This window comes from Apodemus sylvaticus, chromosome 3 (genome assembly GCF_947179515.1).
Source record: "Apodemus sylvaticus chromosome 3, mApoSyl1.1, whole genome shotgun sequence".
Classification (NCBI taxonomy): Eukaryota; Metazoa; Chordata; class Mammalia; order Rodentia; family Muridae; genus Apodemus; species Apodemus sylvaticus.
The window spans coordinates 105,736,709-105,880,887 of record NC_067474.1 but is presented as its reverse complement, the minus strand read 5'-3'; the positions used below and the strand labels follow the sequence as shown (position 1 = coordinate 105,880,887).

Below are 144,179 nucleotides of genomic sequence, written 5' to 3'. Positions count from 1 at the left end.
AAACCTAAACATTCCTTAGATTTCAAAACAATATTACCCGAGGTTCAGAACATCCTAGGACAGCTTATAGTTTTTAAAATTCTAGTAATTTCTCTGACTCACTTTAAAAAAGCAGTTATCAATTTTGCTTCTTTCCATTTGTCAGCAATAGGCAAATTGTCATGAATCTAAGGCATATGAGTATAATTACTTTTGATATAAAATAGCTTTTATCTGTTCATCTTAATTAAGTATTATCTATTCCTATAATTTTCTCTCTTTCAAGTGTTATGTCACCTGTAATTTGTGCTATCTTTAAAGATATTGAATTATATATGTATATATATATATACATATATAATGTAAAGTAGGAGTATTATATTAAACAGCACAAAAGGACTTTGTTTCTAGAGACAGACTTTCTGTTTCTGCTTGTGTACCTTGGACAGATTGCTTCACGTCCTCAATGTCTTCAGCTAAAGCCACCTAGCACTAGCACATAGCGCATCCTATCATTGTCACTATTGTTAAGTTAGTATGGGAATCATGAGGCTTGAGGGAAGTCTTGCTGAAGGGAAGCAGAGAGTAGGAAAAACAGTGCTAATACTCGTGTTTCCTTTTCCTAAGTCCAGGAATTTTTAGTAAACACTGCAATTTGAGTTTTTGTAGCCGAGTGTTTAATGACCTCCACAGGTACAAAGGTATTGTAAGGACATCCAAAGTGAAGCTGGTTGCCAGCCACACAGGCTCCAGCTGGTTTCTCTTTCCTCCAGCCACGGTTGGCTCCTTCCTGCAAACCTATTCTTTGTTCAGAGTGCTGTTACTTTCCTGGTAGACTTATGGTGACCATCAGAACACAGATTCTTAGTAGTGCTATGTGACTCTCTTCCATACCTGTCACTGTTTACTTGTTCTCTGTCCTTCTTTCATCCTGCCTCTTCATTCCAAGAAGTTTTGAATTTCAGATGAACTGCAATGTATGCCATGGGTCTCATTCCTTCCCTTCCTGTTCAGCATTTCCCAAATTTTCGATCCTCAATGACATCTAGCTTGCCTGGGCCCTTTTGTGTATGAACTTCCCTCAGTAGAATTTCATAGCCAGCATTTGATGTAGGCACCCTAAAACAACCCGACAGCTGTGCCTTCCAGGCCTCTGCAAACACTTAGGTAGGTCTTTACCACATTGTTACCTCTGAAACATCTTCCATTTGTCCTGAGCAACACTCCCCATCCCCTGCGCACATATGGTAGACTCGTATAAAGATTCTTCAAATTGAGGCTGAACACTTGTGATGTCTATAAATGTTCTCCTCTTTATACAGACCTTATAAAGAGACTCAAACTTTCATGAATCCTTCTAATATGATTAAAACAGAGACACGTCTCTGTTAGTATTCCTTCTGCATCCAGAAAATATTAGTATTCCAGAAAATACCAGTGCTCTATGAGTTAAATAATGAGCACAGCATAAAAAGAAAGGCTTTTCTTTTTATTGTCTGCACAAGGAATCCAGAAATACCAGCAAGAGGAAAAAAACAAAAACTCACAGTAAATTGTGTCAAAATAATGCAAGGAAATGTCTGTTACTCAAAAAAACCTTAAACAGTCTGTACATCATTCATTTGTTATAATTTTCAATGTGTGCTTATAAAGTGTGATATTTTAAACAACCATGTCCTCTAATTTCTGATGCCAAGGTGACAGTGACTAAAGGAACGGGCCTTTATTTTTATTGCAACAGTATCCTTAGCCCAAAATGCTACTTGTTCAAAAATGCAGATTTTTTGATCTAATCAGAGCAATGTGAATCTTTAAGAAGAACTGGTATGAAAGTGCTATAAGCAAGAGCATTAACTATTCTGTGTATAGACGCATATACCTTTTTTCCTTATGCTAATTACACCACCAGGAAATCGGGGTCACAGGACTAGGCTTGGTCCTGAGCGGGTCAGTCTAATCCAGTTAAACTGAAGCAGATACTCACCGAAGGTGAAGTAAAAACACAACATCTGCTCTCCACTGTGACCCAGAGTGAAGTGAGACCCTCAGACAGACATTTACATCTGTTCTCCTTATCAGGCTGCAAAATTTTGCTTCCTTCTAATTAATGACTCAAAGTTCACATCTGTAGCTGTATCTTTATCAATCCATAGCAGAGTAAGCTGGAAGGAAACTGAAGCCATGAGCCATAAGCCAGTTTTATTGTTCTTCTGACAATAAAACTCTTTACGGTAGCAACTTGATATTAGTTCCCCACTTTGTTTTATTCAAGACAAACAAACAAAGCCTTATTATTAAAAGCTCTTTATACAGTCTGCCTTTATATTCCTATGGATATTTATTTGATAGATTTTAAAAGCACAGGCAACCTAAGAAATCATATACTAGAGTCAAAGTCCTATTAGCCCATGTAAATGGAAAAAATATATCAGCATATAAAAATACATGTGGAAAGAGAAAGAGTGTAGAGACAGGCGAGGACAAGGGCATTGAATCTAATTTCTTTCCATGCCATAAATAACTATTAGCTTTTTAGATCATGTTTTCAAATTAACAAAGAATAGAAACTAGGCATAGATCATATACGCATATATATAATATGTAGATATAATTGAATAATCAAGTGTCTCCACATTTAATCAAAATATTTTAATTTGGCTAAACTTCAGTGGCGTATATTTGATTAAATGTGATTCCATCAAGTAATTAACTGAATTATAAGCTATACTGAATGCCAAACACTAACATGTGAGCCTAACTAAAGTAACAATAGCTATAATTAATGCCAAGGCGAGAACAAACTGCAGGAAGATCAGCATTCAGGAAACCTGCTCTCTGTTTCTATTAACCTTAGAAATGTTACCTAAATTCCTCATGCCTCTGCAGTGCTCCTGAAAATGAGACATAATTTATTTCCCTCTCACCTCTGGGGGTTACCATGATAAATATGGAAAAGTGCATTGAGCTTTTTGTGATAAAAGATACTATAAAATCTGAGGTGTTTTTATTATTATATCAGTCAAATGGGATCTCAGACTCAGTTCCTTTTTGAAGACCCACAACTTTTTATGGACGAATCATGAAATTGTATTGGGAAATATATTGAAGTCACATAACAGGGCAGACAGAAGATTTTTATGTCTTCTGGGGCCTTTAAAACTTGGTTACAATTAGAAATATGAGAAGATATTTATTATAAAATATATCAGGTAAGACACTAATGAGAGCAAATGAAAAATGCAAAGTAGGAATTCTAATTCTGGCTTTAAGAAAACAAGTGTGTCCATGGCTGAAGTCACTGTGTATGGATTCCTTCCTCCATGCAGAAACTTTGATGGTTCTAAGTTCATGATTATATTTAACCTCTAGTGCTATACATTGATCCTTGCTATCATTGCTTTAGAGATCAGGAAACCAAGGCTTAAAGGTGATAAGTGGACACAAGACTTCATAGTGGCAGAGTCAAGTACAGATTGACCTGTGTTGAAGCCATGGCTCGAACGCTTAACAGTTTGCAAAACTGTCCATCCTAACAGGGTCCTGTTATGATATCTCTCACGGAGAAAATATTGACAATTGTATAATAAAAAGTTACAGTGCACAAACATTTAGAAGACTTAGCAGCACTAGCAAAGTCCAAGCAGTCATACCGCGCCCACCATGCTTTATATGACGCATTTACTGAGCTCTTTAGATTGTCTAATTTTCTCTTTTCCTAGGGTCTCCTAAAAGCTTAATCTAATTTCCATTAGACACTTACAGTCTATAACCCTGTTCTGTTACGATGGCATACGATGGCCACTCAAAAGATGTTTGAATCAAATTGAAATGAGTCTGTTGTTAAAAAGGGCAGGTAAATATTTAGGAACTGGATGGATTGTGATTCATTTGGCACATACTGTATGACAAATGGTATAACCAGAAAGCTGTAACAACTCTATCTGATATTTTTGGTAACAGATTCATGATCAGTTATAAACCAAAGTATTGCAGCTCTTCGGTATTTTAAAGCTTCATGGAGTTTTGCTTCTGGAGTCGAAGAAAGACACTCAGTCTTAACTGTGCATTCTTTTCTACAAAGTATTGATTCTAGAAAATTCTTAAAAAACAAATTTTATACTCTTCACTATTTTGCTACTTTTCATCACTGATAATGAATTGCTAGCTCTTCAGAAACAACAGCCTCAACAACACACACATCACACACTATTATTATTAATCGGTTGCAAAATGAGACAGGAATGGTTTTCATACTAATTTCAATTCTAAAATATTTTTCTATTCAATAAAAAATTAAAGTTATCTTTTAGTTTTAAAATGTTATAATAATTTAAATTCATGGAATGTCTCACCTCACAAATTTGAAATGCATCTTTTAGTTTTGATGCAAATTCTTATCTCTAAAACGTTTTACCTATATCAATAGACAATAGTTAAAATCTCTGCTGTGTGTATATTTTCAATTTGCTTAAGAAAAACAACAAAAATAACTGTAGCTGAAATGTTCACTAAATCTGGTAATTCAAAATTGTCTCTTTGTCAAAATAAGGCACTATGTTGTTCATATGAATATTGAACTTAATACCATAGTGCAGAATTGCAGGGATTAATGAAAAGAATTTTTTTAGGATGCTTATACATTGCCATTATGTAAACTTCTATAAGTTTATAGAAAAACATAATATGGAAAAAGAATTGTTTATATAACTATGAATTTCAAATTTTTAAATCATTCATGCATAAACTTGGCTCTTTAAAAAACCCAAATATCTGTTCTTTGTGTAACCTGATATAAAGGACAGAAATGTCTATGAGATACCATGAGTGATAATGTATTTATTTGCTTCTCACTCTGGAATCATATCACTTCAAAATTTAGAACTCTTTTTCATATAGGAAGAGTTTAATAATTACCAAAACGTGTAATACAATCTTAAGGTTTTTCCTAACAAATTTATCTGTTCTTCTTCACCTCAAAAGTGATTAAAGCATACTTTATATTTTCAGTCATCTCTATTCTGTCATTGATCTAAGTTTGAGGGTTTTACAAAATAAAAGCAGATTGATATTTGTGAATCTGGAATTAGCTATGTGTTGTAGCTTGAATGTACTTTACATAATGTGTCTATGACAGAATGTAAATACTGTGGAAAATGTTCCCTCTTGTAGACATCGTAACTGGACACCCATGATGGGCTTACAGCTAAGACACTTAGAAAACAATGCACAAGCTCCAGTGCTAAGCTGTTATTGAATCAAGACAATATATTAGGGGTTTTACATTGGTCTTTATGCATATTAAACTGTGGGGTAGCATTTACCCAAACCTCATAAGCAGGCAGAGGAGTGTAGAAACTGAGTGCCCTCTGTAAAGCTGGAATCGGTTACAATCTATACCTGGAATGGAGTTTCCTCAATTATCCTATTGTAATGAGCTGTGTAAAGGAGAAGGGGATTCAAATACAACTGCTATTTCCACAGGTAACTAAGTGGATTCTTTACCTTAGGTGATGACTTCTCAAGCTATTCTAAAAGCCAGGCAGGTTTTCTCTGGAGCAGGGAGGAGGCCCTTTCACGTAGAGACTAAAGACCAGGTTACCAGCTGGCTTTAGAAAGTCCTGTATCTAGGTTGATGTGTTTTTCTTACTATGGAAGAAAAACTCTGGAGCCTGGTTTGGAAGCCAGTCCCTGTGCCCTGTGTTCCCTGCTGTGAGCTAAAGTCCCCTTTCATATCAGCTTGGCCTCAATTGTTACTTAAACTCTTGCTCACCAACTTCATGCCTGAACACCGAGTCCCCTTTCCACTGTTCAACGCATCCCTTCCCAGATAATTTTAAAACCTGTTGGGCTTTTGCCTTCCATTGCCCACTACACGGTATAAAACAAAAAGAAAAAAGAAAACCACAATATCCCACTCTAGGCGCCCCCTCTCTGCCTGCCGGAAGCATTTTAATGTCAGTTTGCCTTCGGAGTCTATCAGCAGCCGGCTGCCTCTGCCACCTGAATTTCAATTTCTTAATTCACAGCCCAGATGAAACAGAATGGAGCAGGATCCGGGCTGCCCTCTACATTGGGCTGGGCTTATCAAGCGTGAAGTTTGGCGCTTTGCAAACCTATTCAAGCGATTATCTGTTGAGGACCTCTCTAGCCATCTCCATCTCTGCAGCAGGCTGATAAGACAGCTGTTTCACTAGCCGTGGTCTCTCCGGGCCTCAGTCTTCAGATACAAACCCCGCCTTTGTCACCGTGCCCCGGTGCTGTCGCTTGCTCTGTGGGGCAAGGGTTGATCTGAACACACGTGGGAGGGGGGGTGAGAGGGAAGGGGAGGAAAGGAAAAAAAAAGGAGGGAGTGGGAAGGGGTTGGGGGTTGGAGACCTGAGGGAGCTGGGGGCAGGGCCCTCGTCCAGCACAGTTGATGGCTGGGATTGACTAGTTGGTCTGCCCGGCTTTATTATTTCAAATTTGACGTGGATCGCACACAAGTGGAAACATAAATCTTCAATATAAGAAAGAGCCTCCGAGCATCGGAAGCAACCGTTTCTTCCCAGGTCCGGGTAAAGGGGCGGGTGAAAAGACTGATTGCTACCATCTGAGACAGATGGTTTCCTTTAACTTTGGAAACTGCTATTTTTAATTACTTGTATTAATTTTGCATGAGCTGTATCGGCTGCAAGAGGAAGCTTAGAGAAGGCTGTTAGCATCACTGTATGAAACGGACACCAGGCGCTGGTTTGCCCTGTATCACCTCTAGTTTTTTACCCTCGCTTGTTTGCGTGGATGTTCCCCTTCCCGCTGGCAGAGACGCGAGTTTATCCTCCTAAAAGTTCCCACAGAGTGAAAGACGGAAGGAAATCTGAGGATATTTGTGGGAGCGTTTCCGTAAATGATCTTTGATCGCAGGCTGAAACACAGAGGGGCACGTGCGACAGATCTTGGTCTGAAACCCGCAGCAAGGGGCTTAAAGGAGACTGTGACTCATACAAGAATTTTTCCGGGCAGAGGGAGACAAGTAGGGAGTCACAGTGTAGCGCTATCTCCCAAGATTTGCTGGAAAAAATATGAAATAATTCACAATTCACCTAGCTCTTCAGTTAAATCAGAAACCCGAGGAGTTCCCCTTGAGTATATTGTGTTTTGTAGCCTTTCCCTTTGTAGATGAATTTAAAGACGAGAAAAGGCTGTTTGTGGTCTTGCTTTCTGCCTCACTAAACACTTCCTGCTCCAGCGTTTGCAATATAAAGAATCCTTTGCAAAACAGTCTTGAGGTAGTACTCAAGGGCGAAAGACATTGCTAGGGAGTGAAAGCATCCCAGAAAAGAAGTGGAATAGTCAAGGATGAGTTCTTGCTGCTATTCCCACTGGAAAATTTCAAGATGAAAAACTCTGAGGTAGGCTTGCCAGACTTTTCCAAGATTACTGGGATTTGCATTTATTTTGCAAGAACACCTTGATGAAAGAATTGCTCCTCCAGGCAGTGGGGGGAAGGGTGTGGAGTAGAGGAAGAGGACACATATCCAGGCTCTAACTCTGGCGTTTGTCACAATGGCCGGACTACAACAAAAGGAAGCTGAATTCCAATGGAGGACAGTCTCTGCCTCCAATCCGTGGTATAAAAGCTTTCACCAACGAGCTCTAACGGAGTCTGAACGGAGGAACAGAAAATACTTCCCCAATCTTGCTCTGCCAACTTTACTCTGTCCGCTAGGCTGGTCTCTGTCCATGGTACTAATTCCTGATTAATTCTTCTGTGTGCTCTCAGGACCTAAACGCTTTAGAAGTGTCCAATATTTCCATAACCTTTTCTGGTTTTCAAGCTGTAAAAGAGAAAGCTGAAATACTCCTTTCAGAAGGGAAGGTAAAAAAAAAAAGGTAGTGGGCAGGTTATATAATATCGACACTTCGTATGCAGGATTTAAATAGAATATTTTCAAATATTATGAACACAAAATCTCCCCAAAGCTCAACAATCAGAAAACAGTATTTTACTTCCCCTTAGAAGGAACATTATTTAGAATTTCCAAGCCAAGTTAAATAGTAACCCACGCATAGTTGAGCTGCCTTATTCACTGCTTTCAAAAGTTACGAGTAGTTTGCAGAGCCTTTAATTATGCTCAAGCCACTCCTCCTCCTCCTGTAGAAGGGCTTGCATAGGGGAGTTATTTAACTTAACAACACTGTCCACAATGGCTTTAAGTATTCCTGGGAGGGACATGATCTTTTATGAGAAAACTTAGTAAATATAGCCAATTGAATTCTTTAACTTTCAACTTTGTAAAGCACTACTTTGCAACTTTACCAACACCCAACTTGTCCCCATGCTTTTGGAAGCTCCCCAAACTCTTGTCCCTTTCTGCCTCAAGTCACAATACTGCTGAGGATTCAGAGAGAATGTCAGACCTAACATGACTTAATCGGAATTTGAGTTATCATGAAAAGATTGTTTATCTCATGCAAGTTCAGCTGCTGAGGATAATTCTTTTTCTTAACTATGAATCAAGAGGTGTTGATTAAAATTTGTGCTTAACTTGGGTAGAATGTCTGTACATAGTCTTCATTAACTGCTAGAAGCACAGTGCCCTTTAATGTTTTAGGGCAGGGCATATGAGTTTCACAGTGAGTTCTGCATCCAGATATCACTTGTCATTTTATTTTTTAAAAGTCAGAAAAGCAAATGTTGCTTATCTCTTTAAAGGTTTTAAATTTATCAACTGTATTATTTAAGGAGTAAACTATCATTTAAAGATATTTTCAACTTCCCAAGTAATCTGTGCTGTCTACAAAGAAAAAACAACATGTTGAATATAGCAATGTTTTGAAAGCATTTCCTCCCCTGCCAAACTGAGGAAAAGCATATATCCTAAATGTACAGAATTTAGTAATTTTTGCATTAGAATGACAGCTTTATTACTTTCCATGTAATGCCTTTATTAGTTTCCACCCATAAAAATGCATTTATGCATTTACCGATGTAAGAATCCTTTTCAAAGTGCTACGATTATATGAATGTATGGAATTAATCCAATATCAAGTTGTGAACATGATCACAAGGAGAAAATACAGTTCATTTCATGCATAAATGAATAAATCAAACAGTAGTGTATTTTTGCCAATTCTTTTCCATGCACAGAGGTGGTCAGCGAGAGGAGTCGAAGGTATTTGACAAGAAACCCAGTCTCCTGTTATACATCTTTCTATTGTAAACAGGGATGTAGTCTTTCTTATATGAAGTCTCCTGGCTTCTTTTCTTCAAGCTACTGTTTCTTCCTTATTTTGTCTGTAGTTTCACTGGAGACTAGTTAATAGTTTTAAATTGAAATTAAGCCCCAAGGAGCTATTGTTATATAAAAAGGGAGGTGGGGGCGACTAAATGATAGCTATGAAGGTAAATATACACAGAGATTCAGGCCCTCTTTTCCAACCCCAGCTGTTGTTATGCAAAGTAATATAACATAGACACTGCTACGCAGGTTAAATGAGAGATAAACAGGTCCCCAGTTCTTTACATTAATCATTTATCAGGCTCAAGGACACACTCCAGAACACGGATTTCCTTTCCACTCCAAGTCACTTGCTCTCAGTCTTTCTCTTTCCCTCTGACATCCCATCTTTCTGCAGTCTTTAATTCTTACCGGTGCCTCCCCTCTCTTCATTATCAAGACTAGTGACTAGTATCAAATAAACATAGAAGTAAAATAATTTTTGCGAGAAGATAGATTATGTAAGAAATATATGTACTGTTTAGGAAGTTGAGGTTATCTGTCAAAACTGAAAAATTCCCTCTGGAAATGCACTAAGTTAGATGGATATTGTTTCTCATTTTAAATAAGTCCAGGCAAATTTAGTAATCTAACTTTCACTTAATGGAAGAAATAAGTATGAATAAACATGTATTTCAGCCTCTTATTAATCAAACATGGAGTTGGAATAAAGGAATCTTCATCTATAAAGCAAAGCACAGACAGCACTTGGTTTACTGATCAAACTTTTGAATACTCAAACAACCCTGGTAAAGGCTGAACCCATCTTTACTGTCAGCAATCCATGTGTGGTCCAAGATCTGTATTGCCAGCAAATGCAGAGGAGTGGCTTGTTTTAATTTTATATACAGCTGCTCTTTTTACCTTCAACTGAAGAAACTTATTTCCATTCAGTACCTGATTTTTTTGTTTGTTTGTTTTAAATACGATGTTTTTGCTACCCCTTTTTTACTCTGGCATAAATTGAAAGCTAGTTCAAACTGTACAGATTCAGTTGAAACTATTTTTATTTCAGTCTTATGAGAGAAAGAGAGATTAAAGTAGAGAAACATACACACAGTTACCTAATATCTAATACAGATGTAAAGATTACTGGAACACAAACCATAAAAAGGCATGCAGACAAGTAATGGGTGGACGTCCATCTCTCTCAAATCAAAGAGGAGCTCTCGATGACTCATACATACCGGACAGTTTACTATTACAAAGAAATATGCCAAAGATGCAGCGGTGAGGGCAAACAAAACGAATCTTTTGGAAGCAGAAAGACTTAAGAGAAAAATAGATGGTGCCATATCGCAAACTCTCATAGTACAGTTCCCTCCCACGTTGCTCTCTTTCCCATCTCTTTTTGCTTCTTGCATTTCCCTTCGCCGCCAGTGTTAAGTGTGTACCTCCCGGCACAACTTACCTTGAAACGGGACTCCATTGAGCTCTCAAGAGTGACATAAGTCCCTAGCCAATCACCTAGCAGGACTTCGTCTGGGCGGCCTCAGTAGAAGCGTCTCGCCCAATCAGAAACCTGGGGCGATGAGCATGTTGCGTTGTGGCGCAACTCGGCGTATACTTCCGCGCGTGCTGCCCGGGATAGGACTCTGGCAGAGCAGCTGCACACTCGGCAGTGCGGAGGCAGAGAAGGGGTTGGTGATACGGTGCTATAAATCTGTGGTCCAGTCCACCTCCCTTTTAAGACGTCCTCCCCCCTTATTTCTGTTCTCACTTAGAGATGCAGCAGCTTACTCCTGTAGCGACCTACTAAAAAGCAACACGGAGAAAGACATCGTCTTTTTGAAAAAACGTTCTTTCGTCTCTTTTCTTTGTTCCTTGGTTTGTTTTTCTTGCACCTTTTTGTTTAGTTGAACGGCAATAGGAGTAGTCTCTCCGTCTTTTTAAACTCTCTTTTTTAAGTTTCCCCTCCCCTTTCATATTTTTTCATCATTTCTTTTAGCATTGGACTTTGGGGTCGAAAGCATTTCTTTTTATTTGCTTCTTTTAAGCCGAGCACAGTTTAGGTTTCGTGCTGTCTTAAGAGAACTATCCAGCAGCTTCTTGCTCATCCTTATTGGGAGAACTGCACCGTTACTTTAAAAATACACATACACAAAAACCTTAAGGGAGAAAGGTAAGTTTCGGTTTGGTTTCTTTAATCATTAGTTGCAGCGATGCGCTGGCAAACCCAGAAAACCTGTAAGTGAGTGGAATACAGAATGTGAAGTTAATTGCACATGTTTGCTTCATTTCAAAGCGACTGCTTTGCTTTTTTTTTTTTTTTTTTAATTTTAATTCTTGAGAGCCAGACTAGAAGACAGTGGACGCATGCTTAACGTACTGAATTTTTGAAAATGTCACTGATAGAAACTTAAGTGGTAAATGTGGTCAGGATACAGTAGGCTACAATGGGAGGCTAGATGTTGAGTGATCTTCGGGGTTGAGATTGGAAGTTCATTTCGTGGGAAGAGAGGGATAACTTGAATGTGGGGGGGGGGCATGCATGCCTCTACTTTCGCAAAGGAATCGGAGGACTGGGAAAATCAGAAGCCTGGACTTACTTACAGATTTAGACCAGTGGGGAAAATCCTCAGCTTAATTGCATTAACCAGATAGCATGTGCTAGGGAGATAGGATTGCCAGATGGAATTTGGATGCTGCACCAGGCAGCGAGTTGTAGTTGCCTGGAAAAAGTACATACAGCCTGAGGGCTGGGGCTGGGCTGGGGCTGGGGTGGTTAGAAGCTGTCAAAACTCATCATTGGCAGAATTGAGGACTCTTGATTCACGGATTCCAATAATCGTAATTCAGATTTAAAAGAAGACTGCCAATTTGGGGCCGAATCTTTGAGCCTATACCGGATATGAGATTCCCTTTGTTCAGAAAAGCGTAAATAAGATCCTTGGAGCTGTGAGTGTGAAGTGGTGGCTGCTTGGGAGCTTCGCGGTGCTGGGCGCTGGGCGGTGGATTCCAAGCCCTGTCCTTGGTCCTACGCTGCGGAGCCCGCCTTCTGGGAAAGGGGGATCCACCGGCAGCCGCGAGGCATCGCAGCTACCCAGGGAGCTGAGTAGGCTGTATAGCCCTCAGCCCCTCCTCACAGCTCCCCTTCCTTGAGTAGCTATTGTTAAAACTGACGCCGGGGAGAAAGATGGTTGGGGACGAGACGCTGGGCAGACAGGCACACGCTTCATTTTAACTTTTGTGATTTCTCTGGGTGCAGGGGAAAACAGCCGGCTTTCTACTGCGAAAGAGCGAATCCGGGTAGACGTGGGAAAGGGGGAGGATGCTCGCAGGGCGGTGAGGGCGGGGGAGGTGGTGGCGGACCGAGGTGCTGGCTTTGCCTCGGAGAAGTTTAAATTATTGGCACGAGGGGGGTGTGGGCGAATGTGTGCGTGCGAACGCCGTGTGGTGCTCGAGACGCAAAGTATAGGGGCAAGCTACAAAGCTGGCCGGGGTGGTTCATCTCCCGCAGCTCCCTACCCCACCCACAGGCTGGATCCAAAAGCTAGCGCTCTGCCAATACCCCCCACCCCCGCACTCTGCCTAGGGCGTGGGGGGGCAAGTAGGGATGGCAAGGTGGCAGTGCCCACCCTGTAGCCCCGTGGCAGACAGGACTTCTCGTGGCCATTGTTGCTTAATTTATGCCCAGCACGTTGCTACGTGCCCACCTATTTCACGTCTATAAAGAATTAATAGGAAAGCTGTACAACTGTGGCAGATTGGAGGGTGGATGCGTTCCCCATTTTCCATTTTCAAGTATCTGTTACCAAAACGGACGTGGAGATTGGTAATCTTCTCTACCTCCTAACTACAGCGCCAGGTCTGGCTTTATTGTGGTAAGAGTAAGAGAAATAATCAGCCATTTAGTGTTTACGCTAGCACTGATGGACGGAGAGACGAATGTCCGAGCACGTCTTCCCTTACATGAAAGGGTTCTGCCCCTTCCCCCACTCATGTACACACATTCCATTTGGCTAAGATTCTAAACCTGCAACCTTTCTCCACATCTCTGTTTATTAGCGCTATTCCCAAGATAGTGGGGAAGTATGTGCATATGTTTTATTTTCTGGGCCTACTATTATTAATTGCAACCTTAAAAGATAGGGCTAAAATGTAAAGGAATTGGAGGGGTTATAACATAGACAATAGTAATCCAACAAATTATCTTCCTAAATGATAATCACTTTCTAAAGGTCAGGAAAAGGAACTTGTGTTTTGTGGGGAAAGGAAGGTTAGGGATGTTTGATAATCCTTGTAAAATGGCCTCTTAAATGGGACATCTGAGAGATTAGTCAAAACTGAGCAAACAAGTCTGTGAAAAAGGAAAATGCTGAATGTTTCAAAGTCATCTTTTAAGAGTTTAATTAAAAAGCAGTTTCCCTCTGTTATCTCTACCTTTCCACGAACCTGTCTTCACAGACCCTCGAAGCACCCCCTCCCCATTTCATCTTTTAACCGAGGGCTTGGGCATTCCTTTTATAAAGCTAACCCGTTTTGCAGTTCTGTAGGGGAACGAAGACCCTAGACCGATATGGTTTAGCCTACTTGGAAAGTATCTGTTGAGAGAGGTCTAACTTCAAGCAGACATCTTCAAAAAGTAGAGTGAAGGGCATTGGAAGGGTTTCAGGTCTAGATTAACAAATTGGGTAGGCCCATTTCTCTCCAACATTTCAAAACTGGTATTCTTAGCAATAATGCATGCCTGGAATGGGGTATTATGACTGTTTAGAGGGAGGTCAAAGAGGCACAGGCGCTTTGAGCAGTTTTCTCAGTAACCCGCACAAAGTCAGTTAAGGTTATTTAATTCTAAGTCTGATTTGGGGTGACACAGAAATGCTGGTGTTGAATCAATTAGCTATTTCTGGTGTCCCTAACCAGGGTCTCCCAAATTGAGGATGGCCTGTCTCCATTTTGACCATAATTGTTTTCCCTAATTTACTATGCCTGATTTCACTTCCCTCTAGAGGGTAAATTTGCACCCCCCCATCCCTGGGATAGAGAAGTCCTCCCTCCCCGCCCGTCGCGTGGGGGCGGGGAGCTCTGGGCGCCCTTAGCGAACCTTGCTGCATCAAACCCGCATCATGTCCTTGAAGCTGTAACCTCCATCACGTTCTTGCGGCGACACGATCGCCCACTGTTCATTTCTTTCCTCCTGCCTCCTGCAATTTCAGGTAGGTATGACAGGTGATGTTTTTAAATGTAGTTTCTAGAGGGAAGGGTTAAAGGCAAAACCTTTTCAATAATAGAAAAAAAAAAATCCTAGTACGACAGGTGCTCTGGTAATTAAGCTGCCAAGCAGGTGTAAAAAACGTGCGGCGGCTCTGTCTCCCGATCTTGGGTCTGGGTCCAGGGCAGGCGCAGGTTTTTTTTGGGTAAAAGGGATTGAGCTGAGTGAGGGAGCGGGCTGGGGATGGTCAGCACTCGGACGCCCCCTCGGAGCTGGGTCTGTGCCCGGCTGGCGTGAGGGCACTGGGAGGATGTGGTTCATGGCAGGTGCATGCAGGGTCGAGTGCAGGATTTCCTACTTCGCCTCTGAAGCAGGATCTAGCACCTCGCACAGGTACTCAGATTCTGTTTAGGGTGGCGGAAAGGCGCAGCGGGACTAAGCCTTTAGTTTTCCGTCGAGGGACACGACCTTTGGGGCTTTGGGCAACGGGAAAAAAGCCTTTACATTTTCTTGAAAAACAGGTATTCTGTCTGCATATCTAGACTTGGCGCACGCATATATGTCCAAAGTGACCCCGGTTTGTGCCTGGGTCACTGGTCACTGCCCCAGTCCCCCAGTTGTGCATGCAAACTTGCCCCGGCCGCCCCGGGAAGCCCAGTGGAGGAGCCTGGAGGGACCATGTGCCCCTGAGGGTGGCGGAGCTGGGCACACGCGGGCCGGCGGGCGGCGTGGCGAGCTCTCCTGGGCCCCGCCTCCTGGCGCGCTGCCAGGCAAGCCCCGCCTCCCCGCCCTGCTACAAACGGCGGGACCGCGGCGCCCCAGCGTCACTGAGGCAGCAGCCGGCCGGTAGGGCGGGGTTCCGTCGTGTTCCAGTCCGCCTTCCCGCCGCCGCCAGCGTGACTCCTCTGAGCGGTGCTGTCGGCCGGCGGCGCGAGCCGTGGGAGCTGCAGCCGAGCCGCAGCAGGCAAGTGTAGGGGGGCGTGGGTGGGGGCGGGGACGGCCGCTCCTCCGTGGGCTCCAGCCGGGACTCTGGGGCCCGGACTCGGTGTCCGCCGCAGCGCTAGGGAGCGTCCTGCTTGCTTCCACCCGAGCGCTGGTCGGGCAGGGGACAACGCCACTGGCGACAGTGGAGGTAGCGCCCGCGAAGTTCCTGCAGGGGACCGGGCACCCGGCGCAGCCCGTCCTGTGGGCACGGGTCGGCGGGGGGCGGCAGGAGCCGAGTGGGCCTGGGAGCGGAGCGGGGCCGGTGGCGCCAGCCGCGTGCACGGGCGTGGACGTACTCTGCACCGCGGTGTGTAGCGCCACCGGGAAACTGCGCCTAGACGCAGGTGAGTGCATTGGAGGGGGCGTGGGGGAGGGGGCTTCCAGCCCCAGCGCGGGCTTCCTGTGGAGCCTTCGGCCGCCTTGTGGGAGGACACGCAGCTGCTCTTCGTGCGGGAGCGCGGCGGCGGCGGTGGTGTCTGGCGGGTGCCCACCTGGGACGGTGCCTGGAGACTTGGAGAGGCCACGCGGTGTGCCGGGGTAGCGTGAGGCCGTGGGCGCTCGGGGCGGGAGCCGTGGTGATCCCTTTTGCGAGGTAGGCGCAGCTGCGCGAGGTTGCAGCCCGTGGCGGTCGCATCCCCGGTCTGCCTGCGCGCTAGTGGCGCGAAGCGCCGATGCTCTGCTTCGCAGGCTTCGGGCTCAGCTAGCTTGCCGGGGTTTAGGTAGCTCACTGTGGTGCTGCTGCATTCACTCATACATTTGCCTGGCCCAAATCTCTGAGACCTTGTTGCGAGATTGGTGAGCGCACTGGAGAGACCGAAGGAGCCTGGCTGACCAACCTAACAGGATTTACCAGCAGGTGCAGAGGTGACAATGACCAGCAGTCATCCCATGGAAAAGCCTACCTAGTTATACAGGGCCTGAGCGCAAACACGGTACCGCTAGGGTACCTCTAGGTGTGAGCTGAGCCTCAAGTTTTACCTGTCCAGACCGTCATTTAAAATTGTGTGACTATTTAATATGCCATCTTTATGATGAAAACTTCCATCTTCTATCTTCTCTTTACATTTTCTGAAATTGTGGGAAAAGGAGGAATTGCTACTAGTTATGTGCTTTCCTTTAATGTTTTCCCCCAAAGGGCGGCACTTAGCAGTGCCTAGATATAATACCTTTAGAAAGGACAAAAGATCCTTAAAAATAGCCTTTCTTTCCATCTTATCCTTAACTTTAATAAATCTGTTTTCAAAAAAACGTAACCCAGTGTCTAAACTTAATGCAAAAAGTCCATTGACGTGAGTGCCAGTCGCGTATTCCCCTAAAGGAAACCTTTTTGAAATACTGTATAGTTGCGTTAGAAGGCAACCTTTTCTAGAACCTTCTGTCCAGATTCCTCAAGTTTCATATATTGTGCTAGATGATGTTCTTTTGGTGGGAGCTGATGTGGAGTCTCCATTTTGGTGTGCTGGATAGAAAGCTCTCCAGGATCTGTATCATGTTCTAATCCAGCACTCTGGGTATGCAAATGGAGACAGGTTGCTGGATGGTTCTGAGAATTCTAGTCTTTATTTTCCAGCTTTGGGGGAGGTCGGCAAATCCATAAAGAAAGACATTCTCACCGTCTCCCTTCACCCTCTTTGTGTTCCTGCGATTAAAACAGGCTCCTTGTTACCTGTTTGGGTGATTGTGTTGTCACAAGGTGTGAGGGATTTTTGTGTGTTTGTTTTTTCCTTTAAAGAGTGATTCTAGGTGTTTAAGCCTCTAGTTCCCAGCCAGGTCTGTACATGTTTCCTCCACCGTGTAATGCATGGTGTTGGGAATTAAGCCGGGCCACGCTGTTCCAACTGCTCACACTACTCCAGTGGACCGAATACTCAGGACTGGTCAGTATCTGCCAACCCACCTGTTTACCTGATCACCGCCGAACCTGTTTTCACTTACTGAGATATGCTAGTCATTGGAAGTCTGAATTGGTTTTGAGTTTTGGTTAGTTTATAGTTTTTCTTCAGGAAAAGAAACAAAGTTCTGTCACGGTTTTTTTGGTTTTAATTAAGACTCCTTGCATAGTAGGTTAAGGGAGAATTGTGTCTTCCTTCTGGAAGCCATAGTTCCTCCACCCTATTCCTTGCTATAGTCTCATTCTTTGTATGGACAGGTGGTTTTGGCCGAACCCTATAGACTATCCTAAGCTATTGGTACTTTTCTTCTCAACATAATAAATATTTTTTCTTTCCCATTTTCTCTTCTAGAAGCAAGTCCCAAGTTTTCTTAAAGGACACAGCAGAGCCGTCCAGAATACTCTGACTGCTAAGTTATAATCAAGTGGTTCTTTTGACTCGGGGGGAAAATTAAATCAGTGATATTTTTCTGGCATTATTAATATGGGATAAGAACACCAGCAGCACAGCGGTGGATTGTCCTCAGGCTTTTTGTTGTCCTCTGCATACTCTGAAGTGCACTGGTCATCATTAGTTGCCTGACTGGTAGGGTTAGGTCCTTTGCTCTCATTTGAAGTTTTAAGTCTACCACTTTGTCACATTCTCTTTAGCACCTTTATCTCCCATGATATTTAAAAGGGGGGAGGGAGAAGGAAGGGACGGATGGACATAGACGCTGCAGAGCTGTTAGCCTTTAAGTGAGGAGGGGTGCCTCTGTATCTGCAGGGTTACCTTGGGCCTGACTGGTTTACACTGCTCCACCTCAGCACTTGCTGTGGCCCTGGATCTTCACCGGGCAGCCAATATTGCACATTTCTGATGGTTTTGTTTATAACTTAGCATGGTGCTTTCTTAGAGTCAGAACTGCTTCCTGCATGCACTCTGGGATCTGAACAGTTTTATGACTCTCCCTATTTGCCTCATACATTTTGGAACTAAGAATTTTTGAACAAAGGTACTCTGTTTTTATTTTGTGTTAGAACCTACAGATTAGTTAGTTTATCCTGCCTAGGTACTTTCTTATTTGGTCATTTTGTTGATAAAACTATTTGGAGGCTTCATGTACGTAATGGGGGCCACACCCTGCTCTGGAAGATACAAAATACATGACTCTTCACTTGTTTGGGCCGGTTTCATTAACTCACCAAATGCACATGTTGTAGTTTAATGACAAATCTGATATTGCATATTATTTTAATTTTAGAAGAACAATTGTGCATTTACTTCAAGATGCTAACTGGCTGATAGTTATTTATTATTTTTAGATTTTAAGCAACGTATATTGATGCAGAAAAGAAAAGATGTGTAAGCTTGAAAAACAATGCTTTAAGAATTTTGCACATGAAAAAGTATGTTTTAATGTAAGCTTAAATAACAACTTTCACAATCAGTAGTACAAATTATATATTATAAAATCCCAAGTCTTAACTAGTGTTTAGGAAAAATTGTAGTAAGAAATTACCTTGATATCTAGCTTGGTCATATACTTCATAACTGTCACTGTAGTAAGGTCACTAAGAAAATTTCTCATTTCAAGGGAAAATTCTGTGCGTCTTTGAGCCTATTAGTGAAAACCAAAGGCAATTCTTGTGTGGCAACACTGCCCTAGGTGTTTTCTCAACCCACCCCAGATACTGATCCTACAGTTCTGGACACTGGTGTTTATACAGAGAATCTGTGTTGACAGGGTGCTAATTTCTGAAACTGCAGGAGGCTTGGAATGCGGCACTTTCCCTGGTGCTCTTAACACTGTTGCTGAATAGGTTGTGCAATGACAGGTTTCCTGGTAAGATATTTTCATATCTAAAGGATAAGGGTTACTCGAAGGAATGTGACATGGGAAACAGCCAAGAAGATCATGTGCATAAGTGTCATGGTATTAAAACAAAATCAGTTTATAATCTCATTAACAACAAATTAACTGTGGTGTTTAGTATTTTCTTTTAAATGTGAAGTTTCCTATTATACATCTATATTATTCATTTTGAAGGCATCACTTTCTGACTGATGGCTAATAGCCAATTTGATGACAGGCAGCTCCTATTTCTCACTTAAAAAAATCTCTTATTTTGAAAAAAATGACATTTTCTCAGTAAATGTATTTGTGTTTAAAGGGTAAATGATTGTTTACAAAACACTGAAGGTTTTTTTTCAGTGCCATGTGCAATTTGAATTTATAACTGAAGGTATCTAATTTTTCTTAGTACAATGTAATAGTGGTGGATTAATATACGATTTTTTTCTCTAACTTATTAACCGATCTTTTTCTCTAACTTAAGGAGTTTGTCTCAAAGTTAATTTATAAAATTGGAGAAAAAGGAAGTTAGAAAGATTTAGGCTTTTTTTTGTTTGTTTGGTTTTGGGTTTGGGTTTGGGTTTTGTGGTTTTTTTTTTTTTTTTTTTTTTTTTTTTTTTTTTTTTTTGGAGCTTTTTGAGAAGGGGCTGTCTCGGAGCTTGCTCTGTAGATCATGATGGCCTCAGACTTATAGAGATCCACCTGTCTCTGCTGTGATTAAAGGTGTGCACCACTACCAGCCAGCCTTTTTACATTTTTTAAAAATACCATTTTTTAATAGTGGGGAAGAAAGTGCCTGTTATTAAAAAGAGGAAATGAATATTTGTATTAACTGCTTTTTTTCCTCCACAGTTCTGTTGCTGTGAGAATTTCATTATTTTAACAACTTCAAAAACTGTATTAGTGGAATATCACCAGTCTCTATTTTTGTAAACACCAGGAGGGTAATAAACTCTGTTTATTCAGAGTGCTATTTTATTCCATTTTATTTCACGTTTATTTGTACCATAGTCAAAGTTACTTCAAAGTTTCCTTAGATACTTTCTTGACTGATTTTGCTTAGAGCAAAGTGTACCGGCTGCTTTGTCATGTTTTGCTTTTCTGTACCTCCTTATTGTGGAGTGTATAAAATAGCAGTGTGTAGTATTTAGGATCTGAACATCTGGGAGCATTTGATCAAACCTTTTATGCCCATCTCACTAGAGAAAGACACAGAGAAAATTCCATCGTACTTTTACCTTCCTGACCTCTGGAGCAAAGATTGAAATCTGATTATTAAAATATGGAAGAGGGGTTATCTAAAATTTAGAAATTGGAATTGCAGTACTCAGACCAGAGCTGAGAGTCCATCTCTAGTTGAGGTATCCCCATGAGCCTCTCAGAGCTTGGCTGTTTCCCTCAGGGTTTGTTTCAGGGCCCATCCTGTTTGTGTCCCTACATCACACATGCAAAGCCATCTCTGTTTGCATAGCTGCCAGCTTCCTGCTGAGTCGCTTTGCCTCAGTAGGCTGTTGTCACTTAGGTTCAAATTCTTTATTTAGCAGACAGGTGGAAAATACTAGGCTCCAGTGCAGACTCTAATTTAAAAGTAGTTGCTTGTCCTGGATCTTTTAAACAACTCCTCCCCCTGTCCAACCTCAGTGTCTTTGTCTCAAGGACCAAGGTGAGCTTATTGATAGTGAATTGCTCTGTGAACTGTAAAGGTGGCGAGAGGCAGTCACTCTAAATTATTTTTCCATACTTTTGGCATTCATTGTGTTGTTTATAAATCCTCTTTAAGTCTCTGTTTTTGGTGCTTGGGATTGAACATGGTTTTACATATCTTCATATTACTTGTAACACTCGATATATCCATAGCCATATAACACACCACTATGTTCCTTTTCCACCCCCATGGAAGAAAAGAAAAATCAAAAGCTCCAGTTTATTTATGCCTTGAATATTTTCAGTATGGAATATAATATAAATGTGTTGCTGATGAGCATGGAAGAAATGTGTTCTTCTTGAAAATATATTCCAGGAATACAAATTTTAAAATGTGAATTTCCCATCTTTCTCTTGGTGAGAAATCGAATTCTTAAGCCTGAGTATTTACATTAAAATGACCAGTGCATGTTTTCTTGGTTTGCATTTGGCTCTCTTTCTTAGTGGAGGGAGGCCGGGATCTCGTTCCTACCTCACAAACTGGAGTTTATGGGGTACATTAGCCATGATTCTCTCTTCCCACCCAAATGACAAGCCACGGATGGATACCCGGCCATCTAAGTTACTGAAACTGCCCACTAGCCCACTTGTTAAAGGATGCTTGAGTCTTTTGATTCTTCAGGCATCATTTGGGTCTATCTGAAGTACAAGAGGTATTGCTCAAAGCAAATAAGTCACAGTATATTTGAAAATAAATTCAGCAAATTGGGTAAGGTAGGGAAAATATTCTAGGAACTGATCACGCTTTGTCTTGTTTCCTTCGAACTGTTTTTCAAAATAGAACCTGTGACATTTCTATTTCACTGACTGCTTTATGGTAGTGGCCTCTGGTGACATGGTATGGGAGGGTCCAGGACAGCCAGGACCAAGCAGAGATGTGTAACATACACAGTCTATAATTGGAGTCAGCACATTTGATAATCCACACAGCATATGTCTAAGTTTATTCAACCCTGTTATCCCCCAGGTGCTGCTTACTGCATGTTGCCTTTTTTGTTTTGTTTGTTTGCTTACAACCTGGGTGTTCTTTTAGGTTTATGTTAGTGAATGACTCATTGTCTGTACATCCCAAATCATGAGGACTTTTGGACTTCCTACCATCCCTTCCATTGTAGTAAATGTACCAGCCAAACCCTTCTGTGCTCTTTGACCCCGTGCATTAGCATTTGTCCCTTTTTTTTCTAATTCTGAGCCCTGTTCTACTTTTCCAATGAGCTTCTTACCCTCAGCCAGGGTTAGGTGACACTAATGATTTGATCCTTTACTGTCCTCTCCTTCCGGTACCTTTGCATCCTCTCTGATGGCTGTTCTTACATTCCACTCACTGAAGAATACTTCTGTGACTAAATGAATCTTTGCTGTGAGAAAGAGAAATGCATGTGTGGATGCTTGTTTCACGCATGGCTCACAGGCACTTATGACTTACAGCTATTTTATATGGCTTGGACTCTTTTTTGTATTTTTGTTTTTTGAGACAGGGTTTTTGTATGTAGATCTGACTGTCCTGGAACTCTTGCTCTGTAGCCGGCTGGCCTTGATCTCAGATTAGCCTGTTCTTGCCTTCTGAGAGCTGGGTTTAAAGCCATGTGACACCATGGCCCCCCTTTTTAATTTTTTTTTTAAATAAGGCCTCATGTATCCCAGGCTTCCTTCAGATATTTTGGGTAGTCAAGGATGACATTGAACATCTTCAGGGAAGGTGTGTGCTGGACAGACACACTGCCTGCTGAATTGCATCCCTAGCCCACTCGAACTGTATTTTTAAAAGTTCTGAGTCATCGTCTTCATTACTGTTTGGAAATTTCTTTTTTTTTTTTTTTAAGATTTATTTATTTATTATATATGAGTATACTGTAGTTGTCTTCAGACACACCAGAAGAGGGCATCAGATCTCATTACAGATGGTTGTGAGCCACCATATGGTTACTGGGATTTGAACTCAGGATCTCCTGAAGAGCAGCCAGTGCTCTTAACCGCTGAGCCATCTCTCCAGCCCCCTGGAAATTTCATATAAAGACCCATAACTGTATTTATTCCCTCATGGAAAATTTAAGGGACCCAACACACAGCTGTCCACTACGCCCTGAAGATTAAGCATGATTTTGTTGAGTTTGGGGACACTACCTGCCCTTGGTAGATGTTTGTGATTGTGCCAGACACTAGAGCTCCCAAAGCCGTAGAGATTCTTTTGAATTATTTTTTTTGTGAATGTTTGAAAATCATCTTTGAGTTATGTTAGATTCATTAAAAATTTAGATCTTGCCTCTTTTACTTCATTTAGAGAAATCTGGTTTTATTCTTTTTCGATAACTTTTGGTTGAAAAGCAGTTTCTCTTTTAGAAAATGTGTGCCTCCTTCTCACTGCTTCCTTCTTTCCTTGAGGGCTTTTAGAATATAGGATCCTCTTGCCTGATGCAAGCAAGATCTCTCTATTTTTAAAGATATTTTGGGTTCAGCAGAAGATTCCTGGTGTTGCGAAAACTAATAGGATGCTACAAGCTGTTTAAAAGAGGCTCCTGACCTCCTGCTAGTCTCCTTGCTGATGGTGTCAGCTTAGAAAAGACATTCTCCTCTCAGATGGCTTCCAAAAGAGCTGATTGGACAGGCCACCAGGTGTGCGGTTTATGTGCGCTCTTTCCCTTCCTCACCTTATTCTTTCAGCCCTCGGCCCTGTCTCCCCCTCTTTAGAAACAGCAGGGCACCTTTAGTAAGCTCTCTCCCATGTGTGCAGTAGAGCAAGCTGATGCGCCAGCAGAAATAGGAAGAGGCACCACATGTCATGTTTGGACCAATGCTGTAATTCCATTTTACAATAAGGAAGGTGGATATTATTAATCCACTTCTGAGCATAATAGCACGATTTGAATAGCAGAGAGCAACTTTGGTGTGTGTTAATGTCTAGCGAGATGAATGCAGATGAATGCTAAGTAGGTAGAAAATGTCAGCGTCGAGCCTTCCCTTCGGTGACTTTAAGCACTTAGATTTCTAGTTAACTTTTTGTTCAGCCTGGCAAACAGACATGAAGACCTATTCTATCAAGGCAGCATTAATGCAGCTCCTGAGGATGAGCAATGCCCACAAAGCCCTGCTCTCCTGGCAGCCACTTGAGCTAGGCCAGTTATACCGATGAATCAGAATGTGTCCCTGTGTTGAACATCTTAGAGAAACTCTTCAGAATAATAGGAGCTTAACGCTGGCAGTTTTAAAAATTGGCACAGCCTACATGGCCCAGCTAATTTTTTGATGTTATTTTGAGTATGAACAAAAGTATATCTTTATTTTTAAAATGACTTTTGCATTAACTCTACTTATTTTTCAATTAGTACATATGCACTCTAAGCTTACTTTTGAGCCACATTTAAGTCTTAATTAGCTATAGTCCTTGATGACCTGATTCTGTAGATGAAAATGTTGTTTGTGTTTGATCTTTTCTGTAGTGTATAGTTGAGATGCCTGCAGGGTGTCTTGGCCATTAGGTGCTGGTGAAGAGTTGAGAATAGATTAACACCCTCTCCCAAACAAAAACAAAAAGCACAGAGGGTAATTTATCTCTTCAGAGAAGGTTGGGAGTGAGCCTTCCAGCAGTGAGTGACTTGGATCCATGAGCAGTGGTTACTCAGTGCTTTGATGCAGTGTATCTGAGGCTTGTGTCTTTGTTTTCATATTGGCAGAAGCCAGGAAGGTTGTGTAATGCTTTGCACCTTCACATTACCAAGTCCTTAGATACTAGAGTTTTGCAGAAACTCATACAACATTCCTTAACTGTCTGTTTAGGAGAATGGACAGAAAATGATAGGTAATATTAATCCCATAAGCATCACCTAGGGCCCAAGAGTTTAAAAACTGAGAAATTGGGTAAAGGGATTTATCTTTGTGTTCTGAGCATCAGTAAACAGGTCAGATTCTTGCACACTTTTCAGGGTGTAGACATGTGCCTTTTCCCAGTCAGTTGTTGGTGTGATTATTAACTATTTTTGTGCCCCCTTCTTTCTCCTTTTCTATGGTTTTTGTTCTTTTGAGTCTCTTTTGTGGTATGTGTGACTGTTCCCTGATTTGCCAAGTACCCAGTCATAGGTGAAAAATATTTATGCAAAACCTGCCAAGTTTTAAGTTGTGGCTGCAGAGAGATGCTGAGAATGTCTGATTCTGCTGTTGGCTCAGAATGGATCCAAAGCTCAACCTTTCTCCAGTTTGTCTCAGTAGCAATATGTATGTAACCAGCAACTTTCTTTGGTAAATAAGCTTTTCTTTTCTTTTCTTTTCTTTTCTTTTCCTTTTCCTTTTCCTTTTCCTTTTCTTGTAAAATAAAACTAGCTTTCTCCGCTCCTCAAAAAAAAATTATTTTGTGTGTGTATCTGTGTCTGCATATAGGTACCTAACACAGCATTTATGGAAGTTAGAGGACAACTGTGTGTATCTGTCCTCTCTACTTTTACATGGGCTTCTAGCTGGAATTCCAGCCACCATGCTTACATCATTGGTTCATTCCTGGTTCCTTCCTCTGCTTGTTGAGTCATCCCACAGTTGTTTTTCCAAAACTTTCATAAAGGTGATGTTTCTTTGGTTCTTTTATAGGACTTTTAGTTTCAAGGTCAAGAGACAGTAGGTCAACTGCTGATTTGTTTTATGGAGGAGGGATTTGCATATCCTTGTGTCTTCCTTGTGCCCCATTGTCCAGGAGCAGATGTCTGGGCAGTCGCTTCAAGCCTTCTGTCATTTCTTGCCCGCCAGTTTACAAATGCCCCTTTCGTAGTAACAGTATTAACAGCATCTATTTATGCACATTTCATCCTGATTGAACAGCCTGTGTGTGATCACCTTGATGTGTTGGGAAGGTTTATTTCCTCAGTTGGAGCTGACTGCTTTCACAGTCATCTGGGTTTCATTGACTTCTAAGACTGTTCTGTGGACAGTAGGGGCACTTTAAACTTCACAAAAAACACAGAGTTTAGGGCTTGAAAACAGCAAAGACACCTGTTTAGGCTTTTGTCTTTGCTGCTCGCCTCTTAGAGCTCAGAGAAGACTCCTCAAGTTGTCTGTGGGCTGAGAGAGGGGTAGCTAATGACTCTCGCTGTGTAAAATGGGGAGTGTATCCCAGGAAGGTAGAGTGCCTGGCAGCAGAACACATGGTTAGTATGCCAGTTACTGTCACAGTAACAGAATAAACAATAAAAACAGCAACAAAGGATGATAACATTCTTCAAGCAACAGTTAAAAGGTAGTAAGCCATTGAAGATGGGTTTTTGGAGTCAGAAGATAGATGGGGTGTTTGCTTTCAAGCAGTGATGACTTGGTGTGGTGCCTTGTCATTTGCTCCCCTGGCAATCGCCTGTGAGAAGTGTGAGGCTCCAAAACAGCAGTCCAGGAGCAGGAAAGGAAAGTTCTGATTGACTCCCAAGTCGTCCTGGGCCTTCTCCCCTGCTTGGCCCAGTAACAGTTATCTCTCCCTCTGGCAGTCCTGCTGGCTCTGATGCCTGAGGCCAGGGCCATCCACAGGCATCTTTTAATTCTGGAGAATATTCACTTCTGCTGTGAGCCTTTGTGATAAAATGGGCCATCCAGCAGCAGTTGTGCCTTATCTTCATCCTAATTGCTGTTCGGCAGTGGGGCCAGGTGTACCTGCTTATGTTTTCTGGAATCTGCAGCACTCAAAGGAAAATGACCACAACTTGGTCCTTAGGGCCAGGATTCTCCCCAGGATTCTGTTAGGTCTGAGACTAGGTGACTGCTGCAAAGGATTCCTTTGTAGGCTGCTCTCGTCCTGGTGCCAGCTGGCAATCTTGACTTGCAGAATTACTTTTTGGAACCGTATGAAGTAAGGATATGGGTTGTTTTCTTTAAGTGAGGGAATGAAGACATCATCTGCAGACTTATTTTTGGATCCTGTTAAGATCAAGAAAGAAGATTGAAATATTGTATGTTGTATTCTCAATGAGAGTGACATTTGACAACTCCTGTTCCTTGTAGTACAGACTCTGCAAGACCTAATCTTTTTAAGCTTGCTACTTTTGTGAAACAAATGCGTTCTAATCTGGTGGGCTTTTATAAATATCGCTTGTTTTATTTCAAGAAAGAAAAAAATCAGTTTGTATGTTCAGTAAGATACAGGATGTCCAAACATGAACCAAGATGAACAGCCCCGGGGTTAGAGACTCCTGGATTCTCTCCCCTCCTTGAAGGATCAAGGTCAGTTCTGCCTTTCCTCAGCTTCATGGCCAGAGAAGCTGGTGCCAGTGAATGGGAAAGAATGTAGATTCAACATAATCTGTTTTCACACCTTGGTGTGTTTACAGTGTAAGTTCAGGCTCCCTCTGCCAACTCCTAGTTAAGAATGCAGATAATACAGAGACAGGTGATACAGTTTTGGAGAATTATATCAAGAATGTTTCAGTTGCATTTTTAATCAGAGTTTGATTCACTATAGGAGAATTTTAGGAAAAATATTACCTTAACTGTAATTAAGCTGTAGTTTTATATCTTAATCTTAAAACTGGACGTAATCTTAAAAACATCCATCAGTGTGATTTTACCCTCCCCATCCCTCAAAGATGGATGCATTAAGTTCATATTTAGAACTGAGAAGCAGTAGCTGCGTGCTGACACGCCTTTTGATTTCCACCTCAGTGCGGATTGTTTTACGTATACAGCATGCATGCTATCCTTGTGTGCTGTGTGAAACTAGTATAAACCAAAGTAAATAAGGTCATCAGATCCAACAGGGTGCCTCTGGCAGAAAATTGCCCCAAGAGGCAGTGTGGGAAGGCAGAGTAGAGCAGAGCCGGCAGGTGGGGTCCTCCTCCGGATACTCCACGCTGCTTGGGATACTCCACAGCTACTGCTCGGGGTACTCCATGCTGCTCAGGGTACTCCACGCTGCTCAGCTGTAACTTAGAATGGTGCCCGATGAAGCACAAGTTAAAACAGTTGTTGAGAATTTAAAGCTGGGAAGGGTTTTACATCTTTGCTTTATAGGACATGGCACCTTCTTCAGTTCTCTGAATGTATTTTTTTAATTAGCATAGACTGCCACAGATTTTTGAAAAAAATTATTTTTTTCATTCTTTTTTTTTGTAGGTTTTTGTTTGTTATGTTTTTGAGACATTGTGACCCTTGGCTGACCTGGATATAGGGCTGGCCTTGAACTCACAAGAGAGCATCCTGCTTTTGCATCCTGTGTGCCACCACATCTGGCCTTCCTCTTCCTTAATTTGGTTAGTTTTACGTTGGTTGATATATTTTCCAGCTTTCTGTCACTTTGAAAGATTAGCATGGAAGAAGAGGAACAAGAAGATTTACAGGAAGAAGAAAAGCAAGTCTCCTGTGACCTAAGGGTTTCCCTCTCTCACATCTGAGGGGCCACTCTTAGCTGCATTTGTGGAAGAAGCAAGCCTTTAATGCATGCCCCCTTGGGCCTCTCATTAAGGCCACAGCAGTCAGCCGTTCTTTGTGTTTGCTATTGGTTTAAAAAAACAAGGCAGATTGATTGCCACTTTATTATATAGGTTGTGAAAATTCGGAAACTGCCACTATGCTTTTTGGGCAACTAAATTTTTACTGGTAGCTTTTAATTAAAACTTTGTATTCTAGACAGAATTTAAGACAAAAAACACTTTTCTCTTGGACAGGCAAGATGGCTCAGCTGGTAAAGGCATTTGTTACCAAGTCTATTGTCCTGAATTTGATTGCAAGGGCTCACATGACAGGAGAGATGATCTCAAGTTGTCTTTTCACCTCTGCATACATGAGTTTGCTTATGCGCCCTGTCTTCATACAAAATAAAAATTTAGGGCTCCATTTTTGTAGGTTTTAAACTTTATGGTTTTCTTGTGGTTTTATGACTTCTAAGATTTGTTTTTTCTTTCTGACTGATGATCCATCAATTGTTTGGATTGTTGATCCAATTTTCTTTTGCTTTGCATTAGTTTAAAAATGATTACATTGCTACTTTATACATGGCAGGTGTGCAAAGTTAATCTTTGTAGTAATCACCTGTATTTGTACAGTGTGCTCTTTATGATCTTAAGTAGTGAGGAGGTTGGATCTATGACATAGAATTCAGTATTTATTGCAAAGGACATGTATGTAAAAGGTCTGTAATTTATAATTATTTATAATTATGATTTGTGCTGTGAATGAAAAGAGCCCATGGAACTCCTGATAAGTGGTGCTCAGAGAAGGTCATTCATTTGTTGATTTTTTTTTCCCCTTCCCCGAAAGCTCCTGTTTTCTGGCTTGCACAAAGACAGGCTTTTCTAATTCCTTTAGGTACTAGGTTATCAGGTGTGATGGGATCCTGTGATTTTTATTTTTCTTGGTAAACTGGTAAACTTTGAGGCTCAGATCTAGTCTGCAACACCTGTTTTGTATCCACTGTAGGCCTTGAAATCTTTAACAGCTGGGATACAATTTTCATCTTTCTTTTAAAGACAACACAATCAGGCAGCTGTTCTCCTAACTAACTATACAGTGAGTGCCAAGCCTAGCAGTCAGGTTTGTGTTCCTGTATCCTTTCTTCCCTTCACTACAGCTTTGAAAAGAGGCTGTCTGTATCTTATGCTGAAGTAAAATAAGTGCTTGCTTTCTTTTCTTTTCTTTCTTTTCTTTTCTTTTCTTTCTTTCTTTCTTTCTTTCTTCCTTTCTTTCTTTTTTTCTTTCTTTTTTTGAGACAGGGTCTCAGGTGTATCCCTGGCTGGCCTAGAACTCCCTATGCAGACCAGGCTTACCCCCCAAATTACAAGACATTGGTGTGCTTTTGCTTCTAGAAAGCTGGGATCAAAAGCATCTGACATCTAAAGTGGCTCAAATAGTGCTTCTTAATAATTGCTTGTTCAGTGTATTATTGATTCAGGCAGTAACAATGTAAGTATGTCTGTTAATATTTTTGCTTAGCTTAAAACTTCATCAAATAAGCCAGTTTGATTTTGCCATTGATGGAACTGTTAGTTTATGAAAAAACTTTTCACAGTCCCTCTTTTTGCCAGATCTTGCTTGGCAAGCCACTTTATTTCTTTAAAAATTTGTGTCTCTGTGCATGCTGCCATAGTGTCTGAGTGTCTAGAAGGTCTGATTCCCTTGATGTCTTCCATCCACAGGCCATCTTCCTCCTCTTTCTAAGAGTCCCCAGGGGACATAGCTGTCAAGCACCCAGCCCTAACACAGAAGCATCTCTAGTTGATGACTTCTCACAAAGGAAAAATTAGTTTTCTCCAAATGGAGTATCACTGACTATACAAAAGAGCAGGCCTGCATCCAGCAGTAAATGTTCAAGACACAAGGAACTCAATAGTGTTTTTGGAGGTTTCTGTCTTGTAATGTTTTTTTTTCCAGGCTTTTCTTCCCAGTTTGTATATCTTTTGCTTATATATTATGGTTTTTGATTTTGTTTTTATGGGTTTTCTGTGTTTGTGAATGTGTGTGTTTTAGCGTCTGTATGTGTTTTTGTACTGTGGCTTGCCCTCTCCCCCACATTTTATCTTGTTCTACTTTAGTTTTTTTTTTTAATTTTTTATCTTATTATTATATGCCTGTTTGTATGCTAATGTGGGAAAAAGAAATCAGAATATATTATATGGGGAAATCTATTTTTAATAATAATAAAAGTGAAACACTGTGACCCACCCAACATTCATTTAATGTTAAATGGAGTTACTATATTTATAATTGTCTTTAAATCCATTTTTGCAGTGGAGAGGCTCAGGCAGTACTGTTTGCAGGAATCTTGTAAGACACACTTTTTTCCTTTCTCTTGAGCATGCATGTGTGTGTTGGATATTGAATCCAGGGCTCATACATATTAAGGACATTCTTCACCGCTCACCTCCAGCCTGTTCATATATTCCTCTTAAAATGACTAGAGTGATGTTTGTTCACCCTGTGAATCTTAAAGGATTCTTACATAGGTTTGTTTGTAAGAGCATTTCTGAGCAGTCAGAAATGACAAGAAAGGAGAACTAGGAAACAAATCCCCCCATCTGATTTCCTTTATCCATAGAGAATAAAAGTAAACAGTACAGCGAGTGTATCATGGTACCTTACAGTGGTTTTCTGGTCTGCTTATTGTAGCATTTTATATACCTGAAATGCTTTTAGTTTCCTCAGAGAAGTTGAAATCTGTTTTGTTTTGTTTTGTTTTAAATATTACCTGGTTGTTTTGGAAGAAAATCTTCTTGGAATTTTTAGAGAAGGAAAAGAAGTTGAAGTGCTGTTTGTGGCCTGAGTAGACACAGCAGGAGTTGGGGAGCAGGTGAGGAAAGGGTATCTGAGGGCAGCAGGCTTTAGCTGCCTTGGATGTCCAGACTGTTTTTAATGATGAACTAAATTGATCTGAATTTTTAGAACATCCCTCACATGCTAGACAGGCCCTTCACCGGTATTGAAAGTTTACCATTAATTCTGCTTTTGGTACCAAGGATTGAACCTATGGTTTTGCTCATGCTAGACAAATAGTCAAGGGCCCCACCTTTGAACCACGCAAACTCTAGATGAATAGACAAGGGCTCTGCCTTTGAACCACGTGCTGTGCTCTAGACAAATAGACAGTGGCTCCGCCTTTGAACCATGCACGCTGTAGACAAATAGACAAGGGCTCTGCCTTTGAACCACGTGCTGTGCTCTAGACAAATAGACAAGGGCTCCGTCTTTGAACTACTGCTACAGTCTTTGCTCTTTTCTCTTTTGAGATAAAGTTTCCTCTAGTTGTCTAGGCTGGTTGTGAACTTATTCTGTATCCCAGGCTGCATTTAGAGTTTGAATAGAGTTGCAGCCCCTGAAATAGCTGGGATTCTGGTCTGTACCACTGGGTGTGGCTCAGTCTTGTTTCTTGGGCCCAGTAGTACTTCTTTAATATAGTAAGTTCTGTTTATTTTATGCGTATGGGGATTTTGCCTATATGCCCGTGAACCACATGTATGCAGTGCCCATGGAGGTCAGGAAAAGGTAAATCTGGAACTGGAGTTCTGAAAGATTGGGATCTGCCATATGGATGCTGTGAAGTACGCAGCCCAGGTCCTCTGGAAGAACAGCCCGAGCTCTGAATAGCTGAGCCTCTTCCAGTTTACGTTTCTGTTTTTTAAAGTAATTAATTAATAAATAAATGTTATAAAGTTGTATAAATAAAGATAAATACGTCATGTAAATTTTTAAACTGACATATTCTACCTTGTTATTCTGTTTATTATAAAGCCAGCTTTACAATACATATATTTGATTAATTGCAGTTAATAAAGCCCTTGATATTTAAACTACTGAGCATTTCTGTATTTTAAAGGAACATCATTTATTATCATGTGATAATAATTAAATGCTGGTTTCTGTGTAGGTTAATATTTTAAAGTGACTTTTGTGTTAACAGCACTGTTCGTCTTATCCATCCCTGGGAATAATTAAAGCCCTACTCTCTCCATTTGTAATCTCCCAGTTAGTGAGTTTTAACAATTTACCTGAGCCACACAGGAAAAAAAACTTGTGTAATGGATAAGTACTTTGAAACTTTGCCTTTTACATGAATTAATGACGGTTTATACGGCTTCAAACCGTGCTATATTAAAAAAATATGGACTGCTTCAGGGTTGGACTGAAGAGTTTGCCTTTGCCAGGAATATGGAGAGGGCTCCAGGGATGACCTCTGGCTAATCATTTAGTAGCCCCGTGACTTCTGGGCCAATTATTGAGTAGCCCCGTGAACTTCCTTTGCTGCTGGAAGAAGGGCTGCTTTCTGAACAGTACTGTGTCTGTGAAAGTAGACAGGAGTAGCGCGGTCTGAGGTGGTCGCCAGGCTCTCTTGTGGTGTACATCTTGGTACACGCATGTGTGCACACACAGCCCACATAGCAGCAGTACCATTTGATGTGTTGTAGGACTACCCTGTTATAGAGCAGTGTGTTCTAAAGCACCTATTTTAAAGCTGTAATATGTTATATGGGCAGCCCTTTCTCTGATGCCTCCAGTGTGTTGGCAGTTTATCAGCAGCAGGGTTGTGATCCTGTCACTTCTTGTTAATGAAGGCTTTTATTTAGCTTAGCAAATCATATCTCCTGTTAACATCCATGCTTGCAAACTGTAAACTTGAAAGAGATGTTTGTGACTTTCTATTAATTAGTAGCCACCAGGGTGTTTTGGCCCTTGCTTGTAGCAATTTAGCTATATTTCTTCTGTTCATATGTGGTTTGTCTTAAACCAGGAAGTCCCTGAATGCCTATAAATATTTTTAAATTTTTTAAAAAAGCTTTCCAATTAGGTGGTCATTTCTTGTCTCAGTTTTATTTCTATTTTGTACTTCTAAGTGGGAACCTTATCATTTTAACAGAGCCTTGGCTCACAGTGCTGCAGCTCAACTTTCTGAGCGCTTGTCTATTCCTGGCCTAGGCATCCCAAAAGTACTCATTCTGTTATCATAGTTAAAGGACATTAATTACTTCAGCAAGTTCAAGGACTTGAGCGCATCATAGCTAGAAGAGTCCAGACCCTCAGTGTGGAGCAGCATTCACATTCGTCAGTGCCGGATATCTCATGTTGCCTAGTGTCTTGGGAGTAATGATGGAGACTTCAGAGACGGAGCTATTTATGGACTTTTCTTTCAGTCCTCCAGAGCTCCCTTCCCTTGATATTCCTGCATGACTACTTCTTTCAAAATGTGGGCTAATGCTCCAGAGGTATTGTTTATTAATACATTTTAAGCATTTTTAGTATCAGTGACTATAACTTAAAAGCAGAGAGTATGTTGGCACATGCTTTTAATCCTACCACTCCAAGGCGGAGACTTAACCTGGTGAGTTGTCAGGTCTGGAAAGTGAGACTCTGCCTAAATAAATAAATAAATAAATAAATAAATAAATAAATAAAAGTGAGACCCTGTGTAAATAAATAAATAAATAAATAAATGGCACTGTTACCGAAACAATGATAGCTTTAATGTATAATTTTATTCTCTTGTATAAGATATTTTTATTAAGAGAATTGTGAGATAGAAAAACACACTGATTATGAGATGAGCTGTTAATTAGGGTTTATCTCTGTTGTATGGTCATCTAGAAAGAAGTGACTGTGAGGTAATGTAAAAAGCAGAAGGTGCAGCCTTGAGAAAGCTCAGTGTCTGTGTGTTCACATACATTCGTTTTTTTCCCCTCATATACAGACTTAAAATCTCAAAAAGTTTTTTTTTTAGGAATTAAGTATTTAAGCATGTCATATGTGCATCATACTTAATATTCTGTTCCCACAACGAGACAAAACTCCATTTACATACAACCTTCCGGAATATGTAAAGCATACCATATATGCATATACTTGCTTTGAAATGCTCAAATTGTTCATAAAAACTATCTCATATATAGGTTAGAAGAGTTATTAACTCAACTTTCATGTGATTTTATAATTGGGATTTTCATATCAAATATATATTCCTTAATGTGTAAAATAGAATTACTAATTACTTCAAAAATTAACTTTTCTTGTCATTTTAAGGGCATTTCAGTGGATTGTTGGTTTTTCCTTGATTAGTGTTTGAGTACATTTGGTGAGCCTGATGTGTCCAGGTTTGGAAGTACAGTAGAAGCAGGATGTGGATGCTGCTGAGTGTTGAGTCTAGCCCACACGGAGTGACTATGGGAGGGGCTTTAGGGACAGTTGCTGAACTAGTAGGGGGAAAGGCTCCTGAGACTAGGTGGATGGGAGGTATTTTGAGAAGGGTTTATGTAAATGGAGTTTGTTTTGGTATAGGAGCAGGTTAAGTATGATGTACTTTTGACATTCTTAAATGCTAGATTCTTAAAAATGTGGTTTTATTTTTATTTTGAGATTTTATATGTGTATATATAATATGTAAGTATATATGTATGTATGTATGTGTTTGTCCGAATGTGTGTCTGTGTACCACACAGGTGTTGTGTCCAAGGAAGAGGACGTTGAGTCCATTGGGACTGAAGTTACAACCAGTTATGTAGGCTTCTTTGTATGTGTGCTGAGAAGAAAATCTGAGTCCTCTGAAAAGCAGCCAGGGCTGATAACTGCTGAGGCATCTCCAGTCCTGTCTCCCTGTTCCTTATTTTTTTTAGGTAGGGTTTCACTATACAGTCCTGCCTGGCCTGGAACTCAACTATGTAAGACTTGAAACTCACAGATATTCTCTTGCCTCTGCCTCATGCATGTTGGGATTAAAAGAGTGCACGTCCACACACTTTTGAAACTTAAATTATATGTGGTTTTCTAGAAGGCCTTGCAATCCACAAGGATTTTTTTTGTGTCAGAAGCAGACTGGAAGAAAGTTCTATGGGGTAGATAGGGTGAGGGAAGCAGAAGAGAAGGGAATGTATTGAAAGGCACTGTACAAAACAGCCTTGGTGGATGACTGGGTGTCTAACTGGGATCCACCAAAGGCATATGGAGAAGTGCTTCTTGGTAGTTTGCACTTAGAAGAGACCCACGAAACAGTCCGTCTGGAGCCTCAGCCCACATTTTGAAAGAAGTGTGTGGCGTGAGAGCTTTTGTGATGTTCTTTGTAATGTTTTTTTCTTTTCTTCATCAAAGAAGTTGAGTCCATTTGGTTGGTTTTTATTTTTTACTTTTAAAGCTAGCTTAACTAATTAAAAATTAACTGATTAACAAATTAGTGTGTTAGTTGTTCAGGAAAGCAACAGTTAGCAGTCTAAGGCATATATGTGTTAAAGGAATTTCACTATAAACAAAGAGTATTTGGCAACAACTTATGCAAAGATTCATGAGCCACAGGATCTTTTAATATACTCAATTTATGTAGGACCATCAAGGACCTTTTGTTTGTCCAAGTTATATTAGTCAATATTTGCTATTCTAGTAATTAAGAAGAAAAAGTTATAAAAAATATTAGGAAAAAATAAACTCAGTACTTATTAATAGATTTTTTTTTTAAATTGAGGGACATGTATATGTATTTTTTCTTTCCTAAGACAAAAGTGATAAGGCTAGCAGAGTTTTTCATTTTTTAAACCCCTTTAACTCTGGCCATAATAGAACTTAACTTCATTCTCTGATGGCAGCAGACTGAATGCAGAAGCAAAGGTCACATACCTAGAACCTTCAGGAAGCTCTGCAAGACACACAAAAATACTTTGTTTCTATTTCTTAGACCTATTGAGGGTGTCTAAGGAAGGCTGGTTTACACCTTTAGTTTCAGCACCCAGAAGGGTCTGACAGGGTGGATGGATAGTCTCAAGTTTGAGGGCAGTCAGGTCCACATTAGTGGGACTGTCTTTGGAAAAATATCACCACCACCAGTTCCTTACCTGGCAAAACTTTAAACCCAGGAATCACAGAGAAGGGTTTCTGGACTGTACTTTGAGGACGACTGGGTTAGAGTGATAGCTTCTTCTAAGAAGTAAGGACAGGCTCACCTGAACCTTAAATGGAAACTTCGAATTAGTATTGCAGGGCACAACTCATCTCCCCAAGGAAGAAATCGAAGGCCATATAGTGTGGGGTCAGGTGGTGCTCAGTGTGGAGTGCCTGTGGGGCACACTCAGGGCCCTGTGTGGATCCTCATCCCACTTGAGCTGTGTGTGTAAGCATGGGATTGGAGTAGTTGCAGGTAAGAATGCTGGGACTTGGCTCTGCTGCTGGCAGCCTTTACATTGGTCCAAATCTTAGGTATTGCTTTCTTTACCTAAAAATTGAGGCTGTGGGCTAATCTTAAAGTGTGAATGTTCTGTGATTTATGCACATTTTTTATAGTCCTCTCAACACTTTCTTTCTATAAATATGCATATGCCCACACACTGGCTTACACATACAAGGAGCACTTTGGAAGGTCACATGAGCTAAAAATGCACCTTGGAGTAGTTCACCTAAGCATTTTCTTTTTTTCCTATATTGGTTTCATTGTCCTATTTTGTTTCTTAAATAGAAATTGACTAAATGGTCCTGTGGGTGTATAAAGAATCTCCATCTCCGCTGTCAGTTGTTGAGCATGGGTGCAATTTTTTAAAAAAGCCTTATTGTGGAATCTCCCCACTCACCCCCCATTAGTCATGGGATTAGATGGGAAAGGAGGAGGGAAAGGAGGAGTCAGTCATCAAAACTCTGTTGTCTGACATGTGCTGATTCCTGGTGGTTGGGAGAAGAAAATGCCCCCCAAAATCTTTCTCTTAGAGTAGAGAGGGGTGGTAGCCAGGGATTCACATTCACTGCATTTCTGTGTGTGGTTCAGCATTTAATATTTTGGTAGAACTAATTTCTTTCAGTTTTCAAAAATGTACTGGTTTAGACATTTCCTGCTTTTTGATCGGGATAACAATCTGAACATTATGTTGTTAAGTATTACTACTGTTAGGTGCCGGAACCAGATCGAGAAATGTAGCACCCAGCTCCTAATACTGTTGATCGCTAAAGCAGAAGACTCTCAGTGAGGGTACCTCTGCTAGCAGGAGGGTGGGGGGAGAATTATTGACAGCCTGGAATTTCAGATTATGAGAAAATTACTGCCTTAAGAAAAGACACGTTTTTTATATTCTGATAGTTTCTTAGTATATATTGAATGAATGGCAGTAAAAATGGCCTCAAGGTGACAAACATTCCCACATTTACTTTCCATTTAGCTGTTAAAGTGAGACCTTTAAACTGAAATCCCTGCCATTTTAAAAGAAACGAGGTGGGGCTGGAGAGATGGCTCAATGGTTAAGAGCACGCACTGCTCTTCTGAAGGTTATGAGTTCAAATCCTAGCAACCACATGGTGGCTCACAACCATCTGTCATGGGATCTGATGCCCTCTTCTGGAGTGTCTGAAGACAGCTACAGTGTACTTACACATATAAAATAATAAATAAATCTTAAATTTAAATCTTTAAAAAACAAACAAAAAAACAAAAAAACAAATGAGGCAGCAGTGAGTTCCAGGGATTGATCTCAGTCTCCAGACTGCTTTGCAAGTGCCTTTTACCCACTGATTCACCTTCCTGGGCTCTGTTTTGTATTTCCTTTGGATTTTGTTTATATGTATGTCCATACATGTAGAAGACTGAGGTTAGCCTTGTGTGGTGTTCCACCGGTGTGGTCCACTTCATTTCCTGACTGGAACCTGGCTCTCAGGTTAGACCAGGCTGGCCACTGAGCACCAGGGTCCTTCACTCACCAGAGTTGGGATCACAGATGTGTGCTGCTTCTGACAGCTTTTTTCATGGGTGCTGGGGATTGAGCTCAGATCCCTGATGTTTTAACATTTTGAAGAAAAAAAGACTGTCTAGGTGATCAGTGGTCTTTATAAACTGGCCAAGTTCTGAAAGTTATGTTTTGTGTTTTTTATATTTTTAGGTAATATCAGTCATTTTTGGATTTTTGACTGGGTTGAAGACTGCATTTCCAACCCAAGTTGTTTAGCATAAAGAAAGATAATATAGATTTGAGAGGATGGTTTTTAGATGACATATATCTAAAACCAGAACATAAGTCAGCTGTGAAGAATAAGTCTTTCAAGTTAGTATAGATGGCAGAGTGTTTTATTTAATCAACAAAATTGATGGACTGGGTGTTAAGTGTATCTTATTCTATATAAACTGTAGAATGTTAATAGTTGTACTCAATTTATATCTTAGGGAAAAGAGCCTTTTAATTGGACAAAGAGGGGGAAATGTTGTAGATTGCCCCATGCTGTTTGTATTTTGATGCTAATTCCACTTTCCCAGGAGGGGCTTCCTAGGACTAGGAGTGAAACACTACTCAGGTGACTTGCTGTGAACCTTCTTCCCACCCTAACGTGTAAAAAATAAAGGCTAGAGCTGGTGATTGGCAGTGGAAGGGAAGGAGGAGCTAAAATGTTTTAGGGAGATGAAAGAGAGGGGGAGAAGAGAGGACCACTGAGGAGGAAGAGGAGCAGGAGGAAGGAGGAAGGAGGAAGGAAAATAGAACAAAAACATGTGGTCTAGAGAAACCACAACTGATAAGAGCACATAGAAAATAAAATTCAATGATAGAGCTGCCCAATCTGGGGGCAAAGCTTGTATTCATATTATGTTGTGTTTTCTTTACACAGACTTATTTGGGTTGGAAATTGGCAAGCTTTTTTTTTGACTGAGCTATCTCCCCAGCACTGTTTCTGGAATTATATATTTGTTTTATACCTAAGGTGTTCCTGGGTGGTATTTTTTTAAAGGCAAAGAGCTGTTTTGAGAAATGAGGTCTGGGGCGCTGTTGAATCTGTCCTGGAGCTCTGAGCTGAGAGAAGGAAAGATCAGAGGAAGACTGCCGTACATGCAAAGTGTTTAGGCTGGACTTGTAGTTCTCTTTTGGGTCCAACTGCAAGGGTCATTGTCATTGAGTGTGCTCTTGATATGAGCGGAAGGGCTTCTTGGAAGAGCAGGAGGAACGTGTCAGCGCTGTTTCTTCGGCTCTTGTCTAATAAATGATGGTGGGTCATTTGAGGAGATCTACAAACTATTGTCCTGGAAGTTCCCACATTGACTAAAGACAGATGGAAAGTCAGTATTTGAGGAGAAATGTCAAATCTTTTATCCTAGTCTAAAGTGGATTCAGCTTTTAAATCTTTAGTGTGAAATGTGACTTTTCTAACTTTGCAGAATTTTATTGCAGAGGATGATTCTGGACCAATAGTTTCTTCACCGAGATCAAACATTCTGAAGTAGTCATTGCTTCTGAAACTTAATTTGAAAGTTTTAGTTGGCTTTAGTAAAGGTGGAACAGTTGATGATCCATGCCATCTGAAGGACTTTCTAAATGTTCATTTTAATTGTAATCAAATAAACCCGAGACTAGTGGCCATAGGCATGGTGTCACACTTCCTGTAATTCTTATACTTTAGTGATGCAGGCAGGACGACTGGGAATTTGAGGCCAGCTGGGCTCTATTGTGAGAACTGGTGTTTGAACACTCTCCCCATCTGCCCCCTTTTCTACCACCTGCCCCCTTCCCCTGAAGAAAGAGAGAAAAAAGCTAGTGGGGTTGTAGTCCCCGTGAAGTTACCCTTAGATGAGAAAGATGGGGGCCGGAGCCGAAGGAGCTCTAAAGGACTGTCACAGGGCACTGAATCACAATGTCATTAGCTCATGCTATATGGACTCTGCCATCTTGGTGGAAGGGGGCACTCTTGTGCACCAATAACCTGGCTGTAAGACATGTTTATATCAGGTAGTTGGATGTTAACGGACAGGGAACTGTTGGTTTTGCAGAACTTGATTGGGTTCTTGTTCATTTCCTCAGTATTGCCAAGCTGAGGATCTATTGATAACTGCCTGGAAAACTGACAGCATTGTACGGTGGTTCTCAACTTATGGCTTGAGACTATCGGAAAAATACATATTTCCATTACAACCATTGAAAAAACACATATTTCTGCTGGTCTTAGGAAATAAGACTCTGTTCAGAAGCAAAATTACAGTTATAAAGCAATAAGGAAAATAAATTTATGGGTGGGGGTTCCTAACACCATTGGAAATTTGCTTTCTGATGGTTGAGACCCACGGGTTAAAAACAACTGCTTTATTGGAAAGCTCTCAAAGGCAGTGCTGCATATCCTCATTCCCGATTAGGAATGCTTTAGAAGACTGAATGTACATTTCTTAAATAAGATTACTTATAGCAGGAGACATTGCTAACTTCAGGAACTTGATTTATATAATAGAATTCTTGGAACTTTGCATATACAAGACAAGGTCTGTCTTCTGCATCTACAGAGCCCTGGGACAATTATGTTTTAAAAGCAAGTGCTTAGTTTCTTTTTTCACTTGCTAGAATACTTCTAACTTTTGGGAAAGGAAAAAACAGATTGAGAAAGATGCAAGGCTTAACTTTTCTCTTTGGAATGGTAAGAGATGCTTCAGGATTTTCTAATTGGTAATAGTTCCTCCACCCCCAGCTGTGTGTCTTGTTTGGTGTATCTTGTTTGTAAAAAATCTTGGTCTGGCCGGAAGGGACTTGGGTGTGGTAAGGCAATTAAAGGCTCTCAAAAGAAGATGCTCTAATTAGTGAGAGCTGCATCTCTTTCAAAGAAGAAGAGTGTTGGCTGCTGGGAGTAGCAGGAGCTACTATTAAGGATCAGTGATGAAGAATTAATCTTATTTAGCTGCATGTGGGGATAGATATTGTAATTAGATGTGAGAGAGGAGACATGGTAATCAGACTTGAAAATATAGGCTATGAAAATTCTATTTCTCCTTGCCCATGGCAAGGTCTGTTTGCCATATTGTTGGGGCACAGGATGCTTGGGTTCTAATTGTGGTTTTGACCCAGTGTCTTGGGAGAACATTTCACTTCTCAGGATGGGAAACAACATAACTCTAAAGGATGTACTTAAAACTTTGATGATAGAGCCAAAAGGTGTAGCTCCACACATCTTACCTTCTTGTTCTGTGACACATCCTTCATTCCATTTGTTTTAGTGATAGGTAGGAGTTTGGAATCCAGGTTGAAAATTATAATGAAAAAAAAATGTCATGAATAAGATCATATTAGGTTTTGTTAGGCTCTGCATGCACAGGTTATGCCTGTCATAATTGGGTAATAATTAGTACTTTAGGAAGGCTATTAAGATAAGGATTTATTAGTTTTTCTGCTCTTCATATTATATGACCACCACCTGGGAGAAAATTTTGTGCACTGATAAGGAATAAAATGATCAAGTTTTGGATTAAGAATCTAATTGTTAAATCTTGATTAAATGACGCCTATTACGTTGTAATTATATCTATCTATAAAAACGGGTGATATTAGATTTGATTGCTGGGTTTCCTAAAGCAGCATTTTAAGATAATGAATTTTAATTATATGTGTGCCTGGGAACCATTTTAAGCCATCTAGAGAGGGAAAATGGGCAAAGCTGACTGTGAAAGTGCTCATCTAGGTGTACAGCTTTTGGCTTGTGGCTTGGCAAAGGCGGAAGCAGGAAATAGGACTCTTCTCATGTTCCTTCCTACACTGGACCTCCTTACCAAGCCTCCTGAACCAACAAGAGTTAATTTTATTCAGAATATCCAAATGGCATTGACTTTGATGTCAATGCTATGTGCAAATGCTTTTGTCAGCACCATTTAAAGGCTTTTCCTTTAAAGGCTGTCGGAAGAATTTAAGAATGGAGGCAAAGTCTGTCCTAAAAATTCCATCCTGAACAACCTGGTGGGATTTGATCGTGCTCTCACCTTTTCCCATGTACAGATGAGCCACCTGCAGCCTGTCAGGCCCATTACAGGCCCAAGGGTGCAAGGATGATAGGGCTACAACCACAACTCAAGAGATCTGTGACCAGAACTTGAAACTCTTGTCGAGTTCTCTGTGCCCCTGGACTATAGTGTAATTGTAGATTAATTAGTACTATTGTATTTTTGTAGTTTGGGGCAGTCAATTTATGAATTATCTCCTAAGATGAATATGACCTTGCAGTGATTAAATGAGACACAGGCTGCTCACCCTTGCCTGAGACTTTCAGTGACTCCCTGTTGCCCAAAGAGCAATTTCAGGTGCTTTCAGGAACTCGCAGTTCCCCATTTTTGGCTAGATAAAATATTTTACCTTATGAAATAGCTAAATAATTTTTCCTTTAGTAAACCAGTCAGGCCTTACCTCATACCCTATGGTCTGTCTAGTATTTCATTATATCAGTCCTAAATTGTGAGGCTTTGTTGTTGTTGTTGTTGTTGTTTTTAACAGTCTTCTCTTAGTCTCTGTCTCTCATTTTGCCACTCCAGCATACTGTTTTCATTTAAAGTATTTGATTTTTTTAAGGTTATGGTTATGTGTGTGAGAATCTCTGTGTGAGCATGCGTGCACATGAGTTCCTGGTATGTGTGGAAACCAGAATATGGCATTGGATACCATGCAGCTGGAGTCACTTTATATGGGTTTTGACCTCCAAACTCAGGTCCAGGAAGGCTAAGCCATCTTTCTAGCTCCCCATTTAAAACACTTGAAATTTCCATTAGTATTTGAAGGTAATATAAAATGTATGTTACATGTGTTTTATTACAGATAACATTGCTGTTTGTGGCTGTATTTACTTACATTGCTTCTAGTGAGCATGCATAGATTTCAGGGGGGATTATGTTTTATGACCTAAGAAGTTTTAGAAAATACTTCTAGTAATACTCTTCTTGTTACAAATTTTGGAAAACATTTATCATTTGTTTCTTTAACAAAGGTATTTGAATTCACTTTTGGCATTAAGTGAAAAGTAGATTTCATTTCATTTTTGTTGAGTATATTTTGTTCTCTTGTTCCTATTGTTAACTGCTTGGGACTTGCCTGGGCAGATGGTAGCTCTTGTACATACCAGAATTTGAAGCATAGAGGTCAGGTTAATTCTCCCATTTCCACTTAGCTAAATAGGCTACCATGTCATACTTGTGAGTTGGGCTCTATATCAACCAACTTTGCAGAGTTCATCCTGTTCATGTTTGTTATCAACAGCAACCAAGCCATTGGCCATGTGTTAGTTGCTGTGAAAGTGAATGTTAGATAAGCAAGCCAAAATTCTTTCTCCTTGAATTACATAATTTTTGGTACTGGATTTGTCTGCTACTAAGGGCATAGCCAAGTGTGCTAGAATCTCCATTGCATATTTGGGATAGTATTCTTTGTCTTGGAGAGGCTCAGTTACAGCGCTACAGTAAGTAGCTTCTTGTGCAGGTAACTAAATCTTTTAGTATTTATTTGCCATTGTCAGTTGGGGCTTCCTATAAGGCTGGTCAACCCTGGATTCCTTATAGCAAGTCACTGCTCTCCGGTGGTAATCACACATCTTTGAGCCACATTGACTAAGAAGCAGAATTATAATCTGGCAACTTTGTGGGTTTACCATTAAGAGTGTGAAGCTGTTTTTGCCTTTTGGCAGTACTTTGCTTTCATCAAGATGATCTCAGCTTTCATTAAGTTTTCATCTAATTGAAAAGATTGATTTTTGAGTAGGTGAGAGTCCTTTTATGTAATGTCTCAAAGGACAGAGTGTGGGTCAAATCACTCTTCAAATGGATGGTAATTGTGAGGAAGAGGCTTTTCAAATGGAGATAGCAAGTTACCCTGGGTTTATTGGAACTAAGAGCTTTTATATGTAATAAGCATCCACGTTTGTAAATAACAGGAACTGAAATAAGCTATTGAAAGCCTCCTGAGTCCATGGGTGGAACCATAGTTATTCGATGCCATCGTCACCATTGTAACCCTTGTGCTTCAGAGTAGGACCTGGACATTTGTCATTTGATGTTTGGCTTTTTGGGTCACTCCTTCTTTAGAGCTCTGAATTGATTTACTCTTCTCATTTTTGTTTCCTTTAAAAATGAGGTGCAGTAAAGAATCCAAGAACTAAATGGGTTCTTTGTTTTCGTATAATACTCCAAAATCTGGTGGAGGGAAATATTGAGATGAAGGAGTCATTTAAGCATCCTTTTCAGTGTTTCCCCAGTTTGTAAGGAGGTGGTAACACCATAGAGCAGGCTGTGAAGAGGAGTCGATATTGAAACGATCACTTAACTCTTGGAAATACTTTCTTGGAAACACTAAATAGCAATAAATCAGCTTTCCGGGAGAAAACACATTGACATTAAATGCCCTGTTTTTCTCCCAGGTTTGTAATGAACAAAGGGAAATCCTTCTTCAGTAGGAGGAATCTAGGGATTTTAAATTCTGCTTACTGCCAACAGCTTAGTTTCATCTTGGCTGAAAATTATACTGTCTTCTAAGGGTTATTTTATGTGATAACTAATGACTCTGAATGTTTTATTTCCTGTTCTTAAAATACTTTTCTGTTTCTCCTAAGTTGTTAGGATCTTGTGCTCTTTGAAAACATTTATATAAAATGTAGAGAAAGAAATGACCCATTTAATATATGTTGTCAATGATGAATGTAAGGGTTATGTTTTTTATTGTTGATTTTTGACATACTGCTTAGAAATGTTTTACAATCTAAACATACTAATTTCTGGTAGATAGTTGACATGCATGTGTTTTTTAAGGAGCAATGTACACTGATAAAATACAGCTCTGTTTTCTACTTATCATTGAAATGACAGATGAGAAGTAAAAGTCTCTTTTGGCATGTTTATATTTCATTGGTCAGGACTGTTTCCTAGACTTTAGGGAGTGAGTAGGTGGTACTCTAATAAGATTACATTTTAACTGCACTGATTTAAAAATTATTTTCTTGAACAGTAGGCTTTGCACATACAAGCTTTTTGCAATTTTAATAATTACTCTTTTATGACTAATATTCTTATTTAAAGATGGCTGATATTTCAGAAGTCTAGGAAATTTTAAAACTGAAAGTGTGTTTTTCAGCCTTACATTTGAGATAAAAGGCTAGCTAGTGTGCATTAGCATACATCTTTCTACCCCTTAAACATTATTCTCCTCAGAAGCTTTTAAGAACTCTGGCAGGACAGCTTGCCTTTTCTCCTGCAAGGCCTGCTGTACATGTGTTTAGCAATCAATCTGTCATAGAAGTGGGTGGTTCTTTCTCCTTCTTGATGGGAAGCTGATGGCCCAGCCCTCTTGGGCACTTAATGTTCTAGGAAATAGTCACAGAAGTCTCTGAATGTTATACTATCCGTTTGTGCCAGATTCTGGGCCCTGGTGTAGATCTGCTAGCCATCATTCTCAGTTTTATTATATCTACAATAGATGAGATACATACATCAAACAACTGAATGCTTTTGGCTATTCTCCATGGATCATGGACTACTTCTAGGTGCTACTGTTGAGCACATTTTTATTTTGGTCAGAGGTCAAATTTAACTCTCCATACCTGGTTGTGTCTTTATGATCACAGAATTTAAGTCATTGGCAGGGTCTTATGGTACCTAATTGCCACAGAAGGAGCTCTTGGAGGACTGTAGTTTGTTACAATGATGTGCATAAGTTTGCATGGGAACTAGTAGAAAGAAGATGTCAACTGGAGAAATCAGTTACAAAATTATGAAGCATAGTCCAGAGAGCAGCAGGGCAGAGGCTCTTTTGTCAACATGTAAAACTGAGCTCAGTGTTGCTTGCTGGAAGCTGTGGTATCTTACTGTGTCCTGCTACCACATGGTTTAAATACTTAGCATCCAGTGTAGGTTCTGAAACCCTGTTACCAGCTCATTAAAAGCGTTGGAGAGGTTTGTTGTGATGTTCTTTGCAGAACTGACAGGGAAGCAATAGTTGAAAACTGGAAAGCTCAGGCTCTGTCAGTGAGAAGTCTTATTGCTAGGACTGAGATGATCGGTTTGGAGAGAAATCAGAGTTTGGGGAGCAAAGGCATGGGTTCCTCTCATGGTCTTCAGACCTTATGTAGAGCTTGTGGTGGGCTTAGGGGATAGCAAAGCCTGTGAAATCCTTTACATTTAGTTAAGGTCACATCTCTCCAGTTTTCTGTAAACATGGAGCTGAAATTTTTCTGTGCTGTCTGTCATAAGTGGGCATTCTTTGCTCTAAGGTATATATAGCATGTGGTCTCTTTTCTAAAGTCAGCCAGCCAAACTCCGTGCCTTTTTTTTCTTCTTTCCTTTCAGAACTCATGGGTATTCTATGAAATTTATGATTTTTCTAATTCTTTTCATTATTGTTGTTTTGTTTTGTTTTGTTTTTTTTTAGACAGAGTTTCTCTGTGGAACATCCCTGTCTGTCTTGGAACTCACTTTATAGACCAGGCTAGCCTTAAGCTCAAGAGATCTGCCTTCCTCTGCCTCCAGAGTTCAGGGATTAAAGGTGTGAGCCACCACTGCCCAGCTGATTTTCTAATTTTTAAGATAATGTATAAGTTCTTTTTTGCTAGTTGGTTCCCTGTTTCTGTCATCTGTAAGCAAATGGAGGTATGGATTGGATGGAGTCAAAAACTTATTTGAATAAAATAAGTAGTGTGTCAGAGCAGCCTCTCGGGAATGTTTGCTATGGCAAACAGTAATGCCTCTCTTCCATCCACCATTTATAAGGAATATAAGCAGACTGGTCACTCTAAATCATGTCCCCATGAGAATAAAGCATGGAAGGAGAAAATGCACCTGAGATTGATAGGATTGTTAGGAGCCATTTTGACCTGTTCGAAGTGTTTGCCTGAGAAGTTTGGAGAAGGGTGGAAAAGTTAGAATAGAAACAGCTCCACGTAGCTGTAGAGATGGCTCAGCTCTTAGGAGCATCTGCTACTCTCCTCGAGTAACCAGCTTCGGTTCCCAGCATGCACATTGTGGCTCACAATCATCTATAACTCCAATGCCAGAGGAGTCATTACGTAACTCTTCTGCCTTCCACAAGGGCCAGGCACTTCTGTACTGCACATGTGTACACACACACACACATACATATACACACACACACATACTCATGTATTAACAAAAACTTAAAAAATATTGAAAGAATGTACATGCATCCTTCTAGTAGTTTTAAAGTAGTGGTAATCTGCGGCACTTGGGGAGCACTGGAAGGTGGTCAGTATGAGCAGATGAAAAGAAGAGTGGGTAAAGGCCAGTCAGCTAGCTACGTAAGGTGCTAACCTGGAGCCAGTGAAAACTGGGTGGTAACAGTGGGAAGGAAGTGGCGACTGAGAGAATTTGGGGATTCTGTTGTCAGCGTGGGCATCTATAACTGAGCACCAGGGGTTAGGTTGGTTAAACCGTCAAAGGTCGTCTTACTGCAGTTATAGAGGGTGAAAATCCACACTCAGTGTGCTCAGGCACTGGTAGTGAGTAGTCTGTTTTCTCCCTCTGTTGTGTGTGTGTGTGTGTGTGGTCTCTTGTGGAACATAACTTAATTTTCCTCTACTTTTTAAATTACCCTCTTCTTTTTAAAGCTTCTGCACATGCATAGTCAACTTGAGACTAAGGCTTCAGCACAGGAATTTTGTAAAATACAGTTCATCCATATATGGATATTTTATTTCTTTAAAGCTGAACAGAAATGAGCTTCTTTTTTCCCTGAGTTTCTGGTCTCCAGTCTTTCAGTCTCAAAGAGAAATTCTTTCCTGATTTTGCTCCCACCCAGCAGCTGGGTGTTTCCAACCTGCAGGGTTTTTTTTTTGTTTTTTTTTGTTTTTTTTTTTTTGGTATTGTTGTTTTTCAGTGTGTACAACAGTTTCTGATGGTTTACAATTGATTTCTTCTTTAACACCTTCAATTTTATAGTCTGTCTCTTTGTTAGAAACCATTTTGAGAGTCATCATGCTTATGCTTCCAAAGCTACTCAGAGAGAACATACTTTTAAAAGGCACCATACTTTGCCACTGCCACAGGTGCTGAAAAGGGTCTTGGCAGTGTTTTACAGAATGCCTTCAGGTGTCGGCTCTGCTGAGTCTGCTGGGCATGGAATCTGTGGTGCTGATGTTGGAAGTGCTGACACATGAGGGCAGGGTGTTTTGTGTTATTTTTACTCAGTGTGCTTAGCCAGATCATATATCTGAAAACAAAGTTCCTTCATAGGGCCCTAGTTTTCAAACTGAAGAGAAAGCCAGCAATGGGCTCCTTGAATCTAAAGCACTCATATATAAAACACCAAAGCATATCTCTGCTCCCACCCACTTTGTTATTAGCTAATTAGTGTGTAGTTAATGGTCCTATGGCAACTGTGGAGCATCCTGTTTCTGAGGGACAGCAGTGGGTATGGCAGAACCCCTCCCTTTTTTCCCAAACAATGAGTCCAGAGGTGTTTGTGAGGTGAGGTAGCAGATGTCCTTCTAGTTCCTTCTGTCAGGTTTTAGCATGACCTCCTTTTGGTTCAAAGTGAATTCCCAGAGCAGCTGATGTGCCTTTAATTAATCCGTTCCAAAGTGCAGAAATATTCCTGTTTTACCTGCGAGGCATATAGGGGTGTGTGGGTCCCTGAGAATGATTCAAATGGCTTGGCAAAAATACCCACTGTCCTTTCATCCAAGCTGGCGTTTCTGGATATTTTTGTGTCCATCCCTCTAACTTAGCCTTTTCAGCCATAAAAGCTTATTTAAAGAATTCCTCTGTGATCTCTGACGGGTATTCATTATCCCTGTTAGATCTATCTTTCCAGGACACAAGAAGTAAGCAGGGACTGGATCTATCATGTCCTTTAGAGTACTTCTCTAGCCAAGAATCTTAGAGTATATCCTTTGCAGAAAAGGCTTTTTAAAATCCTAGTCTGTAGCTGCCATCTTGTGTCTGTCTTAATGGGTTATCCTAGTGTTACAGATGTTTCCTTAAACAAACCAACCCTGTTTTCTGGCATTAAAATATGTGCTTCAGAAATGCCGTTGAGCTCAGAGTATAAAAGTCTGCACCCAAAAAGGGGTTAAATGAACAACTTCACGGCATGGTACTGTAAGCTTTTCATCCCAGTAGAGGCAAGCAGCATTCTGTGGGTTCAGGCTCAGCCTCGTCTACATAGCAAACAGCCATGGTTCTGCACAGAGATCCCACAACTTCCTATACCCTCTTAAAAAAAAAGTTATTCACATAGCTTAAAAAAATTGTAAGTGGTATTTTGCAAAAGCTTAAAAGATCCAAGAAATTATTTTTATAGCTGTATAACTTCCTTCCCTTTAGAATGTTTACTTTTCAAAGGGAAGGAAGAGGAGGTTCATAGTGTTGACTCTGGTTTCTATCATACTGAGGAAAAGCATTAGCTCATAGACTGCATCAAATTATCTATGATATAATTTCTTGCCATTAATGCAGCTAAAGATTAATCACTAAGCATGAGGAAACGTCTTAAGACGAAGTAAGGCATATGATTGCAGGTGACTAGGCTTTATCATTTGACAGGTGTAAGGTTTTAAGTTCTTGGTTTTGTAAATAATACCCCAACAGTTCAGCTGAGAATATATAATGTAGCCACAACAAATGATTTTATATGTGAATCTTATTTCACTATATAAATTTGTAACCTAACAAACCATTTATGAAATGATGACTATTTTGGTTATGGTAGAGTACATGCCAACTGACCATTTAGGTTATAGCTGCATCTTGCATCTGATACTGGATTAGGATGGTATACCGAGAAACCAGTAGGAGCGAGCCATGCTTCTAGAGTTTCTGAGCCTGTAGAACCACTAGGGCTATCTCAGGCTGGAAGTGTAAGTTGAAAAAAAATTAAGGGGCTGTTTGCTTATGCTGTACTCATTAGCATATAGATGCTCTTAGTCCATTTTCTTTTTTGTGGATTTTTTTCATTTTTCCTCCCTTCTGGTTGCTAAGTAAGAGACAGGGTCACAGCCCAGCTGAGCCATGGTTGTGACTGTTGTACTGCATTTGATTGCTCCGCAAGGCTTCCTTGGCTTTCAACCTCTCATTTCTTTGTATCACCAGCCACTGACTTTAGAGTAGACACCTGTTAATTCTCCCCTTTCTTCCTATAATTTGTATACTACTTGTCACATCAGTTAAAGAACATTTTATGCTGTCTTTATCTTTATAGTATGCACTTATAGTACTCTTGAAAGTGTGGGTTTGCTAGCCTGCACTCTGCCCTTGGTGGGCTGATTCCATTCTACTTTTTCTGCCTTTTTAATTACTGCTTGTTGTTGTTGTACTGGTGTGCACACTCACATGTGTGCCACATTAATTACATTTGTGGAGGTCGGAGGATATCCTTTACAGAATCCAATTTGGGGACCAAACATAGGTCATAAGATTTGCACGGCTAGTGTTTTGCACACTGTGCCATCTCACTAGCCTCTAATTAGTGCTTTGAGTCAAGCTTTGTAGTCAGACTTGTGTTGAGTTTGCTCTCAGTTCTGCTGCAGCCACTCCTTTCCCAATGGCTTGTTGTGTTGAGCTTGTGTGTATATTTGAGGCAGGGGCTTCCTGTATGGTGCCCATGCTGGCATCACACATGTATTCCTCCTGTAAGGAGGAATGTTGGAGTTCCAGGCATGCTTCATCACTCTGTTTTGCATTTTTGCTTCCTCCTCAGAGCCAGATGCTCTCCACAGTCCCTGGCTTGGCTGTCTAGCTACTTGTCTTGTAAAGGCTTTTTCCCGGTGGCTCTCATCCTTGGCTGCATCTTAGAATTAAGTTGTACGGATATAACAGTACTAGTGTCCAGGACTTTAGGAGAGATCCTTACTGATTTTAGTGTGGATAAAATAGGCACTGGCTATAATAACTGCTTAGCTGATAGAGCGAAATGAATATATATGTAACTTGGAGTCTGATAGGCCTGAATAAGCAATCATTTGCAGTTCTCGGCAAGTTAATCTTTTGTAAGCCAATTTCTTCATTTGAAAAACAGGGTTAAAACAAGTCATCTCATTTAGTTGTTAGTATCATATGAAGTTAATGCTTCCTAAATGGGGCTTAGCATACTGCCTGACATATCCTGGCTTAAGCCACTAAGAGCCTTATACCATCCAGTATTGTCTGCATTTCCAAATGTCCATGTGCTTTGACATTCCTTGTTTACTGTCCTTTGAATACTTGCCTTTAAAAAAAAAAAAAACCTTATTTACAGATCCAAGGGCCTTAGTGATATTTTAGTATCTAATCCATTACATACTTAAGTAAAAACGTGTATTTATCTCTTAAAATCTCCAAGATATAGAAAAGGAAGCATCTGAAGAAAATCAGAGAAACAATATCAAAACTGATTTAAATAGAAAGGAAAATGGGGTTAAAATACGGGTGTCCTTTTGGAATTTCAGTGGCTTAGGTTTCTAAATTCTTTTGTCTTCCCTCTCCCCATCTTTCTCTTCCTGCTTCTTTTCTCCACTGATGCCTCTGTTCTTGAGAAGCTCCAAGTTTGCCTCTTCTGCACCCTTCTAATACTTTCTTTTGTCTTAGTAAGCATCGGCCCTTTGTTTATCTTGAAGTATTTTTCCCCACTTTTGATTCAAGGTGACCTTCTGAGTGACAGAGCATGTATGTCTCCCGTCATAGAGGCCAGATGACACCAGTTGAAACAGCTGTCTTTTGAATTGTAGAAGGTGGATTTTTACTGTGTTTTTTATAGTAGAGTAGATGGTCTCTCAAAATTTCTGTTGTTATTGTTCAGTTGGTCCAGGAACCACCTTTGGGTTGTCGTCATCCTCCATAGCTCAGGGTCCATGCGCAGTTCCAAATCATTTGTGTCTTAGAAGTATAAGAAATTGGTATTTGCCTGAAAATTTTTTTTCCTAAAGTAGTCTTAGCTATATTGCTTCTCTCAGTGTAAGTTAGATCTTGACAGATTATATCATTTTGATAAAATGAGGTTTCAGGATTTTAATTTTCTTACGGTCCCCTTGACTTTCTTGATGTATAATACAATTTTGTTGTTAAACTACGCTTCCTCTTTCAAAGTACATGTGATATGGACTTTGACTGTTCTTTTGGAAGGTGACTTTTCTTCAGTAACAGAGATAAATGCTCAGGTACAGACACAGTTTCTGATGTCCTTGGAAAGGTTTAGAAATTTCTCAAGTACAGCGAGCTGGAGACAGTAGGTGTCTAAAATAGAGTGCAGCATCAGTGAAGACCAGCCAGTTGGTCTTCCAGGAGATCAATCAGCATCGTGGGTGACCTTACCTCTTCATGGGTGACTTCATCTGTGACTGTCAAGGGCACACTAAAATTTGGAATTTTTATTTCCCAGGGAGTGGGACCTAGTCTTCTCACTTGCTCTGACAACTTCATAAACTGGGTTCTCTCAGTGGCCTTTCAGTTTCCACCCGTGATTCTACCCAGGCTGGAGCTGGTCAGTGCTTCAGAAATGCATATTTACAGGTTGACCCAGGCCTCGAGACACCTCTGAGTGACTGAATAGTTTCAGTGCTATGTGTTCTAGCTGTTTAGTACCTGGGAGTAGGAGTTCTAGGAGAGGAGGCACTGGTGTGGGGAGGGGAGTGACAGCAGCTTCATGAGATTTCTCTCATTTTGACTATTCCTGCAAAAAACAATGCAGTGTTTGGGAAAATATGTGATTAAAAATTAATGTTTCATCTTGACAATATTTGATTTTTAAGGGCAATTGTAATTGAAAGACCCCAAGTCTAGTTTTTTTTGGTCCCCTGGGACAGAATTCATGAAAAATTCATAGTGTACTTCACTCCTTGCAAGGGCCTTCTTATCATGCAGCTGTTCCAGTCTGTTTTCATTGCTTTGCTTTGAGGTGCAGTGCATCTGCAAATCCTATTGGTGGCTTTCTTCATTCCTAGCCATTACAAACAGTCATTCCTCAGTGCTCCTGTTTCTCAGGCAAGTACTGTAAGAGCTGTGTCCCTCAGTGGCATGGGGGACTGTTTGCCATGTCTGTTTCTCCAAGGAAAGGCATTTAAAATAATTTGACACACTCTATATTATCACCATGATTCCATAGATTTCAGACATATAAAAGGATGTGTGTAGTATCAGAAGAAAAATCGAATATATTTTATTTTGTGATTTTTTTTTTTTGTGAAAACTTAAATTTCTCATTGTACTCCTAATGTGTGAAGATTATTTTTCATGTTCAGTTTAGTAAATGTTGGTCACCTAATCTGCTTATTGTACTGGAAGATGTTAAGTGTTACTTATTCTTTACTTATTTCCCGAGATCCAACTTTTCATATGAATTAGCTGATTAAAAACCTAACTGGCAGTTGGATGTAATGGGTGTGACAGCACCATCCTCTGCCTACACCTACTCAAGGGACATCGAACCAGTCTCTAGGCTTCATTTTCTTCATGTGAGCAAAGAAACTGCAGGACAGGGATGGCATTCAGGCTTTCTAGCTTACGTTTCTGTGGTTTTAAGAGTTCTATCTACAGAAACTAACACACTACATGTGGCCAATCTTGGAACACATTGCTTAGAGCTCATGGTTCCTCTTGCCCCTTTCCATGATGGCATCATGCTGTGTCCCCAAAGACCATGTATGTGTAAGATGTTTCTCATTGTTAGGTCTCAGTTTAAATGTCACTTCACCACAGAGGCTTTCTTATTATCACTCCCCCCACCCCCAACATCCTGATTTTCTTCATGGCCTTGGAATGTAGTAGAGACACAAATTGACCTTTGGGTTGTTTAATACCTGTACCTCCCATTATGTACCCTGCATGCCTGTCTTGCTTATACTTGTACTCTGGCCAGCCCAGTGTCTGAAACATGGTAGGCATTTCTTAAGTAGGTGAATCTTTGTGGCTCCGTCCCCTGTTTAAGCAGTGGACAGCACACAGCTTTCTGCAAATTCACTTGTTCTGTTTGGAGTCTGCATCATGGGTTTCCCCACGTCACTGTGACATCATCCCTCTTCACACTCAGGCTTACATCCTGTGTTGTAGTTCCATTTATGTGTTCTGTTCTTTGCTAGAAAGTGTGTAGGGACTCCTTGTCTGAATCATCTTGAGTATACAGCATGTTTCCCTGTGTCTTATGAGATTTGTCTCTTGGAGGAAATGCAGGTGTCTAAGTCCTTCAAATTTGAAGCTATTTTTTTTTTATCTTTTTAGTTGTGATTAAAGCCCATCTTCCAGGATCTGTGGTGTCTCATTTTAGTATTTACCTCATTGTTTTCAGATTGAAGAATGGGCACTCTGCAGCTGCCCAGAGCTGTATTGGTTTGCTGTTTAATTTCTTCATTTTAGGAGCTCCTGTGCATGTAGCTACTCTACAAGGTCCCAGATTTCGAAAGGAGATCTTGCTGCCTTCTATTCTTGGTACTCTGAGCATTTCCTTTTATCTTTACCAGCTATTTTCTGTTTTAGGGGGCTGTAGTTTAAGAGATGAAGTAAAAGTAATTATGCCCAATGAAACAACTGTAAGTAGAGCAAATCTGTCTCTTGAGAGAGTATAGGTCAGCTACCTTTTACAACTATGGAACGCTTTCTCCATATTTTCTGCCTATGAGATGTGAGTTTGCTGATTGCCTAGATGAGGATTGCTTTTCTTCTTTGGCTAGGTTAGTATCTTGGGCTATCTGGGAACTCAGCTGAACTCTCAAGAGGACACGAGAGAGTTTAATGAGCAGTTGTAGAAAAATGAGGAAAGTGGTTTATGTTCAAAAGCATCAGGATCATTTGACTTCCTTTTGCTTTTCTCCATAGTTACATGGCCCAACTGCCCTGCTGCCATCACCTCTCACACCTTGGCATCTCCATCTTTGTACATTCTTTGTGCCCAGGTTTGTTTACCAAGTCTTGGCAGATAGATTGTCTTGCTGATAGCTTCTTTTTCATCAGTAAACACAGGCAGAATTGTCTCATTAAACTAAACCAAGAAGTATTTGGCTATACAAAGTGATTTTCTCAGTGTGGGATGGTTCAAACTGGCTTATCTTCAGAATTAATCGTAGTTCATGGCTTAGCTCTCTAAAATGGCTTAATGCTCTGAGTGACGTTAAAAGTACCAGGCATGTAGTATTAATCACAGCTTCCTGACAATTTGCTGACCCTTCTGAGACCCCTGTTAAGTACTATGCTAAATCAAGCAAAAATGCCCACTATGTATTGTAGTTTTGAATTCTTACATATTATCTATCAGGTATGCTTCTTAAAATGCCATCTGGCTCTCACTGTTAGCTGTTTAGTAATAAAGTGTTTTGATTTGGCTAGCTGCATGAATATTTTTATGTTAAAGGATTTTTTCCCCTCAAATAATTGATGGTGTATGCTACAGTGGCTTAAATATTTTGTACTTAGAACATGGCATTTGATAGATGATGAATAGTCTGCTTTCTAGTAAGTAAAAATATTCTTTTGAGTAATTGAAGAAAATATATCCCAGTCTGTAGGCACAGTTTATGTGCTTGTGTGTGTACATGTGTGGGTGTCACACCATAACAATGCCTTGGTTTGTGTAATACCTGGCTTTTTTTCCCCCCTTTTTCCTTTTTTTTAAATTCTTGTTCCCTCCTTCCTTTCTTCTTCCTCCTCTTCCTCTTCCTTCTCCTCCTCCTCTTTTGTTCTTACCAGCTCTGTCAGTTTTATGTTATTCTTTTTATCCATTCTTTAACTTGCTTTTAAAAAAGGATTTTGAGTTGGTATGGTGGTGAAAAGCCTTAAGCACCAGCACTGGAGAGGCAAAAGCAGGTGGATCTAAATGAGTCCAAGGACAGCCTGGTCTACAAAGCAAATTCTAGGACAGCCAGGACTGCACAGAGAAACCCTGTCTTGAAAAACCAAATATATTTATCTTATACTTATATATAACATAACTATATATTATATAACACAATATATTATGTACAATTATATATAATCAATATAATATTCATATTTATGTATTACATATGTAATATATAATGACTTTTTAAAATAAAGAATGAAAAAGATACATTACAGCTAGAAGAACTTGCCAAGGTTAAAATTCCTTCAGAGGTCACCAAAGCACTATGGAATAGATTTGGAACTGGTTGCAGTTGTCCTTGGACCTCATGTGGGCTTTCACTTCCTTCCAGTTTATTGCCATAGATGTTTAGCTGTCTATTAGTTTAGAGGCAGGAGATTGAGCTCAGCCTGTGAGATTTTGTTATAAATGCCCACTGTCTAATCTGAAATTCTAAACTCTGATGAAGAACTAAACTGAACTTTGTTTTCTTTCTTTTCTTTTCTTTTCTTTTCTTTTCTTTTCTGTCCTTTCTTTCCTTTCTTTCCTTTCATCCATCCATCCATCCATCCATCTATCTATCTATCTATCTATCTATCTATCTATCTATCTATCTATCTATCTAAGACAGTATTTCTCTGTGTAGCCCTGGCTGTCCTGGAACTCACTCTGTAGACCAGGCTGGCCTCGAACTCAGATATCCGTCTGCCTCTGTCTCTGCCTCCCAAGTGCTGGGATTAAAGGTGTGTGCTACCACTGCCCAGCTGAAGCTTTCATTTTATTTTTATTATTTAGTTAGCTTGGTGACAGTGATAGGAACTAGAGCCATGTACATGTTAAATACACGGTCTGTCTACCATTGAGCCGTGCCTTTCAGCCTTTGAAGCCTTTGTTCTAATACACATTCATGCAATTACAATCCTATTTTCTTTAATATTTATTTTTAAAATTTTTTTAATTTTAAATTTAAAAATTTTAAATTTTTTAAATTTTCTGTTAGATGTATGCATGTGTGTAGGTACATGATTACAGGTGCCTGAAGAGACCAGATTGCATCCTGAGGTAGGTACTGCAAGAACAGCTTTTTATTATTGCGCCATCTCTGTAGCCTCAACATCTTAGGTTTTAAATATTGCAAATAGTGTCTGTATTTAGGAACTGTGTTATATTACATGTGATTTGATTTTAGGTTGCTATAGTACATTTGCTTCTGTAACACTGGTGCTTAATGAAGAATGTAATAAGAAACCTGTTATGGACAACATAGCTATGAATGTGAGTCAAACGTTGTCCCTTTGTATGGTATACACATATTGTAGAATTTAATACAAAAGGGCACACAGTAAGTTGAGCAAAAATAGAATGAGAAATGAGACATATTAGGAGGAGTTGGTAAACTTTATTCAGTTGGAGGTGTTCCTCTGTGGAAAGCTAGATCCCTTCTTAGTAGATTAGAAGCTTATCCTGAGGGTTAATGGGCATCTTGTGTTAAAAGACAACCATGTATGTGTACCAGTATTCAAATAAACATTGAGCACCTCAAGGTATTTTTAGTACATTTTCTACTGTAGTCTTGAGTTCTGTGTTTGAATCTCTCATGCCAGGTTAGGGAACAAATGTAAAATGATTGAAGTGTATGAGTATTTAATGCCAATGCTGGTCCTTAGTTTACATATGGCCTAGGAAGAAGAGAAAGCATGTATGTATTATGTAAGCCCTTTTGTAGGAGTAACGTGGTGCTCTCTACAGTGGGAGCCATACTCTTTTTTCAGACAGACTGGATTGAACACATAAGATTTTTTTTTTCTCTTTAAGGAAAATTAGTATGAATTCTGGGGGAGGGCAGGAGGAGTCAACAGCTTTAAAGTAATATTCTGCAACTTTAAAGATTCCCAGTTGATAGAGAATAATTTAACATGTCCCATAAAAACTTCAATTTTGAAGTTTCTCCAGCTTTTTATTTTAACTTTACTTTTGGCTTTTTAGTTAATGAGACATCATGAAAAGTATACTTTCCTCTAGACTCTGCTTGGAATTATGAAAGTCTTCAATGCTGTAGAAGTTTAAAAGACTCTTGGAGACATCATTATTATTGCATGGTGGTGTCCTCTTTATTCAAATCTCTATTTCTAGAAAATGGTAAATAATAGAGAGTTATTAATTATCTTAGGATTTTAAGCAAATTGTACTCATAATTGCCAAGTAAATCTAGAAATAGTCTTGTTATGGTGCTTTGAAAACTTATATAGGAGATAGCAGCAGATTTTGGGGAGTACAGACAAATGCATTCATCTCCAATATTTTCCTATTGTACAGCACACAGTCTTTAGGTAGGGCTTTGCCTTGGGACTCCATTGGTGTTGTGGCTTGCCCATTTTATTGTTTTGAAGTAGTTTTCATGGAAATCTATTTGAGTAAATTAAAGACAACAGAAAATGTATTAATTAAACTTCTTTACACTTCTACTCTGTCTTTAGGTACCCTCTTTTGTATTTTGAAATATAATTTCTGTATTTTAAAATATAATGGTATGTCATGAACAGCTTTGAACTTGAGGCAGGGTCATACTGTGAAGCTCAGGTAGGCCTGAAACCCTGAGCCTTCTGCACCAGTCTCCCTAGTGCTGAAGTTTTGTCTAGGAGCTACAGTGCCCAGTTGGAAGTTGTTGAATGTTATTCTAAGGCTTGCAGTATACTGTGAGGTGACTATCAGTTAGGGAGACAGTATAGGTGAGGGTCAGATTCCCTCCTCCTACCTTCTATGCTTGGGATAAAGCATTCTATGCACTCAGCTTTTTTTGTTTTCAGTGTTTTGTTACCTCTGAATTTACTTTCTTCTTAATATCTATCTCTGTTCCGGAACTTGCTCTGTGGTCCTCTACATCAGAGAGCAACCTGCCTCTGCCTCTCGATTGCTGTAATTAAAAGCATGTGCCACCACCACACCACTGCCCTGCCCTTAGCCCCTGTCTATAACTACTTTTTGCTGTGAAGTGATACCACGACCAAGGAAACTTATAAAAGAGAGCATTTAATTGTGGACTTGCTTACAGTTTCAGAGGGTGATTCTGACTGGTATGGTGGGTAGCCTGGCAGCAGAAAGACTGGTTGGCATGCTGCCAGAGCAATAGCTTAGAGCTATCTTATCCACAAGCATGGCACACAGAAAGACTAATTGGGAACCATGTGAGCTTTTGAAACATCAAAGACTATCCTCTATATGACATACCTCTGTTAGTAGGGTCACACCTACTAATCCTTCCTAAACAGTTCACTAGTTGTGGAAAAGGCATTCAGTATGAGCCATGCTCATTCAAACCACTACAGCTCCTTATAAAAGACATTCCTAATTTGTATGGACAAAGTGGCTTTCTCTTAGAACCCAGGGAAGTGTCAGTTAGCCAAAACAGGCTTTATTTTCTAGTTCCATTTAACACATATTGTGGTCATATTAGGATATTAGTAATATAGAATTGATGCTTCCGTTTGCTTATTTCATGGAATATTTTGAAGATGATTAGATCTAAAATTAAAAATTCTCAGGTAGTTATGATTTGTGTGAAGTTATTTGCATCAATTTACTCTCCCCAGCTCATTGTTGAAGTATCTCTGTACTGTGTCTACAGTGAATTCCTGGAACTTTTATCCTGCAATTCTCTGGTCTTCTGGACCTGTCTGCCCATCATGAAGAGTAAAAAAAAGCTATGCATACTTTAGATCTTTTGCCTCTAGGCTATCATATTATTTTACTTGGGGCCCAGCCATAGCAGGAACCACCATGTCATGACAGCCTTGGGAAAGCTGCAAAGAACTCCTCACATTCATAAAGGGTAGTAATATGTGATAGCTCTGTAGGACTGTGGATTCTGTTACATAGATCCTCCCTGTCTTAGTCAATGTTCTATTACTATGAAAAGACACCATGACCAAGGTAACTCTTATAAAATAAAGCATTTAACTGGGGCTGGTTTACAGTTTCAGAAAGTTTAGTCCATTATTATCATAGTGGGAAGCATGGCGGCATACAGGCAGACATGGCGCTATAGAGATAGCTGAGAGTTCTATATCTGGATCTGAAAGCCTATGCCAAGTGACTCACTTCCTCCAACAAGGCCTCACCTTCTGATGCCTGTCAAGTAGTTACCACTCTCTAGTGACTAAGCATTGAAATATATGCGACTATGGGAGCCATTCTTATTCCAACCACTATACTTCCCTAGACCTAATCTGTTTCTTCTTTCTCCTTGTTAGGAATGGGAAGTGTGTGAGAGAGATTGACTCCACACCAGTGAGATGGTTCAGTGGGTAAAGGTACTTGTAACTGTTTCTCAAAATTGTTCTCTTTGAAGAGTAATGCTTCCCCCACCCCCTCCAGCCTTTCCTGCAGGTATTAATTGCTAACAGTGTCTTGGTTAGTGGTAGAACTTTAGGTCTACCTGTCTCCAGATTGGAATTTTTTTTTTTCCTAGTTTGAACCAGTGTAGATCTTGTGTGTGCTGTCAGTTTCTGTGTATTCTTAAGTGTTATTAGCCTTTTTATGTTTGGAAGACTGATTCCTTGGAGTCATTCATCACCAGTGGCTTTCTTAACATGTCCTCTTCCAAGTAAATCTCTGAACCTTGAGGCAGGAGGGGTTTGATGAGGATCTCCTACTTAGGGCTGTGTCTGCCAAAGTCTCTTACTGCTTTTTGTCCTGATGTGGGTCTCTGTGTTCATTACTACATCTACTACAAGAAGAAGCTTCTCTGATGAGGAATGAGTGATACCCTGGTCTATAGGTATAGCCATACGTCATTAGGAGTCATTTATTGTTATGTTCCTTTAGCAGAATATTATACTAGATTTCTCTGTAGGGCCCATAATCTGTCTAGTCTTAGGTTTTGGCTTCTTTAGCAGTGTCAAGTGTGAATTCTATCTGATAGACTGGGTGGGCCTTAATCCAATCAAAAAGTGGCTTGTTACTCCCATAACGTTTGTGCCACCATTGTTCTTTCTGATGATTGTTCTTCTTTTCTAGTAAGTTGCAGAGAACCTTACAGCACCACAAATTCTAGTCAGTAGGGGTCAAACTTCTAGTGGGTGTCAGCTCAGTTTGTCTTCGTTTAATGACATAAGTGTTGTCAGTTTAGGGCCTTACCATCAGGTTGTGGAGGGTAACAGGTAGCCTGTGATCTTTAGGGTCAGGTCTATGGAGCCCTATTTGGCCAATGACTCAACAAGGTATAACTCATTCCTGGCATTGGGATGTATTTCAGTTCTAAATGAAGAACGCTACTTTTCTTTGCTTCCAACAAAGAAAGATGTGGGTCATTGTAGGTAGAAGAAAAAGGTGTGCTAGAGAGGTTCTGTTGAGTCCTGCACAGTGGTCCCTGTGAGCTTGGTTTTCATCTGACTATGGTGAAATTCTGACCTTTGTGACATTTAGTTGAAGTGTTCACCTGTCTTTATTTACTACTCCTGGTTCCATCTCCATGGCCCTTTGTATGTGCTCCGTATTCTGGTCCTAGTAGTTAGTGTAGAATCACCTTCGTCTGAATTCCAGCTCATGCAGTCTCCATGTTTTTGGAGTGAATCCTGGGTATCTGCTTGACAAAGATGGGTTTAGCAAGCCTGTGTATGTGGGGCAATGGAGTCACAAAAATGTTATGCTTCCACAGCACTGAATTTTAGTTAGAAGTTGTCAAAGAGTTCTTTCAAAGGAATATGTTTCCTCTGTGTTTATAAAACTGAACATTTTGAGGTGAGGTTGGAGAAATGATTCACTTCAGATGAATGGTTAGTATCATTTTTTGTCAAGCCATCTTGATTAAAATAATAGATGATGGTGAGAAATATTCCTTTAAGGCTAGCTTGGAAGAGCTTGCAGGCATAATCGCTCTAGACTAGCATATTACCTGGTATGCAGTGGGCCCTTATCAAAGTCTTGTCAGTGATGAAAGACTGTTTACCACCAAGTAGTTTGCATGTTCTGTCTACTGTTCTGCCACAATTCCTTTAAAGAAAGGAATTTTACATAGGATAAAATTGTAGCAGGAAATGACTACTACTTAGGTACTAAATCAGAAAAGGTTCAGTCAGTGCTTCTTTGTAATGTCAAACTTTGGTAATAAGGCAGACGTTTATTTAATGTTAACTGCCCTGCAGATACTGTGTAGTCTCTCCTGATACTCTCTAGAGCTTTAAACATTGGGAAGCAAATGCCTCATTTCTTTTTGTTCACACACATGTCTAAACTCAGTTGTTTTAGTTAGAGGTAGTTCCCATAGCAGCGGGTGACTTTGCCTTTTTTTTTTTTTCTTGGTGAGACATTTAGCATAGGTCAGCCAGAATGGCTATGGGTTCTGGAAGTTTTCCTTGTATTCCTTTGACTTCTTGGGGTTCAAGGCTACTCAGGAAGGGTGGACTTGGAATGCCCATTTCTTGTGAGCCTATGCTATGCCCATCTGGTATAGGTGTCTGGTATATACAGTGTGTCAGAGAAGTTGCTTTCTGATCTTGAGTGCCTCTTCTAATCTTATACAGTAGACCTTAGCTGAAGGACAGGGGTGCACACTTCACATGTGGTCTTGGTTTTATTTATACTTCTTTGTTGAGATCTGCTTATCTTGAATTGTGGTGTGGTGAGTGTGACACACGTACACCTGTCTTCTCCCCTTGCTTACTGAAGCCTGTGTTCTAATTAAACCTAACAGCTAGGTTTTTGACGGTAATGTCTCAACTAGAAGCTTGAGATTTTACTGAAAGTAATTATATTCTGAAAAGAATATGTGGATGTTAATGACAGGCCATGGTTGCCTTTCCTATACAGACGATATGATTTTACTCCTGCAGGTACGTGAGGTTGTGATAGAGAATCTTCCTCCTGGCAAGGAATGCAGCCCATATGGCTAAATGAGGGAGTGCACACTGGCTGCCTTGATTGCCTTCATGGCTATTATTCTTCTTTGTTAGACTTTTTGTGCTTATGACGTGAAGGCAAAGACATATAAGGTGCATGCAGGAGGTGTGCACTTCTAGAACACTGGATGCTTATTAGCTTGCCTAGCTCAGTGTTTCTCAAAATTCTTGAGGCAGTGAAGGCAGTGTATCTCCTCTTTGTAGACTGATACTCTTTTTAGTCAGAAGAAAGGATGCTGCAGGTTGAGTAGCAGTGGAAAGCAGACTGGGAGTGAATGGAACTGGTGTGGATTTGCTAGGGTTTATTGTATGCCATGGGAACGCTGGACATGTGATTAAACAGGTGGCAACTTCCTTGGGGAGCTGAGGCATTGCTTTGTGGGCAACATAGAGTCAGCAAAAGCCTTGCAAAGAGATGGTTGTGGGATGCTGGCTATTTGGGGGAAGCTCCCTGTAGTTTGGGATTGGAAAGTAGATTGCAAATGGGGTAAGCATACAAGCAAAGAGTAGTTAGGAGGCTCTCAATGGGCTTCTAACCCCTGGTTTCAGATCCCAGTGTTTCTGCTTTGTATATGTGTTATGAAATCCTCATTTATAGCTGCACTAGGTGGTACAAGCCTAGAATCCTAACTCTCTGAGAGACCAAGGCAGAAGGATCATAAGTTCAGGGCCTGCCTGAACTACAGTTTGAGTTTAAGGGCAGCCTAAGCAACTTATCTGAAAATAAAGTAAGAAAGAGGGCTGGGAATATGGCTCACTCAGTGCAATACCTGTTTAGCAAGTACTAGGCCTGCCTGCCTTCTACATTACTTCCCCTCATTTGTAAATTGAAGATCATATATATATATATATACATACACATACATGCATACATATCATTGAAAAGAATATATAGAACTCATACTGCACATGAAGATTAAATAAAATTTTATTTTTAAATTATTTGGCATAGAATAAGTAGTCAATAAACAATAGCCCCTTTTCTTCTACATTTCCCTGTTTTAGTCAAAGGATTCATTGAATTCTCTAAAAGGCAGTTTCGTTATCCTAACAACCTCTTTTGTACCAAAATTATGCAAATTCTGTGGAGGATTCAGGGTGCCTTATTTTTCTTTTAATTAAACATCTCAAAACCACAGTTAATGCAGGTTTACAAAAACCATGTTTAAATTTAGGTTGGCCTTACAGTCATAATGGAAGAAACATGAGGGAAAGTGAGTGGCCCTGTGTGAAGCTGGGTGGTGTGGTGAATTCTGAGTATTAAACTTCTAAGAGGCTGAGCAGTACAGGGTCAAATACCAAGGTGGGAAGGAGGAAAGCCAAGTGTATTTTTTTGTTTTAAGGAAGGTATGTACTTTTTTTAAAAAAAGTATTCACTTTACATCTCACTCACTGTCCCACTCCTGGTCACCCGGTCCCACCATCCTTCCTCCCACCCACACCCTTTCCTTCTCCTCTGAGTGGTTAAGGGCTCCCCTGAGTATCCCCCAATCCTGACTCATCAAGTCTCTGCAAGGCTAGGCACATCCTTTCCCACTGAGGCCAGAAAAGGCAGCCCTGCTAGAACATATCCTTTTGGGATATCTCCTGTTCCAGTTGTTCGGGATTAATATGAAGAGCAAGCTTCACGTCTGCTACATACGTGTGGGGAGGCCTAGGTCCAGCCCGTGAATGTTCTTTGGTTGGTGGTTCAGTCTCTGAGAGCCCCAAGGGTCCAGGTTAGGTCCTCTGTTAGTCTTTCTGTGGAGTTTCCATCCTCTACAGGGCCCACAATCCTCCTCTTATTCTTCCTTGAGTCCCCAAGCTCTATCCACTGTTTAGCTGTGAATGTCTGCATTTGTCTGAGTCAGCTGCTGGATGGAGCCTCTCAGGATAGCCTTGCTAACTCTGTCTGTAAGCATAACAGAGTATCATTAATAGTGTCAGGGATTGGTGCTTGCTTATGTATAGGATGGACTGGTTATTGGTTGGCAATTCCCTTAGTCTCTGCTCCATTTCCATTTCTTGTCGACAGGATAAATTTTGGGTGGGAAACTTTGTAGGTCAGTTAGTGTCCCTATTGCTCTGTTGGGGTTCCTGCCTGACTACAGGAGGTGGCCTCTTCAGGTTCCATACATATCCCCAGTGCTGTGAGTCACAGCTAAGGTCACCCACATTGATTCTTGGGCCCCTCCTTTATTCCAGGGCTCTGTCTCATCCTTGAGATACCCCTTATCCCTCACCATTCAACCCCCTCTCCCATCAGTTGCAGATGACCATCTGGCCATCTCTCCTGTTCCTCCTTTCAAGAGATCCTGAACTGCCCCTCAACTCCCCTCCCCATCCCCTCTCCCTCCCAGTTTCCTCCTTCTATCTATCTCTTATGACCATTTTATTCCCCCTTCTAAGTGAGATTCATGCATCCTTCCTCACGTAAGCCTTCCTTTGTGTTTAGCTTCTTTGGGTCTGTGGAATATAGCTCTTGGTATCTTTTATGGCTTATATCCATTTATAAGTGAGTACATACCATGCATGTTCTTTTGGAACTGGGTTACCTCACTCAGGATGATATTCTCAAGTTCTATCCATTTGCCTGCAAAATTCATGGTGTCTTTAGTTTTAATAGCTGAGTAGTATTCCATAGCATGGATGTACCACATTTTCTATATCCATTCTTCAGTTGAGGGACATCTAGGTTGTTTCCAATTTCTGGCTATTATGAATAAAGCTGCTATGAACATTGGTGAGCAAGTGTCTTTGTGGGATAGTGGAGTATCTTTTGGGCATATGCCCAGGAGTGGTATAGCTGAGTTTTGAGCTAGAACTATTGAGGGCTTGCACTTTTAAAGTAAGACAAATTAAAATAGATATGGCTGTAATCCAGATGTGAGGCAGTACTTGGGCTATTGACACTGTCTATATTTAAATATAGTGTTTAGAGATCTGGGGTTAAAAATTGCAGCAATTGAAGTAAAAATTTCCATCTTTCCTTGTCACCATTTGTGGCTGTGGTAAATGTAGCTTAACATAGTACCAAGTGCTTTAGATGTCCAGGACAGGCAATGACACTAATGATTAGCAAAGTGTTTTCTGTCCATTGTTCCCATTTCATATGAGAGCCTTCTGAAATTCTGCAGTCTTGTTGCCCTTGAGATGTTGGGAGCTGCAGAAGGGGTTATCCAAGCTTGACCTGAAAGACTGACAGATTGTCTAAGGTAGCAGTTTAAAGAAGCAGTTTTCTCTGTCTGCTGATAATGATACCAGCCTCTCATACTCATTAAGTACTTTAGTTTGTAAAGGCTTTGACATATTTTCTGCTTGATATTTGTACATAACAAAAGCTTTTAAAGAAAGTAGACCCTTCCCCCCCCCCCTCTTTCTCTCTTCCGAGAAAATAGATAATTCAAGGGCTAAATGGTTTGAGTCTCTGGAAAGTTTTTCTTAGGTTCACAGAACCTGCAATTACATCTCTACCTTCTTTCATTCTTTGTAGTCACCAGGTGATAGTTCCTGTTTTCGATAACTTGGAAATATGCTTGTGTATAATTACACAGGTGATTCTTCACACAGAGAGTTACACGTTTGTCCCACTGTTCAGTTCTAACTGAAGGAACTAGCCCTGTGAACTCTTGTTGACCCTGAAGCATGTGTTTTGAGTGTACTTTGCACTACTGATATAAGGATGGCATAGGAAGTCAGAGCCCACAGAAGTGGAGTGCAGTCTTTGCTCTGTGAGAGGGCAAGGGCATTGCCTGGACGCTCGAGCACCTTGACTTGTTTCCCTCTTAGAGGGACATCTGGGTCTGTGTGAGTGCTGGGATTAGTAAGGTGTGAGGAAAAGAAATGTGCTCCGATTGTGTGGCAGTAGCATTACCTTTTTTTTTTTTTTTTTTTTCTTCAGCTTTAACTCTTGTACATTTTTAGGTGACCTATCAGCTAGAAATGTCCTTGGGATGCTTCCTCCAAACTCTCCTCTCATTGGAATTACAAATAAAAATAACGTTAATTGAATGCAAATTGTTGGAATGTAGTAAATAACTAGGAGTTTAATTACCATAACCAGTCACAGTACCTAAGCCATTTTTTTCTAGCTGGGATGTAGGTTTTAAATAAAACTGCCATTAGAGGAGAGAGCCCCAGAGCTGGAGCAAGGGAAACAAAATAATTACCTTGGTGTGAATCTTGTCTTTAAAGATGCCCCAACTTACCTTACTAAATACTTCATAGTTGTGTGTCTAGATTGAATGCATTTACCCCTTGTGTCTTCCCATGACCTAAAAGAAAAAATGATACATAGGTAAATTCTAGTAAGCAGCTGCACTTTTCTGAGATAAGGGGCATGGATTATCATGGACAAGACAAAGGAGGGCATTATATTTGTAAACTTACAGCATTATGAAGAAAATACATATACCTTGTTTTATCAGCTGACATTTCAGATGCCTTTATTTTTTTATAAACTGCTTGGGGTTAAACACTAACTATAGCATTTGAGATTTTTTTTTTCTTTTAAATGACAGTGGAAAATAAAATGTTAAGCTAAGTGGCCATATGGAGGATTGTGACCCTTTTTTAACAGTTGTGGGTTAGGAAGTGGTATTTCTGTCCATAAGCCTTCTTTGTCTTTTATATTCCCTTTGAAATTAAGTATTCCTCCTGTTATAGATCTTAAATATGACAGAAAATTTTAGTGTCTCTATCATACAGAAGAACCATGTTTTTAACCTACCTTAGGAAAACACTCAATAACTAGGATTAATTTGAGGATTTCCAATCAGCCTTTCATAAAGTGTTTTACCCTGAGGGAGTTCCTGATAGCTGTGATTTCTGTAGAAGAATGTGAACTTAATCCAATTTCTGTGCTGATTACTATGTGAGCTGTCTTAATTTAGCAGTTCACATCTATCTGCCTGTATGAAACAACCCTGCTACAGAAACAGAAGGCGAAATTGACTTGTTTCTCACTATACTCCTGTTCCCTTTTAGGTTCTGAAGCCAAATAATGGCTTGGAAATTAATTAGACCCACTGAGGCTGGGATGAAAGAATGGGGTGGTGATGATTCATCACCAGAAGTTAATGGTGTAGTATATTCCATGCTCCAACCAAGACATAGTCAACCCACAGGCCCATCTCACTATTCTACAGTAGGACAAATGGTCCTATTGAAGGAGAGTATACTCTCACTTCACATTTATTAAATGGTGTCTGTAATTTTAAAACTTTTTGGGGAAAACAGATTTTTCTTGTTCTTGAGTGATTTAAATGGATTCATAATACAAACCAACTTTGGGAGTGGTGGCACGTGTGCACATTCATTCATTCATTCGTTTGTTCCTTTGTTATTTTGAGTCAGGGTTTCTCTGTGTAGCCTTCGCTGTTCTAGAACTAGCTTTGTTGACCAAACGGGCCCCAAGCTCACAGAGATCTGCCTACTTCTGCCTCCTGAGTGCTGGGATTAAATGCATGCCAGGTGGGGATGGTGGTACCATGAAATAGCCCAGGCTGGCTTCAAACTCATCCTGGTCCTTTTACTTAGCCATACATGAGGGTTGGGATGGCAGGCATGTAAAACCATGTTGCAGGACTTTAGCTAAGCCTGTAAAATGATGGTTTAGTTTTATATTTGCTATTAAATGAATGAATACTGAATTATTGTTTTGAAGAATACACTGTAAAGCATTCTTGTAGAGAATAGCTTGATTTAATACCCACTTTTTATGCAAGATTTCCTGAGACTTGTTCCTTCTCTTTAAGGTCCAGCTCTCTGTGTGGAAACCTTTTCCTTTGTTTATCCATCTTGTGTTCTTAGTCCCTAGCAAATAATACATATTTTGTTGATTTTATTTGAATACAAGCAGTTGGAATGAAAACCAGTGTTTTTGTTTTTTGTTTTTGTTTTTGTTTTTGGTGGTGGATTCAAGTAGTTTGCTGATACAAAGTATAGTCACTGAGCTATATGCATTCTCTGGAGTATATCCAGAATTTGATGGTTCCCCCTGATAGCACCTTGGTCAAGTTTCTGTCATCCTTGTGTGCTTGGGTTATTATGATTACTAACTGGCTTGCTCTAACTCCTTCCAGATTTGCAAAGCCCTGATGGTCCTCCCACTCAGGAGCCACATAGAGCTTTTTATCTTGAAATGCTTTTGTAATTTCTTCAGAAGACCTTCAGGGCCCTATGTGACCTGGCTTTATTACCCTGACTGGCCTCTCACTCTCCGTGTAGCTCCTCATTGCTCTACACAGAAGCCTAACTTTGACCTGCTTGGAATATTTGTCTTGATAGTCCAATGGGGTCTACAATTGTTTTCTCTTACATCCCAAATTGCTGTAACAGAACAAGTAGCACCTTTATTTTTTAAACACAATATATGTCACTGTCTGATAGCACTATAGGTCAGAAATCCATTCAAAGTAGGTCTGAGTCAGCCAAGATGAAGTTCCCTCTGGAGGCTTGAGGAGAAAAGGTTTCCTCATCTGTTTTTACCTGCTAGAGGCTGACTGAAGTCCTTATGATGCTGTGACTTCTGGAGAGTATGACTTTCCCATTCCCTTCTTTGATGTACAGGAATCATGGATAATTCTCTGCATTCTCCTGGATGATGTAGGGAAATCTAATGTTTGTAAAATCTGTTTATTAGCAATTTTAATTCCCCTTGCTGTTTGATATGACAGATAGACAGACTAAGGGGAACAGGATGTAGACATCTTGAATGGATTCTTTTCTCACCACACAGCAACCAGCTTACTTCTCTTTGAAATAATACTGGCTCAACGGTTATCTTCTCAGTGACATCTGCTGTTTATTAATTGAAACCACCACCATTATCTCCAAATTCTCATTGCTACTTCCTCTGCTCTACATTTTCCTTTATTTCAAAGCATGCTTTCTCTGTGTGTGTTCTTTCTGGCTCTGCTTTATGCATCTTCTATTGCATTCATGTACCCTCGTACTTTCTTCTTGCAGGCAGGTCCTCTGTCATCTAAAACTTCTCATAGACCCTAGGAGGTGCATGCAGATGTCTGCTGAATGGATGAGCAGGATGGGAAGGGCAAGCAAGTCTTTTATTTTCCAACTGACTAATATGACTGCCTGTAATAAGCGCAGAACAAAGGGATGAATTTGGGGCCCTGCACTCACCTTCATCCACAAAGCTCAAAGCCTTTAATCCTGCCAGCCCTGAAACTCCAAACCTACAGACTGGCATCAAAAGACACTTGACTTGTGTGTATAAGCTGTAACTGGCCAATAGATAGATAGTACTAGCTGCTAAAGTTTCTTGTGGTATTCCTGCAGTGGGTTGGTCTGCTGTTAACTTCAAGGACAAATATCTGAGTCTGAGGTTGAAGTATTCATGGAGCTGATGAGATAAAATGGTATAAGGTTGACTTGAAAGGAGTTTTATGATCCAGGGGTTTCTATGAAGCTTAAACACCATTTCTTATGTAGGGCCTATGAAACAAAGAGTTTTAAAGAGAACATACCATTGTTCATCCTTGTAACTCATGGGTTATCTCTGATTTCAAAGCTTGGTTGAATATGCTCTTGCTTGCTTCGAAAAAGTCCAGAAATGTATCATGAAGCTGTCATTGTAATGCTTTCAGTGGGAACACTGAACTATTAACTGCAGTCGTGGTTTCACCTGTCCCCAGGCTGCTTCCTCTGCTCTCACAATCCATGCCCCATCTACTTTATGTTCCAGTTTCTTAGCGTGCGTTCCCTAAAGGAAGAAGGTGAGAAGGTGTCTGAACAGGATTCCATTCCCCCCAACTTTACTTTTTAAACTTTAGAGATAGGTGTCTTTCTTCTACCTTGTAATGTAAATTTGGTGTTTTAGAGCAAGTCTTGCTGTACAGAGGGAGGACATTACAAGGACTCTGCCCTGATGGGGTACACCTGGAGGTGAGTGCATCCTAGCCCCAATGAGTGTGGAGTCCAAGGTCATTGTACGAAAACTGGATATTTTAGTCTGAGGAGATGCTTGTCCTTGCCTTTAGCCATGATTCTTTTTTAGAGACATCATTTATATTTGCCTAGCCTTCCTAGCCAATATCAAATTAAAACCATTAAGACCCGTAACATAAGAATAACGGATTTCTGAATTCCTTTGTATCAAAATTTTATTTTCTGCTCACTTGCCTTTCTGTTCTCTTGGCCTTTGTCCATTTTGCTAAGTGATCCTTAAATCCCACCTGGTCTATCTTTGTAACTGTATTGGACAGAGGCATGGAACTTACCTGTGCCATGTTTCAGGATTTGTTTTGACTTTTGAGTTTTTATAGTTGGCAAACTGTTCTTGATGTAGAAATCACACACCTGTTGACTTCAGAGATTAATGTTTTCCTTTGCTAAGCCCTGTAATAGCAATGTGGATTTCAGGGAATGGTGACTGGTGGGTGCTCCCAAAATGGAAATATTCTTTCATTGTTATTTTTACTGTGAAATACTTGAGGTGGGACAGAAAAACAAACTGTTGAGTTTACATATATTAAAGATGGTGTGGTTCACCCTTTCAATCTCTAGCCTTTGAAGAAACTATTCTTGTTCTTCCCTGGTACAGATCTCTCAAAGGGAAACCATTAGCAAAGCAAGAGAGTAAGGCACTGGGCTTGTTTGAGGGACAAAGACGGCTCAGATGCCAAGGTTGATAACAGTAAAGGATGCAGGGTGTTCAGTGTCTGTAGTGTACCCAGTGTTTGATCTGATGGGTAGCAGGTGGCTGTCGATGGTTTAGGAAAAGATCCCTGGAAAAGTTAATGTGACTTAAGATGAAGAAGGACTGTTGGAGAGGCTGTAAGTCAGAGAGCCCATATCAGTTTTAATTCCCTACCTCCTTAATGCAGTGGTCATTTTCTACCAGCCTTAACTCGTGATAGACCAGTGTCCTACCACTGAGCCAGACTGCCAGCCTGGGAACTGGAATGAGGATGGTGAACATAGCAGTGGAATGGAATGTTGGGGCAGACTGAACCAGCCTCACTAGGAGCTTTGCAATCATCTCTGCACACTGCTATGACTGACTTGTATAGGTCTGGTCTCTATATCTGATGGTATTTAAGCTTTGGAATCCTTTCTCCTAGCTCAGTCATAACACCAGGTGACTTAACACGAGAATTCTCAAGATATTTTAAAAGTGTTTTTTGACTAGAGTCTGTCTTACATGGTGGCTGTCTGGAAGAGGTTTTAAAATAGCAAAGATTATCTTAGCTTACAGAATGTTTTTTTGCTGTTGTTTTGTTCTTAAACTATGGAGATTAAGAAATGGAGACTTTTCATGTTTTTATATGTAGTTGGGAAACTGCTAGGCTAGTCTGACTTCTCATATTCTTACTGTTGCCAGCTATGAGGAAGAAGTGCTAGTTTTGGTCTCAGAATTCCACCAGTGTAAGAACATGCAGATGCAAAAGTAACACAGTAATGCTAGCAGGAAGTACACATAATTGAGAGGAAAAAAGGAAGAAAAAGAAAAACATGGAAAGATTTAGTGCCTGTTGTAGCTAAATTATACAACCATGAAAAGAAAAAGCTACCTTCCTCCCTTTCCTGTAGCCGCCAGCAGCTACATGTAAACTGGGTTACCTGTTGAGAGAATTTTGGGGTCATAGGGAAGAGCGGCGAAAAGAAAGTACGGCTAGGTCAATGTTCACTGATCGAAGCCGTAAACTTTAATGGCGCCGGACCTTTTAACAGTTTGGGCAAACCCTCCCCCCAGACTCCAGGCTGAGTTCCGGTGGAAGTTGTCTAGCTTCTCTTGGAGGTCTTCGTCTTGACTGCTCCGGCAGCTGGGTGGGTCACCTGTTTAATTCAGGAATCCCTATACCAGGAAGAACAATGAACTTAACCTTTACTACGTGCGCTCCACCCTAAGTGGAGCAGAATCCTGGCTAACTGGGAGAAGTTAACCTTGACCAAAGTCAAACTCTGACCAAGTGCAAGACTGCCCCAATATGGCTCTGTACATGTCCTCCCTTTTTTTATTAATTTGAACACGAGGAGGTAGAAAACAAGTGGATAAATATCCTTCATAAGAAGGCGGGCCTTAACCAGGAGGGGAAGCATTGACCGTAATTCCTCTTAAATATTGTATAACGTCTTTTTCAGAGGAGGGGTAATAGGCTCCCTTATTATTTTAAGGACAGCCTCTCGACGTTAACCCCTATGCAATTAGGTGTACTTCCTGGGGACTCAGAAGCAGAAATTCACCTCCCCATGCAGTGCTTTGCCTCGCACGTCTCGCTGGTACCCATGTTTGTTCAAAAACAAACACACATAGATCTGAGTTCTATGTGGCTCCCTCTTTGGAGATCCACTTGTGTAAGTTTTGAAGCCAGGGGGGTCTGCAAGTGTCTTTAACAGACATGTAATCTCTCCATCCAGGTGAGCCTGGGTGGAGACAGCCAGTCTGCTTAACAGACAAGGTCAAGAGTTAAAGGTGGAATAGGATTAACTTGTCCCAGAAGTATCCAATTCAGTTGTAAATTAACAACTTTAAGGACCCAAGGCTTGGCCTCTGAGGTGGGAGAGGTAGCCTTGTGAATCAAGAATTAAGCTGTTACTTCTCAGGAAAAGTGGAGACTATATGTTAAATTAACACAGCTGGCTGAAGATTGTTAGCCATCTTCAAAATTGGAATCTTCAATATTGGAATTATTTCTAGACCAGTCTATGGTTGAGTCAGCTGAGCACAATAAGGAGAAGTCATTTTAACTCTTCTTAATTAATTTTTCCTAAGCTAGCATAACAGTCTCCATGTTCTGTCCCACAAAGTCTAAAAGCTTGAAGCTAGGCAATTTATCTAACCTGGGACATTTAACAATTGAGGTAAGTCAAGAACATATACCCAATATAGCTCTTATGTTACCATGGTCTGGGCATTCAGCAAGCACACAGTCAGCATATCTTCTGCAGCATTCTGTGGAAAAAAACAGAGGACATGCCTTCTCCCCCAATATTAAATCAGGATCATGGCATATGTTAGTAAGTGAATTCCTTCATTTCACCTAGACATCAATATGTCTAATTACAAGATGTCATATACATTTAGCAAGGAGTTTCTTGGCATCTAAATTTTAAAATTTTCTTAAAAACATGTAAGCATAATTTAAATTATATGTACAGGGACACGATTTCCCCTCTCTTCTTTCTTCCAAGAAGATATTGTTTTATTAATTTAAGTTGGAACACAAAGTATAACCCATAACATAGGCAATAACTATGTAATTATATAAAATATAGTTGCTTTTTCTGTTAGAGCAGTTGCAACTAGACAGCCTAAAAATGAATCATTAGTCACATGTACATATTTTTTTAATCCTTTAAATTAGAAATATGAATATCATTTATCTGTAATAACTAAGTCCTCTAGGATTAACACCATTACGTGGTAGAGGTAGAAATTGAGGACATCAAGAACAAATCTTTACAATTTGATGTGCACAAAATATAAAATTATTTCAAATACCTAAAGGACAGTCATTTAGAGAACATATCCTTTGTTCTTAGAAATTTGAATCACATTTGTATAAACTGTAGAAATTAAAAATTAGCAGTATTAAAAATGGACCAATTTTAAGCAATTATAAAACCATGAGCTATGTATATCTACTATTATTAAAAGCTTGACCTTTAACATCTTAAAAATAGCTGCTATAGCACCCAATTCAGGTATCTGTGTTGAAGCAGGGAGAAACTTAAAGGAATAAACATGTGATCTGATAGTACAAATTATCTTTTGGATAACAATTATTAATTTTGCCTAAAAATGCTTGCCATGTAATAGACCAACCATTAATAATAAATTTGATTGTTGCTTGAAGCAAGGAACAAACGTTTCCTACCTTGAAAACAGAGGTTTAAGACCTTCTGTGGCAAGCTTAAAATGAGGTAAATATAAGATAAAGCCAATTAATATATCCTAACAACCTTTGAAAGCCATTTACCTAAAAATTCTAAAAGTCTATAGGAGCAAGGGCCTGTAACAAACATTCTATGAACATTATACACTGAAATTTTTAAGATCTTAACTTCTAGTATTGAAAGAGAGACAAACATTTTTTCCTCACAGGACGTAAGGCTGTTAGCCATTCCTTGAGGCAAAACTTTCTAATGAAATTGTTTTGTTGTCTCTTTAAAATTAGAAGCAAATGCTTTTATAATTATCAGAATGTAAAGCAAAAAACCAACCCTTTAAATTTACAATAATTTTATAGGGAGTAGACAGGCCAAATGTTAATGCTTTTATAGCCTCCTTGACCTTTCATAGATTTGAACTGCATTTTAACCCACACCTGGATAAGTCAAAAACCTTTTTTTTTTTTTTTTTTTTTTTTTTTTTTTAAAACCAAACACTCCCTAGGTGGGGCCTGTAAGGCAGAAACAATTTCTCAAAAGCTTTCTCACTAGCTTCCCCTGAGGCAGTTCTAAGCTTTGCATTAACTCAAATGTAAAAATTCTGCCCTAGTATCCACCCTGAGTCCTTGGCAAGGACTTTGTATGAGATTCCTCAAATGTAAATATCTTCTAATCTGAGCCTTTTATCTAAGACCAGACCCAAACCTACAAGGACATTTTAAGGATTAAACAAAAGAAACCTGTAATTTCATGGTCAAAGGAACCTACTTGATATCAAATACATTTCTACAGAGATCTCCTTTTTAATCTTGGAGGGTTAAATTTTGCTCCTACCATTGTAGCCTATAAACTTGTGGAAAAGTGGCAATGGGCCCCTAAAACCCATAGCTGTATCACTCTCAAAATTATCTTAATTACAAAATGTTAATTACGAGCCTGCAAACTGAAAACTGTAGCCAATGACACACTGATTTTTATTGTAACTCAATGTTTTCTTGCAATATTAGAGCACAATTGTAATTTTGGAAGCAAATCTCAATTTTAAACAATCTATTTTCTTTAAAATCAATGGCAAACACATTTTTACAGCACAAGGTTTGTCTGCCAGTGTAACTTATTAAAGAGACATTATTTTAAATCTTAAAATCCAATCTCCAGGCCAAGATTCACACAAAACACCATGCCAATTTAGGAGCGTCTTAAAGGCCTGTATTTCCTGGATTGCGTCATGCCATGTGGTGTTCAAAATGGCGACTACCCTAAACTACCAGCCTTAATCGTCATGCCACGTGTTCAAAATGGCGACTACCCTAAACTACCAGCCTTAACCATCATGCCACGTGTTCAAAATGGCGACTACCCTAAACTACCAGCCTTAACCTGACTTTTGTTAATAACATTATACCTTTTAAATCATGTGCAGTGACTTAAGCCAATACTCTATAGTCAAGACATGCAAAATATACCTTTAAATCCAATTATAAACAAGAACAAGGCATGAGTGGCGTTAGGCCACGTGTAGTTAGTTAAGATAGCTCTAACACTGAATCACCAGTTTTAAACTAACCTTTTCTTAATAACACTATACCTTTTACATAATAACCAATTAATTTATAACTCTTTAGTCAAGAAATGTAAAGCCTTATATCATTAAAACCAATTAGAAACAAGTATAAAGCGACTACATGAATTTCACAAGCCAAACCAAAGTCTTCCCAAATCTCGAGGTTTCTGGGCTTTTAAGAGCGGCTTTTTCCCCAGCCATGTTTCTGTCTTGGGTGAGTGAGCTACGCTGCTGCAGCGTGGCTTTGAATCAATCCCCACACAAACTGTGGCTAGCTCAAGAGGTTACCAGCAGATGTAATCTTTACCAATTTTTCTTTTAAACATGAAACAGTCATTCACACAAAGACACAGAGAGGACATAAACATACACATAGACAGACAGTCGGTGCACCGGGACAAACACGGAAAGATACACAGAAAGTTAAGCGTGCTTGTTAAGCAATTGCATCCATTTTCCTCTTTAAACAGCTCTTAGAAGCTGTGGACATATGCCTATTTTTAAAAACCCCTTTCTTTTCGCCGAAATCAGCTCTTACGAGCTTTGGGCAAATGCCTACCAAATTCCTTCCCCATATTTCCCTATCTTATCAACCCAAGCAGTCCTGCGCTGGGTCCACGCAGTATGCTTGAAAAACTGTATCCATTCCTGCACTCACAACCATAGACACGAATTCACTAGCGCTAGTTTTGCCCTCTATGTTGCTTACCGTGCGGACACCATTAATTTTCACCTTTTCCACGAAGCTTCGCTGGATAGGGCTACCTCAAGAAATTCTCTCGTGCCAGGTCGCCCCACGTTGGGCGCCACTATGTAGCCGCCAGCAGCTACATGTAAACTGGGTTACCTGTTGAGAGAATTTTGGGGTCATAGGGAAGAGCGGCGAAAAGAAAGTACGGCTAGGTCAATGTTCACTGATCGAAGCCGTAAACTTTAATGGCGCCGGACCTTTTAACAGTTTGGGCAAACCCTCCCCCCAGACTCCAGGCTGAGTTCCGGTGGAAGTTGTCTAGCTTCTCTTGGAGGTCTTCGTCTTGACTGCTCCGGCAGCTGGGTGGGTCACCTGTTTAATTCAGGAATCCCTATACCAGGAAGAACAATGAACTTAACCTTTACTACGTGCGCTCCACCCTAAGTGGAGCAGAATCCTGGCTAACTGGGAGAAGTTAACCTTGACCAAAGTCAAACTCTGACCAAGTGCAAGACTGCCCCAATATGGCTCTGTACACTTTCCCATGCTCTCATCAAACTGTTCCCTCACCATTATCTCTTGTGGCTCAATGCAAGTATAGAATATTCTAGATTGATCTATGAAAGTACCTTTTCATAAGTTATTGTGCTGAGAGTAACAGGATGAAACGCAGTCTGAATTGGCACAATTGATGTCTAAATTAAGAGGTGAATATATATGAAACATTTTTTTAAGCCTTAAAATTAATGGCTCTGTTTCACTGCAATACAGCTTTTTTTTCCTTTCCAAAGAGCCTCAGAGCCAGTAGAGTCTATAAATAGTGCACAGCCGGGTTGTCTGTGGTAGATGGAGTGGAGCAGAATCACCTGTCCTTAAGTGAAGGGGAAGTGGCTTTACATTTTTAGTAACTGAATTGTTGGCCAGCATAAAGGTAAGGGCCATGTGAGCAACTTATTTATAACTTCCCATAAAGGTGTGTGTCTGCCTCAAGCAGAGCGACTGTCTGGCTGCTGGGAATGTAAAATGCAGTGGAATCATTTTCCATCAGCGGCCTTCTCAGCTTAGTCGCTTTGGTAGAGACTGTTCACATCTCTGGGGCTCGCAAAAGAGATGAGCTTGTTAGTGTCTCTCCTATGGAATATAGGGGATGAGGCCATTCAATCATTTTAACCATGACTTAGGTAATGTTTGGAGATTAACTCATGAATGTATCCTGGACATACATTTTGGCTTGGTTTAACCTGTTGGGTGTGGTTGTCCTGCTCCACAGTTGGGCTCTTGTTAAACTATCGCATGGCTATAAAGCACATTACTCTATCTCAGGTTAAGTGTAACTGTACAATGAAAGACAGCAGGGTTAGACTAAATTCTCTGGCTATGGGTGGGAGAAAGGAAGAGCAGCAAGGCATTTGCATGCATCCATTCAGAAGCCTTTAACTCTTTTATAGATGCCAGAGACCGCTCGTGTCATTTCCTGTGAATCCTGTACAGCCAGGAGATAGGGTTTTCCAGCCCTCGTTCATTATTTATTTCTGAGCCTGAGTTTTCCTATTGCTATGTTTGCCATTTTAAGCATATGGGCATATAGCTAAAAAGTAGACTTTGGCTTTTGGGCCACTCTCCAAGCTCCGTTTAGTTTTCAGGAAAGCTGAAATAAGGTATGAATGGACTGTTAATGCTGTTGGGGGCCTCATGGCAGGACTAATTTTAAAGCATGCTGGGTTCACAATTTACATATTATAAAATGTTCACTTGATTTCATTCAGAGACAAAGCTGATATCGTATACAGTCATTCCTCAAAAGCAAAACAAAAAACAAAACACCAAAATTCTATTTACTGGTTTAATTATTTCAATTGAAAGATACTGCCACTTAGTATATGTGAACAGTTTTGGGTGAAACTGGTAGAGACTACTGTGACTGTAGTGTCAGAATAACCTCAGGGGGACTTGATTCCCTTTTAATTTGAAGTCCCAGGATTAAGGATCATTTGTAGTATAATGTAACAGTGTGGGCAAATACAGCTTCACTTAATGTCCCTTTGATATTTAGGAGAGAGACTGCTTTTATGCAAAGCAATCACTTTATGAATCGCTTGACTGCTTTTCTCACTAAAATTTCATTCACATTTCCTCCCGTCTCCCACATCCATGAGAGGACTGCATGTAGTATTTTCATTTCATTTATTTATTTATTTTTATTATTTTTGAAACGGAATTTAAGGTAGTTTTTAAATGTAGATATAAAGACAAGTAGGTAGTTCTGTTTTAAAATTGGGCTTTAATTACAAATACTTAACATTTATGCAAGAAAACTACATGTTAAATTTGGAAAGATTAGATTGGAATTGCCTCAAATTCAATTAAGCCCCACTGCATGGACGTGCTGGGAATATGAAGACAGTCACTGTAAATTTGTGCAAGCTGACATGTTGCATTACCTTGCTCTACTCTAACGTATGGTACTTTTTGTGTCCATATTGCAGACGGCAACTCCAAACTAACATGGCAGTCAGACTGTGTGATGTGGCCTCTCTGCTTAGAAGCGGTTCGTGGGCAGCAGAGCCTTGGACCGGGGTCTGTGGGAGTTTTCTTAAATTCTGTAGGCTACTTTTTTTTAGCATGTTGCAGAAGTGCCGAGGCCATACCAAACACTTGAACCTTTAATTTGGCATACTAATCATCATTCTTATGTACTATGGTATGGCCATCATTAAGTATTAAAAGCACATTGCAATTTTAACTGTGGTGGTATATATAGATCAGAACCGTGCTGTTATATGTAACTGAAATAATTGAAATTAGGATTTTAGTGCAGACTCAAAAGAGTGACAAGTTTTTTTTGAAAAAATAAAAACAAAAACAAAAACAAAAGTTTTGGTATGGTCTGAATACTAAGTTACCGTGATTCTTTACATATGTTTACTATGTATTTTTTTGGTTACTACATTTTGAAGCTATTTACAATTCCTGATTATAAGAAAATTTTTTTTTGTAAATTGTAAATCTGGCTGAAAACTATTTGCCCAGTAACTGTTGAAAGACTGTGCACTCTGTGAACAGTTGTGTTGAGCCTATCAATGGAATATGCATTATTTGGAAAATATAGCACATTCGTATCATTTTATTCAGAGCAGATGGTCCTATAGCTGAAAGATGCTGGGATTTTTTTCAGTGCACACAGCCTACTGCAGCTGTTCACTTGAATGTTGGCGTAGGAGCTCATTCTTGCCACCTGAACGTGGAAATAAATGTGCAATTAAGTGAGAATGTTTGTTGTCCTTCCTACACCCTGCTAATTTCAGTCAATGAACATTTATATTGCACATGCCATCCCAGTGTGCTGTAGCCCAAACCTCACTCTTGGGGTTCTTGTACTTTGTGTACATACCCTTACTTTTGAATGAGGATTTACTTTAATAGGCCTTGGCCACTCTCTCGTAGTACATCGTTTTTTGACAGTTGCTGAGTAGAGGTATCCCTATGAGAGTTTTATGTGAAAAGAGTAATTCAAAACCAACCCATAAACTGGAACAGTCGTACTTTTACCAGAAAATCTGAAGCCTCCCTTCTCATTTTCAAATAATGTCAATTATAATATCTTGAAATATTTTGATTTTTTTCATATAGAAGTCCAAAGATTTATTTATTATTCTTTAAGTATTCACTGACAATCCTTACCCAAGAAAAGTAGTTTAAATCTTGGGGTGGTGGGGGGAGTTCATTTCTTTGGAAAAGAAATGAAGCTATTGAAAGGTTACAGGTTATTTCCTAACTACTTTGGCTTCAGTCCATTTTTATCTCGATTATGCTGATTCTTGTCCCTCACCAGTCGGGATCTGGTCAGTTGGCCAGTCTGTCTGGTGCTGCTTTCCTATGTAATTCTTGGCAATTGAGATTTTGTATCCATAGCTGTATGCTTTTATTTTTTCTTAGGCAATTTGCTTTTTAAAGGACATTTTCCCCATTCACCTATAACCAGCCCCTTTCCCCCTCTACTTTGCTTTTTTTCTTTTATCAAATTCTTTGCCTTCCCTACATTAAAGCCTCCTAAAGCTAGCATGCCATCATTCTGAGTTGTCAGGTTTGAGCAGTTCTTTGGGGAGCTAAGAGGTATATTGGATGAGACAGAGTGTAATCTTTTCACTGATGCTTTGATTTTTGGATTCCCTCATAGTCTTGGCTGTCCAAAGTTGGACAGTTATTGGAAAACACTTTTGGAGAGTGTGGGGCTGTGGTTCTTAACTCTTTTGTTCAAAGCCCATCAAATTACTTTTAGGAAACTACATCCAAAATGGTATAATAAATGATTTTTAGAGTAGTTGGAACTGTTTGAGGCAATTTCCCCAACTCTGCTGTTTATCTTTTGTTTGGTTTATGGACACCTTACTACTCATATTTTCTATAGCCTTGGGCTGACCTGTTTGGAGAAGTTGTGTGTTTGTATTGTTGTTTTCATGAACTGGATATGCATTTTTGGTCTTGTGTTCTTAAGATTAGAGTTAAGGCAAAATATTATCCTGACTTGTTTGTGGATGCTGTTTTGGTGCTGTGGATCAGATATTTGTTGGTGGTCATCAGCTGCCAAATTGACCAAATGGTTAAACAGAGTCTACAAACGTAGACAGAATATTCACAGTTTTACTCCCAAGTTAACCTGCCCTTTCACTTCTGAACATATAACATCTATTTTTTTTTTAATTTCTTGCCAATGATAGTGGTACAAAATAATGCTAATCAAAAACATTTCAGTATGTAACCAAAACAGTACATGTTGACAAATTTTTATTTTTGAAAGTACTTTTGCTCCTTTGCTCCTTGATTTTTGTTAACAGATGCCTGTCAGTCTTAGATAATTGACTCTTATGAACTGAAGACTCTTCCTCAGAATTACTATATCGTTTTTATTTCTTTGCTTGTTTGTTTTGGCAGCATGTTAAGCATTTTTATTTTCTAGAATAATTTTTAGTCAGGACACAGTTCTGTGCCCTTTGGTATTAAATCACTTTCTCTGTGGATACTACAGGTGAGTGAGGGTATATGACTATACTCAGGATATGATTCTAGAAAATGTTTCAACATTTAAATTGTGCTCATGTGCATGTATGGAATATGTATGTGGAAATATAATTGTAGCCTTATGTTGAATAGCTTAAATATGAAATACAATTAGCATAGGTGTTGCTCTTTTTGTTGAAGCTTTATTGTAATCTCAGCAGAATGACTTGTGTTTAGTGACAAATGTTTAACTCTTGGGTGGAATCTCTAATAGGTTGTGAAATATGAATTCTGACATTTCTTATTTTCTCTGTTTTTAGCAGGTAATTGCTGCCATGGAAACACAACTGTCTAATGGGCCAACTTGCAATAACACAGCCAATGGTCCAACCACTGTAAACAACAACTGCTCCTCGCCAGTTGACTCTGGGAACACAGAGGACAGCAAGACCAATCTAATAGTCAACTACCTTCCTCAGAACATGACACAGGAAGAACTAAAGAGTCTCTTTGGGAGCATTGGCGAGATAGAGTCCTGTAAGCTTGTAAGAGACAAAATAACAGGTATGCAATTTTATGTAGCTAGTTGATATTTAATGGACCATGGTTCAGGATATGAGAAAATGTATGGGAGCTGTATGTGGTTATTTGCTTATTTATCTACTGTTGTCTAAAGACTGGATCTCACTCTGTATAGCAGGTTGGCCTGCAGCTCATCATGTAGTCAGGCTGGTTTTGAATTCTTGACAGTCCCATATGAGCTTACTGAATGCTGAGTTTGCAAGTGTGAGCTACCATGCCTAGATGCATTTTAACTGAACACTGAATTTATTCTGAAATGAAGGATGCTGCTTTAGGAAAAATGTATGTGACAGCGACTTTCAGTTTAACCTTTGTTTTGTCAGTACCCCTGAGCTTGCATAACTGATTTCAATAGTGAACTATAAGGAGAATATTTTGTTTTAGAAAAGGGGGGGGGCGTACTTTGCAATAAAATTCTCCAATTGCTGGGCGGTGGTGGCGCACGCCTGTAATCCCAGCACTCTGGGAGGCAGAGGCAGGTGGATTTCTGAGTTCAAGGCCAGCCTGGTCTACAGAGTGAGTTCCAGGACAGCCAGGGCTATACAGAGAAACCCTGTCTCGAAAAAAACAAATCCAAAAAACCAAAAAAAAAAAAAGTTATAAAAAATTCTCCCATTAAGACACTTTGGTTCTTTTGCTTATAGTATGTATGATAAAGTGCTGGCTAATATGTTTTCATTTGTAAATAATCGCAATGATAGAAATAGAGAATAAAGGGAGTTTGTTTCTGTTTCTTAACAAGGAAAGAAGATGTGGCATATGAGCATCCTTTTTACTGTAAAGATAAAGAGGAAAAGATGGAAAGTTGGGCCCAAGTAATTCCCCATTTGCTGAACTTGAGTAATAGTTAAAAAATAATTTTAGTATGCCTTTTTAAAAATCTGAGTAAGTTTTTACTTAAGCCCAAACCTATTTAAGGAGCGTGTTCTTGGAATAAGACTTAATGGTTCCTACTGGAATTCTTCTAAAATACTGAAACCATATGACATTAAGTTTAGATAGACCACATGGGTCTTTCATATGAACTTTGGTGGTACATAGAACTACTTTACACAATTTATAAGTAAGCAAATCATATGAAAAGTGGTATGAACGGTCACTCTAAGCATTTATTGGCTAAGTGATCATGTGACCATGAACAAGTTAGTTCCTGGCTTCACCTCAGGTTAATTGGCATTAAGGGCAGAGATCATACTGGGGACATTTAGAACTTCATCTAGGCGATGCTTTGAGCAGCTCTGTAATCAAAGCTCAGAGTCTTATTTTTTCAAGATCTCTAAGTGCCTGGAGCCAATATCTGTGCTTGAACCTCACTGTTCTGGTCCCTGATGACTGAAGATCACAGACATCTTATGTATTCACATCAGATTAAAAAAAATCCAGCACCTCCAAGACATAGTGAATAATCCTGTCTTTAGCTAATTGTGTTGCTTCTGTGTTCATTACCTTGTCAGGAGAATTCTTCAGTTGTTGAGAACTAACACTCAAATGGATCAAATTTTCCTTTAGTCGTGTGTGTGTGTGTGTGTGTGTGTGCGTGTGCGTGTGCGTGTGTGTGTGTGTGTGTGTGTGTGTTTTGAGGGGTGCAGAATGGTGATTTAACCAAACTCTTCATACATGCTATAAGCAAGGTTCTATCACTGAACTGTATTCCTAGCTATTTTTAAGTTTCCTTTACAAACAGAGCACAGCCATTATATGAATTTAATAGAGAGTTTTTTAAAAAGTTGGGTAAGGTTAGTACAAGTGTTTTGCATGTGTATTTTTTTAGCTGTTTTAAATAAGTAATAAAGTGTGATAAATGGCATTCAGGCTGTAACATCAGTTTCTGTGATTTCTTGTTCAATTGCTCGGTGGCAACCCTACTGAAATAGGATGAAGATGCTTAACTATTGTGTAAAAAAAATCACATTTCTTTTTTATGAAACTGGGAGTGGTAAGTGAAAATATTAGAAAGCTTATCCATCCTTCATATTAGACATTTGCCACAGAAATCATCTTAGGGGATTTTCCATATCTTATCCCTGGGTAGACATCAACTGGAATGATCTTATTTTTTCATAAACCCTTTATAGGCCTATTATGAGGCATAATGGGGTAAATGTGAGTTCTCAGTTTTTGTATCTGTGGGCTCTTTGGCTTCAGTGTAGCAATCAGTGGTAATGGGAATATCTGGCTTCCCTCAGACACACAGATGCTGAAATGGAATTGATTCTTGATGTCCCTTTGCTTTCCACTATCCTTGCAGTTAGAGAGGGTTCCTGATTGTATAATTTCTATTAAAATATCAAGAAAGCATATTAACTCACAGTGGTTCCCAAAACCAGTGCAAGCCCAGGCTAGATCAAATTCAGCATGGCAAAGGAGGTGGGCACACGATCCTGCCTCTAACCATGGGGTGATTTGCAATTGTTAGCTGATGAGAAAATAGGGGTCACTTTTCTTTAAAAAGTGTAGACCCTGGTAAGCTGACTGGACTCCAGTGGAAGACCACACATTCAAGAATATTTTGGGCCATACATACTGGTCTTGAAGGGTTTTGAAGAAAGTTCTTGGATACAGGGTTGGGTAGAGAACGTAGTGGTGAATCTAGGAGTAGTTAGTGGGGTGAATATTAGGAAAATGCATTATATGAAAAATGAAACCCTTAACTAATACAACCTGAAGATTGGAGTGTTGGGTGTGGTGACTTACTCTCTTAATCCCAGCACTCATGAAGTAGAGGCAGTCAAATCTCTTGACTTTGGACACCAGCCTGGTCTACACAGAGAAAGTTCTAAGACAGCCAGGTCTATAGAGAATCCTGTCTCAAACTCCTTCCCCCAAAATAATAATAAAAGCAGTAGACCCAAAATATTTTAGTATGGAATAAAGTAAATACTTGCAGGCAGATATCATTCTTTACATTTCAATTTTTAATTTCCACTTGAAGTTTTTCTAAAATAGTCACTGAGAATATAAGAAAAACTACCCAGAGAGCCAGTAGAAAGTCCAGGAAATCCCACAGTGACTGGCGTAGTCATAGTGTGTGCATCATAGTGACACTGTGTGGTTTTGAGATTGTTTCTGCTGTGTAGTCCAGGCTGTTCTGAGACTGGCCATTATTTTGGTTTAGTTTTCCAAGAGCAGGGATTAGAAGTATATGGCACTGTAAAGGCTTTAAAAGCTACAAAAGCCCTCAGCAGTTATTTAAGCACTTACCAGTCTGAAGTTCTTATGACTGTGGTTTGGTCAGAGATGATGTTTGTACTCCTATGATGATCGTGGTACTAGGAAGTGTAAGTTAAGAAGCCTGGGGCTAGAACAGTGGCTAAGATTCTAATCTTCTCCTTATTTACCTGGGCACTTTCTCTTGCCAGTTCTTGGTGGTAAGAGCTTGCTTTGAATTTAACCACAGAACTAATAAATAATTAGGTAGAATAGAACTTTTACAGAGCTACCAATGGTATATACTGTGGAGAGGGTGTTGCATTTGGAAAGGTAATGGATGAGTTTGAGGTCATGACTGATTATATAGTTAAGAACACTCACATTTCTTTCACAATTGGATCTGTGGCTGTGTACTGAGTGTTTTAGTTCAGTGATTCTCACATCTGGCAACAAATTTGCATAAGAAAGAGTTAAAACCAACTAACCAACCAGCCTTAGATTCTGGATGCTTTGGAAATCTGAAGCCAAAGACCTCCACAGCTGATTGTGAAGCCTCAGCAGTTGAGGAAAAATGGGAGTCTCTTGAACTGTGGGTGCCCAGGCGGGTACCAACAGCAAAGCCAGTGCATTCTAGCAAGTACAAGACACTAAGTATCCTTCAGACTTCCTGACTAGGAATCCTGAGGGAGTCTCAGAACACTATAGGAGCCTGTGGAATTTTCTTTAGTTCTTCAGGATGACAGCAAGGTCTTCTACTCATTAGAGTGGCTAAGTAAAGTGCCGAAATTGAGGAGCCTCATTCCTGACTAGCTTAAGCTTAAAGGGTCCCTTCATGACCACTGGTCTCTGATGAGTTCATTCTTAGCAACTAGGACTAAAGGTGTTACAATTCAGAATCTCAGGGCTCTGTCTTTACTGACTGCCTGCCCCCATGGGTATCCCTTATGTAATTTAGTTTCCAAAGTAGGATAGTTCTGTCACAATCATGTTTCCTTCCTTAGAAAAGGAAGGGCTCCTAGAGTTACAGTTTGGGCCTTAGCTAATGGGGACCGCTTGTTTTATCTTGATGTGGTGCCTCTCTCTTACTCATTATCCTAAGAGGGTGCCTTCTGTGCTGACTTTATTTGCATCCGGTTAAAAGTTTTCCAATAGACAAAAAAGAAAGACCGGATGCAAAGCAAACAAACAAAAACTCCAGGGACCCAGAGACTTAGCAGGTGTTGATCACCCTTGTTAGGTATAATTGAATGGTAACCAGAGGTTGTTTCCTCCCTTTAAGGGGGTGTAGCCAAATTCATTCTTAGCTTCCTGAGAACTTTAGAGCTGGTTTTTATCCTTGTTTACTCTACCAGAACACTGATTTTCAAACAGTTTATATGGATTCTCCTTCCTTTTTTAAGTAAATGTAATCTTAATGCCTCAGGATTGAAATAGTTAATGGTATCTTTTTTTTATTAGTCTAATACATACCTTCGAATTTGCTAGCTTTTGCTAGCTTTCAGTCATGGTGGACACAGGCTGTTTTGATGAATGTTAATTTGAAAATACAGTGCAGTGTGTCAGTTATTATTTGGTGCGGATAGAGTATCAACTGTTCGAGTATTCTGAGACAAGTAGTTAACAGCGGGGGTTGCCAGGCATGTGGGTGGCAGGGACTTCAAAAGCACCCATTCTGAGCCTCTGTGTTGTTTAAGGTTAGGGGCAAGGCTGCATACGTTTTCAGGTCTGAAGCCCAGGATGAGCATTTTATAGATACCTATCTAGCCTGAATAAATTTATTTTTAGATTTTAGAACTAAATTAGTATAAAATAAAATTTGTATCAGGTTAAATTAATATAAAATAAAATTGTATATCAGATAATATACAATGAAAATTTGAAACATCTCAAACCAGTAAACTATAACAGAGAAACTTGTGGATTTTATCAGTATATTGTTAGATAATATTATTTTTCATGTACTTTTTTCCTTTCCAAAGGTTATGGCTAATCATCTCAAATTATAAGATTAACATTACATAGACTTTTCAGAAAGGTTTGGCAAAGGCTTTTGAGTTTATTCCGAACTAATTTTTGTTGTGTTACTCAAACTATTTGTGTGTGTGTGTGTGTGTGTGTGTGTGTGTGTGTGTGTTGGGGGAGTGTGGTATATGCATGTGAGTGTGTATGGGTGTGTGTTTGTGTGTGCTCTTGAATATGTATGAAGGTCAGAGCAGGACATCCAAATCATTCTCCACATTGTTGCCCTGAGATTGGGTCTCATTAAACTGTAAGCTTGTCCATCAGCCTTGGTGGGCTAAACAAGGAGCTCTCAGTATCTGCCTATCTCTGTTGCTTAAAGTGGTTTGGCCATGCCAGGCTTTGACATGAATGCTAGAAAATTTGAACTCAAACCTAAATCTTAAAGAAGTACTTTTACCCACTGAAACATCTCTCCAGCTCTACACCAGGTAGTTTTAAAATACTTTTTTCAAACTTATATGTATATGTATGCCTACATGAATTTATGTGCGTGCATGTAGGAGCTTGCAAAAGCCAGAGGACATTGAACTCCCAGGGGCTGGAGTTATAGGCTGTAATGTGCCATCTGATGTGGGTTCTTTGCAAGAGCAGTAAGCACTGTTAACTGCTGAGCCATCTCTTCATCCCCTAAAGAAGGTATTTTTATAGAATAGTTTTTAGTGTCAGTGTTGATTAATAATGCCAATACAAAATTACCGAAATACATATATACACATATATACATACATACTTATATATTTAAGAAATTAGATACAGAGCTTTACCACTCAGAGACGAAAATCTTCTAACCTGTTAGATTTACTGTATGAATACAGGTAAATTAATAAAATTCAAAGAAGTAATTAAATAAGGGAGAGAACAGAATATTTTTGAAAGGATAAGTTTGATTTTTGAAGGACGATAAATTATAGGACAGCATTTAGAAAATCTATAGGGGGGAAACAAAAAGGAAGGTTGTTTTAGCAAGGTATGTTTGTGTGAACTTGTCTCAGGTCTGCTGTCTGTGAAGACAGACGTCATTCCTTTAGCTGATGTGGCACGGGGAAGGAGCACAAAGACCCTGCCTTGCTTTTGGGTAGAACAGGATCCAGGCAGAGATTCCTTCTTGCTTTTGTTGATTATCGTCCATCTTCAGCTTAAATAGTGCCCATGTAAGAGCATGGTGATGTTGTGGGATTTTCTGTTCAGATATGAAGCTGAATTATCTACTGTATTAGTTACTTTTCTATTAGTAAGATAACATGACCAAAAGCAACTTACATAAGGAAGACTTTATTTTGGCTCATAGTTCAGAAGGAGAGGCCATAATAGCAGAGATGGACTGTATTGCCACGGAAGGAGGACCAGGAAGCTGGCAGATCACCTCTCATCTGAAAGCAGGAAGCAGAGAACCAGCCAGAAGTGGGATGAGGTTCCATTTTCAGAGTATGCAGAGCTCCACATGCTAACATCTGGTAAACTCCCCAGGGCCGTCAGCTGGGGACTAAATGTTGAAACACACGAGTTTGCAAGGGACATTTCTCACCTAAAGCATACCTACTCATCTATACTGGAGTAAAGAATCAGCTTGCCTTTGAGGTTTTCACTCATTTATTACCTTATTGGCTTGATTAGCATAACTCTACAATTTATTTTCTTAGACTTTGTCAAAAGTCTGAATTTACCAAGACATTTTATAAATCTCACCAGAATATTTCCCTTGAATACTCCTGAGTGGAATACTTGTCACTGAGGTTAGAATTGTGCTTCAGAACTTGCCAGCTTCATCAGGGCTCCTTTTCTGCTAATTGACTTTTACCTGAGCATGCTGCTGCTGCCACATTCTGTTGTGGAAACCCTTCCGTGAAAAGGTCAACTTGAACAAATACTTCCTGGCATTTTATTTGTGAATGTCATTTGACTTGTTGGTTCTGTATACAGTGACTTAATTTTTTTTTTTTTTTTTTACTCCTTACCTTTTCATCTCTTTTAAGTTTTAGAATGTTACCCTCTTTATTGGTCATAAACAACACATACATTTTTTTCTTTTATTACATTTTGAGGCAAGGTTCATTAGCCCATACTTGTTTTGAACTCCTTGTATAACCAAGGCCAGCCTCAGTTATTTCTCCTGCTTCCAGCTTCTGAGTCTTGGGGTTACAGATGCACACCACCATACCCAGCTTTGTAATTAGGACCCTTTTGAGGGCTTTAAGAATTAGAATAGCACCGGTAGCCCTTACAAGTATTGTGTAGAAACAGATATTCAGTTATAAAAGATATATTGGAGCCAGGCGTGGTGGCTCATGCCTGTAATCCCAGCACTTGGGAGGCAGAGGCAGGCAGATTTCTGAGTTCAAGGACAACCTGGTCTACAGAGTGAGTTCCAGGACAGCCAGGACTACACAGAGAAACCCTGACTCAAAAAAAAAAAAAAAAGATATATTGGGGCTGTAGCTACACCTCTGTCTCATTTAAGGGCTGACCATAACTATAATTTCAAATAAATATTCCTATTTTGTACTTTATATATCCTTGAAGAAAAGATTTTGCAAGGTGAATTTATTTAAGCTGGGTTCTTTATTCTCATGTTAAATGGGTGCAATGTAGATTTACCAGAACTTTCTAAACACTTGAATTAAACACTAGTTTTAAAAGTTGTACTCCATTTTTAGAGGCTAGAGCGATGGTTTAATTGGTAAGGGCATGAGTGACCAAACATGTGACCTGTGTTCTGTCGCACTCCTCAATGCTTGCATGAGAAAGCTGGAGTGTGGCTGTTGACGCCTGTGACTCTAGTGTGGTAGTGTTAGTGACACACTAGGATCTTGGGGGTTTGCTGGCCACTCAGCCTAGCTAAGAAGCAGCAGTCTCCACATTCACTACATTTTTTTATACTTGGATTGAAGTCCATCCTGGCCATTTGGCTTGTTTTCTAACCTTATTGGAATGACTCTGAACCTCAATTTGGTTTTAGAAAAATATCTCCTAATGTCCTATTATCTGTAATTCTTAGTTTCCATGGTCTGGGAAGAATACCAAGCTTATTTTATAGCCTATATGTGAACATCATCACTGAGAGATGAGGCAAAGAGGAAAAGTAACTTAAAGGAATCTAGGAAGTCACTGACGCTATTATACCAGCCTCAGTGAGCTAGCTCTCTCTCTCTCTCTCTCTCTCTCTCTCTCTCTCTCTCTCTCTCTCTCTCTGTGTGTGAGTGTGTGTGTGTGTGTTAGTGTTACAGTGATAGTCTGAGTTAAAACTTGACTCCCAGTGGGATATTACTAACCTAGAAACTGAGCACACTGTTACATTTAGCTGTAAGGTGTTGATTAGCAAAGTGTCAGGAGGGACTTGCTTGCACTTTTATTGATGCCCTGTTCCTTTGGCTGACTATCCCTTCCTTTAATGTAAATCACAAGTACTCCTGCTAACGTTCTGATTTCATCAACTAAGGCATTCAGATAGAGAAGTACTGAGAACAGTGGCTTGGATGTAAGGAAGCCCAGCATTTATTTCTGCAGTGCTAGCAGATCACAGGACTTAGAAGAAGAAGAAGAAGAAAATGCTGTCTCTTTGTTTTCTTTTCTGTTGAAACATTCATTGAAAACATTTAAAGCACTGCTTCCTTTTCTCACACAGATTTCTACAGACTTCGGTTTGTGTGGGGATGTGGGGCGATTTCCGCGAGGGCACAGTTAACTTAGCAGATGCAGTTTTGCATCTTGTTTTCCTTTTCTGTTAAGTCCTTATGCATATTGCGAATTAGAGTTTATTTTTAGTTCTTAATGAGTCCTTCTCTCATCATTGTACTTTTTGTTGCAATTCTGTTTTCAACATAGTGCTTTGATTTCAAAGGGAGAGAGTGTGTATGACTTACCAATTTTATATTTATGCCGTCCTTTGCTCAATTAAAATGTTATGTTTCTCTGTGTAGGATGACAGACTTATTACCTTGCCCATGACCTCTCATAGCCTGTTTGACCTTGGACTCTACCTTTAGGAAGTCAAATCTTCCTTTTAAGAAAAACTCTAGGGGAGGTATAGATGCAGGTAAACAGTAAACTAGAATTACTGTGGGTCTTCAAGGTCACTGGAAGGTTTACTGCCTCCCATGACAATGTTTTAATGTCCTTGCAAGGAAAAGCTAGTCATTAACAACAGGGCCTACAATCTAACTGCTTCTGGGATCTTCCTGACCTGGGGACTCCTGTGAGAGCTTTCATCACACAGCTGATAACAGTGGATGATAGTTGCTCTTAGGCTGCTTTATGTTTTTTCTTCAGTTAATTTATTCACTTTACATCTGGATCTCAGCCCTTTCCCCCTTCTCCCACTTCACACAGTCTCTCTATTCTCCCACCCCTTCTCCTCTGAGAAAGGTATAGGCTGGGTATCCTTCTACCCTGGCACATCAAGTCACTGCAGTCCTAGGCACATCCTCTCCCACAGAGGCCACAGGCAGGCAACAGAGTCAGGGACAACCCCTGCTCCAGTTGTGGGGCACCCAAGTGAAGACCAGGCTGCACAGCTGCTAAGGATGTGCATGCATTCTTGTTGGTTCCTGGTTCAGTCCCTGGAAGCCTCCAAGGATCCAGGTTAGTTGACTCTGTTGGTCTTCTTATGGAGTCGCTATAACTTCCAGATCCCCCAACTCTTCCCCAAACATTTCCACAAGGCTTCCTGAACTCCTTCTAATGTTTGACTGTGGGTCTCTGCATCTGCTTTGGTCAGATGCTGGTTGGAGCTCCTCATAGGACAGTTATCTTAGGCTTTAGGCTCCTGCCTATAGCATAACAGAATATCATTAATAGTGTCAAGGATTGGTTCTTGCCTGTGGGATGGATCTCAAATTGGCCACTCATTGGTTAACCATTCCCTTCCTCTCTGCTCCATCTTTTTCCCTTCACTTGTTGGCAGGACAAATTTTGCTCTGTTGATTCACATAGCACTCGGCTTCTCAAACACAAAGAATTGGGATTTAACATGTTAAAACCTCAGTGTTTCAAACCATTATTTTAAACCTTTAAATTACTGGTGTTTCTTGGCTCTTATTGGAGGGATACATTCATAGGTATTAGAAAAGATGAAAATAAAGAATTTAAAACAAAACTCCAAGAAATACTGATTTGTAATATATATATGTGTATGTTTGTGTGTGTGTATATATATGTATATATATTCCTTTTATTAAGTATTAGAATGTAAAAGCTTTGACAGAAAGCCAAGGTAATATTCAATAACCCAGACTTTCAGGTTCTAGAACATCTAAATCTAGACCTGGTGTTAAAAATCGATACAGAACGAAGCTAGAGGGATGGCTCAGCAGTTTAGAGCACTAGCTGTTCTTTAAGAGAACCTTGGTTAGATTCCTGGTACCTACACGGTACATTAAAACTGTTGATTACTCTAGTTCCAGAGGAACTGACACCCTCTTCTGGACTCCAGCCCTCCTAGGTGAGTTTGTGATACATGGACAAAATACTTATACACACAAAATAAAAACAAATCTTTAGAAAATAGATTCAGAGTCATCTGTGGGTAACTTCCTTCCTGCAGTTGAGTGTTTAATCCTCAGAGTTTGGATAACACTGTATCTAGACCTGGTCTTCAGTACAAGGGAGCCTTATGTTCTTTCCTGACTTTGAGCCCGAAGGCTATTTTTCCAAAAAGCCCTCCCTTCTTTTGTTGAGGTAACAAGGTATCAGATTTCTCCAGTAGGAGCTGACAAATAAGAGTGAGAATTTCCTTCTGTAGTTTGGTTTCCCCATTTACTAATCCTCTTTCCCAAGTACCTTTCCAAGAAATTTGTCCTAAACCTTAAGAGTGGAATCATTCCCTCTTACCCCCAGACACTAGCAACAATTCTTTATTAATCCAGTATCTTCCTGAAGCTTTCTCGAGGGGCAGATGCTAATACATGTGACTTTAGGAACAAGTGGTCAGTGGCTGTTTTGCAGCATGTTAGCTTGTGTCACTGAGTAGAACAGTCTTCCCTGTAAGTCTTGGGTCTACACCATGAACTCCTTCCTGCCTTCCCATTCAGCATCAGCTACATTCTTGCTGCTGTTGAAACATCCTTCCACTCTGTGACAGGGACACCCTTCCACTCTCAGTGACAGACTGTTCTTGCTTTCAGGAGTTGGCTACTGACAGCTGAAAAGCAATTGCATGTGTTGGGGCTTAACAGAAAGTTCCCTCCTAATTTTATGAATTTAAAATAATAAAGTAGTACTTCTCATGGTTAAAGCCTTAAATTTTTAAATTAACTTCACCCCCCCCCCTCAGTGCTGAGGATTGAAACTATGGCCTTGTAGATGTTAAACCTGAGTGGGGAGGAAGAAGTCCTATTGCCTAGGCTGGGAGGTCTTATTTGGTCACAGAGGTGCTGATGTTTTCACCCTATGTGAGAACTTTGGATATGTTTGGGAACATGGGCACTGTTGCATTCCTGATTCACAGAGTGATGCTTGTGTGTCATGGTTTGGGGTCAGGTAGAGAGCAGAGAATTGGTCTTCTGAGTAGGGGCATACAGAATGGTCCAGGCTTCTGTTGCTGATCTGAACTGGAGTGCAGCAGCAGTCTGGTATGGCTTGCTAAGGACTTGATACCACCTGGTAGAGAGGTTTTTGTTGTAGTCCCTTATATAACAGCAAGAGGAGTATTTCTTTTTGGCTTAAATGGAAAGATTTGTAAGGAACTTTGTGAGTTTAAGGAAAATTGTCTTGTTTTCTTTTATTTGGACCATTCTGCATGTGACTTGTATTTCTGTGTATAGCATGGTAGGAGGCTAGGTGGTGGGCATTCCCTCCGAGTCTGCTACAGAAAGCAAGGCCAGTAAAAGGACTAAGAGTCACTTAGGCAGCTTGCCCCAGGATCCAGGTTCATTTTCTGACTGATTTTTAAAGGCACAGTCTCACTCTGTCCCAGGCCTGAAGCTCAGTCTTCCCAGCAATTCTCCTTCTGAATTTTGGGATTACGGGCAAGAGCTACCAGACCTAGCTCATGTTGATGTAGGCATTTGAAGAGTCAGTGGAAGGAAGAGATTGAGGCGACATTATCTGTCTGGTTTAATGTCTCATTAACCCTGAGGCTGCTTTATAGCTACTGCCTTGTCTTCCTTCCAATCACCTCTGTGTCTATTCCGGTAGGTTCCCTTTTGCTAATTAGCTAGAGTAGATTTGTATCTTTCTTGATTTGTGCTGTAATGAATCATACTTTTGAATTGCATATGTTTAAGGCTTTCTGTCAGAGTTTATGTTGAAGTTTTACTTCAACGGAAGTCTATTTATTTCATCATCGTGTGTGTGTGTGTGTGTGTGTGTGTGTGTGTGTGTAAGGTGTTAATCATTTTATATTTGCTTCAGATTGCCACTGTTATAAGAAACACACTTTCAATAGAATCATGTCAAAGCAGTAGAGGCACAGGTGAAGAAGCACTTCTTCCTAGGTTACCTCTTGGACTACCTCCATCCCCACTTGCCTGTGTGTCTTCCTCACGCTTCTCATCCTTGAATATGAGCAAAAATAACTGTAGGAATGTGAGAGAGTGGTGTCCTCTGACCTGCAGGCCACTTGGGTCTGCACTGTTTTTTAGCTCAGGGGTTAGCAAAGTTTTACAATTTCTGTTGCTTGTAGCAACTGTTTCCCCATGTGGTACTCAAACCAAACTCACCTGTGGATTACTTTTATTCCTTTGCCTTTCATTTTTAATTAATGCTGTTTTGTGGCCATGTACATGAGGAAATGTGTGTACATTTAGAGGCATTAAATTTCAGTGTCCTTTGAGTTTAGTGATATATGTCAATTTTATCCATTTAAAAAGTTTTTAGTTGGCATATATTTGTTGTGCATGGCACTGTAATTATAGGAACATTTGCATACAAATATATAATGTAACTTTGGGTATATTCCACTTCTACTTACCACCTCTTCTCTTTCCCCCATTTCCTCCTCTAATTAGTTTCTTGTTCCCTAAATGAGTTTGTCTATGTGTACACACACACACACACACACACACTCACTCTCTCTCTCTCTCTCTCACACACACACACACTCACACATGATCTTATATGTCTATGTGATATCTAGAACCTACAAGTAAGAGAGACCTGAATTCTTGTCTTCCTGCAACTGGTGTAATTTATTCCCGTGGTTGCCTCCAATTGTGCCCATTTCTCTGAAGATGATATAATTGTTAGAAGATTCAACTCAGTCTTCCATAGTTGTCTCTTTCATTTAGTCTGTCTTGAGTTCTCTTAGCAGAGACCTTATATCTTATTTTATTTGCAGTGTATTTACTCCTCCTAAGTCCCTGCTGCAGAATAAGTATAATTATTTAAAAATAAGTTCATTCAATGTCACACTGTTATATTGCCACTTGTGTAAGCTTAAAGGAATCAGCTATCTGTTCCTGGTGAGGTTGGCACATAAGAAGCCTGACCAAGGTGACACCAAACTTTGGGAGATGGTGAAGAGACCCTTGCCGAAAACCTTAATTAGGTGATAAATTCTTCACTTGGAAAACAAAACAAAACAAAACAAAACAAAACAAAAACAACGAAATTCCTTTGAGAACTGGAAAAAGCTCCATACTCACTTGATGAGTGAGTAGGGTTCTTAGTTGTTTGTTTTTGAAAATCTTGTTTTTCTTTTTTTTCTCTTTCCTGGTGATTTCAGTTTTTGAGGTTGGCCTTGAACTTGCCATATAGCCAAGAAAGAGACAAATTTTTAAAGGATTTCTTAAGTGATAATCGACATATGTGTCTGCATGTTGACATGCGCATGTGAGTGAAGGGTCTTTGGATGGCACTGGAGGCTTTGGATCCTCTCCAGTAGTTGGGAGCCCCTGACCTGGGCTTCGTCAGAACAGTGCACTGTCAGCAGCTGAGCACTCCTCTTCAGCCTGTTCCCCGTTATATTATTAATACCGGATAGTGGTGCCAGGTCAGGTTAACTCTGAGAGGTATAAGGTAGCCAAGAGTTTTGGGGTAACTCTGAGAGGTGTAAGGTAGCCAAGAGTTTTGGGGTAACTCTGAGAGGTATAAGGTAGCCAAGAGTTTTGGGGTAACTCTGAGAGGTATAAGGTAGACAAGAGTTTTGGGGTAACTCTGAGAGGTATAAGGTAGACAAGAGTTTTGGGGTAACTCTGAGAGATATAAGGTAGACAAGAGTTTTGGGGTAATGGTCTGAAAAGTGATTGTGTTCTCACGCTGAGATTCCACATGCAACCTAGGATAACTGCTGGATAAATGTGATGCCTGAGAGTATCTTTATTCTGTTCAGCACACATCCTAAAGAATGGCCAAGAAAGTAAAGAAATTCTGGGTTAATATCCATATTGTAATACATGGAAGAGATAACATTCAAGTTATTGTGGAATAGTTAGTTGAATTGAGTATAAGTTTAATTTGTTCTATTTTGGAAAGTTGAGATACCTCTTTGTTCCAAAGAATGATGTTGCTGGGCATGGTGGCTCTCCCCATGATCTCAGTGCAAGAAGCAGAGGGGGACGATTTTGAATCAAGGCCAGTCTTGGCTATATAGTGAGGCATTGTCTCAAGATAAAAAATAGATAAATATTGTCCATTTTAATCTCAACTAATTTCAAAGGTATCTGAAATTTTTAATACATGAATAAGCCATAACTGTGGAAGATTTTTAGTATGGTACAAGTGCTTGAGTGCTTGTATTGGATGTAACTTGGGTATGGATGTAGATAAAGAATCCTAATATAAGTGGATTTTGTGTTCAGGTTCCTTTCAGTGTGTTTTTTTTTTTTCTTAACTTGATAGGAAGTATCTAGTTTGAGAAAAATTAATAGTCTAAATGTAAATAAAATACCTTAATAATATTGCCAATTAAGGATCCTAGAATTAGTATTTCATACTTTGCATTGATTTGAGAATAGGACTCAACTAATCAGAGATCTGGCAGCGTCATATTATTATTCTGTTGCCCCTAAAGAAAAGAGACCATTTTATAGTCTTTTCTGTTCTTTATAAATAGCAAGGAAGAATTTGTCAGTAACAAAACCAGAAAGTTGCTAGGCACCAAAGGCTGTTGAGTCAGGAAAGAGCAGAAAGGTTGGCATTGAGTGGACACTTTATTTCTTTGAGTTTGCTTATAATTGGACACATAATGCACTGTGTAGTGTTGTACCCCATAGGAAGGTGTTTAACAAGCCTCACTCTAGCACATAGGGCTAAACATAGTTTTGGGAAATAATTTGATGAGGGTAAGGCAGATGTGGGCATTGTGAGTACAAGCATTGGAGAACACCCTTGACACCTTGGCTTAGCTTTGGTTCATAGATATGTTAACCAATCTAGGTCTTGAATTTATAAGGCTATATTTTGTAGATCGACTTAAGTCTCTTGCTCCAGAAACCACCTCTCCCAGTTCTAGTCTTGATTTTTTTCTTTTCTTTTTTTTTTTTTGTACAGAGTTGCTATATGATGTGACCCAAAATAGTGGGACATAGAAGTAATGTCGCTTATCAGAACATGCCAATATATTTTCATCTGATTTCATAAACACAGAAGCACATGGAACATATAAACCAATAAGTTCTCTAGTGTCAAATGAACAGAAGCAGTATATTTCACATTCTAAATGACTTAAAATTTAGGCGATCATGATTAAGCCCCTTTCTAATTTCTATCCTGTTATAGATGATAACATGGTAGTAAGAAAGATTACTTCTGTATTCAGTTTTCTTGTGTCACAGGGAATATATAACTGGAAGTACTAGCCGTGGTTGAGTGCACTACGTCTCTGGCATGAGATTAAATATTTCACTGTCACCATAGGGGAACTTCTGCCTCTGCAGTTCAGTCAGAGTGATTTTCTGTGATATCAGTGCAGATAGAGCCACACTATTCCATCATCTAACAAGTCATTTTTCTCTGCATATCAGGTTCTTTATTATAGTATCTGTGCTGAGTTTAGACTTGGAGATTTACAATATCCTCTTCTTCCAACTTGAAATAGGTGATTGTAGGGAAACGTGTCTGCCTGCTGTAAATGTGACAGTCATAGGAACTGCACCATTTTGTATTTCTCTTCAGAAGCCATCTGTTTGATAGGCATACAGCCATGTGGTCTGAGTGGTTTGCTGTAACATAAGCTACCCCTCAGCAAAAACAAAATGTGTATTTATTTCCATCAGGGTATTTCACTGACTGAACTTGTAGGCATGGTTTTCATCTGACCCACAGCCTTTTCCACTTTTGTGAGTACTGCCAACTTCCTTGTCATTTGGGATCCATTGGGGTTGTTCCCCTCTCCTGCTTCAGAGACAGCTTTCTTGAGGTTCCAGAGGCTGTGTCTGCAGTATTTAAGTAGGTTTCCTTGTACTGAGTATTTATATTCCAACATGTCTAAACACAATGTGTCCATTAGGGGAATTTCTCCTAGATATAAAATTCATTGCTTTTGTGTTACTATTTTAAATTTGAAGGAAAGAAAAAATATGTTTCCTAAACACTTGAAAAAAATGTTAACTGTGTTTGTTCATCAGATATAAACTAAGCAAACTGTTGTGCACAGGAAGGGAACTCCTATTATTTATACCTAGATCCTTGTGCTGAATGAGGACAGTGACAGTCCTTGGGAAACTTAGTTCTCTATCTTTGCTAAAAATATCACTAATTAAATTCTGCTCTTTTTGAAAGAAATGGAACTACAGTGGGTACTTGCTCCAGGTAGAGCTTGGCACATGTCACATCGTAGAGGTCACTTTAAGGTAGAATGAGGCTTTTGCTTCATAGAATTTTTTCACTGTATGATAGTACCCATTAGTATTTCTGTAATGACTCTGCTTCTTCTCTAACCTTTCTGAACATGGCAGCACCTCCTTATTTGTAATGAACTTAGACTTGGGTTAAGTATAACTTGTGAGTCATATATGCAATATCAAAATAATGTCTTATGGTAAACTTCTTCCCACTTTCTGTCCCCTACTAGAATAGCATCATATCTGGCTGTGGGAAACATTCACATCCATGTACATTTATATAAAGGAGACTTCAAAGATACTACCCAAGGTAGCCATCTTTGGCTTTGCGTTTTAGAGAAGTGCTTTCTATCTCTGTGGGATATGTGATGAGAATAGTTGCACAGCTGAGATGCTGCTCTAATCTCTACTCACTTATAGGTCAGCAGGTCCCTTGTTCTTTTTCAAATGTGAGATGTGATCTTGCAATGGGATACAGATCACCTGGGAAAGACTTGGCTTCCTACCTTAGCCCTGATTTGAGCGGGCTGCAGCAGGACTGAGTCGAGATGTTGAACGTTGGGTGAAAGGAAGCTTGTGGAAGACGTGGTTTATCCATGAGTGAGAGGTCCTCATGTGGGCCGGGAAGCTCCTGGAGACTTTAGTGACTAATCTTGTATCATCATTCTCCTTGCAACCACTGCAGACTGACTGTTCTCAGGTCTCCTTCCTCAGGGTTCCTCAGAGAGTGAGTCACTCTTGTGTGTCCTCCTCCTGCAAATCCTCCTGTAGGCCAATTCTACAGATTCTCCTGAAGAGGCAGTTCTCTTGTCTATGCAGACAGTGTCTCCTGAACTGTTGTCCAGATCAAATACTTTATAAATTCCTCATCTTCCAATCTTCCCCCATATGCTTTTTCTTTTTTTTTCCTTTCATTTCTTTGTCAAGAAAACCCTGAATTTCGTCTGTCACTAGACTTCAGCTTTTCAGGTTAGTCATTGGTTAATTAAAACTTGAGTGACCAGCCATGCATGTTCCCAGTTCATTCCTGGGACTGGCTTCTCTTTTATTTATGGTGGGGCTTTACCTTCTCCAGCATGTTAGGGCAGAGACCGTGCGGTATTGATCCCACCTTCCTTTCTATAGCTAGGACGCCATACTCAGAGTCTGAAAGCAGTTTAAGCAGTCTTCGGAGGGAGAAGTATCTCGTGTGGGAGACAGTTTTGGCAGTACCAAGCGTGTTTGGCTTTAGTCATAAGAATTGCTTTCTGAGCTTCTGGAAGAGGAGTATGTAAATCAAGCTTCATTTAAGATGAGTCTTGTTATAATGCAGATACCTCTCATCTATCTGCTTTATAATGATGGATTTGTTTTGAGGGCTTAAGTGGTTACTGCACCTGCAGGATGTAGTCCATTTCTTTCAGGGTTTCTTCCCCTCCACCCCTTCCTTTTATATGTGGTCTTTTGGATGGATCAAGAAAGAACTGTAAAGTTTCAGTCAGCTGATCACACAACAAAGGACAAGAAATCAAATGCAGGTGTATTTGAAGTTAAGTTTTCTGGTTGGAACAACTGTGATATTTGGATGCACAGGACCGTGCTTCTAAGTGATACCCAAGCTCCACTGAAGGAACTGAACTTGAAGAAGTTAAGTTTGGAAAAGTCAGCCTTGGATATTTGTATTTAATTGGTTAATTAAAATTGGTTTACTAGCTACCTGTGTGCCTTTGAGCAAGTTAATTATCATCTCTAAATCTCCACACTTATATCCTTAAAATGTTTATAAATGTATATACATAGAATTCAATATGCCGAATTGCTAAAATGTGTGGCTCCATAGCAGTGCTGGGCAGTATAGTAGTCTTTGCTTCCAGGCAGGTAGGTGGAGATATTTATGGGCTATTGGGAATGGCCTTTGCCTTTCAAGCTTACAGGCCTTTTCACAGTAGAAAATATAGGATGTTAAAGCTTTTGAATAAGAAGACATTCTTTAAAAGTATGTGTTGAAGAAAATTTATCTCCAGAAGAAGATGTCATTTATCATATATACCTGGTATGGTTGGCATAATCTAATGTTCCTTCCACAGTTTGTATAATCAAATATTTCTCTTTGGAATTTTGGACATAACAGCCTTCCTAGGAAATTGTAAGGCTGACATAATGTCAAAAAGGCTACTCGACTAGTTACAGTGTTAGGGGCTTAAATTATTTTTGTGTGGTATCTAAACAAAAATGCTGTCTTGCAGAGAGTAAAAGCCACATTAAGAAAGCTGCATTGCTTCTTGGTAGACTGCTCACTGGTTTCTTTGTGTGAATGTGTGCATGCACCCATGTGAAGATTGACACCAGCTGGTAGTGCAAGCAACAGCAGATGCCCTTTTTACTACCACAGTTGTTAACTGGCTTCCTGCTTTGCCACAATACTATTTTGAGGAATATAGCTCCTCTGCCCTCATCTCAAATGATATTTACTCGAACAACTCTGATGCCTTTTAAGCCAGCACAAGACAAAGCAGGAACTATAAGTATCTGTGTGAATGGAGGTCCACATATGCTAATTAAGTGAAGCAGAGACTATTGCAGACCCACGCCTTTTACCAGGAGTAGATCTGGCATTAGCTTAGAGTTGTTAATGTCCTTACTGAACTTTAGAGCCTGAGTTTTTGGCTACCTGCCATCTTCAGGCTTTTGCTCCCATCACAACAGCAGCCTTACTTCAAAGCAGCCTGCTTTGAAGATAGAGATGCTGATGGCTCTTTTTGAACAGTTGTCTAAACTGGTAGGTGGCAAGTAGTGGCCCCTGTGCCTCCCCTCTGCAATCCAGGTATTCCACCATCTTACTCTCTTTCACACTGGAGAACCTTCTTAAGATTGGAATGAGAGGAATCTTATCTATTTTCTTTCTTCAGATTAAGCTCAATTTTCCCAATCAAGACATTCATAGTACCTGCTGCAGCACTTGAACATTTAGAGGATTTAATATGCTCTCTCTGTTCTCGATAACCTAAGATTGAATTGTGTGGGAGTTCTTAACGCTGTCTGCAAGGGTGATGTATTAAGAACCCGCACTTTTGCCAACTTAAACAAGGTCACACTGCATTGCCAGCAAATTCATAATTACTGGGACTGGAACTGTAGGAAAATATAGAGCTTTACTAGTTGTATAATCAGGACAGATATGGCCATTAAAATTAACTTACAGAGAAAATGCCTTGGTGCAGAGGACATTAGACATTCCCCATAGAATTAAACTGTTTCGGTAATATTTACCAAATAATCACTACTTACAACTTTGATTTCAGCAGAAAAGTTACAATTTAAACTCCTTTCTTATTAGCTCTGTATATCTGAAGTTCCCAAACCCATTTAAAGTATTAGGTCCTGTGAGTCTCAGGCCAGCTTTATTTGAATTTGGGCAGAATATGAGTTTTGGAGCCACCCATCTGTTTTGTGTTTGTGTGAACATCTAGGGTGAACTCTGTCCTGGTGCTAATCCTTGGTAATGTCCTTTGGGAAGCTGCGTGTTGAGAGCTGGCCTGGACTGTAGTAACAGGATCCTGCCAGCAGCTCCCTCTCCATTTGATCTGATTCATTAGAGGGCAGCAAGGAGCTGTTTGGTATGACAGTTAGTGGTTATTTAAATGAAATAACTCATTGCGTCTGGAGGAGATTGAGGCTGAGAGAGAACTGGACATTTGGAGGGAAACTTGACCAGGAAGCATCGCATCCCTCTACTCCCAAGGTTCTCTCTCTTTCCCCTGCTCTGTGGCGCCCATGCCATGAGATATTAAGAAAGCTGGGAAAGTCTGGGTTGTGCTGCTCGGGTGCCAGAGTTGCAGTGCACAGCCTGTCTGAACAGACACACATGATGGGTGCCCAGGAACAGAGAGTCCATCTGAAGAAAGACAAATTGCAACTTTATTGTGCATGGGGAGAAGGAAGAAGAGAAGGGCAGCACAATGAGAGAGCTAGGTCTTTATTTAAAAAAATCCACCTTAGAAATCAAATTCTCCAAATCAAAAAGTTTTTTTACTTTCCGACCCGACCCCTTTTAGTCAAGGTATTCAGTTCTACACAGGGGCTCTTGGGAGATTGAAAATCTTTCTTCCTTTTTTCACTCCCCAAATATTTCACTGTTAAGACTTCAGGTTGTAAGAGTCTTGCTTGACAGAGGACCATCAGCAACCTGTTTGTGATAACTCTGGGGTTTAAAAGAGATCTATGCTGCTTTTATTCTGTTATTTCATAAAACATTACTACTTCTCTAAATGAAATAAGAGATACACATCAATCAGTGTACTCACCTTTTATTGTTGATTCAACTACCAGGTTTTTACAGAATTCACTCTGCATTTTATTTGACTTGTTCATGAATAGTCTCGGCAGACTTAATTATATTAGTGAAAAAGCACTTTCAACAAAATTATATGCTGACATCCCATAATTCATACTTACAGATTTGTGAAACAGATTTATGTAAATCTATCAAATTACTCTATATAACATTATTTTTTAAATTGAGATTTCATTTTAACGGTATTTATAGAAGATTTTCATATGAGAAATTTTACATGAACTACTTTAAAAAATAGCTCATATGACTCCCTTATGAAGACAGAATACTGTAACATTTGAGCATCTCATCTCCCTGTCCTGTGATCCATCTGGTACAAGACAGGGGCAGGGGAACATGCTCACAAGAGCAGCTTGATCCCTCCGTGAACACAGATACTGCTTAATACCTTCGTCTGTTTGTGGATGGCTCATTTATTTGGTTACTAAACATCTACTTACTAAATAGTATATGAGAGGGCCTTCCTCAGGAACTGAGGTCTGCTTGCCCTACTTTGCCTAGTGCCAAAATGGAATGATCGGCCTATATTCAAATAAGCCCAGCATATAGTACATATATAGTACATATAGATGGTAAAATAAGACATAATATGAGGCCCGCTGGAGAACTACTAGGGAGAACTCTTCATCACTACTAGTGATGGACACTACACATGAGGAGCCAGGTGTGTGATGACAGGAAGTGCGTTCATAGATAGTCTCAGAGGTTTGTGTGAGTAAGCCACTTTTGGAAGTGGCTTCAGTACTGGCCCCAAAATGTGCATAGTAGGACAAATCTGAAGGACCAGCAGAAACAGCCCTGGTGGAAGAAAGCAGGAAGACAGTGATCTTAGAAAACAGGGTGTGGTCAGCTTGTGTGTTTTAGGAAGGCTGCCTATGTAACAGTAGTGGAAGATGACTCTCACCTTGGATTTCAGAGCTCAGAGAAGAGGGTGATTAATCAGATAGAGCAGAGAAGCAATAAACCAAGTCAAAAAATTAATAACAAAAGATGCCCAACTGAGGAAGAGAGGCAAATTTAGCTGTGTAAGTGGACAGCATGCTGATAGGAAGTCATTGTAGTCACTGGTCCAGGACCCACTTCCTACTGGTCTTATATGAGACATCATCAGGATGAGAGTCACCCTGCTGTGATTAAAGAGCATCAACACCCCTTCCTCTGTTTCTCACTCTCATCCCATTTGCTGGTTCTCCTCCTTCCTTATTGTTCATTGTCTCCTCAGATTGGAAGCTTGTGATAAAAAACACCAATCTTTGCATAGTCTGAGGCCTAGGTTTCAATAGTGAATGAATGGATACTTAAGTTTAAGAAATACTTAAGTGTAATTTTCCCCCACGAATTCTTGTTGAGAAGGGTCTCATATAATATTGGTTGGGTAAGAGTTATGCCAGGTTTTTAATCAAGAATTATGCCAGTCGGTTGCCTTTAGTTTTAGACCTTAGGGGTTAATTTGATATTTTGTCCACTGGTAGTAATTTCAAATGGGGAAGAAGAAAAAAACAAAACTAAATAAAGTGGCCTTTGAATGAAACAGTTCCAGAAGATTGTATATTTTTAATTAAAATATGCAATTAAGTTTTTAATTAAAGTATGCTGTTAAAAGCGATGTAGGTGGCTAGGGAGTGGCTGATGACCTGAATTACACAGTTTGGGATAAATTGACATTTACCTTGTTTCCCACAGTGTCACTTCACTAACAGACTCTTTTGCTCTTTAGCTTTTCTTCCTCTGAACCCCAACACTGTTTGCCTGGTCCACTGTTCCCTGCAGGGCCTGCTGGAGGGTTATAATTCTGTGCTTCCGGCCATTGATTATGGTTTGAACAGCTTGTTCAAAACTGCTCTTGTATCGTTTGCATTTTAGACAAGGTTTTCTATCTCTTGTGAAGGAAGAGATTCTTTCTGTGGCGTGTATGTTCAGTTAAAAAGCATACAAATTAAAAGGACAACTACAACTTGGCTGGAGTTTGGTCCAGGGAGCTCAGTACTCCTGTGAGAATGGCTATATAACTGTTCATCCAAGTTGTCTCCCTAGTGAAGCTCTGGAATCCTTGCCACACTGTTAGACACAGGCTTGGATTAGTGGTTCTTAAAGCCTCCAGAGACTATGGCCACAGCTCGGCAAAGTAGCTGGGGAACACTTGATGCTAGTTCTGCTTTTAAGAAATGTTTTTTTTTTTTTTTCTTAATTTTGCTGGCTTTCATTTGTCATCTGTAATTGAAATTTAAATGTGGAACTTTGTAAGAGTGTTTCCAAAAGTGATCTTTGGTTTGGGGGTAATTAATACATGCATTCTAAACTCAGAGTAACTTGGAACATTTTGGATGAAAGGTGTTTGGTTCCCAAGCCTTCCCTGGTAGGTCCTGCTGGTAAGTAACTAGGGAATACAGGAATAGAAAGACTAAGTAGGTCCTGGCTCAGTAGTTTTTTTAGTATGTTTTCGTTTTTTTGGTGTTTGGTTAGCTATTCTTTTTTTAAAAATACAAACTTCTAACCAAAAATACAGAATAAATAAGATAATTTTTAAAAGCGTAAAAATATATAAAATAAAGAATAAACTGTTATTTGCAAGAACCAGCAGAAATGAAACAATAGGCAACCAATAAGTTAATTAATATTACAATCATATGTATAAAGCCTGTAGAAAATGTCGTGATGAAGAAGACGGCCTCTGCAGACAGCCATCAGTCCTACAGGCTGTGCCTGGCCTTGCTGCTTTATCACTTGTTTTTTAGGTTGCAGAAGCCAGTCACCAAGCTTTCAGGGTCACCCTTAACTGGTATGAAAACTGTGGCTACCAAACATGATCACTGTGAGTTTGTTATTGAGCAGTAGATTAACACAGGGCAGAAAGGGGATAATGGGAGGGTACTGCCCATGTTTATGACTCCTTTGTATACCTGAGGCTCCAGTAAGGACTTGCTGACTAATTAATGCACTCTATGCTGAAAATCTGTAAAGTACTTATTACTCTCATATTTCTTTCTTATTTTTGACTAATTCTTTAAGAACTTCATACAATATGTATTAATCATATTCACCTGTATTTCTAGACTTCCCCTAGATCCACCCTCATTTCTCTACCCACCCAGCTTATAGCTTAGTGTCTTTTTTTTTTTTTAAATCTCATCTAGTTAGTGTGTGTTGACTGTGCTTGATGTGTGGCCTTCCCCTGAAGCATCACTGATCTGCCAAAGCAACACACACTCCTGAAGAAAATTGACTCTCCCTCTTCTAGAGGCTTCCACTTGCCAGTGGCTCTTTAGCTAGCAGTGGGACTTCATGCCTACCGTCCCTCTGCTTCTGGGATTTGTCTGACTTGAGCTTACATGTACCCACTGTCACAAATGGGAATTTGTATGTGTAGCTGCTCTGCTGTGTTTGGAAAACACTTTCCTTGTAGTTATCCACTGCCTCTGGCTGGCTATCACACTTCATTCCCTATCTTCCATAATGATCCCTGAGCCCTGGAAGAGAAGGACTGTTAGGGATGCCCCATAGGGCAGAGAACGTGGGGCTCTCTTGTTCTCTACACCTTCACAAATTGTGGGCTTCTGTGTTACGGTCTGCGGAAAATAGAAGCTTCCCAGATAAGGGTTGTCTCTTGATTAGTTCCCCAACATTTTAGTTTGCTGTTTTAACAGTGGACATTAGGACTTTAAGGAACAGATAACCCTTACATTGTTTTATTATTAATAGGAAATTCACTTACCTTGAACAGCTTCTAGTTGGCAGATGACACTTTTTTTTTTTTTTTTAAATAAGAAGAGGTTCTCTGGAAGTAAATGTGTGTGTTTAGGTTTAATCAATAGTAAGAATTGTAGCTAGCCAGATTGCATTGGGGGTCAGGTCATATTTAAAGAATGGGCTTTCTGATAATGACCTTTATATCGTTGGTTTGGAAAAGGAAAATGCACCATTTAAGTTCTCCTGGTTTCATTTTCAAACCTTCCAGTGCCCATCTCAAGCTAGGAGCCAGGGAACTCCTGCTGACCTGGGGAACAGATGAGCAGGAACACCTGGAGCAATCTTCTCCATGCACAGCTTTGGGTTTAGAAGCATGACTGCCTAAGACCTATCTCAGGAGGCACGAAATAATAGATAATGTGACAGCAGAGAAAAAGACCACCATGAATCTCTTAAAAATATATCCATAAAACGGTGTCTTCCCTGTGGAGACATTTTCCATGCTCAGGTCCCTTCATAGCTTCCAGATGTCCTATATACCCTAAGACTCACTTTTTTGGGTCAATGAGATGACTCATTAAGACAGTGAGATTTCTGCCAAACCCAATGACCTGAGCTCATCCCCTGAAACATGCATATGGTGGAAGAGGAAGCCAGGCTCACTCCTGCAAGTTCTATATACACAGATAAATAATTAAAGCAAAAGACCAAAAAAAAAAATCACATTTCTCAGGATGGTTGTAGCCCCATAACACGGAACTTTTGGAAAGCTGTTTTCATGCTTCACACCCTACTGATAAGATCAGGAATTTGGAGAGGAGTGTTCAGGCTTTCCAAGATTTCTAAGTGATTCTAGCATGTAGCTCAGGTTGGAACTATTGCTGATAGAAAAGCTTCCTGTAGAAAAGAGAGTTGCATTCTTCAGATGCAGTTGCCAGTTAATTTTATCATAAAGTAGTAGAATGATAAAACTATTCAATACAGGGTTGTCTTTCTCTTCCTTTTCCATCAGATCTTAATATCGTCCTGATATGACCTTAAGTGAATATGTTTAAACTCCTTACTGTGTGGTAAGGAATATGTGTACTACTACTCTTCCATATGTAAACTTTTTTTTGGATGTCTGATTTCTCAGTAACGAGGGTTATTGGCATTGTGTCAGCACTCTAGCTGTGTAGGAATTCTCTTCATTTTCAAGGTAAGGGAGGGAGCAGTAACTCAGAAAGTTTGAGGAATGTTTTCAAAGCCACACAGTTGGTAGGTAGTAGAAACAAGATTGGAACTCACATGCCATACTCCAAATCCTATATTCATCCCGTTATGAGCTGATTTCTTGCTTAGATTCTTTTTGTCTTCTGCCATCTTGAATTCTGCTCAATGATAGTAGGATTGTACTCTATACATGTGTACAGTAGACAAGTAAGAAATACTTCTCAAATTAGTAAAAATCTGAAGGCTTGAAATTACAGTGGCTTGACATGTGACTATTTTTGTAGACTTATTTAATGTGCATGAATGTTTTGCTTGCATCAACGTATGCACAAGTATGCCTGGTATTTGTAGACAAATGTGTGCATTTGTGGCTCTCCCTTCTCATTGTTCACTGAGGTGCTGATCTTCTGATGTAGGGCTTTGCACATGTAAGCAAGCTCTCTACCAGTGACTAATGCCCCAAGCCCTCCTCGCTGTCTTCTGTTGTTTTTGATTACAGGAAACACAGTTTGGAAAGAGGGAATAGGTTAGCTCCTGTTTTCCCAAATTCTGATCATGGTCTCCAAAGCGCACATTCCCAAGTTCTCAGGCTTGGCATTCTGTTTTTTTTTTTTTTTTTTTTTTTTTTTTTTTTTTTTTTTATCATTGGCAAGGAAATCACACATTGGAGTAACCAGAGTGACTGTCTTTAATACTAACATGCAGCACTTGGGGGACCCATTAAGAACAAATTCCCCACTTTCCTATGACACTGCTAGAGAGCCAGGGTTTTAAGAAAGCATTTGTACTTTCCAGGAAATGTCTGCTGTCTAATCATTTCTTTCATTTATATCTCTTGTCTCTTCTCCAATGGAGAAATTTTGCCTCAATTGAACCTTTGATTTCTGGGAGTCATGTGACATAAGCCTGTGTTGCAGTACTTATCCATTCATGGTACCTCCATGTTTTCTAACAGAGCATCATTGAGTGGGAGGTTAGATGGCCAGCTGATGGGGCCATCAACATGGCAACAAGCAAGAGTTGTTTGGATATGCAATTCTTTTTCTGTTTTGTAGTTTACTTTTTTCTTTTTTGTGATCCTTTGCTTGTCTTCCTGTATCCCATTTTTAGATCAGAATAATACCTAGAGAAAGTTCCATTTCATTTATCTAAAGAAATGCCCTTCTAAAATTGTGTATGTCATGTGTATGTTTGTATGCACATGTATGTGGTCATACATCGTTTAATGACATCTCAATCTGAGATGTGCTGTTAATCCATTTTGTCATGTAAGAACATAACAGGTAGTCCCTTATGCAAGGCTAGATGAGACAGATCAATCACCTGGTTGGCTAGATCTTGATAAAATCAAAGGATGTATTTGAGGAGGTTGTATACAGAAACATGGCACATTTTTATATAATACACCTTTTAAAATGCATATGGTTAAATGCATAATAGAAAATGTATCTACCAGAAATAGCTATCATTATCAAGTATATACTGTGCATACTGTATATAACTGGTCATATGACCAGTTCAGTGTATTTGTTTACAGCAGTGCTATCATAAGCGCATGACTATGAATTGTGGTATGAGGTCACCATAGTGATGATGTCACTGGGTGATAGGAATGCTTCAGTTTAATTAGACACTAATGGGAATACCATTGTGTATGTAGTACATCACTGACCAAAATGTCATTATGTAGCACATTCATTTCTACATATGCAAATCATCTTTTCAACTTTACTGTCTGTAGTAACTGTAGTTTCTAAGTGTGGTAACGTGTCAGTCCCAAGTCATAAAACACTGACAGATTCTTGGTTGCTGTTTCTATCTTCAATCTCCTAGGTGAGGAAAGTGAAGCTCATGGTTTTCTCTGTTTCTTCTAGAACTCAGCAGAGAGGTGCCCCCAGGTTTTGGGCTGCTGTCATGTCCTGGATTAGGCATGTGATGTGTGATGGGATGGTCTAGGCCTACATGGCTTCTTAAACAGCACTGGTTGTTGAGTTCTAATGATATTTAAGTTTGCAAATGACAGGAGCCTGTGATAAAAGCAAAATTACTTCCTGTCAGTGGGTTTGGACTAACATGCCTTTCCCCTTCCCTCTCCTTAGGACAGAGCTTGGGTTACGGCTTTGTGAACTACATTGACCCCAAGGATGCAGAGAAAGCTATCAACACTCTGAATGGATTGAGACTTCAAACCAAAACAATAAAAGTATGTTTGCATTTTTCTTAAATTTACTTGTAGAATAAGAGTTTTTATTTATTTATTTAATTTTTAATTAAAAGGTTATTTGTACTTCTTTTTGCATTTGGGCCCCATAAATCTGTCTGTGAGTTACACAATATAATATTTTTGTGCTTATTGAACAAAGGAGGCAACTTTAATACTGTATGTAGACACTTATATTAGCAGAAAGAGCATCAGTGCCCTCAGATATATACTATATAAAGCCCCCTGATGAAGTCCTTATAGAGAGAATCCTTGACCTATTACTGGAGGGATTGTTGAACTTGTTTAAACAGCAGTAATTAGAGTTGTTTTGGAAGCCAGTAAGATTCAGCCATGTCTTTCAGCTCTGCCCTTGAAACAGACTATGACTGTGGCTGCTATGTATGTAGATGGGTCATAGTGCCATAGAGTGCAGCCCCTTTTTATAGACACCAAAACTTAAATTTCATACATTCTATCAACAGTAAAGTATTACTTTTTCAGTTTAATATTCAAAACTATCTGTGGTTTCACACAAGCAAACTGGGCCTGGAGGTTGTTCTTGCTTGGCTTGGACCTATTTCCAAGGAGGAGATAGACTCTCTGGACGCTTACGTGCTACGCAGGTCATATTTCCTTTGAAGATATAATAAGTTATTTTATGGATATTTTTTGCAGGGTTATATTTTGAAACCCTTACCTCAGTTCTCTGGATAAGAAGTTGATCCAGTTTTAAGCATAGATTTCTTTTTCTTTAGCAAATAAAAGTGATGTTGCCTCTGGCAAATCTAGCCCATGTCATCAATTCACTCCCCCCTGCCCAGTGTGGACAGTTCACATCAATCATGGTGCATGTTCTTGCTGAATTTAGGTGTGGTTCCCAAGTATATTTCAAAATAGTGTTCCAGAAGATCTCTATCAATTGGAACCTATTTTCTACCCATGATTTAAGAAGCCAGCCCACAGTGTAGCCTAAGAGGTGAGAAGTCAGTCAAGACTGACCAGCATCCATCTTGCTTACAGACTTGTCTAGCAGTGCTTGTTTGTTTGTGTGTGTGTTTGTTTTTGTTTTGTTTTTGAGTGATCTTGCAGGGCAGAGTCATCTTTATGCTTAAAGTAACTTCTCTTAGGATTGACAGTTAAGGTGATTTGTTAACCCTAGATGGTTTTGACACCTCATTCTTTATATTTAAGAAAAATGTCCGTCAGTGCTTTTCATCTAAAAGAAATGCATGAAGGTATCCAAATATACTTAGATGTGAGATGTTCAAAAATTCTGGGTGTGTCTAGCAATGAGAAGGTCTAAGGAGACAATGGATCCTATAATCAGAAAAGGAACTGCTTATTGTGTTATCAGAATTCTAAAAAGAATCTTAGAGAAGTTTAAGATGACAAAGACTTAACTTGGTTTTGATCTTTCTTTTTTAATCTGAATTGCTTTTTCCCTTAACTCTTCACATTTGCCCTTTTAATCTTTCCTCATGTCAAATGTTCAGTCTTTTAATAGTGATAATACAATGCCCTTAATAATGGTGCCCACTATCTTGCTCTCCTCAGGCTGTTTTATGTATTCTGTGTCCTATGGATTTTTGTAGGCTTCCTCTTCCTTAACTAAAATGATCAGCAATCCTGGAAATCAATTGCTTTTAGTGCTGACAGCCCAAGTTGTTGTTAAAAAGAAAATGAAATGTGATTGGGCTGGCTCATCTCCGCAAATGACCCTTTTCCTCGCTCCAGAAATAATCACCCTTATTTCATTCTTACTGAGTCACTTCTTTTGCCATACATACTGCTTGCTGCAAGATCCAGAAAAAGGTAGAAATGCAGAGGAAGCAGGCCAACATAAGATAAATAAATGTACTCAGCCTTTACAGAAACCATTGATGACAGCTGCTCCCTTACTGCCAGTGGTCCAGCCTTCTCTCCTCAGGCCAGCTGCTTGGGCTGAATGTGTAAGCAAGGACTGTAATGCTTTGTGGCTTTTATACTGTGACATCTGCTACTTGTGACTTTCTGAAATTCAGGAGGGGTGATGGGCAGGCAGGCGGCTACTTCTCTCCCTGCCCCCATTTGGTTCTTGCAAAAATATCAGATAACAGCTGGTATCCTCAGTTTGGCCCAGATTTCTCTTGAGAGGCAAAGCAGACCATTCTTCAGAAGTAGATTGTACAATTTTTGCCTATATTTCTATTTCTATTTTTTTCTTTTTATTAGACAAGTTTTGCATTCTTATTATGAATTCTCAAGTGTGTTTTTTTTCTTTGTCTTTGCTGTTTTCTGTTTAATCTGGAAGCTAAACTTAACTCTTTAATCCTGGTGGTGGCTGTCAGACTGATCTTACCAATTCTCACTGCTCAGAGAGCCCCTCTGCCTTTAGCTGCTCCCCTGCTAGATTGTTCCAACTCATGTTGAGTTATCCTGTGTTTGAACTCCATGTTCTCTACCCACAAGAAAGCACAGAAGACTGCGGATCAGCATGATCCACATGTAATTTAGACCCGTACACTACTCTGTCTCCAGTGAGTATGGAGACCTTGGTGCTCACACAGGTTAGCCAAGGTTGCCTGGTTGCAGACTGCAGGAACTCTAGTACATCTCATTAATACCCCAACAACACACTTGCTGTTTACCATGGTTTTCTTTAGAGGAAAATAATCTACTTTGCATGTGGTTGCTTATATTTGATATTTAAGATTCTCAAATAATTGGTTTTGATTGTGTTTTCGACACCACCCACCATAGCAATATGGCTTCCTGATGGTTTTTTTCTTTTAATATTGGAGTAGTGATGGAATTACTGAGAAAGGAGGTTTATCAGCCGAAGTAGGACTTTGTATAATAGCTGAAATGTCATATGATATATATTTGCTATTTCTTCAGTGAGTTAAACTCTCTCACACCCCATGAGAATTTAAGATATTCGTTACATTGATGAGTGAGGAGTGATTTAGATGCATGTGTTCCAGAGTCAGAACTGCTATTGTTACATAAGTGACACAGGTGATGAGCAGTCTGCATGGTACTGGGCTTCTCCTTTTGAATGGGTAGTTATCTGCAGAGTCGTTGCTTTGCACACACAGTTCAATTTGTCTTGTAGCTTCTACTTCAGTCAGCCTTTGTGGTCAATTCTATTAGATAGAGTAAAATGTCTGTCACCTTGAGTATGTTAGGTAAGTAGTCTGTGTTGTAGCTTACAGGTCAGTCTTCACCTTCAAGAAGAACAGCTTAGAATCAGGAAGTCCAAACATGTCACTTCGGGTTAGCGTGGTATCACTTTACTTCGAGCAGCACTGCTATGCTTAGCCTTCAGTGTCATTAGCCATGTTCTGGATCATTCTGTGCCTCCTAGGGGAAATGTGTTTACAGCATCTCTTGATAATAACATGTGATGGATTCACCAGCAGCATGGAGTCTGCTAACCCCTGCCCATCAGAGTAGGTAACAGTTGGCTGTTCCCAGATGTTAATGCCTTACCTTAATAAGGGGAAGGAAAAGATGCAGTTTCTGTGCAGTTCAGACAGTAGAGCTCCAAAATATTCTGAAGGCAGTATAAGAAATTCCATGCTGGTGTGATGGCATCTTCCGTTGGTCTCCCTCCACTGCCTGTGAGAACTGACTGTGGCCTTCTCTGGAGCTCAGGGTTCGTTGAGTTCCGGTCATCATGTGCTTTCCTGACTCATTTTTAAGGAACCTTATATATAGATGTGATCTGAATAGTGTGCAGAACACACACTATAAAGCCAGTATATTTGTCCTTTTGTCTAGATTAATGTACATCAACTCATGAGTAGAAGAAAAATGATTATTTTAGAAAGTAAAGGCATTCATTTCTGAAGTACCTACCTGTATTTTCACTTGACACATGCTCAGGATGATTGTGCACAGTGATACAAACTACTGATCGCAACCTTCTGGATCAGTAGGGTGTGAGAAGCTTTATTTTCCAAAACAGGAGCTCTGTCACTAGAACATAACTTTAATATTATTGTTAGGCACTATTCCAGAAACCAGCCTCTACTTCTGAAGTATGGACAGAAGTATGGACGTGCCTGGTATATTCTTTCTTTTTCCATAATTATCCAAGCATGTAGCAGACTAAAAGTTATATTTGCCTGAAAATTATTAACCACTATTAGAAACATGAATATCTTTATTAAAATACTTAACTGCATAAGGAAAATTCTATTATAAAAATTAGAGTATTAAATATTTATAACCTAGTCCTTAAAGTGTTCAGTTTGATAGTGATTAAGATAATCTAATAAACTTTTTTTCTGAGTCTTTTTATTGCTTTTCAATTTTTTCTTAAAGATTTATCCTTTTTTGTATTTTCAAATTGTAAACTTAGAAAATGTCACATTTCCTTCTTCCCACCTATTTAGCCAGGAGTTGGACTCAACATGGAACTGTAAACCTCTGTTTCTAACATCTTTTCTTGGTTCACCTGGCTGTGTCAGCCTGCACAAGTCTTTCAACCTTTTAACTTCCATTTGTTTCTGTAAATGACGTGGAACTTGACCTCCCCAAACCACGAAATCTAAATTGATCCAAAACTTGAGACCTTAGAATGTTGACCTGATGAATCTTTACCATGACACTCTCATGCACAAAATTCATAGAAATAATGTGTAATGTGTTCCCATCAGGCTCCTGATATATGATGTATATAAAATGTGAATAGGCCCTACTCCCAAACATTAAGAAATCAGGCAAAAAATGGCATCCAAACCACTGTGTGTGTTTGTGTGTATGTGTGTATATGGTGGTGCTGGTGGGGTGTGTGTGCGCGTGTGTGGGTGTGCACGTGTGTGTGTGTGTGTGTGTGTGTGTGTGAGAGAGAGAGAGAGAGAGAGAGAGAGAGAGAGAGAGAGAGAGAGAGAGAACAGAATATGAGAGAGAATATGAGAGAGCATATGAGAGGATGAAAGCATGATGCTGACTCGAGATGTAATGCTCAATACTTATTGAGCCAGCGTCTCTCATTGAACTCAGAACTTGATAGTTTGCCTAGTCTTGCTAGCCGATGTGCTTCTTGAGTGCTGCAATTACAGGTGGCCTCTGTGCCTGCCCAGCTTTTTAGGTAGGTTTTGGGGAATCCAAACTTAAGTCCTTATAGCCCATCCTTATAGCATAGCCAGTCCCCATCTACCAATTAGGTAAGAGGTATTTAACTATAATTGATAAAGTTATATTAGTAATGCATAATGATATTTAATTTCATACTAATGTATACTGATTATATACATGTTTGGGAGAAATAAGGAATCTTTTTATGGGGTGTTCAGAAAAGATAACTTTGTTTTCATTGTTCTGTTTTTGGAAGCACAGTCTCTCTGTAGATAGCTCCTTGTGGTCAGAATATTCATGCCTCTGCTGCCCAATCGATTTTTTTTTCCTTTGGTGAATTAATCCTTCCCCAGATTGTAATTTGGTTATGGAAATCAGCATTTCATCCTGAAAGCTTGATACTCGGACGTCTTCCCTCCACCTCTTGTATACTTAATGCAGCTTGTGCTGGGAAACCCTTTGCTTAATATAGCTTCCTTTTGCTGCAAAATGATTGAGATGAGTTTGGGTTTCATTATCATTGTGGACTGTTTAATAAAATTGAATTCTGACTATTAGAAAATATTCCATTTATTACATAATATGATCCTATTGTAGCGTGGGTAGAGAGGGCATGGAAGGACTTGCCATTTGGCAAGTGCTCTGATAAAATGGCAGGTAGCACAACTCTGGGAGGTTTAGGGCAAATCCTATAATGTTGATGGTTCATGAGGAGATGGAAATTTGAAGGCAGATGTTAGGGGAACCATACAGAATTTGCTAGTGCAATGTATAGAAGAGCTTGAAAATGACAACAGATATTAAAAAATAAGAGTACTATGCAAAGGTGGCATTTCTTTTCTCTAGGGGAGGGAGATTGACAGAGTTTGGGACATTAACATCCATGGGATTCGACTTTGATGCTCATTCTGAGAGGATGTTTATGTTTAGACTCCATATTTGTCTGAGCATCTCAGCACACCTAGAATTTTTTCTGACTGGAGTACTTTATTTTTGTGATAGTCAAAGTTTATTTCAAATCTTATCTGTAGAGCATTATTTATCCTGTCCTTGTAAAGACCACAAACCTCAGAGATATAATCATTTAAAGTATGGGTCTCAAATTTGCTGGCCACCTATGAGTGCAATCTTAACAAACATCACTTATTTCATCTGCTCAGATCTTTGTCCAGTTACAACGCCAACTAAACAATAAGAAAAGAAACATCAGGAGGCGGGGAAAGAGTGCATTTCAGAACTGGAGCAAAAATAAAAATGAGCAAATGGATGCATTGCCTTTTAACATAAGCAGATAGGCCTAGTGCGTACCTTCCTAATTTTGGTTTTGGCCATAGAATACAATTGTGTAGAGCCATGTTTCAACTTCTTATGAGCTATTTGATGCATCTCATCATAAAGTTCTTCTGTCTATATTGAATCTATTTTATAAAGCCCTTAGATGAAGCAGAATAACAGATGACCTTAGTGAGTTATTTATATAAGATATCCTTCATGTCTTTCATAGACTGTTTCATCAGAGCCCATCCATGGTTTCTTCATTGTCTAGCTTTGTCCAGACCTGGTCATCCTCTGGTCTTGTCTCTCCATCTTGCTTCTCTCATCTTTCTGGTTGAGAGTTAGATGGACATTTGGGAGTCCGCAGAGGACAGTAGTTTTCCATTCTTTGAATAGATTTTCTTTGGAAATTATTCTCTACTTGCTGGAGTAGAAGTGAGCTCGTACAGATGGTGGGTTGGAGAGCAAGTCCCCAGCTCTCCATGTATGTATGGTTCTTCCACCTGCCACTTAGAGGACCATGGTGTGTGCGTTGATGGTGGCATTCTCAGTGATGGACTGAATCTATCTTCCTTGCGAGGAAGGTCATTCTGGTCCACAAGAGTGCTCTCCAGGAACATCATAACCTTGGGAGATGGCTCTGCTTATGTGTGTGAGGTCTAGCTTAGAGAATGCTGTCAGGTTTTCCTCTGTAACCAGCCTGGAGACCATAAAGCTTTCATAGCTACCTCCATTGGAGTGAAAAGGTTAGCAAATGTTGGAGTACATCTGTCTGAAGGTGGGGAGAGAACATGAAAGCCAGACTTGAACATTGGCATTGGTTTATGAAATCACTGTTGCTATTTCTGCTGCATTTGCTGTTGTGTGTTTATGTTTATATTTGTTTTGGGGTGAGAGTTTGCTTGGGATCTTAATAATTCTAGCTGACCAGAACTTTGAATCATTTGACCAGCTGGTTTTTTTAGTACCTAAAAGGAAGAAGCTCCTGAAAGCACTGGAATAGTAGTCCTATATATGTGGCTCTATTTCAGTTTTGGTTTTTAAACTAACAAATAAGAGAGGAAAATCTGAACCTGATTCACAGGGTCAGAAAATGGCATCCTGAGCAGAACTTTTAGTCTAACTCCCATACCTTTTGCAAAAATGTACCTCAGTAGAGGCATTTGTAGAAGGCCTTGCTAGCTGTGGCTGCTCTGATCTCTGACTGCTTATGGGCAAGGTTGTATTGTGTTTTGTTTAATTTATGAGCCAGGAAAGCTGGCTGTCGATCTTTTTGGCCTGTTCTAAGCAGCTGGTTAGATAGAGTTAGATACTAACTTCAAGGGGTCCATCCTTCCTTCCTTTGCCATGCCTGCATTTCACCAAAAGGTCACAGGACTCTTTAAAAAATCGCTTGTGAATAGTTTGAAGAGTATTGGTGTTAGCTCTTCTTCTTTAAAAAATCTCTTGTGAATGAACTGTAGCAGTCTCCGAGAGGCAAGTCCTTATTCTCCTTCATGGATAAATTGGTGCCCAAGTTAGTTTTTGAGTTTTTTTTTTTTTTTTATGAGACAATAAATCTTAAATCTTGCTAGCATGAGTGTGTGGCTGTGTGTGTGTGTGTGTGTGTGTGTGTGTGTGTGTGTGTGTGATTAAACACACCCCCGCATCAGTGTTTAATCCTTCCTGCTCAGGCTCTGGGGTAGCTAATGGTAATCCCTCAGGTGAGTGACAAGAAAGAAGCAAAACTGAACTGCATCCTGGAAACGGTTAATTCAGAAAGATGGTTTCCCATAAGAGGTTTAGCTATCTGAATTTCGAATCTTGATGTTCATGCCTGTTTTAGTCTTATGGCCCTCCTTACATTCCAAGAAAGGTTATGGAGACAACCAAGTTGTAGGGTTGAGTACAACAGGAATTTTATGATTTCAGTTTCCCAGGCCCTGGCTAGACTGGGGGGCTTCTGGAAATCTTTGGGATCAATAGATATACTTTAACTTCTACAATTTTGCCCTTTTTTTTTTTTTTTTTTTTTTTTTTTTTTTTTTTTTGGTGATTTATATCCCTATAAATGCTTCAGAGTCATAACATGGGAATCGTCTTATTTGGAAACTAGCGTTAAAAGATGGCTCTGATTTTTATAAGTTCTCCAGGAAACCCTAACAAATAAGGCCCAGGGTTTTAAACATTATGGATTTTAAACCTTCTGATAAGGAATTTTCAGAACTTCTGTTGTGCCACTGAAACACTAGGATGGGGTGGTTGACAAAACACAGATTTATAGTCAACAGGAGTTACTGATATGATCATTAGCAGACTCAGGCCAAGGAGAATGCTGCTCTAACAGGTCCCAGAAGTGGTTCTTAGGTCAGGGCCTCATCTAAGAAGCCTGGGTTAGTGAGCCTTTATAATTCATGTTTGGGTATACTCATGTTTATTTCCAAATAAATGTTGATGCAAATAACCTCTATTATAGGTTATATTACATAATCTTCACAGTAGAGCAATGCACATTCAATAAATAAAATGCCGGATTTAATGAAGAAACAAATGTTTTCTTCTGCATAGTTAACTCCTTTTCAGAGTATCTTTAGATGATCAGATGCTTCACAAGTAAACTAACATGGTTTCCTATGTATCCTTTGTGATTGATTGGGGCCCATGAACTTAGGATGAGTCTTTAAGGTGCTCAGTGGAGATGCTTTTGTTATAAAAGATAATTTTGTAATTCATTATAAGGTTGTATCACCTGCACCTGTCTGTTTACCACCCTTCCTTAGTATCTATTGTTTTAGCCTTTTTGAGTAGTCCTCCCCCTAAATGGCAGTTTCTTACATTATTATAAGAACCATAACATGCTATATAAATAGTTTTTAAAGAAAGCATTTGGTGTCTGCAACCTTAATTTAGGAACCTTTGACCTGTAAACTGAATGCTGTCCCGCAACCACAGCTACATGAAAGCAGTATTCAGCTTTGCCAAAAGCCTGCTCGGATTTGTAAGAAATGGTCAAAAACAAAGAATACTTTAGCATTCTTCACTAAGTAGTGTCTTGAGGGAATTGTGAAGTTTGCATTGTCTGCAAACTTCCCTGGTCCACAAAGTCAAGGAAACTGTGAAGGTGAAAGCTCACACCACCTCTCACCTTTGTACTTTGTTCTCTGCGTATTAGAGAACATTGATCCACCAGCAGCAAAGGGGATACTATTTGGAGGGCTAATTATAGCTAGTGAGTGTTATTGATGCTATCAATCAGTGAGACCTGAGAAAAGGGCTTGGTGCCAGAAGATTCTGTGTAATTAAATACCACAGGATAAGATTCTGAAGGTGAAGTTAGGTCTGAAGAGGGCAATTTATCTCAAAACAAAGATGAAGATGGCACGCTCCCTTTTCACTTTTCTGGAGATGGTCCATGAACGTCTGTGATGCCTTCTCTTTATTTTGTCCTGTGAAGGTTGTCGTGCTTTCTATAAAACCTCTCTTGTAAAATCTTTACAACTGCCAAGAGACAAGCTTTAGGAGCATAGTAATTATTTTTGTTAAAGTGCTTTATGGGGAAATATGTAGCTCAGGTGTCTAATAGACATTTGGAGAATGGAGGATCTTATCTTTGAATGAAACCATTAGTCTTGCAAATAAGTTCGTTTAAAGAAAGTTTTCCCATGGTTATTCTCCAATGTGTGATCATGTTGAGAGTGAGAGCATTATCTTACTGTTTCAGGTTATTCCCCATAGGTACTGAATGTATTTCTCACAGTCGTATAACTTTAATCATGTCTGCAAAACACATGTTGGAGAACTTCCCATAGCTCCATGGGAAGCATTTCATATTTTTATATCAATTTCCCTCTCGTAATACCACATGCATATCTTCCTCAACACAAATTCTCATGTTGTCATATTTAAAGACTAAGTGTTGTAGGCAAGCCCAGAATGTCTCCTGCAACTGATGAGAGAGTTCTGTTTGTTCATTTGATTGTTGTTATTTTAAATGGTTATACAGTTTCTACTGATGGAAGCTTACTACAGACAGACAACTCTTGGGAAAAAATAGTTTTGAAACTATTAGCATGAAAATGTGTGTACATGTACCCAATAAGACCCCCAAACATTGTCTTGGATGTTGTATGATTTACTTACAATAAAGATAAGGGACTCAAGTTATATTTATTTTTAAAAATATACTTACTATTTTTGTATATTCAGATACTTCTTAACTAAAAGAAATTAATGTGTGTGTTCAGGAAGGGGCCATTCACATGCCACAGCATGCATGTAGTTGTGTGAGGACTTTAATGCTACTTGAGGTTTTCTTCCATCAATTGGGGATGTTCATGCTGGTTACACTTTTACTTGCTTTTTACATGTAGAAATGTTTTAGAAATCTGGAAGACATTGTTCTGTTGTATCTCAGGAGTGTCATTGTCACATACACTCTATTGTTACTAACATGGAAGGTCCTTGTTAAGCTATTTATATAGTCAAGGAGAAACAACAGTAAAGGGGCTAGAATTTTATTCCAGCTACCATACCTGAGAAATAGAAATGTTTGGATCCTCTTTTTAAACTGCCATGCGTGGATGGAATTGGTTCCACTTAACTGTTCCTGGTGACATGTTCGGAGGCTAAGTTTGTGCCATATGTGAGAGGAAGGCATACTTGCTGTTTCTGTAGTTGCTGGGTTGCTTGGCACAATCCTTACAAGCAGTATGCTTTTGTTCTTCTTTGGCCATTCCACATTCTGAGTATTATCTATCATTAACAGTGTCTTCTGATGGGTCACTCTCATCTTTATGTTGGAGCTAAGGTCAATTACCCTGACTTTTATTCAGTGAAATTTGAAACTGCTACAAGGCTGAGAAGCCTCCTTAGTGTGAACAGCCAGTTGTCTTTTAAATGGTGCGTGATTTTCAAATGAGCGGAAGCTTGCATTGAAGTTATATTTCAGTTGGTGTAATGTCAAGGTCCTTCATTTTCTTTCTTCTTCTTCTTCTTTTTTTTTTTTTGTTCTGCTGACCTGCCTCCAGAAATTAGATTATTTTTTCACATATAACTTAAATCTTGGGCATGAGTAGTAGAAGAAATTCTGTACTTGTACTAACCAAATCACCCATTTTGGTGTGTTTCATACTTTTTAACTACCCTTTAAGCAGTGGTGCATGCCTTTAATCCCAGCACTTGGGAAGCAGAGGCCAGTGCATCTCTGAGTTCAAAGCCAGCCTGGTTACAGAATAAGTTCTAGGACAGCCAAAGCTACACAAAGAAAAACACTGTCTCAAAAAGCAAATTAATCCATCAATCAATCTATACTCTTTAAACTTGATGACGACGACTTCACACACATGGAGGTCAGGGACAATTCTGTGAAGTGGGTCTCCCCTTCTGCCTTTATGTGAATTTCTGCCGTTGCACTCATGAGGACTGAATGACAAGTGCTTATGCTGAGCCCTCTCATCCATCCATGTTTCATAGTTCTTATATATACATAAGAGAATAGTTAATTTATCAAAGCAAAGCTCCATAGCTTCTTAGAGTGTCTCTTCAGGTATCTCCTTGGCAACGGCTGCTCATTCTCTCATTGATTGCCATTTCACTAGCTATTTGTGAGTTCAAATGCCATGTTTCAACAACTAGTATAATGAAGAAACACACAGATAGAAAAGTCACCTTTCTGAATGAAATATCTATATCTCTTCTCTGTTTTTAGACAAGCTGCATTTGTTCTTGTTCTGTTTCTTTCCAGACATACTTTCTCTCTGAAGCTGTGGCTGTCCTAGAACTCATTCTGTAGACCATGCTGGCTTTGAACCCAGAGATCTGTCCTTTCCCTCCAGAGAGCTGGGATTAAAGACCTGTGTTACCACTGCCCAGTACACAGTTGTCTTTTCTAAGAAAATTGAATTAAATGATCTCTGTTGTCTTTTTTATTCCTGCACCACAACCCCACTAGTACTGCCATATTATTCTGTTGAGCATTCTTTCCTTCAGGTATTTAAATCCTCAGTTTTAAGGGCTAAAATGTCCTATTAAACATGTTTAATAGAATTTTTCAGTCTCTTCTGTTGATAACATTTAACTTGAACTTTTGGCATTCCATATTAGATTTGTGGATTTTCCTACCCTTTAAAAAAAGTTTCAAAAACTCCAAGTTAGTTCATGATGATCGCATACTGTCTTCACCACAACAAATGGTTGATACCAATGTAAGCAAAGTAATATGGTACCTATTTTCTTATTTTAAGGAGTTATATCACGAACAAGACAGATGTTAGGAGGTATGCCCTGTTTCTTTCCATATTTAAGAGCAGCACGGTCAGCGCACTGCAGGTACAGGCGGAGTCCTTGGATTCAGACTACAGTGGTCAGGACCGGCAAGCATCAGCTTCATGGAGTAGTAAAATAGATGTCTGCAAGAAGCTGGAAATGACTGAAACGTAGGCAAGTTAGAGCAGCAGCTTTTATTTAACAGGGAAGCAGGGAGCAGTAAACCTAGGGAAACAAACTGAAGGTTATTTGAATTTATGTAGAGAAAGCAGACAGTGCCCTGAGCATCAAGGTTCAAGAAATGTTAGGTTCCTCTAAAAGCCATAGGAAGTGCTCCAGGCGTTTTAAACAGAGACTAGCACCATCAAAAGTATTCCATGGTATCTCTGAACTCAGCTGAATTAAAGCAGTTGTTATTAATCAAAACACTGAGCAAACCTGTTTGAAGAAATACTTAAAATTCTATTTGCCTCCCCCCCAGTGGATGTGTTTTCTAATTTCTGTATATTGGAATATTGAAAGTTAACTACACCAGTATATAAACTTTCATAAGCCTTTTGCTAGAAGAGGTTGCTTCCTTTGGTCCCATCGTCTTTGCTGGAGCCAATCTTTATTCTGCACTGTTCTCTTCGTTGGCCACCCATGGGAAAGCATGCCTTTCCTGAAAAGGTAATCTAGAACTATGATATGCACATAGCCTGGTGTGCTCTAAGACATGCTCCTGGTAGTGTTTTGCATGTGGAAGCTGATCAAAGTACACCTCTTCCCTTTGGGTACATTTTAAGGTCTGTGACCTGAATTGTGTTTGGAGGCTGAATGCCTCTGTGCTTGTTCTGAGTCCCCCAGGAGGAAGCTGTGTAGTAGCCAACTGAGGAGCCATGAAGCTGTGACAGAACCTTTGCTTCCACTTAGTATACTGAGAGCTAATTTGTATTTAGTGGTAGTCACTTTTTTCAGAGAGTAACAATCAGGCTTTTGCTTTATGATATGAATAGCAATTAACTTGTAGTATAAATGGGCATAATTATGACCTTTCCCACACTTTTAAGTTAGAAGAAATTGAATTAGGCTTTTTAAAAAATGTCTAAAGTGGCAAGTATCTAATTTCCAAGTTTAATGTTTGTAGTTCTGGGTCAGTAGTTGACAAATGATAAAAGCTGTTCATTGGTGATCTTGTCAGTGGGTGAGTTTTTAGATGTTCAAAGTTTAAAAAGAAACTGATTGCTTTGTTCATTTGTGGATCATACCACTTTAATCTGTCAGTATTAAAGTCACTTTCTGTTATTCCCATTGATGAATCAGAGACAGGGCAGTAGTACTTTGGGACACAATCATTTCAGATGGGCTTCTGTTGAATGCAGTAGTGCTCTAAGATATTCAGCTTCACGTTTAGTGAAATACCAGTTCTTACTCATAAGATATTAAAAGTTTCTTTTAATTTTGTGTATTTTGATTAACTTCTTTTGATAGCATACTTCTTATATACATGTTACTCATCCTTGCATGTTTAATGTGTAATTAATTTTAGCTCATGATGAAGAAATGGGTTTAATTATAAAGAATATAGTATTTTTCAAAATATTCCAATTTTGAGACCTAATTACTTTGGAAAGCTTGCTTTTTTTGTTTGTTTATTTTTTTGTTTTCTCTGATCAGTGTAGTCTCATTTGTGAAGAACACTTTGGGAAAACCATTGGCTAAAGGGTTTCTCTGCCTGCTGCTTTTCCCTCCCTCCTTCCCTCAAGGAACCACAGTATTGCTTGTCTTGGTTTATTATATCACTTGTAGGCTTGTGAGAACTTCCAGAATAAACCTGAGTTTTAAATTGCTATCTTGGAAGCAGATTGGTGTTCAGTTTTTGTACTCCCTGTATCATCTTTAAATATTTAAATTGCAGACGCTCTGGCTGCCTCTTAAATTAGATCCTTCACTTAGTAGTTTTGACATTTCATAACCTTGCTCCTCAGGCATTAAATATTCACCTGTTTAAATGGCAGTGAAAATTTAAAATACAAACCCATATATTAATCCAATGACTGTAGATTGGGGATCAGCTCTCATTTACTGAAGGAAGAAGCTATTGGCCCCACCAGGGCACACACTATAGATTCATTGAAGTATTTGTACAGAATTCCTCGTGTAAAGAAAACCCTCTTGAGTCTTCTCTGAGGGAATTTAGTTGTAAAGGCCCACATAGGTATTTAACACTTTGAAGATGTGTTCCCACATCTTTAGTCTCAGTGTGGTTTGTAGGTAAGCATTGATGCAAGGCATCCATAGAACTCCAAATCCACAGCAAAATCAGAGTGGTAGCCATTGCTGATAATTACTAGGTAGAGAGATTGGACTGGTAACGAATTTAAATCCCCAAGATGATAGTCCTCATCTCTCTGTAAGGCTTCCCACTGTGGTCTAAAGTGTAGTTCATATATAATCCTCTGAGACTGAAGAACTGTTTACATTTTCTTGGAAGGTAGGATGTTGTCGACAGTGATATCCCTGACCAAGTAGAAGAAAGGGGGGGGGGCTGCTTTAATTCTAAGAATCTTATAGATGTAGGATTCAACCTGTACATTATGGGAGAAGGGTCAGCCCAAGTGCACCTTGTTACACTTCTGGAAATTCCTAGGAGTAGTGTTCTTTATTTCTATGGAATAGAATGTAATAAAACTTATTTTAATTATGATAAGCAGTTTCTACAGTTAATCTCAGCTAGTGACCACTGTTTTTAGGGAAAGCTACTTTGAAATACATTAATGCGTGTCACATAAAAATAACTAGTTTTGTGACATTTCTGGTATCTTTATTTAGTTTGAATGTGTGCTTTAAGAAACAGGCTAGAGTTATTAAAAATTCTGAACTCTTAAACCAAGTGAACTGACAGGGTAGTTCCACAGTTCTTCACTGTGATGCTGTGAAAGAAAGCTGGGCCAGGAGAAAAAGGCAGGGAGTCCGGGAGATGAGTTGGTGAATTCAGAACTCAGCACCGGCGGTGTCTAGCCTTACACATGGGGTTTGCCTTATCTTTCCCTCTTCTGTTGCCCATATCTATTCTTTTATTTGTGTATCCTGCCTGCCTTACAAGATAGTTGAAGGCACAGAAAGAAAACTATTGGATTATGCTTTATAACTGGTAAAATCCTAAGTCTGAATGTGACTTTATCGGTAAACAGTGTTTGTTACCAATTCTTTGACAACATTATAGGAAACGCCCTTTTAGCATGACTAGGAGGTGAAGAAATAATTTGAGTTTAAGTTTGTGTATTAAGCCTGGTATGGATATTCAAACCTCTCAAACCAAACATCCACAAGACTGAGGCAGGAGGGTTGCCATAAGTCTATATAGGGAGCCCCAGGTGAGCTTGAGCTAAAGAGTGAAGTCCTGCCTCAAAAGCCAAACCAAACAATAGCCAAAGCAAGCAAGCACACAAAGGAATGAATATTGAGGGGAGGTCCGTTGATCCCAGTATGCTTCCAGTTTCTACATAATCACTAAATATAAGCCCTAAATATAAGTATATTCTAAATATACTTGAGGATAACTTAAAACACCTCACCCACACATGTCTGAAATGCACAAAGCAGTGAATGTCACTGCATGAGTAAGTGACTCTGGAAAGCAGAGATGGACTTGGTTACTCTAACTTGATTATGTAGGTCTTTCTGGACATAGTCGGATGCACGTAGAGGTGAATAATATTTATAACATGGCCACCCTAAGTTTTAGACTCCTAAAAAAATGCCATGCACACTAAAAGGTACTTATTTATTCCTAAGAACTACTTTTAGGAAAGGTAAAATTATGTGGTTTATGAGGTATAATAAGATTAGGGACTTTGTCTCACATTAACAGGGTAATAAAGTGAACCTAGTTTTGAACCCAGCTCACTGATTGGAGAATTGTCACCTTTATCACTGTGACACTCCCTGCCTTATGCTAAGCCAGAGCCTCCTGCCTGCCTGTCCTTGCTTTATCTATCACTCACTGAGAAGGCATAAATGCCTATGCGTGCCCCATAGCCCACGGTGAGTGGCTCTCACAATGAGAGCACTTCAGTGACAGAGTCTAGAGCAGAGTGACTGCTGACTGGCTCTCTGCTACAGAAGTAAAGCCATGAAATCCTCAATATGGAACTGGGCCAAGCGCCGGATTGTATAGCTTCCTTAGACGATTGCAGATCAGTCTAGAAAAAAGCCTTGGTAATCATGTATTCTCACCACTAGATTCAAACATGCTTCAGAGTCTGTGGTGTCATAGGTACAGAAGTCCCAAGGTTAGATTTTTGATTACTTGAAGTTTTCCTCCGTTTTTATCTTGTATTTATAAGTTTTCATTACAACATAGCTAGGTATAGAGAGAGAAAAGTGTGTATGTGAATATTTTCACTTTGCTACTGTCCCAGATTCCTTTATGGAGGACAGGTGAGTGTAATGTGACTTTCAAATAAGCCCTTAGAACAGCATCTGTATTTCCAGTTGTTAGGGAGCAAACTGACTCAATAAAGGAAAGAGTATTTTAAGCCCTGTTGGGGCAAAGGTAAAAGATACCAAGAACTTAATAAATTAATATAAAAGCTAGACTGGGTTTTCTTTTTGTTTTGTTTCCTATAAATATTATTAAAAAGTAATAAAGATCTGGAGGCATAAATCAAAAAAGTTTGATTTTTTTTAAATGCTAGTTTTGATAAAAAGATTCTAAATTCTAGTAGTAAACCTGATTAAAGGTGATTGTTACTAGGTAACGTGACTAGGCTGCAGTAATACTATACTAGTCTTAGCAAGTCAATCCCAGAGTTGGAAGTTTTGGTTACTTCTAATAAATATGTAGAAGACAGGCTGGGTTGCAAAATTTCTGTCCATGCAGTTGGCCAGCCCTGAAGAGATCAGGATCATGGTAAGCCAAAGGAAGCATGACTAGAAACCACGTGGACCCGCAGCTGTCTATAATGATTATATGATACGGGCAAAGGGGTGTGAACTTTAGGTCCAATGAGATGATGCACTGCGTCCCAAGGGCTCTGGTCCATTTTGTTGTGGACTCACTGCTCATTAGGGTACCAGATAGGCTTGGTTTATTACATATTTTTGCTTTGGCCACGTGCTGGTCATTGGTTAAACATGAGGATCCAGTGACGAGTAAGACTTGAATAGTGAGGATATAAACTAATACAGATGCTTTGTCTGCCATCTCCAACAACTTGGGAGTCTTTCACTGAAAGACTTCTTCAGGTGTCAGGGAGGCAGAAAGCTTGTAGGAGCCTGAGAAGATGAACAACTCCTGGGGTGCTGGTTTCCATGCACCCCAGGCCTGACAACACATGTAACTCACAAGTACTCTGTTTGTTTGTTTGTTTGCTGGATTTTGTTTTGTTTTGAGAGAAAGAACTTAACGTTGGCTGAGTAGGGAAAGGGGAAGAATATGATGAAAATACATGATATAAAAATTAAAAAAATTAAAAGGGAGAGTTTTTGAAAGAGCATTGATGAACACAGTGAAACACTTGGGGTATAAAAAAGGTTATGAAAACTTATCAATGAGAAGACTATGAATTGTGACTCCCTCCTGTATGTAAATCTCCAGGAGTTCATGTAAGAGTGGCCTTGACATAAGTGATAAGAAGTCCTTCCCTGATAAGAGCTACACATTGTTAAATGGATGCCACCATCTTCAAGATACTGAGGGTAGAAAAAATTCATAAAAATGTATCTGATGACTTAAAAATATGTACATTGCAATTGTTGCTCCCAAATCTCTTGCCTATTTGTTGCCACCGCTGAGGACAGCTTACGTCCATTGTCCATGCTGTGTGTGCCACTGGTCTGACTTGAGACCTCACAGGGACCATAGGAGCAGATCTTCTCTCCTTCTTACACATTCCTCCTTTTCTGAGCCCCTACCCTCAGTGAACCAACAGCACCCACTTGTATTTAGACAGTCCTTGCTCTCTGCCCCTTATGAAGCAGTGTGGAGGTTTCTGAAAGAAGTGAGAATACCAGTGTGCTTAACCTTATTCCCCTTTTCAGGTTTCCTATGCTCGCCCAAGTTCAGCTTCTATCAGAGATGCAAACTTATATGTCAGTGGGCTTCCAAAAACCATGACCCAGAAGGAGCTGGAACAGCTGTTTTCACAGTATGGGCGCATCATTACTTCTCGGATTCTTGTCGACCAGGTCACTGGTAAGTAGGCAGTGGTTCTGGACAGTGTTGTGCTCCCTCACGGGCAGATTGTGAAATATTCTGTCTCCTCACACAGCAGTCTTGCCTCTAGAACACATCAAAGGTATATGTGGGCCAGAAAATGCAATTTTCTGCTGGAATTGTTCATAAATATGCATGGACAGAAATAGATTGTGGAGTGGAGTGAGCGAGCTTGAGTCATTTCCACCCCGAAGGTGCAGGTTTGAAGCCTGTTTCATGGCTTGTAATAAATTTATAGATGCTATAATCTTCATTTTCAAGCCTCTGTGTGAAAAAAGCCCCTATCCCCCTTATAAACAATCTTATTTTTGTGAAAAGCAAAATTTACTGCAGCAGTATGCAGCTGGTTCTCTGAGCGAGGATGAGGCTGATCCACTCTGGTAATTGCTGCGAAGGCACTTTTCCAGGGCTCTGCTGTGCCGTAGAGGCATACATACGTAAGAGCATGGGATTTTGAGTGGTAGCAATTTGTTTTATGCCTAATGTAACTCTTGACCAAATGAAATGAGAGTAAGATGCTCATTAGAATGAACTTTGTACATAAGGACCATTTCTGCCAACACTGTTAGCTAACGGAAAGTTGGTAATGTGGATTGGATTACAGATTTTTAAAATAAGATACACATAGATTTTTTCTATTATAAAAACAATACTTGTCCTCTTCAGAACACTTTAAAGCGGGAGAAGCATGGAAGGGAAGGATCGGAAAGTTACCTGGGGTGCCTTATTTCCAAGTTACCCATATTGCAATATTGTGTATTACACTGTGTGAATTTCTATTGTAAAGAAAGGGGCGGATTAACTCTAGAATAAAACCAGGCCACATTTTTCATCTTCAAGTGGAGATCAGTTCGGTTGTTGTGAATTTGAGCAGAGCAGTGTAGGCTTTTCCATTCTGTGCTGTTAATTGCCTTCACAGGAAGTGCTTTTCATAGATTTCTGGCGAGGGAGAAGCAGCAGTGTATACACTTCCTGGGAGATTGGCCTGTAGATTGTGGTACTGTGAGAAAGTCTGAGAGTGTATACGACTGCATTAGCTGCAGTAACTATCCTATAATCCTGATGCATTCTGTACACTGATGTATTGCACGCACTGTTCATTAGTGGGGCAAAATAGAAACCCAAGCATAGCAAATTAAACAATTTATTCTAAGCAACAGAATTACCGCCTTGTTCATAGCGTTAATTTTTTTAAAAAAGAATTTGGTAGTTAATGAGAAATTGGTGGACTGAGAGTAAACTTCATACATAACATGGAACTCGTCTCTTCCCATTAATGATGGCCTTTCCAAAGATGATGGGCGAACTAACTTAGTATTTCCCAAGTGTGGTCTATCAGCAGCCTGTTGGAACTTTGCTAGAACCACGAATTCTGGGGTCCTACCTACCCCAAATGTAGTCAGTACTGAGGATAGTCATTTTATACCTCCCAGTCTCCCCCCCCCCCCCTTTAAGTAGCTCCACCTGTATGGATGACATTTTTAAACTTGGGCTTTCCTAATGAAGCAGCCAAGAAGTTTAGTTTTTTATTTTCCTTTGCTCTGTGTGCACGTTTTGTTGCCCCCCCTTTTCTTCTTCTTTTTTTTTTTTTTTTAATTCAAGGTCTCACTCACTCTGACCAAGCTGCCAGGCTGCCATCTCACACTTGGAGCAAACTTGTTCAGCCTGCTGAGTGATGGGAATTTGCTAGCTGCCATGTCCGTCCTCAGTAGGAGCCTGTAGACAGATGAAAGGGAAAGGACATATTTGTAGTCAGTTCCTCTTTATACTAAAACTTTCAAGAGAAACATACCCTTCCCTGAAGTGAAAAAGTGACGCCCAGCAGCTCTGGTATTCAGCCTTCAGGTGCTGGACCTGTGTGGTGCGTGCAACTTGAGTGGAAAAGGTGAAGCGTACATGAGGACAATGCCTTATCTACCTTAGGGAAGTCTGAGCCTTACCAGGGTTCAATTGTAAAGCAAACGCACCACCCATTACTTTGAGAGGATGCTCTAAGTCACACTGGTCTAGGTCTCCTCCTTTCTTCACTGGCCCATTCTGAATTATCTATACTTTCCTATGTACTAGTCAATATGCTCCTGTGAGGACCTGGTTGGTTGCCAAGAAGGCATTTCTCCATGGCTGCCTACCTTGTGTTTGCCAACTGTGATGATCTGCTCACCTGTCTGTGCCAGTTACATGCGGTGAACTGAGATCCATCCTGCCGTGTCAAATCGTAAACCCAGAAAGGCCTTGTCCATGCCCTGTTTTGCAGTTGTCAAAGAACAGGCGGGAATGGCCTTCCAAGCTTAAGAGGAATGTTGGAGACACCAGGAAGTTTACAGTTCTGCTGATTTAACTTTAGTCCACTGCGTTACTTCTGTAAGATAGCTAAAGGGAAGAATTGGAGAGCTTCAGAGACTGTGAAGACCCTCTTCAGATTCTGTTTTCTTGACAGATCTTCATGCTATATGATATGATTATGACAAATGTATTACTTAGAATTTTAGTTTAGCTATGTACGCTCTCTAGTGTTTTTAGCAAATGCTTTTTAGCCAAAAAGGAAGGGGCTGCTTGTATGATAGCATGATTTGAAAAGTAGTACTTGGGCACAGTTAATGTTATAGGTGTACAGGAGGCAGGAAGGAATGTAGGGAAAGAAAGCATGGGGTTATGTACTCTGTACTTTATTGGTACATAAAGATTGGTATGATAGTGAGACCTCACATTGTATAGGTTATTTGGTGCATTTTTAAAAGGTGGAAAATTGAGATTTTAAGTTGAATTACTAAGGTAAAATTTTCTTCCTGATGTGATTTTTGTGGCAAATGTTGTATTTTGGTGAAAAGATGTTAATGAGAAGGAAAAATTAATTTATCCTTTCTTCTCTTCTTCCCCTCTCCTGCTCCCTCTTCCCCAAATCTTTACTTAAATCTACCTTAGGCATATCAAGGGGTGTAGGGTTTATTCGATTTGACAAGCGGATTGAGGCAGAAGAAGCTATCAAAGGCCTAAATGGCCAGAAACCTCCTGGTGCCACAGAGCCAATCACTGTAAAGTTTGCTAATAATCCAAGCCAAAAAACCAATCAGGCCATCCTTTCCCAGCTGTACCAGTCTCCAAACAGAAGGTACCCAGGACCGCTAGCTCAGCAGGCACAGCGTTTTAGGTAAGTCTGGTCTAGTTCTTGTGCCCAGCTCTAAACTGGAGGAGAATTGCAGGTTTACTGTCAAGTAATTGTATCAATAAGATCTCTGCTTTGAGTTTGTCTTTACGGTGGTTTTCTTTCTCCTTCTCCTTCTTTTTTTTTTTTTTTCTTGTTTTTCTTTAATGGGCACAGAGAAAACATGCTTGGGGAAAGAGCAACTTTTGCTGTTACTGAAGGTGAGGGCAATTAACTCTAAGAGCAGTTCTCCTCCAGGAGTGATTCTGCCTCTAAGAGACATTTGGCAAAGTGTAGAGTCATTTGTGATGGCATAATTTGGTTGGAGATGTGACTCCCATCTAGTGGGTGGAGTCCAGGGATGCTGTTAAGCATCCTGAAGCATACAGGAAACACAGCAGCCACAGGTTACCGGGCCCAAAGCACACTTTGGGAAAAACCAGGCCTGTGTACTGTGACATCTGATGTGCTATTTTCTTTTTATTACGCCTTTCTTGCAAAGAATTTATTTTCGTGTTTGAGCCATCAAGTAGAGCTCTTTCAGTTAGCGTTGTTTTATAATATAGACATTGTTAAAAATACATGACTGATATGAATGCCAGAAGTTTCCTCAAGTGGGTGCCTCTCTTCGGTTGCATCTTACAGTTTAGAGGTTGACAAACTTTAGCTTTAATGTTCAGAGAGGAAATGTATTAAAATTTCTGGGTCATGGTTTTTGCAACTGTGTCTCCTCTTCTCCTCTCCCTTTTCCCTACCATCTATCTCCCTCTCTCTCCTTCTTTCTTTTTAGCTCTTTAAAAATGTAAAAGTCATTTAGCTACCATACAGAAAGTAGTGTCAGTTTGGATTCCGCCTCTGGGTGGTAATTCACTGATGCATTAGCCCAAACCCAAACAAGTCACTGTGTTACTAATGGGCATAAATAACCCAAGTTTTCAAGTTATCTAGTTGTTGAATAAACAAGCAGACCAGGAGGCATTCAGAGCATACATACGTTGTGTGGACGCAAAAGAGTGACTTGAGATTCAGTTAGAACAGTGAATGTCTGGTTTTATGAACAAGTTACCCAGTTTTGATTTACCACTCAGCCACATGGTAAAATATAGCATTGTATCTATAACTGTATTGTATCTAACTCCTAAGCTAATTTTTTATAAGTATATATAAATCTATATTCTTTCTTTTCTGAGACCAAATAGTTAATTACCAGAATATGGAATCATAAACTTAGTAAGCTAGATGAATGAACTTAGATGTTTTCTAGGCTCTGTCACATACATTTTCCCCCATTGGTATAATAGAGTGTAGAAAAAATTAACTTAAAAAATCTCCTTCTAAAAACAGTTAAGTATGTTACTTAGGTGCGAAAAGAGATTTCTGTTAATGCCTGGTTGAATACCTACTTAAGCTGGCCTTCACCGACAGAATTGATGCAGTTGTCAAAGGCCATATTGAAGATGATCAGCTCCCTGGTTCATTGGGTTCATCAGCTGTAATTTTGGGAGAAAAAAAAACATTGAGGAAAACAAAATGTGTATCACCTTTGACCTTGGTGACAAGTAGTGGCAACTGAATGAGAGGCAAGACCTCTGAGCTACTTGATTATTTCCTTCTGCAGAAAGACCTCTAAGCACCCTTCTCCAGCGCTGCATGCACGCACGCCCTCACGCTGGTGCCTTTATTCACTTGTTGCTGTTTCTGAATATAGTACAGATGAAATTCAGTGACCTTTAGCTGTGTTTCCTTGTCATCCTGTCCGGTTAGCTTTAGTTGGCTGCTAGAGAAAAGCTGTACTGCCATGCACTATGCTTTGTGTTTTCAGTTAACACTGTCGTGGTGTTTGCTGGTTGCTATTTATTAGAGAAGTGCTCTTAGATTCTCAAGACTATGTCAGAGGACCTATGGACAGCACTAGAGTCCTGGTCTCTGGGCAGCTTGGGTTGGATGTTGGGTACTGCAACATCCTCACTAAGTCTTTCTTTCCCCCTTTACATGCCCATGCCCTTTATTTTTAAAGAGGTAAAGTTTTTCCAAAGTTGTCAGTGCGATTAAATTTTAAAACTTTATTATCTGTCCATCCCATATTACAAAAAAATTGTAATATTACACATTATCATTACTTCTGAGATTCTTTGGCCCTACAGGAAAAAATAAACAAAAAACAAAAACCAGACCATTGTTCAATAAGGGAATAAAGAACATTAATTGAAAGGAAACCCCAGCATTGTTAAGGGAGGAAGATTACTGTATGTGGAGGTTTGATCTTGGAGTCCCAGCTACTCTGGAGGCTGACACAGGAAGAACAGTTGAAGTTCCAGCCTGGGTTATGAAGTGCCCTTCTTTCTGCACTAAGTTTGATATCTAGTTGCCCTGAGATGTAGCTGCTACCAGCTTACCCAGTGAAGGCAAAACGAAGCAATCAGGTTCCCAGTAGGGAAGACTTTTTTCTTTCCTAGGATTCCTGTTCTCTTCCTTACCTCTCTGCTCATCCCCACCTCTGCTTTGTCTAAGTGGTAAAATCTGAATTACTGTGCACTAGGGAATGTGTTTGATCTAGACTTGGAATGAGAGAAATGAGTCTTAACTTCTATAGTGCAAATATATCTTAATGTGTGACTGGTACTTTTTAAAAGTATCTTTAATTTGGCAGTCATTACCTTGAATTTCTTATTTTATTGAATAAAAGTTCATCTTTGAGCTTATAAGACACTTGAGTTAAGGACTTGAAAGTTTTGTTGGCATCTCACTCTTTTCTATAGTGGAGATATTAATTCCTCTGCAGTTATTTCTTTATAGTACTTATGTTTTAAAGCCTTTGCTTTGAGTTTGCCACTTCCCAGCATGAATTTTAGAAAGTTCATTGTGCTATTTTTATGTTATGGTGGTATCTTGGCAGCTGAGAGAGACAGAAGAATACAAGTTATAATAATGATGAAAGGACTTTCAGTGTTCATGAAGATTAAAAAATAAAATTTCATGTAATAAGGATTAACTTTACAATTGGGCTTATGAGGTTTATGGCTCAGTCTGTATTGAAATGATTTAAATATGAACACTGCTAATCTGATGGGCTAGTTGAAGTGTTTGTAGTATACATAATAAGGTAGAATATTTATTTGGATGAAAAATGTGATTTCAGCCCACTAAGAATATTCTTAGTACAAGATGTCCAAATTAAACTGTAAACCAAAATTTCTCATTTATTCCTGTGAAGTAAACTTAACTTTATTGAGTGTGACCTAGGCAATGGCTGTGTGTCTGTCCTGTGAGTCTTTGTACATTTTAAAAGAGCCTCTGCAGTTAGCAGTTGGGTTGAGCTTCAGGCATGTTGCTAGCTACTTTGGCTGGGTTTCATGTTGGAAGGCACAGATGTCAAGCCTCATGAATCCTTGCCCTCGTTCATAGCAGACGTGACTGAAGGGAACACTGATGAGCTTATTGGTTAACTTTGAGCCAACTGTTGCTCCATGCTTTGGAGAGGCTTGTTAATTTTTCCATAGTGCACAAAATTGTCTTTTCTTATTTACTGTCTTTTTTTTTTTTTTACATATTATGTGTAACTTTAATTGATTTTTTTTAATTCCCCTTCCCATATAGGTTGTTCCCTAATCTACCAGCTGAATAGCTTGAAAACTAGGCATATAGTTTAGTTTTATTCTGTATTTCTAAACATTCTGCTTTGAGATGAAAGTATTCTAGCTGATAGAGCATTCTATTAAAAATGTTGCCTGGTAATAATGTAAGTTAGATTTTCCTGGTCATAGGAAACATTACTTAATGCCTTTTCTGTGCATTTTTTTTAATATGCTCATGGTTTGTGCCTCTATAATCAGTGAACTTTAGACTCTGAGTTCTAATCAAATATACAAACATAGGATGAAGATGAAATATATACTCTATCAAATATAGTAATATATTGATAAGTTTATCTAAGGTATCTTAGTACATTAAGATTTTGCTTTAAGCAAGAGTCATAAAGTGTTCACATTTATCACTTTGAATGTTTTGACCTCATATAAGATACGTTGAATTGACCGTGTCTAGCTTGTTGATGTGCTTTCAGTGAGAATTAAAGGAAATAACTGGTTTGTTTTTTCTTGAATTCTCCTCACTGGAACATCCTTAGCCCAGTTTCCCTTCTCTTGGGAATCTTTCTATAGGTAAAGGATGCCTTAATTGAAGCTAAGGTTTTCTATCTAATCTTCCATTTAATGTGTTACTTGTGAGTTGGATTATATCCCAGCTAAAGCTTGGGTGGGAGCAGACATTGGTCACCCTCTCAGGAAGGCTCAGACTTCTTCAGGACAGTGTGTGACGCCATGGAGTGGGTGCAGATGCTGCTGCACTCCAGATGTTAAATATAATTTAAGAACATTCTGGCTTTAATTAGCAAGATACACATGCAGTTGACTCCTTAACATTTGCACCCATGGAGTACACCATCTTCATGTTGCCCATGTTACTTCAGAGAGGCTGCTAGCCTGGGCTCCTCTTGACCGTAGTGACTTTCAGTTTTAGGTGATCACATATAAAAGTTGTGCTGAAGCCGTGGGACATGAGGTATGACTGCTCTGCCAGGGGTAGGATGACATTTTCTCCTAGAGCTGCACAGTTTACAATTTGCAGCCTGCGCTGGACAAAGGCAGCTTGATGTCCATCTGAAGTACCCACTAGCTTCTTTAAATTCCAATGACACACATAAATGTGTGGCAGTAAGAGCCAGGGAACTGGGGGTCAGCTCCCTGTAGTCAGCCAGCTGCCATGCCTGGACTATTTCCTGGACTATTCCACTCCCTTGCTGATGAGAGAGGGGAAAGAGGGATGTGTAGAAAACGTGGTTTACATCCTACAGGACTGAATTTCCCCTAGGATTGGAGGGTGAGTGAGGGTCAGGGGACCATATAAGATCTACAGGTGGGGCAGCTCCAAGACCCATTGAATGTCTTCAGAGGCCTACTTGCAAAAGCTCCAGATGCCCTGACGATTGTAGAATGGGATAAAATTGGGAATTCCCTCAGTGCTCAAACCTCAACTTCCATGGCAGGTTTGGTTTCCATCCTATATTAAAAGCAGACATATTTTAAGGAAAGTGTATGTCTGGAATGTCATTCATTACTCCGAAGTGGGTAGAGGGAAATGCAGCTACTGAATTTTGTCCTTTAATCACTTTGAACAGAGACTTCAGTATGTCATGTGGCCCACAGGTTTCGTTTGTCAAATGCATTCGATAGCTATCATTCCAGTAATTTGATGAAATTTTCTCGATCAGATCACTTTTTGATTGGTGTTGCGAATTTGTGTTCATTTCTTCCTGATGTTTGTAACCTTGGTTTTTGCATATAAAGACATGGCGTCTTCCTCATCTTCACTCTGCAGAACAGAGTTCCCTGACAGTCTGTAGTCCTCACACCTGCTCTGCGCTTTGTGTGTGCAAATACTCAGCCTTCTGGGTAGTTTCCATCCTACATTTAGTGGTGGATGATATTTTGGTAACCATTGCTTTTACATAATCACCAGGTATGTAATAGAAAGCTGCAGGGCTCGGGCCAGTGGTCTGTGCTATGTGGTGCCTTTGAGATCACAGAATGCAGTGTGGCAGACCCAAATAGACGAAGGAAGACCTAGTGTCACTGTGATTCCTTCCTTGACTTACACTATGCATGAGAGAGACTCAACACTTTCCTTTCATTTTTTCACAACATATAAATGCCCAGTAGAAACTAAGATTAGGGACATTTAGGGACAACATTTTTCCATATCTGAAAGACCAGAAGGAACACTTTGGCCTTTATAAATTGAGATGAGTCGCTTTTCTTATGTGCTATTCTCTGTGTTTGGGTTGGACACAAATAGCTGATACCCACCCGCTTCCCAAGCTACTTAGCTTTTCAAAGGTATTAAAAGGCAAAATCTGTGCCTCACCTCTGACCTGGGGCTATGGAGAGTGGGGAGCATTGCAGTTGGGTGGGCTATATGGCTCTGCATTAGACATGCCCACTCCTCACATGTAATTTATTGGTAAATACTAGAAACTTGAGGCACCGATAATAGTCTTCTTGATATAATAAAGCAAGATGGCCCAGATTCTACACAGCCAAGTTTGTCCATAGACAATGTAATTGTACATCTCTGTAAATCTGCATCTTTGATTTTAAAAGATCAAAACTCTGAAGAACGATCTCTGGGGGTTTAGGTCAGCTGGATAATCCTTGTGTGCTTCAGTGGCCTCAGGAACCAATGGAATTGTAAAAAGTAAAAGTGGACTTTTGTAGAGGTGCCTGGTCAGTTCCAGTTTCACTTTTAGAGCTTGGCTTGCCTGGTGAAAAGCCAGATGTCAGCTGTTCCAGCGCCTTCACATTCTGTTCCTGGCTGTTTCCTTGGGTGACCACTGCTTTTTTCTTTGCTGCACTGTCCTTGTTGAGATAGCCAGTATTCTACAACAGTGGGTGCCCATTCTCTCAGGAATGGTAAAAGACCCAGTGTTTTGAAACATCAACATATATTTTTTTTGCACAATTATCCCCATGGAAGGTGGCAGTAATAAGCCTAGCTTTCATGAACTGAAAGGGGGAAATTAAACACTGAAGTTTGCTAAATGTGTGTTTTGCAGGTTGGACAATCTGCTCAATATGGCTTATGGAGTGAAGAGGTAATGAAATAGGTTCATGATACCCATAATCCCTTCCCACAACTAATTGATTTCTTTGATTTGGGGAGCAATATTTCCACCCTCATAAATTTATGTTGGGTTTTCTTTTGCATGTATAGCCTATTGTAAAATGCTTTTGAAGTGCATTAGACTCCTGGAATATCTTTTTACCACTGTGTGCCACCCAGTCTTTTAAAAAGTCATTATTTCAGATTGCATTGCAACATTATAGCATGTTTCTGTTATGTGTTGGTTCTCTCTCCTCTCCATCCTCATGAAGCTGAGTTTTAGATTTTTTCCCTCCTCCCTTCTCCCCCCTTCTCTCCCCCCTCTCTCTTCTTTCTTTCTTTCTTTCTTTCTTTCTTTCTTTCTTTCTTTCTTTCTTTCTTTCTTTCTTTCTTTCTTTCTTTCTTTCTTTCTTTCTCTTTCTTTCTTTCTTTCTCTTTCCTTCCTTTCCTTCCTTTCTCTTCTCTTCTCTTCTCTTCTCTTCTCTTCTCTTCTCTTCTCTTCTCTTCTCTTGCCATTGTTTAATTTGTTGTTTGGTTCAGCAGATAGTGGTCATTTCATAATCAATCAGTACCTGGATTGTTTGTCTGTTACTGCAAGCCACAAATAGAGCCTCGGTTGACACGTCAAGTAGCTGTATACATCTTTTGGGAAAGCAGAATTACTAAAATTTGGGAAAAGACAAAAGAACTTAAGCCCATTGTTTTAACCAATCTATGTTCCTTGTATGTGTGTGTATGTCTGTTTCCTGTTTTGTTTAGTAGGTTTTCACCAATGACGATTGATGGAATGACCAGTCTGGCTGGAATTAATATTCCTGGGCACCCTGGAACAGGCTGGTGCATATTTGTGTACAACCTGGCACCTGATGCAGATGAAAGTATCCTGTGGCAAATGTTTGGGCCTTTTGGAGCTGTCACCAACGTGAAGGTCATCCGTGACTTTAACACCAATAAATGCAAAGGTTTTGGATTTGTGACTATGACAAACTATGATGAGGCTGCCATGGCGATAGCTAGCCTCAATGGATACCGTCTGGGAGACAGAGTACTGCAGGTCTCCTTTAAGACAAACAAAACGCACAAAGCCTAATGAGCTCTTGTCCTCAGTCCATTTATATATGAAAACTATACAACAAAAGCAAGTTAAGAGAAACTTTATACATTAGTAAATGTCTTTGTAAGTCAGTGTTGAGATGGGGATAAATGACTACTTAGCATCCTAAGAAATATGTGAGATTTTTTATTGCTAGTATTTGAATTAAAACTTCTTAAATATCTTTTATGTTTGAATATGGACAAGAGGTACAGGGTTTTTACCTGTCACATTGCATTCTATTGCCTTCTTTGAAGAAGGTGGACCTTTTAAAGTGTTTCAGCTAAGGGAAGACATTTCTTTTCTTTTTACATAACTGCCTTGAACCTGTGAGTAAGTACTGAGGCTTTGTGTTGTAGCTCTTCAGTTGGTTGTCTTTCCCACCTCCTTTTCTTTCCTTTCCTTTTTCTTCTTTTGTTTTCATTTTTTCTTTCCATTCTATAATTAGCTTTGTGTTTGGTTTACATTTAAAGCATTGCTGTTATGTCTCAGAAAAGTATTTTGAAGTTTACATTTTTATTTATGAAGTTACAAACAGTATTTATTTTGTAATTCTGATTTGGGCTGGGGCAGGGGGGGCGACATTATAAACGCTTATTGTAAGAATACTGGAGAACTTTTCGTAAAGCAGTACCTTGCCAAAGAGATAAGAGCCTCTTTGATGTGGGTTTAAAAAAAGCATCTATTTTTATAAAAAAGAAAATTTGGAGAAACTTTTTACTGGTCCTGGAACAAATATTTTGACTTGAATACTTTGAGAAATCTCTTCATATGACACCTAGTGAGCTTTTAAAATTTACCAGGAAATTTGCAACGGTTGGAAAATTTAGAGAGATTTATGATGTAGAAAAATACTTTTGAGATCTTTGTATGAGAGGAATTGAGTCAGTGAGGGAACACTGCTGGTTTCATTTTCGTAATCACCAGTGGGGCGTCTGATCATCCTGGTTGTTATGTGATAGATGGCTCACATTGATTTGTGATTTTGAAACAAATAAAAAAAATTTACAAAAGAATATATAAGAGCAGGCAAGAAATTTAAATTACCAAGAGATGGGGGAAAATCTGTTCTTCCTAAAGAAATCCCTTCAGATAGAGCTCATGGTGTTTAGTGATGTACTTGCAGTATTGTTTGGAGAATTGTTTTGTCTTAAGGAAGAGGAGATGTTGCACACGTTTGCATTGCAGCAAGTCAGCAAAGGCGACCTGAGTTGGGTATATTTGAAGGTATTTTGAGAGTTACGTTTAAGGCTAACACCTGAGCTTTGTGTGATGTAAATAAGACCTTGTGTTTATGAACCTTTCAGCTAATTTTATTTTTTTCCCTTACATATCAAGTGATGTTCAGGTTTTGAATGTTTTGTATCAGTTTTTTTTTTGTTTGTTTGTAAATGGCATTTACATTGTTACTTGAGGTCTTGCTTATTCACTTCTGTTGTCCTGAGGACTTGAATTTACAGTGCATCAGATTCGTTGGCTAAATCTGTCTGTAGATAGTCTAGCTTCAGCTGTTTATGGTGATGCTACATTTTCGTTTATAAATATGTTTGTGGTAAAAAAAAAGAAAAATGAGTATAACCATAGGTTTTGAACAAATTTCCTTACATTTTTCATACAAAAATCATAAATATCTGTATGCTATTGAAATTTAACTTTGTATGATGCTTAAACCACTATTTGGGGAAATAATAAAATAAGTCTTTACCATGTATGAAAGAAATTTTAAAAAATACAAAATATTTTCTGATTAGCATCTAGCTTATAATAAATTTTCAAAAAAGCTGAAGGCAACTGTTGCCTTCATCAGGATGCACTGAGAACTATATAGTTACGTCCTGCGTTTTGTATAAACTGAGATGCTCATATGCTTCCCCTTAGAACAGGCAATGTGCTATGCATAACATAGTTGTACATTATCTTTGCAGTTGCTTTGAGTTTTATTTTTTATTATTTAAAATTGTAGTTATAAAATTTTTCAGTATAGTACAGTACATATACTGTGAGGCGCGTGCTAAAGTGAACAAGCGAGTTTTCATGCTGACCCACTCAATGCTATTCAGAACTCAATTGGCTTAGCACTTTCTCATATCCTTAGGTGCATTTAGATTGTCAGAGTTAACCTGCGTTAAAAAAATAAAATAAAATACATGTATATATTTAAAAAAAATAAGGTTTCCCTTGTGGGAAAACAGCAGCTACACGCTTCTTTCCTGTACTACTGTAGCAACCCAAGGCATTGATGAGAAGGCATGCAAATTGTGCTTCACTTTACAGTGTTTGTCAGAGCACTTAATAAAATGTAAGGCTGGTATTTATTTGAAGTTGTACAGTATGACTTAATTCACATCTGTTGGAATAGAAAATATATTCTGTTGAGTATTTAAGAGGCTGTACATGTTTTCTTTTGTGTTTGGATTCTTTGTGCTTTTTCATGTTCGGTACATCAATAAACAAAGTTGAAGGGAAAGAGCTGTGGTGTATCTTTAAATACATCTGGATTGTGGGGTACCTATGCTCAGTCTAGTTCAAAAAAATAATAAAAAGCTTTACTCTCTTTAATTAAAAGAGGTGTTCTCAGAGCTTAGTTGAAAGCTGTGCTTTCTAAAGGAGCCCAGAGGCAAGTTAACCAAAGAGAGAATGTGAAGGAAAGGGACAAACAAACAAACAAACAAAACACCGAACCCCCAAAAGAAAAAGAAAAACTCTTGATTATCTTTAAAGTGCATGAGTAGGTGCACTCACAGGGACGTGCACGTTCTTCAGCTAGTCTAAACTCTATTACTCCATCACCGTTTAACCCTCGAGCATTTACATGAGTGGAAATCGCACACTCTGTGACTTGGGCCGGTGCAGGAGGGAACACTTGGGGAAGGCAACTTTTTTCTGCTTCTGTCAGTAAGGCCACACCCACCAGAGGTGATGTTGGGTGACACTTGTGTTGCACAGCTGCTATCTCATTAAGAGTTTTCTCTGGAACAGAAAGTCACTTTCTGTTAGGTTAACAAAATTGTAGACTATGCCAGCTCCTTCCATGCTTCATTCACACATTTAATCACAACACATCTCCAGAAAGAAACCGGATAGATACAGTTCATGCTGTTCCTTTTGTCTGTCTTTCTGTCTGTCTGTCTGTCTCTTTGAGATGTGGTCTCTCAGTGTAGTCTTGCTAGCCGGGAACTCACAGAGATCTACCAACCTCCTGAGTGTCAGGATTAAAGATGAGTACCACTCTGCCGGGCTTCTCTTGCTGTTCTTTTCTGTAAGAATTATACTTTTATAAAACTTCAGAAAGCTGAGTATGTTGAAGAGATTTTTTGGGGGGGGGGTTGTTTGTTTTTATAAGTGTACTGGATGACTTTTTTTTTATTGATTTGTTGTATACATTTTGCTTTGGGTAAAAACCATCTTAAATATATTTGCTCTGATTTTATAGCTAATAGCCAGGAGTGTCTGAGTGACAAGGCTCTTCCTCTTCCCATAGCCTGCTATTAAACACTGCCAATTTGACTTTCATGTTTTTACTTATGTGATATTCAAACATGTGTCCCCCCTCACACCCTCACTTCCTCAGTATTTTGACTGGTTCAAATGTCAGTGCTTCTTTTGCATTTGAACAGATAGTGGGAGAAAAGAACCTGTAAAAGGGGATTGTGAAGCTACTGGTGTATTTGTGAAGAAGTTACATTTCCCCCTTCAGATTCCTTTGCCTGGTGTGTTTGCAAATCATTTGAAGTGTACTGCAACTCTGTAGAAGTGACTGACAGCAGCTCTTAATCTTAACCACCCTTTTAAATTAATCTGATTTAAAGAGAAATGTTGGCAAATTCGTCTTCCCTTTTAAAAACAAAAATGAATTACAAGAGTCTCCTTTATAAGATATTCAAAGTGGAATGGAAATTTACAACTACTTTTT

The 144,179-nt window shown here is 39.6% G+C and overlaps 1 protein-coding gene across 8 annotated transcripts; it reads left to right on the top strand.

Moving 5' to 3' along the window:
- The first annotated feature begins 79,194 nt into the window (after positions 1–79,194).
- Positions 79,195–140,402, top strand: Elavl2 (ELAV like RNA binding protein 2). Of its 8 annotated transcripts, none has more exons than XM_052175569.1 (7): positions 79,195–79,266; positions 82,011–82,251; positions 110,490–110,593; positions 129,200–129,353; positions 132,297–132,522; positions 139,127–139,165; positions 139,936–140,402. In XM_052175569.1, exons 1-7 carry the CDS (start codon positions 79,195–79,197, stop codon positions 140,261–140,263), a joined length of 1,164 nt encoding a protein of 387 aa, XP_052031529.1. In that variant the 3' UTR covers positions 140,264–140,402. The 8 variants fall into 8 exon arrangements, with proteins under 8 accessions (XP_052031529.1, XP_052031528.1, XP_052031527.1 ...); XM_052175568.1 differs by having other exon boundaries at positions 139,933–140,402; XM_052175567.1 differs by having other exon boundaries at positions 82,008–82,251.
- Positions 140,403–144,179: the final 3,777 nt, after the last annotated feature.

Coding starts and splice junctions, on each gene's coding strand:
- Elavl2 (XM_052175566.1), top strand. CDS start 79,195: ATGGCAGTCAGACTGTGTGATGTGGCCTCTCTGCTTAGAAGCGGTTCG. Junction 110,594..129,199: donor TTCAAACCAAAACAATAAAA/GTATGTTTGCAT, acceptor TCCCCTTTTCAG/GTTTCCTATGCTCGCCCAAG. Junction 139,166..139,932: donor ATGGCTTATGGAGTGAAGAG/GTAATGAAATAG, acceptor TGTTTTGTTTAG/TAGGTTTTCACCAATGACGA.